This window comes from Cryptomeria japonica, chromosome 3 (assembly GCF_030272615.1).
Source record: "Cryptomeria japonica chromosome 3, Sugi_1.0, whole genome shotgun sequence".
Taxonomy (NCBI): domain Eukaryota; kingdom Viridiplantae; phylum Streptophyta; class Pinopsida; order Cupressales; family Cupressaceae; genus Cryptomeria; species Cryptomeria japonica.
Window position 1 is genome coordinate 895816704 of NC_081407.1, and position 144179 is coordinate 895960882.

Below are 144179 nucleotides of genomic sequence, written 5' to 3' on the forward strand. Positions count from 1 at the left end.
GTGGGGTTATGGGTCCTCTGCCACCACCAGATAGAGAGGACGAGAGGGATGATCCTGGGGTGGGTCCTTCTAGGGATTAGACTCTATCGAGGCCAAGCAGCTCCGAGGGGGGGAGTTCATCATAACCGTAGAGGGCTCCCTATGTATCAGTGTGTTGTACCATTTTGTATTATGATGTAGACACCTTCGGGTGAGTTTGTAGCCATATGATTTTGACATCATTGTATCATGACACTTTATATATATATATGAGATGATTCATCTTTGCGGCAGCTATATGCATGTGTACCTATGTGATGAGATGTTTCATGTTGTATGTTTCTATGTGATGGATTATGATATGGATGCAAATATGTACATAATGAAATGCAATATTTTTGTTCTTTTATGTTTTATATGTTTATGCAAATGCAATTGTGAATGTATGGAATTTTGATGAATATGATAATGCAAATGATTATTTACATGATGAAAATGTAAAATGTGCTAACATGTGCTGTGTGCAGGATGTGATGCAATTGTGACATCTATATGTATGTGTGAAATGCTAATATGTGGTAATGCAGGTGAAAACTATATGAAATACAAATGTTTTTGGTGTGTCATTATACTCAGTCATGTGATAGAAGGCTACACGGACTCAAGAAGGATGATGGAAGTCAATCAAGAAAGGGGGATGAAAGATAGAAGATATGAAAATGAAAAAACTTCTTGTGCATTATCATCATTGAGCTTATTATGGCAAGTAGGTTATGACAATCGAGGCCTATGTTCGACCCAGAAAGTCATTGTACTTGTTTGCATGGAGATAAGACAGTCACAAACAAGGAATGCCCCAGTTCATACTAGACTCACAGTGTCCTCATATCCTTGGACAAGTCATAGCATTACTAAGAGACAATCCGTAGACAGCAAAACAAAAATAGGTGACGATACCCCATCCTTGCCTTTCTAGTCAAAGACATCCTGGAGATAGAATCTCTAGTCAGAGACATCCTGGAAAAGATATAAGACATATCACCAAAAAGATAAAATTAAAAGAAAACCAAGACTCGACACCAACATCCACTGTAGTCCTCAAGTTTAGTGTCTCTTGTCACTTGTATAAGTCTTATTTGATTGTGGTCACAATGTTTACTTTCACAAAAAGGATAGATAGCACTGAACCATAATGTTGTCTGAGTTTGTTGAAAGATTTGATTTTTTGAAGCCCATTGTTGTTGCTATGTCTTAGCTGAAACTGACTGAATCCATGAAATTGATACTTTATTGCGGAGAAGATGGAACTTTGTTGTGGATTTGCGATGCAAATGCTTCTTTATTGCGGATTGTGCGTGGATAGACTGAAGAAAAGTAGAAGAAACTTTACTCCTCGAAACGTGTGATGTTCTTAGTTCCACACCCATCACTAGACATAGGATTAACCTTAGCCAGAGGAGCTGACTTATTATGAATGGAAAGAGGTGAAAAAAGGGGGGTATTATGAATGGCTAACCAATCTTGGGTAGATCAATAACAAGCCATGATGGGAATATGTATGTTTTATTGTGGATGAGTAGGTTGTGAATGTGTGCAAAGTGAAGGGATGAAATGGAATCCTGAAGGAGGGAGGAGCAATGTTTCTACACATGGCGTCGGTGACCCGGTTTTCACCATGGTACTTGCCCAGGGCGCCACCAAAGTGGTTTTCACTGTTGGACGAATTTTTTATTTTTTTTGTGTCACAAGGTGCCTGTTTGCCAGGTTTTCACCAAGTAACGATTTTTTATGTTTTATGATTTTTTTGTATTTTTGAATTAGGATACTCCGAAGAGCTATGTGTAAAACCTGCGAAGGTGCATGTCGTTGATAGGATCCTCTAAATGTTCACCCTCTGTGGTTGAGAGTTGATATGCCCCATATCCATATGCTGCTGTAATGATGTAAGGACCAAGCCCGTTTGGTTCGAACTTGCCCTTCTTCTCTCCGTCTTGCTGATTTTTTGGGTTTTCTCTGAGAACCAAATCACCTACCTCAAATGTGCGAGGCTTGACTTTGTGATTGTAGCTGCAACTCATTCGTTGTTGATAAGCCTTGAGATGATTAAAAGCAGTTTGTCTTCGTTCATCCAATAGTTCAAGTTCTTGTAAGCGAGAGACCCTATAGTCTTCATCACTGATAATGTATTGCAAAGAGACTCATAAAGAGGGTAGCTCGACCTCAATAGGCAAGATAGCTTCAGCGTCGTAGACAAGTGAATAGGGTGTAGCTCCTGTAGGTGTGCGGACACTTATGCGGTAAGCCCAAAGTGCAGGATTAAGTTGGATATGCCAATTACGGCCAGCATCATCGACTGTCTTTTTTAAGATTTTGAAGATTGTTTTATTAGACACCTCAACTTGACCGTTACCTTGGGGTTAATATGGTGTGGAGAAACGATGAGAAATATGGAAGCGATCACAGAGTTCACGAACATCCTGATTTTTGAAGGGACGCTCGTTATTGGTGATAATGGAAACAGGAATACCATATCGACAAATGATATAGTTGAGAATGAATGTAGCAATTTGTTTTCCAGTGACTTGTATGAGAGGCACGACTTCGATCCATTTTGTGAAATACTCTGTGGCAGTGATAATGAATTTATGACCACTGGAGGATGGAGGGTGAATCTTGCCTATGAGATCGAGTCCCCACTGACATAAGGGCCAAGGAGTTGCAATTGGTTGAAGTTCTTGCGTTGGCGCATGAATGAGGTCTCCATGAAGTTGACACTGCTTACATTTCTTGACAAACTGATATGAGTCTTTTTCCATATTGGGCCAGTAATATCCAGTCCTGATGAGTTTCTTGGCTAAGGTAGGACCACTTGAATGTGGACCACATATCCCTTCATGTACTTCACGTAACATAATCTGAGCTTCATCTCTTTCTAAACATCTAAGAAGAGTGCCATCTAGACCTCGACGGTATAGGATATCAGCTAAAATGACATATCGAGAAGATTGGCGAATGAAAGTGCGACATTGGTTATTGGATAGGTCAGGAGGAAGGATATTATCACGAAGGTATGTGAAAATGGAACCATATAACTGGGACTCAGGACCGACAACACATATTATCTCAGTAGGAGTGATTTCATATGAAGGAACCAAAAGGTTATCCACCAAGAACTCATAGCGGGTCTCATTCGGAGGTAGATCGATCAGTGAAGCAATTGTAGCCATGGCATCTGCGGCTTGATTCTGCTCTCTTGGTATCTGCTCAAAGTCTATCTTTGTGAAATGTTGTTTCAAGTCATCCACCATTTTTTTGTAAGGCATTAATTTCTCATCCTTTGTTTGGTAATCATCAGTTGCTTGACGAATTACAAGTTGAGAGTCCCCAAAAACATGAAGTTCCTGGATCTTCCACTGAATTACAATCCATAATCCAGTTGTTAATGCCTCATATTCTGCTACGTTATTAGTGCAGCGAAATGATAATCTATATGATTTTGGTATATAATCCCCTTGAGGAGTTATGAAGAGGATGCCAGCTCCTGCCCCATGTTGTGTGTATGAGCTGTCAAAGTGTAGTTGCCATGGCTTTGCCTGTGACACTGTTAAGATGGCTTCGTCTGGAAATTCTGAAATTAGAGGAACGTCATCTATCATGGGGGCATCTTCTAACTGATCTGCGATAGCTTGTCCTTTTATTGTTTTTCTGTCCACATACTCGATGTCGAATTCACTCAGGATCATTACCCATTTGGCTAGTCGCCCAGTAAGTGTTGCTTTATTCAGAAGGTATTTCAATGGATCGATCCTTGCGACTAACTTAGTTTTATGAGTTAGTATGTAATGTCGTAATTTCTGCGAAGCAAAGACCACAACGAGACATGCACGCTCAATTGGTGTGTAGTTTGGCTCATATCCCACCAATGTACGACTGATATAGTATACTCCCTTTTCTTTGCCCTCAGCGACTTGTTGTGCTAAGAGTGCCCCCAGTGCTGTTGAAGTAACTGATACATATAGTAATAAAGGCTGATTTGGAAGTGGTGGCATCAAAACTGGCGAATTCAGAAGATAATCTTTGAGTGTCTGGAAAGCCTGTTGACAGTTATCATCCCATTTGAATTTGACGTTTTTATGTAGCAAGTGCTGAAAGGGATTACATTTATCTGCAAGTTGTGCTATGAATCTTCGTATGGACTGGAGTCTCCCTTGCAAAGATTGAAGCCGACTGATGTTTCGTGGTGGTTGCATCTCTAGGATGGCCTTGACTTTTGTTGGATTGGCTTCAATTCCTCTTTTTGACACAATGAATCCCAGGAGCTTCCCAGAGGTTACTCCAAAGACATATTTCTTGGGGTTTAATCTTACTTTATATTTTTCCAACCGATCAAAGATGACCAAAAGTATGTCCAAATGTGTATCTCTATCTATTGATTTACCTAAGAGGTCGTCAACATAATCTTCCACAGTTCCGTGCATGAGATCATGAAAGATAGTAGTCATGGCTCTTTGATATGTAGCGCCTACATTTTTTAGCCCAAAGGGCATGACATTCCAACAGAAGGTTCCCCAAGGACAAGTAAATGCCGTTTTGTGCTAATCCTCGGATGCAATTTTTATTTAATTGTAACCAGAGAATCCATCCATCGAAGATAATATCGCATGACCTACTGTGAGATCGACGATCAAGTCAATATTTGGTAATGGAAAATCATCCTTAGGACAAGCTTTGTTGATGTCTCTGAAATCTGTACATATTCTGATGGTACGATCTGGTTTACTAACAGGCACTAAGTTGGAGATCCATTCAAGATAATCAATTGGGCGTATGAATCCGACATCCAATAATTTCTCAAGTTCTGCTTTGACTAGTAATGCCACTTGTGGATGCATCTTTCTTAATTTCTGTTTTACTGGTTTTGCCCCTGATTTAACTGTCAAATGGTGCATTACCAAATTTGGATCCAATCCAAGCATATTAGCGTATGACCATGAAAAGTTGATTTGTCGTTCCATGAAGAAACTTATGAATCTTGACCTTTCTGACTCTGTCAAAGATTGAGCCAGGAATATGTTGTGTGGAACTTCTTCGATGCCAATGTTTGTTTTGATAGTCTCCTCTACCAACATGGATGACTTTTCCTCATATGATGCTGGAAGAATGTCGAGCCTTCCATCTTCGAGTGCCTCAGAGAGGTTTTCGCCCTCAGATACGTCCTTTCTTTTTACTTTTTTGGGGTCAGACAGCGCCACGATGTGGTTTTCGCCATAAGACCCTTGATTTGTTTTTATTTTTACATTTTTGTGACTAGAAGGCCCGACACCCTCACCGAAATATGCCACGCTATTGAGTTCTATAGTGTATCCCGCTTTATGGTCTCCAGGGGCAAGATCATCTCGTATGCCAAGATAGTCAATAAAAGCTTCATCATTTTGGAATGTGTCAAACTGTGCAGGTCCTTCATGGTCCCAGTCAATGAGTTGGTGGTGAACAAGGGGAAGGCCTTTGATGTCCTCAAAGTTAGCGGGGTTAAGAGTGAGGATGCAGTTATATTCAGGTATGTCGAGGTAGTTATCGAGGTCATCGTTGGCACTCTCTTCATTAGTCTCGATCGTGAACGAATCCAGATTATCATCACTAGTAGCGCATTCCAAGATAGGTGTTCTCATTCTATGTGATTTCAACCCAGGACCTAGAAGCGAAGACTGTATGGGTTCCTCTGGGGTTGTTTCTTGACCAACTTTGAATTTCCTATTAAATTCCTCTTCTTTTGTTGGTTCACTTGGTTCTCTGAATGTCTCGGTGAGCTCATAGTCACTAGAGGATTTGTTTGAACCCCATTCCCATTCATTGGAGTCTATGGAATAGCGATTTTCTTGTTGAATTTCGGCAGCTTTGATTTGTAATGCTTCTTCTATCTTTTGAGTGTGGACCTTGGAAGTCATGAAACCAAGTCCCTTCGAGCATTCCTTTTTGAATGTCAATTCAGGTTGTAAAGGTTCAATGATGCCTTCCTTTCTTAACCCAAGAGGGCTTTTGCCATCATACCCAAATTTTTGTAGAATCTTGAACCCTTTACCATACTTCTCACATGGTATACTGATGTGATCTTGTGTATCATTTTCAAGGTCTTTGTAGAGCATTTTGTATAAGTCTTCCTCTTCCAGTTCACCCCATCTTTGAAAGATAGTAGGGTCCCATTTGAGTATAATGATAGATACCTGCTTATTAGGCCGTGGTCTTCCATATTATTTTGGTGAATTCATGACTTGTTGTAAGTACATGGTTTGATTCAAAGTGTATTCACCCATGCCCTTGTCCTGGAATTTGCCCTTAAGTTCACCTTGTTTTGATGTCGACGGTTTTAATGACTCAGGATCAATGTATGCAGAAGAAAGAACAGCTTCGCGATTACTGGGAATGATAGATCTCGGTTTTTGGTCTCAAGTTATTGCAATATATGAATGGATTAGGATCTCCATTAATTGTTATTTCAACTCCATTGTGAGGAAACTCGATGCATTGGTGATATGTAGATGGGACTGCCCTCATTTCATGAATCCAAGGACGTCCTAGCAATATGTTGTATGTGAGATCAAGATCTAGTACTTGACAAACCACATCCTTTGTAACTGGCCCAACTCTGAGAGGTAAGGTGACTGTGCCTTTGGATGAACGCTCTTCGTCATCATATGCTTTGATGGTAATTTTGTTTGTAGAATTCACAGCTTTATCAGAATATCCCAATTGTTTAATAGTGTTGAATGTACAAATGTTCAGACCTGCTCCTCCATCTATCAGGACTCGTTTTATTCTATGTTTGTGTATGAAGGCTTCAATGTGTAATGGTGCATTGTGCGGTTGACTTACGGAGGCGTCATCGGCTTCTGTGAATGTAAGAGATTGTGGAATGGAAAGGTATCCCACCATGGCTTGAAACTGGTCCATGTTCAAATCAGTAGGAACAATAGCGTCTCTCAAGATTTTGTCAAGAATGGCTTTATGTGTGGGGGATATGCGTAAGAGCTCAAGGATGGAGATAAGTGCAGGTGTCTTCCCTAATTGTTCTACAAGGTCGTATTCAGGCTTGGTTGATGAGGAAGCGGTGTTTTTAGCTGGAGCGCCTTGCAAAGTGAATTTGCCTCGACGGGTTGTAACATGACATTCAGAGGTAGGTTCGGAAGAAGATCCAACACCTTTCAGAATGATCTTGGGTCTCTGGGTAGAATTCTTAGGGGTTTTGTCCTTGATGATAATGGTAGAGACATAATTGTCCATCGAGATGTGATTGATAGTTGAAAAATAGTTATAGGATGCTCTTGTATAGTTGGTTTGATCATCTGTGGCTGTAGCTTTTCCATTATCATATTTTGGGAATGGTTCCTTAAACATTTCATGTTCTTGATTGGATGAGTACCCTTCAATCTCAATGTCACCTCTATCAATAAGATCTTGTATGATGTTCTTCAGTCGATGGCAATTTCCTGTTTTATGACCCTTGCTTTTATGGAATTCACAATATTCATCATCATTCCACCAATTTGGTTTGACCTTTGGCTCATATGGCAGAAAATCTAGAATTGTGATTATTTTGTTTGCCACTAGCTTCTTGAAAACTAACTCAAGTGGTTCCCCCAATGGGGTGTACTTCCTTCATGATCTAGAAGTTGTTTGAGTATTCACCTGATTGTTTGTAGAGCTTGATCCTGAAAAAACGATTTTGGGTCGCACTGTATTGGCATCAACAACACCATCATTGACTGTGTTCTTGTTTTTATTCCAAAATCTTGGCTTGTCTTTTCCTTTAAAGTCATCTTTATTTTCCTTGAATATCTTAATGACTCCTTGTTCAATTAGGACCTTTTCTGTCACTAAGCCTTTTTCAATGACATCCTTGAAGGTGGACAAACAAGCTTTCCTTAGATCATAGCCAATGTCTTTGTTAACATTTTGGGTGAACATCTCTACCATTTGTTTTTGTGGAATTTCACAAGAGCATCCGCTGGCTAGATTTCTCCATCTTTGTAAAAATGATGCAAAAGAGTCTCCCTCTTTTTGCTTGGTGTTGCACAAGGTAGTGACTGATATGTCTGTCTCTATGTTGTATGAGAAATGTTGGATAAATGCCTCTGCTAAGTCACCCCATGACTTAATTCCAAGTGGGAGTTGAGAGAACCATTCCATAGCTTGATCACCTAGGCTTTGTGGGAATAATCTCATCAAATATGTCTCTTCTGAAGCTACCTCGATACAAGCTGTGAAAAACTGTCTTATGTGTGCCTTAGGATCCCCTTTTCCTCTATACTTATCAAACTTAGGTGTCACAAAGTGTGTAGGAAAAGGAGGCATTGGAATGCTCTTGTCAAATGGATAAGGACATATGTCTCTCATTGTGTATGTTGGCTTTGGTGTATTTATGTCCTCCATTTTCTTTTGCAAGTCCCTGATTTGTTGCTCCAAATTGTTCTGAGGTGGAGATCGACTTCTTGGACCATACCCCATGCTTGAGGCACCAATTGGAGGAGGAGCATGTTGCATATATGGATGATATTGATCATACACATGTTCATATGGAGGAGGTCTATAGTGATGTTGCGCATATGGACCACTTGGTATAGAGTCATGATGAGGAATGGAATATCCGCTTTGTCCATGTATACCATACTCTACAGGCATGTCATGAGTGTGTTCTAGTGTGTTGCCCCCAAATTTGACGCGGGGTTTCCTTGTGTCCAAATTTTGAGCATGCCTTTGAATATCCAGTTGCTTTGGTGGTTGATCCTTAGCATTGGTATGTGGTTGAGCATATTGTTCTACATAAGACTTCCATAATGGTCTGCGAAGGTGAGTATCATATGCTTGACCATGTGTATGTGGGACCTCTAGTTTTTGAAACAAAGATGATGGTGATTCAGGCACCATATGTGATCCTCTATTGCCTCCACTATTAGGCCTCCTTTGATCCATGGTGGAGTGAGTTTGTTGCAAAGGTCGATGTTCCATTATTTGAGACATGTCAAAATCATGAGGGATCTTGGCTCCACTTTGTGCCATCACTTGTAGGAATTATTGTCTATCTCTCCTCATTATTTCCTCAACCAATCGATTAAAATGAGGATTCATAATGGTGTCTTCCACTTATGCTTATTGTACAGAAAAGTTGTCCATATTGTCATTGTGTGTATCATTGTTGTTTGTAGTGTCCATGTTCTCAACATTTGGAATGTTTCTATAGGCATCCATGTCAGGTAATGTTGTATGATCAGAATTGAAAAAGATATCATTGTCGTACTCATAGGAACTCATGTTTGCGGACTCTTGAGCCTCTTTAGCTTCTCTCCTAGATTTTTGGGAACGGGTTTCAACCATGAACTAGGTATTGACCAAGATGTGTGAGACTAGATGAAAATGGCAAAGAGTATGGAAGACCAAGAGTTGGATGGAATGTAAATGAATATGAGGTTTACTTGCAATGTCCAAAGTGTAAGACCAAGTATGTATGTAGTAGAGTAGGTGTGGCTTCCAAAGAGAGGATAGTTTCTCTTGGTGAGGTAAGTTGACCTTGACTCTAAGTAAGACTAAATGAGACCTAAAGGTGAGAGACTTTGATGAGGGACCACTTAGCAAAGTGTTGATGTATGTAGTATGTTGGCAAAGTATGATGAGGACAAGCAAGTGACCTTTTGACTCAAGTTTAGATAAATGGGAATGTAATGTAAGGCGTAAAGCAATGATGAACTCTGTAAGACCCAAAGAGAGGTTGAATGCTAGATGAAAACCTGAAGAGATAACCTAGGAAGCTCAATAAGTACGAAACTGATTGTGTTTGTTTGCTGGACTGTAAAAGTTTTTTCAATTCTGAACACAGACGTGTCTGTATACTGCACAAACGCGATTTTCTGACATAGACATGGTTCTGTTTAACACAGACGCAAGTCTGAGATTTTGTAAATGCAATGTTGATTCTGAGAACATAGATGCGTTTATGCCCTTCACAAACGCGGTTATACGACACATATGCTATTATGTCAGACACATACGTGCTTCTACAAACTTTGTGCAATTTTTCCTATCTGTGAAGTTTTTGTTGTGACCCAATCTGAAATTTTGACTGTATTTCCGTGACAAGAGGACACAATGTTGATGAAGACTCAATGTTTGCAAGTGTCTAGACAAAAATGACTCAAAGAAAAGTGTGTTGTTTGATGTAAAATTATTTTGCATACACTTGAAGACACAAAAGACACAATGTTTTGTTGTTTGGTCTTGAATGTTTGAATGTTCAAAATAAGACAAGCACAATTCTTATGGCTGGCCAAGACAATAGTTGTTGATCCCACATGGGGTTTTACCCCCAAGGCTACGCTATTCAGAGCGGATACTTAGATGCTTGACCCCACTGGCTCCACCCTTGGCACTCACTTCTCGAGGCAGCCAAGCATCAGTCCCCACAAAAACTCCTTGTGACGAACTTTGTATCTCTACTAAGAACCGTATGTGTGTGGGCCGCTACTAGAGGTCCGACCTCCTGCCCCAACAACTAGAAGGATTTGGGATTCTAAAACAAAAAGGTACTAGTAAGGGCATCCGCTCGTGTGACCATACATGCGACACTTTCAGCTCTGTAAATACATAAGGCTCCCAGCCAGTAGGGGTTATGCCCTACAAATGATCAAATAAATTTGATCAAACGGGTTTATGGGGAGACATAGTGTCGGTATGAACTAATCAACACACGTTATTCATAGTTTTCACCATGAATACAATTATTTATAGTGGTTTGGAAGAAGATGGCTTTTCTTTTGCTACCACTTGGGTCGTTCTCTCCTCACTAGTAGTCCTAATGACCACATGGGGAGATAGGCCCTCTAAAGATTAAACAAAAAGAGCCTATTGCTCAAGACACAAAAGACAATGGTTCAATTTTAGTGCACCAATTGAAGTGTTTGCTAGTCTATGAAAACAAGGCACACAATAAAAATCCAAAAACCCTTGCCAAGGTCCTGCAACAAAGATTTGTTAGTAGTTTGGATTGTTTGAAATAATCACCCCTTCCTGCAAATACACAAGTTAGGTAAATTTTAAACCCAAAAGACTTTGTGAAAATAAGGGCCTTCGACAAAACGATTTTTGCTTTCAAGACAAACAACACCAATTTTGTTAGCTAGATCTGAAAAGGTTAGCTCAAAATAAACCAGATCTGAAACTTAAATGACCAAAAACCGAATCAAAGAAACTAAAAATGCCACAACCGAACACAAACGTGGTTACCCTAGACACAGACACTGTAAGAACACACAAACACACCTAGATCTGACACGAACGCAGACGCGACTTCCTAACGTAGACGCGACTGAAGACCTCACAGACACGCCTAGGGAACACAGATGCGATTCCTGAAATCTGCAAAATAAAATATTGTCATGGGCACAGACGCAGTTCCAGATGTCACAGACGCGACAGAAAATCGAAAACGTGATCCGAAAGTGCACAAACGCGAAAATATCAAAATGTTGTCGGAAATGTCAAATCTGCAACTTCAAAACACAAAATCTGCAACAAAGATGTTAAATGCAAAAGGGACAAGCGTCCCATCGGGCATGCCAAAATGTATATGGTGAAAATGGATAACAACAATGTTGAAAGACTAAATGAATTCAACCACAAAACCCTAGCCTAACAACAACAAAGACCCACCATAACATATGAAGATTACCTAAGACAATGCAAATCAAATGAAATCACAAAGATTATACCATCACATGTCCAATAGGGTTTTGAATCTCCATTCTTCCTATCTCCATTAATCTTGCTTGATATATTTGCTCTCAAATTTTATGTGCACAAGAGCTCGACAAAGAACGGAAATGTGGTTGTAAGTAGGCTTGATTGCATATGCAAGTTCGAAAGCGTAATGTAGTCGAGTAGTCAATTGATCAAGTAGTTAGGGTTGATAATGAAGGAAGCATCTCCTTATATAGAAGAGACTATAAGAAATGGAGGGATAAGATTGAGAGGTGTAAAAGATAAATGGTCAGCTATGATTAGAGGGTAGGTAGAGAAAATAAGAAAATAATGAGAGGGTAGGTAATGTATGAATTAAGAGATGAATAACATGTGTCATAGGTGGAAAAGGCTAATGAATTAATTAAATAAATAAAGATTCATTTAATTAATAGAGGAGGTGGGATCAATTAAATAAATAAGATATTTATTTAATTTAAAAAAAGGATAATTTAAATAAATAAATGTATTTATTTAAATGAGAAAATAAGGCTATAAAAGGATAAATGAATTAATTAAACAAATAAAGATTTATTTAATTAATAGAAGAATTAGGCTAAAATAATTAAATAAATAAAGATATTTATTTAATTAGACTAGACAATTTTAGGTATCTACAGTGGGAAACAATCTCTCACTTCATTTGCAAATTATGTTTGATTTCTACGATTTTATGATGAATACAGTTTTATATTTTATTTGAAACATTTTTTTTTGTTTATTGGGGAGCTTGACACTAGTTGTTACAAATGCCCACAAGGTTTACAATGTGGTAATTTCAAATTGACACACACACACACACACACACACACACACACACACACACACACACACACATGTATATATACATGTACATGTACATGTACATGTATACATATACATATGTCTATGGACACATATGTATATATATAGACACATAAATATATATATACATATTACTCAATTGGCTGATTATAAACCATTGATACATAATAAAAGCAAGTGATACAAAATAAATTATGATATGATTAAAAAACAACTGGTGTTTATACATTTGAACCACAATAATATGTAAAGAATGGTGGAAATAGTATGGATAATATTCAAAGAATGCTAAAAATAGTATAATTTGTATGACTACATGATAAAAAATATCGAAATGGTGATATACATTTAAGGAATGTTGAAAATAGTATAAATTTTATGACTGCATGATTGAAAATAGTGTACCAACCTGAAACCTTTGATGCCATACATATAATTATTTGACAATATACTGAAACCCTATGCATGTGTGTGTGTGTGTGTGTGTGTGTGTGTGTGTGCATGTATACATATACGTATATGTACATATATGTACACACACACACACGTATATATATATATATATATATATATATATATATATATATATATATATATATATATATATATATACACGTGCGTGCGTGTGTGTGTGTGTCACTAAAACATAAAAAAAAATTAAAAATCCAATTGCAAAATGAAATAACACATAATTATAAGTGTCCATGTGCATGGGCTTGCTAGAAATGTTAACATTAAAGTTAGGAGTGTTGGGTGACTTGATATATCAATTCCCCTTTAATTCCCACCCTCGACCATGTACAAGTGTAGGTTGTCGTGCATAAGCATGTGTCATTGAGCCTTAAAAACACGTGTATATGTATACAAATGACATACATCCATTATTTCAAAGTACAATCAAAACCTCAAGGGCATACAGTAATTGATCCCTAAAAACATCTCTTTTCTCCAGTTTTGGGTATCATATATATAGGTGTATACAAGTTAGTGGTGTATACAAATGTATGCAGGAGTATACAGATAAATATTTCATAGTAAAATCAAACCTACGAGGGCATACAAAGATCATTTCAAAGTTAGTTCATAGTAGAATTAAACCCTCGATGTCATAGAACAAATATTTGACATTATCCTCAAACTGAAATCATTGAAAATACAAACATGCAGAAAGAATATAGTGGTGGATGCTACTTGGAAGCATATAGTAAAATCAAACCCACGAGCGCATACAATATTTATTTCACAGAGTTATACATGTGTATACAGAGGTATAAATGTATATACATCTGTATACAGGTGTGTGTTATGAAATCAAAAGAATATGGAAATGAAGAACATGGAAAGCGAACCCAGGAGGGCATACAATAATTTTATCACAATAAAATCAAACCCATGAGAGCATATAGTAATTATTTCACAGTAAAATGGAACCCATGAGGGTATATAGTAATTATTTCACAGTGAAATTGAACCCACAAGGGCATACAATAATTATTTCACAGTAAAATTGAACCCGAGGGCATACACTAATTATTTCACAATAAAATCGAACACACAAAAGCATACAATAATTTTTTCATAGTAAAATCGAACCCATGAGAGCATATAGTAATTATTTCATAGTAAAATCGAACCCATGAGGGCATACACTAATTATTTGACAGTAAAATCAAACGTATGAGGGCATACCGTTATTTTTTTACAGTAAAATCGAACCCATGAGGGCATATACTAATTATTTCACAGTCAAATCAAACCCATGAGGGCATACATTAATTATTCACAGTAAAATCAAACACATGAGGGCATACAATAATATTTTCACAGTAAAATCAAACCCATGAGGGCTTATAGTAATTATTTCACAGTAAAATCGAACCCATGAGGGCATACACTACTTATTTCACAATAAAATTGAACGTACAAGGGCATACAATAATTTTTTCACATTAAAATTGAACCCATGAGGGCATATACTAATTATTTCACAGTAAAATTGAACCCATGAGGGCATACAATATTTTTTTCACAGTAAAATCGAACGCACGAGGACATATAATTATTCTCAAACTGAAATTATTGAACACACAAACATGCAGGATGAATAGAGTGGTAGACGCTACCTAGAACCATGCTTGCAAACGCTACTTGGAGGCTTGTTCGCGGAGGAAGAAGGGCAATTCTAATGTTCATGTTATGATTTTAGGGTTCAATGACTCCTGCTTATGCCTGACAACATACACGTCTACGTGGGCAAGGGTTAGAATTAAATGGGACTTGATATCACCCCACACTCCTAGCTTTAATGTTAACATGTCTAGCGGGCCCATGCACATAGACACTTATAATTAGGCGTTATTTCATTTTGCAATTGGTTTAAATTTTTATGGGGTGTTTAGTGAACCACTATTACGGTCATAAGAGTCATGTTTTGGTCGACACTTTGAAATGACCGTTTTTTAACCCTTTGACATATAATCGAATCCACAGAATGCGTCATCCATGCCCACAAGCCACATCAATAGCTCTAAGCAGGTAAGTGGCTTATGAAGAGAACAAAAAAAAATCGTCGAAATCGGATGAATCGTTTAAGAGCTTAAGATGCGCGAACTTAACTATGTCCACTACTAGCTACTTTCCCCTATGAGTAATCTATTTGTCGAGGAAAAGATAACAAGAATTGTAGATTTCCTAATCAAAATACACGACAAAAGAACTAAGTTGCAGAAGGAGAAAGAGGCCCAACAATTTTTCAATCTGGATTTGTTTTTGACTTCAGAAGGTTTGCTAGCTATATATGAATCCCATAGACTGTTTCGGCCTTGTAGAAGTTATTAAAAAAACATTCATTCATTCCCCTAGATAGCTGAAAGATTAAATAATGATCACGCGAGGAATCCTCAGTGACATCGATCTTGCGGACGAAATTTATTCCCGCTTCAAGTTCAAAATAAATTCAAAATTTTAATTTCACCGTTGCCCGTGTTTGGCATGCTCACATCGATGATTAAACTCTACTCTCCTGGAAAGAATTGAACCCGCGAGTGCAGCTTAGTTTCCGTTGCACATAATAAAAGCAATTAACGTTTAAATTTTAACCGCATAATTTTCACAGATGAAATCGTTTCTGGTTCTGCTCTAATTCGTACGCATACCGCAGTCTGGAGCTCTGAGACAGAGGTCAGATTAATTTGCTCGTATCTTTTCACATTTTATTTAAAAGACTCATTTTAGAGATCGATACTTAAACTTTCTCGTAACTAGGAGAAAAGTGCAAACCCAAGAAGCTATTGATTATGGGTTTTCATTATTTAAATTTTCATTATAAGATGCCGCCCTAAGATGCTTTTGTCAACAAGTATATCTAGAGTTTTGGTTCTGGGATTGTATTCACATCTCTGGAATTGGAGGAACCATCGAAAATGTTCTTCTATGCAGTCAAGCAGTAGAATTATTTCTGAAACCCTTAAAAGTTCGTTTATTAAAAAGTGGAAAAATCTTAATTAATTAAAGTAATCTCTACGGGCTTGTGGTTTATGGTAATGCGTCATTTCTAGTAGCATGATGCTTGGCAATGGGAACGTTTTCAGTAGCGCGATTCAGGTTCATATCCTTCTCTTCCACACTAAGGTAATCGTCAATTCCAGAGGATATATGGCCAGGTTGCCGGGCAACAATCATGAGGTAAATTCAAACTGATCTGTGTTTATAACAAACTAAGAAATAATTGGCACAGAATCTCACCAGATGTTTTTAAACATGAACAACCAAAGAAATTAAAAGCCTCTCAAGGATTTGCAAAAGGATCTACTGAATGAAACTAGCAGCTAGTTATAGATTTCATTATTTCAATGCACAAAAATTACTCAAATACATCCTTTCTGCCAATTGAAGCACTTTGGATGAAGAATATACCGTAAATTTACAAGGATTTTGATTCAAAAGCGTACCAAGGATTTAAAAGGTCTCAACACTATTTTATTGTTTAGAAAATCTTTGCAATGGGGTTTTTGGGGTCTTTTTAGTATTTTAATGCAGCACAGTAAAAAGATTTTGCAAAAAATTTCCCCAAGAACCATTAAATATACATACGAGTTTGGTATGTTGGTACTTGCTTTTGGTAATGTTCTTGCTGGTGGGGCAGTCCTTGTCAGATAAGTCGAAGATTCTTTACTAGGTCTTGGCGCACTACCCTGATTCATAAACATTTATAGGATCATTATGGATATTATGACTCGTTCACTAGAAAACCGTTGATAATTTAATGTTCACCGTTGGATCAATTGTATTGTTGGGCTGGCAGGGTTCAATGTTGACAAAGATTCTTAGTTGTGCTGATGTAGTCATGGTGGCAAGCTTTCTCAAGCACAGCTCTCTGGTATATTTACCGACCAAGAAGTTTCAGATTCAAAAGATTTCTCTTCATGAAATTGTTGATGTTAATTTGGACTCATTGTGAGTTTGTAACTTTGAGTTTCCAATGATGCACGGTGAAATGGCGAGACAGTGAAATGAAATAGGCAGAACCTATTAAAGGGTGAGTGCAAAAAGATTAATATGATGTATATAGATTTGAGACTGAGTGCTCAAAATGGTAAATGTTTTTTGAATGAGTCTTTGTTGATGGGAAATAAGAAATTTAGGTGGAAGCAGTCTCTGAAGTTCTTACCATAACAGCATTACATTTACATGGTAAACTGAAAATGTAATTGAAATTCAATTACACAGGTTTAAAATAGAAAAATACGGGAAACTGAATAATGCCAAGTATTCAGAAAAACATAGAAAAAACTGCAATTATTATCATGCCAAATATAGTGCATAGAAAGCTATGTTCCATGATCATGCATCCCCTGGGAAATTCCAGCAATCCTTGTACTGTCACTGTTTTGGGGATATGGGATGACTAGGACCTGTCCTTGGGGCTGCTCCCTATAAGAAAAACTTGCGGAAATGTTTTCAAAACTTCAAGGAAATAGCAGGGCCATCCCCTCTGCCCCAGCCAAGGAAAAGTCATAAAAATAAAAAAAAGCAACACAAAAATAAGAATGAAAAGGCAGTTTGCTTGAGCATCTGGTTCAAGTTGCTCAGTTTCTGGACATGATTTTTGACATTTATAATCATCATCATAATCTTTCTGCCCTTGACATTGGTAGTTGTGTTCGTAAAACAGCAAATGGAAGGCTTGAGCTTACACCATGTTAAAAAGACAAATTTTGAATTAATTTATTAACTTATGGCAACACGTGGGAAAGGAATTAATTCTGAAAGGGGGTATTAAGTCACAACACCATTTTCTGATCCTCATATGAATAAGATCAACTCCTCCGAAATTGGATGTGTACCAGGCTTTGATTCCAAGCATAAAGATGGTATTGGTTGAGGGCCTGATATTTCATATGGAGTATCTAAAGATTCTAAACCATAGAAGCAAAATTCTGGAAAAAAATCCTGATTATTCGTGATTTCCAAAAAATTAGACATCTCCATGATTTTTTCCCTGATTTATAGTAAAAATCGTTGACTTGAAGTCAATGATTTATAACAATTTAAATCACGGTTAAACTGCAAAAATCTCATTGAAAATCACGATTAAACTGCAAAAATCTCATTGAAAATCACAATTAATCTGGCAAAAAATTGTGTCCGTTTCCCACAACCCACAAAACCTTGAAATGCCCCCCAAAAGTGATAAAAGGTGGTTGTGTGATGCCTTCCAATAGCGAAATTGCAATGTATTTAGTTCGATGTCTTCCAGCAGCAAAATTGTGACGGATTGTAGATACAACAGTAGAAGTTATCGAAGGCCTAGCAAACAAGTATGTTGAAAAAAGATAACTAAGATTTAATTGTCACTCTATACACTGTTTGCAAATGCTATAGTGATGTCAATAAAAGTTTTGTATTGATTTGTTTGACTTCCTAGAGTTGTGCCATTTGATATTTTAAGTCTTTGATTTTTTACAAAGGTCTACTTTATAGTTCAGAGAAACAAAATCAAATTTTATTTATTGCTAGTTTCACATTTGCTAGATTACAACAGAGTTAGAGGTTGACCATACCATTTTCTACCCTCCTAATTAGCATCTACATATCAATTCCAGATTTAAACGTCTATTTAGCTGGCCTTTTCTGTTTACAAGAGCACATAGCTCTATTTTAAAAAATTGAAGATTCCAAGTTTCAAGAAATCATATGTTAAATTTTATTTATTTTTGATCGGTAATTTGGTCTCTTACGCTTTTGACTGGAGCTTTGAACCAGTGGGATCACATTGGGGGATCCCATCCCCGTGGTTACATTACTGAGGCATTAACACCTCCTAGATTTGACTCTTGCGGCTTATCTCTCCACATTGTCGCCCACGAGCAAGAACCCCTTATCACTCCAACAATCGTGGCACCACCTTATCTCTCCATCCGCGAAGCTTGGGCCACCTTATCTCTCTGTAAAGTCTCCTTATCTCTCCAATCGCTGCTCTGCCTGCAACCAAAGTCGAGGCCTTAACACCTCGTACCGACTGCCACCGAGTCTGCAAAGTTATCGGGCATTAACACCCCTTTGACTAGCACCATGGACTGCAGACCGTACACACGTCACATCACCAGCCAGGAACACGTGAACCTGCAGGGACTCAAACCAAGGATCTCCCAAACAACAGGGCTTCGCAACTGCCGTTGTGCTGCGGGGACAGCCTCCAATCATATGTTAAGTTTTTACTCTCACTATATTGGCAGGTTTCAGATTGGAGCTTCACTAGAAATAGATTAACAAGACACATGACACATCATTAGAAATACATAGTAAGAGAGGGTAACAAAAAAATATTTGTTACTCTTTGTAGGGCTTACAAAAATTACTTAACTTTCTTGCTTCAGCCTTCCCTATCTTCTTAGACTCAGTTTCATATTTACTTTTGATCCAAAAGGGAAATGTTTGGATCAATGAGATTAACCACTGCCTTTCTTTCTTAAAGGTAAGCCTTTCCTTTATTTTCCTCTCTTTCTTTATTTAATAATAGCTACTCTTTCAGCAACTTACCTCACAATCACCCTACTAGCAAACTGCCTACAAAATGGTATAATGGAAGCATTTGATGACACTATATGGAACCAAAGTGGATAAGGTAATTTCTGTCAGTAAAAACAATATATAGAGTAAATAATGGTCTTCATTACTACTTTTTAAAGGGAATATATCTTTGCCAGGGTTATTATAATTCTTAATTTTAATTTGAAAACTTGCTTTTTTGCGTGTACATTTTTGCCTTTTTGTGATCATAATTTAACAGCCAAAATCATGTCCATGGGGTTCAAAATGTAGACACAGTTTTAACAGAGAAGTACAATGGTAAAGGGAAAACAGTAACTAAGGATTCAGAATAAATAAATATGAAATCAATCAATGGGGTGAAATAGTTAAATCCTAAATCACAAGAGCAATGTAAAATAGTCTTGTGAGGGAAGGACTCAAGAAAGCATGGAGCTGCAAAGATGAAACCTCCTAAGTAGCATCCTCAGCAAGTAGGTTCTTCAAGTTTTCCAATAACTCATAAAATCTACTCTTTGGGCATTACCGTCCATGTATTTAGTTGAATTGCTGCTGTTATCATTTTTTTAGAAAGAAATGCATTTTATGATACTTCAAAGAATTTTAAATTCACATTAGATTCCAATAAGGCTACACAATCATTTTTCCAATTTCATGTTGCCCCATAATCATTTTAACCTTCTTAGACAAGGAATGAAAAAAGTTTTCTTCATTGATCTATTTAAGATGGCTCCACTATACAAAGAGTCTCCACCCTTGCCTCCATGTTGCTGCATTTTTTTTCTTCCCCTAAAATCAGGCCTAGAAAAACAACTTGCGCAGAAAGAAAAATATGGATTAGTTTAAAACTTGTTTAGGAGATTCTTCCAAGAAGCCAAAATGTTAAGAACTAATTTCCCAACGGTAGTTGGATCACTGTCTGATAAATTTTTAATTTCAGTTACTTTACAGACATAGCTAATAATTGATCTTAGGCTTAGACTACTATTTGGTGCCTGCCCTCTTAAAAAGTTAAGTGAACTTTTGCCTATGTTTGGTCTTTTTGTACATGATAAAGTTCAAAACATGAATGATATGAATATAAACAACAAAAATCTATTTTCTACAATTCGTGGGTTAAAATCTCTATTTTATTTGCTTTCTATATCTCCATGCTATGGAAATGCCCTTAATTTTTTTTAAAAAGTAGGTTTTTGTCTCTTATTCTATGATTTTTTACATTTTTTCCCATCTTTTTTCAAAAAATCTTAAACTTTTGGTTTGCCAATTTTTTGCCCAAACAATTTTTGCTGCTATGAAATTCTAAACCACTAGGCCATGGCGATTTGAAACCATCATAGTTGTTGCCTTAGAGAGGTGAGGATCACATAATAATGGAAGTTCTTTTGATGAGCTTGGATTCATGGATCTTTTTTCTTGCAGCAACCTGTGGGCTGGGAACTTGCATTACTGCAATAGACAACATGGGGCAGATTGGGTCCGCTCTAGGATACTTGCAATCCAATGTGGATATGATGAATATCTTATATTTATATATGAATAGTTGAAATTTCCTTCCCCCTCACAACCGGTTTTAATTGTTGTCGCTTGCTGTCCCTTTAAAAAGACCTTACATCCCAATTATCCTAAAAACATGTCCTACTGTCCCCGGACATCTCCTTCTTGGAAACTTTAACAGAACATAGGTAAAAAATTCTTGGTAGGCATCAAATTTTTAGTCAAGTACAGTGAACCCATTACAAAATAAGTGTTATGATTGCAGAACAAAATTTGATAACATAATTAGCTATAAGGTTCCTGTTGATGTGTTTTTCATGCACATGCAAACACAAAATAAAATACCCAAAAGTATCTTATACTCTCTTGAACAAAGTTACTCAAATGCTAAAGATTCACATAAGGATCACTTGAGACAACTCCAAGGTTCTTGTATGTCGGGTCACGACGTGTGGATTAGCTTGTTGGTTTGATGTGATTATGCTGGAATCACAAAGGGACTTACGTTGAATTGTTGAATGCTTGAATCGCTAGAACTTAGATCCTAACTCTTTGCTTGGAGAATAAAGAAAGAGCAAAAGGCATTGGGTTTAGAGAGTCTATTCTAAACCTAAGAATGCAAGAGAAGGGTGAATGATTCGATGGAATACTACTTGGCGAGGTCTCACCATCAACTTGAACAATTTGACACAAGCTCAGTGCAATATTCTAAGGGATAATTCAAAGATACTCAAATCATTACCATCAAACATTGATCACCATTCAAGTTAATGCATAAACAATGGATGTATGACAATTCGAAGTTAAGCTCATATCATTCCAGTTGACCACACAAGGCACACTTACAATCAGCAAGAGGCTAGTGGTATGAACTAAACGGATTCCACACAAATGCATTCAACAAATTCCTCCATTCAAACTAATCAACATGAAAGCAGATGGTGTTGTTTGTAACTAGGTAAAAATGGGTTCGGATTGCCTTAAGGCAACATCCGAACCCATATAGGACTGGGTCCTATCCTAAAGGGGTAATGTGCCCCCAAGTTGAGCCCAGCCCTATACCTCCACGCCACCCTAAATACTCCATGCCACAATAAATAAATTGGTGCCAAAAGAGGGAGGCCGACTTGGATTTAATAAAGGCTAAGGACTCATATAAATAAAGGTTAATTTGCAAATGCAAATACAATTCAGTTATCCATGAAATCAGCGAATTAGCTCTGCAAACAAGAGGTGCGAAATCACCAAAGAAGGTTGTGCGAATTTGTCCAAGGATTGGGTGAACTTATTCAAGAGGATATAGGGCATTTTGGTGCAGTCTTGAAGCATGCAAAAAGGGCAGATCTGATATCTAAAGATCAGATTCAGAAAAGCAAGCTAAGTATTGTATTTGTGCAATAAGAGTGAATACATAATCTGACCTGTGGGTCTTTAATGCTGGGTTTTTCCTTTTTGGATGTTTTCCCAGGGTATTTGTGTTTGTCTCTTGGTTCCTTGTTTCATTCTTGAATTTACTTGATTATAGTTTACTAAATTACAAATCTGATTAATAAACTAGGGCATGATTAAATGTTACAAATTTGATTACTGATCTAGGGCACAATTTAACATGGTATCAGAGCTAAGGTTTTACTAACCCTCAGATTTCAGTAAGCTTTTACCTTCAGGTTGTTGTTCGTCTTTTATTAAGATAATGACAGGGGTGAAGTTAGAGGGCATCATTGGGTCCTCATCAAGGAGTCATTCTTTAATTCATTAAAGATTGTCGAGATTTGAGTGAAGAATCAAAGAAGGAAGTAACTGATATTTCTCCTTCCAGATTTTCAGATCTCTGGAATGCAAAGTGTATACTGTGGAGTTATTACCTTATTCAGACCTTCAGAGTTGTTGATTTTCAGAATTGGTCTAAACCCTAGATTGGTATATATTTCATGATTCTTAACCCTTGATGTGATCCAATCCAATTTTAACAATGATTGAATCTTTGATGGTATGGTAGATTTATTTTGCTACTAGACATGCAACTACTATTTTGTATTGCTAACAAAATCAGTTGTATTCCCACCAATCTTCAAACCCTAGCTGACTGTGCTAAGGCACATCAAGAGGAGATTGCGAATTATGGCCTTTTGAAGATAGACTACAAAGATAGTTTCTTCTGGGGAAGCTTTCGGTTCCAGTGTCAGTGATATCTAAACATCAACAGGTGTATTTTTCTTAATTCTTTATTAACTTTGTGATGAGAGACTTTATGATAATTGAAGGTTAAGTATTCCTGTTGAATAACTTTGTCAATTTGTTTATATGGGGTTTCTTTGTCAAGTTGTAATAATAAGGGTTTCATTATCAATATTTGCTTGTTATGGGTTTGTGCTCACTTAGTTTTGTAAAAACCCTTGTTGGGTTGTGTGAAAGGAAAATGATATTCTCTTTGAATCAACCCGTGTTGGGCCAATCATGTTTTGAGGTTCCCTGTGTTAGGTGTTTATCCTTGTAGGTCTACAAGCAAGTTTGTGCCTGTGTTATCCCAAGTTACCATCCTTATATCATCCCTGTTGCATTCAAGCTCATGTCATTAAATGTTGTGACAAATGCAGTTTTATTATGTGTCAGTTATCTGTTAAAATAACTGCATGACAGGTTGCTTTCAATTAATTGGTTATGATGATGTTCTTTCCTACATAGTAGAAGTTAGAATGTATTGTTGTAAATAGCATATGTAGGAAGAGTAAAAGACGATCAAGTCAGTGGTCTCCTTCTGTGATTAGCATTGAGATCTCTTCAGGCTGAGGTAAGCATTTTACTCATTAACTTCTTCTACTTCCACCAAAGCTGAATATAATTAGGATCTTGTTCAACAAAGTATGAAGATTCTGTTTTACTTGATATTTATCAATCATATGTATGTAGTCATACTATATCTTGTGATTGGGTTTCTAAGAAATCTCAATTTCAGTTGTTCAGTTTGAAAGATGATTTGGCTTATGTATTTTGCTTGCTTGAATAATATAAGGATCCTTTTAGGCATGGTTATTTAGATGGGAACTAGGTTGTATCTCAGCCTCTCGGGGTTAAAGATGAAGGTTTTCTGAAAATTCACCTTGCAGAAGGTGAAAGTAAGAGAAAAGCAAGTAGCATCTTCAGTGTTATATTATTTCTGGTTCCTTTATTGATTCTTATTTGATTAAGGATTAAGAGGGAGTCCTATCTTCAATAAAGACTTAGTATTTAAAGAATTGACAATCATTTGTTAAGTCTAGGGTTTTGTAAAGTTCTAACTTCCTTTCTTAAAGTATTTTGGTTTTTGATGTGATGATTTAACTCTATTCTCATCATTGGAATATAAGGAATAATTAGTGCAAGGATCTAAATTTATTGTCTTCTAGGATTAGAAATATATCAAGGATCTAACCAAATTATTCCAAGTCAAGTATACTTTTGATATTTAGAATAATGGATTGTAAACCTTTAATGAAAAATAACATAAAGACTGAGGATGTCTGTAGCAAAGTCTGATTTTGCAGATTCATCTGAAGACAAGCAGCTGATTGGTGGATGCCTCAGCTAATTCATGATCAAGGTTGAAGCATGTTGTTGCTGCCCGTTGTGACCTTTTTCACACATCGCCCCATTGCAAATGGGGACCCTCTCTTTTCTTGCTTTCTAGGGTTTTTGTTAGTGTCCTATGACCTTTGGTTGCAGTTTCACCAATCCTTGTCCAGTTCAGAGCATTTCAGCCCTGACGATTGAAAGTTAGTTTTTGCAAGTTATGTGATTTCGAAGTGTGAACAACACCAGAGTGCTTAGAGAGGCCAAAGGACGAAGATCGCAATTGATTTGGACGAATTTGGACAACTTTCTATTTTTAGAAAGTTTGCTTTTTTGCTTTTTTGCTTTTTCCTATTTTTTAGGAATTTTCGTTTGTGGCATTTTCAGCCCGATCCCCGGTATGGCTATTTTTAGAAAGTTTTTCCTATTTTTTAGGGATGTCTGCTTTTTGCTTTTTCGAGATGCAAACCTAGGGTTTACACTTGTACCACTGACCAGCTTTGATCGGAACTCGAAAATTCCAAGTTTTGACCTAAAAAAGCTAAATCCCTAGATTTTAGGCTTTTTGCTTTTTCGGGATGCAAACCTAGGATTTACACTTGTACCATTGACCAGCTTTGATCGGAACTCGAAAATTCCAAGTTTTGACCTAAAAAAGCTAAATCCCTAGATTTTAGGCTTTTTGCTTTTTCAGGATGCAAACCTAGGGACACTTGTACCACTGACTAGCTTCGACCGGAACTCGAAAATTCCAAGTTTTGACCTAAAAAAGCTAAATCCCTAGATTTTAGGCTTTTTACTTTTTCGGGATGCAAACCTAGGGTTTACACTTGTACCACTGACCAACTTCGACCGGAACTCGAAAATTCCAAGTTTTGACCTAAAAAAGCTAAATCCCTAGATTTTAGGTTTTTTGCTTTTTCGGGATGCAAACCTAGGGTTTATGCTTGTACCACTGACCTGCTTCGACCGCGATCCAAATTTTTCAAGTTTTGACCCAAAAAGCTAAGTTCCTATATTTTAAGGGGTCATGGCACCTTCAAAGGATAATCAGCTTGAAAAATCATCCTAATCCTCAAATGTCTTGAAATTTGGCTAAGTCTGGAATGTCATCTTGGTCCTGAAATTTGACTAAGTCTGGAAAATTGGAGAATCTTCCAAAAACTAGATTTTGCATTATTAGTCCTAGAGGCCCGAAACCACTCTCAAACATCCTGACAATATATATGAAATATAACTTAAAGTATAAGAACCACTTATACTTAAATGTTATATTTCATATATAGTTCGCCCTCTTTAGAGCCTCCAACGAAAAATCATCCTGATCCTCAAATGTCCTGAAATTTGGCTAAGTCTGGAATGTCATCCTGGTCCTGAAATTTGACTAAGTCTGGAAAATTGGAGAATCTTCCAAAAACTAGATTTTGCATTATTAGTCCTAGAGGCCCGAAACCACTCTCAAACATCCTGACAATATATATGAAATATAACTTAAAGTATAAGAACCACTTATACTTAAATGTTATATTTCATATATAGCTCGCCCTCTTTAGAGCCTCCAAAAGTCCGCCTTGAAGAGCAAAGGTCTAGAAGTCTGCCCATGTTGGAGATGTCTAAAAGTCCGCCATGTTGGGAGGTAGACCAAAACTCCACCAAGATGGGAGAGATGCTTTAAGTCCGCCCAAGAGGAGGGATGCCTAAAGTCCGCCCTAGGAGGTGTCTCCAAAGTCCGCTCAAGGTGGGAGTGTAGCCTAAAGTCTGCCCAAGCATGCCAAGTGATGAGAAGCCAAGTCTAAAACTCCGCCATAGGTTAGAGAGCCATGAGGAGGTGTCTCGAAAGTCTGCCCAAGGTGGGAGAGATGATAGAAGTCCGCCCAAGTTGGGGACACCACCAAGGTCCGCCCAAGATGAGACACCACCAAAGTCCGCCCAAGGTGGTGTTGATGTGTTTTTTGTACATGACCAAACACAGAATAAAATACCTAAAGGTACCTTATCCTCTCTTGAATAAAGTCTTCGAATGCTGAAGATGTCGCGAAAAGGATCAATCGGGATGACTTCAAGGTTCTTTGTTGTAGGATCTCTACATGTGGATAAGCTCTCTGTGGTATGATGTGATTTTGCTGGAATCACAAGGGGACTTACACTTGTCGACCTAAACGTCTGATTTGCTTTGAATATTGCTGGAACACAAGATTTTACTGGCTTAGATTTAAAAAAAGGAAAAAGGACGAGGGCGAGGAAAGGATCTAATTCTGATACTAAGAATGTAGGAGCAATGAATGATCTTTGATGAAATTCTAACTAAGTCTTGTTTTGACATCCCAGGACCATCTCCACAAGGTTAGTGCGATCTTCGAAGGAAAGCTTTATGATGTTCAGATCATCACTACAGACATAGACACCATCAGGTTGATGCATATCAATGAAGAAGCGACAATTGAAGTTAAGCTTAAGCTGAATGATTCCAGTTGACTACACAAGGCAAGTCTGCAATCAACAAACTGCTAGTAGTATGGATATACGAATTTCACCATCAATCAAACACATTTCTTCCACTCATCTAATAACATGAAATCAAATATGAGAAGTATAGGGACCATGCAAATTGTTGAATCAACCCATAAATTTCACCATTTCTTCAATGAAGTTTTTACAAGTCTTTTACAACAACATCTTGGCAACAATCCTTGCCTTCTCTCTCTACTCTACTCTAATTGCTATACTATTAACTGACTAATTCACTATTCTAACTATTCACTCCCTACTTTCTATTCTCTATTAGCCTTTACAAATGAAGAGTCGGAGCTTATATAGTGCCCTTAATACAATTCAATAGCTAAGATCAATCTGAGATCAATGGCCAAGATTCTACAATGAAAACCCTAATTAGGGTTTGTTACAACAAACTCAATTCTGACCAATGAAATAATTGTATTAATTGGACACATGTCTTCTCTGGAAAATTCGACCAATGGATAGTTGGGGTAGGTACATAGAAGTTTGTGCCACCTCTCATGAGTTAGGTACATTGAATCTGGACATGCTGAGGTGGACCAAACCGACTGAAGAAGTGATGACTGGGATGCCACCTCGTCTGACACTTGGTCGATGCCAATTTGATGTTGCTGAGAAGCTAGCTTTAATTAACTCTTCTGAAACTATCTGCTTCTTCAACGAACCCTTGCTCTGACCTTATTTTGTCTTTGATGTGCAGGATGATGATGTACCTCGCCTTGGAATGCTGGATTGGAGGATAGATGGAGAAGGTCGCCCTTAATGATTGCTTGATCTTCTTGGAGGAGACCGTCCTTGATCTGGCTTGATTTTCTTTGATGAGAGTCTGCCAAGTAATAGATCTTCCGACTCTGGGCCGCCATTTGATGCCTACAAAAAAATTCCAAAATTAGTCTTTAAGCATTATATCTTAAAACGTAGAAATTAAGACTCTCCAAAGGGAAGATTCAAGATATTGATTAGGAAATTTCATGATAAATCTAGAATTCTTCATTTCCTAATTAATTAATCAACAAAATCAAACTCTCAAGTCTTAGACCTTTTCAAAAATTGCTATGAAATTAAAACAAGCCTTGACGAAGAATATCAAAATGATTCCCATACCTTCTCTTGAGTACATAAAAAAACTTGACAATGATGAAAGAAAACTAGACTTTGATGGACAAGGCCTAGGTTATAGTCCTCCCTTGGATGAATTACGCCTCCATTAGTCTTCAAAGGAGCTCCACCCTCCTTAGCCTCCAACACTTACCAAAATTTCGCCTTCAATCCTTTGGATTTCGCTCCTCAAATTGCTCCTCAATTCCGCACTTTAGAAGGGATGAATGAATGATTTGAACTTGAAACAATGCCCCCCTATTATATAGAGCGCTCACCTTCTTTCCTCCAAAGTTGACTTGGCAAAAGGGATAAAAAAAATAAATAAAAACTCTTTAAAAAGGTGGCCGACTTGCCTATAAAGGCAAAATAATGCCCTTGAGCGCTCACTAACAAATTTTAATTCAAAAAATTAATTTTAGATGCCTCCAAGGTAAAATTTTGATTATTTCAAGGCTTAAAATTAATTTATTAAATGCAAAATGCTTTTAAATTAATGCGAATTTTAATTTTCCAAATGTCTCAAATTTAGCAATTTTGGTGATTTAGTGCAAACTGGAAAATATCAATTTTTTGATCAAGGTCTCAATGAAGCTTGTTAGTGATTTCGCCCTGGACCCTCTCCAAGGGTCAGGAGCGATTTTCATAATTTGGCTCAAAATTGACATTTTTCAAAGTTCAAAATCTCTTCAAGGCATCTCAAATAGGTCTTCTCATTGAATTCCAGACTTAGCTCTATCCAACTTAGGAGAAAAAGTGTGATTTTGGTGTTTTTCGCCCTGGACCCTCTCCAAGGGTCAGGAGTGATTTTTGCAAATTAGGCTCAATCCATCATCATTTTTCGTTGAAACTTTTATTCATCACTAGGCAACGTCTCTCCTTATCCACTCCATCCAAATTTGTCTTGTTTCTGCAAGGTAGAATAAGAGGTTTTCAAATTTTCGCCCTGGACCCTTAGTAAGGGTTAGGAGCGATTTTTCTTCTCTTGGCCTAGAATCAACAAGTTTTAAAGCAAACCACTACTCATCATGATCTCAAAGGGCATCTTTACCTTAGTGCATCCTTGCCTTAGCAAAATCTTCAAAGAAATAGGTAGTTTTGTGATTTTCGCCTTGGACCCTCAGCAAGGGTCAGGAGCGACTATTTGGTTTTAGGACAACTCCTTCATTCTTCTAACTTCGAATCACTTTCCAAGGCATTAGAACATCATCTCAAGCTTATTCATAGGCCTAGCTTTGCTCAATTCTGGAGGAAAAAGTCCAATTTTAGGTTTTTCGCCTTGGACCCTCAGCAAGGGTCAGGAGCGATTTTTCCTATCTAGCTTGATTGCTTCTCAGTTGGCCATCCAAATCATCTTCAATGGGTAAAACATACCTTTCCACATCCATTCCAATCATAAAAATCATTTTGTCCCTGCAAGGAAAATGTGTTTTTGAGAATTTCGCTCTGGACCCCCAGAGAGGGTCAGGAGCGAATTTTGTAATATTGACCAAAATGCTTCACTTTTCACCTTAAAACCTCTTTGACATTCCAAAACTAAGCAAAAACATCCCCCATAAAATTTTCGCCTTGGACCCTCAGTAAGGGTCAGGAGCGAATTTTGTGTTTTCAACAAAATCCTTCACTTTTTCAAATTGACACTTTCTTAGGTGGGTAAAGGGAGATGTCCTTGTTTCATCTATGTCCAAAACTTGACTTTTTTCGTTGCAAAATGAGAGAAATTCAAAATTTTGCCCTTGACCCTCAGCAAGGGTCAGGAGCGAATTTGCTTTTATTGCCCAAAATTCATCAATTTGCACGCTTTCAAACCTTCAAATGCATCAAGTGACGTCCAATCTTCCTTCCGGGAGACCCTGCACAAAACAAGTTAGCCAAAATTAGTGCCAAATGAGCTTAAACAGCATTTTCGCCTTGGACCCTCAGCAAGGGTCAGGAGCGAAATTCACAATCTAGGCTAAACTGCTCAATTTCTTAGTTTCAAACCACTTCACAGGGCGAGGTAAGATCATTTTCAAGGCCAAGAACAAGGTTTCAAGCTCAAACAAGGTGGCAAATGAAGTTTATAATGAATTTCGCTCTGGACCCTCAGCAAGGGTCAGGAGCGAAATTCCTAATCTTGGCCAAAATCCATCATTTTTTCAAGGTTTTCAAACATTTCCAACTTTCCCTTCAAAATGCCTTGCAAGTCAAAATTTGGTCAAATAAGGCAAGAAATGAGTCCTAGATTGATTTTCGCCTTGGACCCTCTAGAAGGGTCAGGGGTGAGATTCGCTTTGGACCTCCTGAAAGGGTCAGGAGCGAAATTCGCTTTGGACCCTCTGGAAGGGTTAGGAGCGAAATTTGACTTTTTGAACTCTCCGTCAGGATCATTTTATGGAATATAACATTTAAGTATAAGTGTCTTTTACTTTAAGTTATATTCCATATATACTTTCAGGATGTTTGAGAGTGGTTTCAGACCTCCAGGAGCTATATTGCAAAATCTAGTTTTTGGAGGATTTTTAGTTTTCCAGACTTAGTCAAATTTCAGGATCAAGACATTCCAGACTTAGCCAAATTTCAGGATCAGGACTTTCAAACTTCATCACTTACCAACTTGACCTAACTCAAGCAGAACCTGCTATCCAGGTGATCCCCTTGGCAACACTCGAAAGTGCAAACGCTAACAGACAAAACCCTAAAAGACCTAGAAAACAAACCCTAAAAAAGCAAAAAGCAGGGGTCCCCATTTGCAATGGGGTGATGTGTGAAATGGTCACAACAGGTGGAAAGCGCCTCAAAGTCCGCCCAAGGTGGAGAGCGCCTCAAAGTCCGCCCAAGCATGTGGGAGCACTCTTCAAAGTCCACCCAAGCATGTGGAGAGCGCCTCAAAGTCCGCCCAAGGTGGGAGCACTCTTTAAAGTCCGCCCAAGCATGCCAAGTGATGGAGAAGCCTTTTCCAAAGTCCGCCCAAGAAGAGAGGTCTTGTGGGAGCTAACTTCAAAGTCCGCCATGCCTTAGGAGAGTCATGAGGAGGGACCTTCAAAGTCCGCCCCATGCCTTAGTTAAATTTACACTTTGATGGAGGCCATGAAGGAACACTCACCAAAGTCCGCCCAAGAAGAGAGGTCATGTGGGAGCTAACTTCAAAGTCTGCCCCATGCCTTAGTCAAATCTACACCTTAATGGAGGCCATGAAGGAGCAATGTCTAAAGTCCTCCCCATGCCTTAGCCAAAATTTCGCCTTGATGGAGCCAAGTCTAAAGTCCGCCAAAGGTTAGAGAGCCATGTAGGAGGTGCCACCAAAGTCCGCCATGCCTAAGGGGACTCACCAAAACTCCGCCCATGGTGTTGGTTATCCAAAACTCCGCCCAAGGTGCTGTTGAGTGAATGGCCTTGAAACTCCGCCCTATCCTTCCATGTTGGTGGCCAACCCTTCAAAGTCCGCCATGTTTTGGAAGAGGCCATGATGGCCAACACTCTAAAGTCCGCCATGTGTGTGGAGTGCCCAAGGGGTGAAGTCCAAAGTCCGCCCTATGTTGGAGACCCATCAAAACTCCGCCCTACCCTAGCAAAATGATGCAAAGGTCTAGAAGTCCACCCATGTTGGAGATGTCTTAGAAGTCTGCCTAGGGGGTGTGTTCCAAAGTCCGCCCTATGCCTTAGCTAAAAATTCGCCTTGATTGAGCTTTGCTCAAAGTCCGCCCTCCGTGTTGAAGGGACCCTTCAAAACTCCGCCCAAGGAAGTAGATGCTAAGTACGATAGGGGAAGGCCCTCTAAACTCCGCCATACCTTGGAGAGGTAAGCAAAGTCTGCCAAAACTTGAAGAAGATGAAGATAAACTTCCAAAAAGTCCACCTACACATAAAAGTCAAATAGAATCAACGAAAATACAAAATGATGTCATGAAAATCCTTCAAGATTTCGAACTTAAATCCAAAATAGAAAGTTTTCAAAAGGAGAATATTGGAATATTAATTAATATTTCGAACTTATAGCCAAATTGGAAACTTTTGGAATATATTTTCTTCGAATTTGGAAACATGACAACACTTTCCTAGAGAACGACGTTTAAATTGGAAACATGAGTTGGAAGATTTTAAGGGTTTCTAATTGAGGATTTAACTTTATTTACAAATACTTAGTTGTAAACTTCAATTCTACACCAAGAAGTTCGAGTTACTAACGAGAGCTTAGTAAAGTATTTTTGGTTTGAAGATCATCTGGAGAAAGTTTTGAACAGTGTTGGAGGTTGGATAAACTTTTTTGACAAAAGTTTCATAGATTTTTTTTGAGAAAGACAACTAGCATAAGGAAGAGTTATTGAATCATTCTTGAATTTCCTGAGTGTTCTTGAGAAAATCCAGCCTTACTTCCATCCATTTGAAGGTGAAATGGAATTCATGACGCAGATTTATGATTTTTCTAAGTATTTTTCAGAGTTTAAGAAATGATTTTTAGTCAACTTATTCGAATTTCTAGAGAATGAAAATCATTTTTTTTTTTGGGGCTAAGTATAAGAAATTTTCGGAGTTAGAACACTTGGTGTTGATTCACGATCACAACCACCCTTGAAGACTGAAGGGTTTTGAGGATGAAATTTCAGTTTTTATGGCTAAGTATGAAAATGAAGTGAAATTTTCCAAACACTTAGCCATTCACAGCCTCGATTTTCTTTAATCCAAGATAGATTTCTAACTTATTTTCCTTTGGTTTTACAGGTCGCAAGAGGAAATAGAAGCGGGATCATCATAGAGATCGCAGTTGGAGTTCACAGGCAAGGTTCATCCCGACGTGAAGATAGCCAATATTTGGCTAAGTATGGGAAATGTTGAAGGCATGTCAGGGTATCAAGAAGAAGGACATGATCACAGCAAATGCCTGAACAACTTGATCGCATCATTTCATATTTGCAAGGGGTTACCCAGAGCTTTTTAACCCTCCTCCCACGCAACATAAATTGGCAACTAAAGGCAGGATCATCATAGAAAACACAAATGGAGTTTCGAGCCAATTTCAGAATTGAAAATGGGACCACGAGCAAGGTTCGTCCGAGCATAGAGAGGGACAAAATTTGGCTAAGTATGAGAAATACTTCGCGAAGAGATTTCTTCTCCAAATTCGAGGCACTTGAAAGAATCTCAAGGCATCAAGAAAGAAAATTTCTCACACTTGGTGAAAATATGGAAAAGTTAGATAAACTTCCAACTTCTTGAAGAATTTCATCTCCTGAAGGATTTAAAAAAGACAAGCTCCCAAGCAGAATCAAATGGCGACAAGAAGGAATCAAATTTCCATACTTAGACGATTTCTTGACACAAATTGGAGAATTCAAGAAAGACATCCAACACGTTGAGGTGGCGCCTCGTCATTTTCCAACCAATCAGATCGCTCCAAGTCAGCATGTCTAGGTTCGATGAACCTGACTTAGCTAGAAGCTTCTAGAAGGGCACACTTCACAATGCAACAACCTTCTATTCTCATTGATGGTTCATATTTAGCAAGAAGGACAAGTGTCCCAAATGTAATTGGTCAAGGGTAGTTAGTTTTGGGAAACCCTAATTAGGGTTTATAGCCTTCAATCTGGGCCCTTGATCACTGTTTGATCTCGACCATTTATTTATTTTTGAGAAACTATATAAGGTTGCCTCCTCTCATTTGAAAAGGGTGAGGTTTTTGATGTATTATTGCCTAAGGTCATTTCCAGATAATATATTGCATGTGCGCTACTTTGTAATCTCTATTATTTGAATGATATGCATGGTTTCAATTGCCTCAACACTTAGTTAGAAATAATTTAGATTTGCTTTCATTGTTGTTAATTTGAATGAAGGATTTGATAAGTATCAATTGATGGTGTATTTCCGCTCATACTTTTGGTAAATGGATGATTTCCATTCTACCGTGCAAAGTTAGTCTGAGCCCATCCCTTGTGCATCCCAACATCTCGATCATAAGCACAACCCATTGAAGATTGCACCGGCCTTGTGTAGTTGTCCCTAGTGTGGCGAAGCAAGGTTTGGTTTCTCGAAAGCACCCAGTTGATACCGTCTCTAGAATTCGTAGGATTAGATTAGCCTTCCTGAACCCTATCTCTTTTTCCCTTTCTTTTGAAAGTTTAAATCCTAGAAAATCCCCCCCCAAAAAAAAGAAGAAGAGCCTAAAAATTGCTAAATCCGTCTAAGTCCAGCAGTTCAAGAATACTTGTCAAACGTAAGTCCCCCTTGAAAATTTCAACATACACTACCCAAGAAGCTATTCCACTAAAGTCGCTTGTTCGCACATATAGACCTTGGAATCAGTAGTGATTTTTCAGGAGAGGATAGAATACCTTCGGGTATCCTATCCTAATGTTTGGTAGATGATAAAACAGACACCAACACTGCCAAGCATATCTTGTTGCATTTTGAAAATCTCAAATGATTGTGAGCAGAAGATTGTAATCACCTCAAAAGGCTAACTCAGATTTTGAAGTGTCTCAGATAAGGGAAGTCACTTCAATCTCTTGTTGTAACTTGGATACCCTATGATCTCTTAGGACTACAGCAAAACAGTCCTTAGTCACACTGAGTATTGCTGAAGCTGAATTCATTGGAGCATGAATTGTATCAAGGAAATTGTGTGGTTTTTCAAATTCTTGTTGAATGCTTTCTTATAATTATTTATTATCAGAGTCGTATAGAGATACCTGAAAATTCAGTGTCTTATGGCAGGATAATCTTGTGTTGCAAATGTTCTCACCAAGTCTTTTGAAGCTTGAGTACTTCAGAAGATAGACTTGGAGTTGTGAAGAACATCGCCTTGATTGAGAAGGAGTCTCAACCTCAGTGATGCATTGTGTTTCATCAACTACCCTCTGCGGCTAATGTAAGGTGGTAGTGTAATCATCTCAGGGAGAAGAGTCATTGTTACCATCCTTTGCGGGCAATGTAAGATGGTAGAAAAGATGGATTTTCATCCTATGCTTGTGTGCTGGATGGAAAGTGTACTAGATAGAAGATTATGTTTATTCATTCTTTGCTTGTGTGCAAAATGGAGGACTATGGCTTATGTAACTTCATTCTATGCTTGTGAGCAAGATGAAAGATTATGATTTTCTGATGTTACATTCTTCTTTGGGAGAAGATTGAGGTAAAGGTAATGCATTCTTCTCTAGGAGAAGATTAAGGAGAATACTCGTGTGCAAATAAAGTTGGTGCTGCAACAGAGAAGATTGAAATGGAAGCTCTTCATCATTCTTAGCAGGCAATGAATGGTGTATATGCGTGATAGATATCATGAAAAGAGTCCATGATGAGCATATATATACTTGTGTTTGTATTCATGTCTTGCAGGTGTACATGATAAAGTTCAGGATTCATCCTCTACAGGCAAGGCAAGATGAATATTATAAAAGGATCCATGCTGAGTTACCATTATGTGATTTGGTTACTTATTACTTATGGTTACTGGCTACTTGTTGTGATCCTTTCTAAGGAGTGCTGGCTGAGTTCAGATTACAGATTGCACAATGAATGTATCAGGAAAAGTACTTCAGGTATCTGCTTCAACTTGGGCTCTGCAGTGATCTCTTGGGCATGTAGAAAGCAATCTTTCGTAGCATTGAACACTGCAGAAGCTGAGTACATTGCAACATTTGTTGCATCCAGAGAAGCAGTGTGGCTTCGCAAACTCCTCATTGGATTATTTGGTCAAGCTAGTGGTCCTACCACCATTCATTGTGATAATCAAAGATGTATAAAGATGTCAGTAAATCTTGTGTTCCATGACCGGTCCAAACATGTGGAAACACACTATCACTTCATTCGGGATATGGTGCAAAGAGGCGCCATTCAACTAAAGTACATTAGCACGGATGAATAGGTTGCGGACATCCTTACCAAACCCTTATCCAGAGTGAAGTTTGAATACTTCAGAGACAGACTTGGTATTGTGGAAAACGGAACTCTGATTGAGAGGGACTTCCAATCTCATTGACTCTATCTGCAACACTTTGATCATTCTTTACTTGTGTGCAAGAATGAATTGTGTCCAATCTTTGCTTGTGTGCTAGATGGAAAATTGTAATTATGTAAAGATCCACTTGTGTATTACACTTTCTATGCTTGTGTGCTAGAACCATCCTATGCTTGTGTGCTAGGTGGAAGATGTAATTCTATGCTTGTGTGCTAGATCCATTCTATGCTTGTGTGCTAGATGGAACTCTAAAGGTTCAGATTATGTATTCTCTTCTTCTCTAGTTAAGAGGGAGTGTTGTTTGTAACTAGGTAAAAATGGGTTCGGATTGCCTTAAGGCAACATCCGAACCCATATAGGATTGGGTCCTATCCTAAAGGGGTAACGTGCCCCCAAGTTGAGCCCAACCCTATACCTCCACGCCACAATAAATAAATTGGCGCCAAAAGAGGGAGGCCGACTTGGATTTAATAAAGGCTAAGGACTCATATAAATAAAGGTTAATTTGCAAATGCAAATACAATTCAGTTATCCATGAAATCAGCGAATTAGCTCTGCAAACAAGAGGTGCGAAATAACCAAAGAAGGTTGTGCGAATTTGTCCAAGGATTGGGCGAACTTATTCAAGAGGATATAGGGCATTTTGGTGCAGTCTTGAAGCATGCAAAAAGGGCAGATCTGATATATAAAGATTAGATTCATAAAAGCAAGCTAAGTATTGTATTTGTGCAATAAGAGTGAATACACAATCTGACCTGTGGGTCTTTAATGCTGGGTTTTTCCTCCTTGGAGGTTTTCCCAGGGTATTTGTGTTTGTCTCTTGGTTCCTTGTTTCATTCTTGAATTTACTTGATTATAGTTTACTAAATTACAAATCTGATTAATAAACTAGGCATGATTAAATGTTACAAATCTGATTACTGATCTAGGGCACAAATTTAACAGATGGGAAGTAGAAACCATGAGACTTGTTGAAATAATACATTTCACCATAACTTCAATAAAAAGAGTATCTCATTTACAAGTCTTTAACAACAATTTCTTTTTCTTCTCATCTATTCTAACTTCTAACTTCTACTAAACTATTCTTGAGCTACTAACTCTTCTATTCTATTCACTATTCTATTGCTATTCTCTTCTATTACTATTAACCTTTACAAATGAAGAGCTTGAGTTTTATATACAGAGCTCATTACAATGAATGGCCTGGATTGATTTGAGATCAATGGCCGAGTTTTTGCAATGAAACCCTAATTAAGGTTTGTTACAACAAACTCTAATTTGGCCAATGAAATAATTACAACATTTGGACACATGTCCTCTTTAGAATATTCGACAAATAAATAGTAGGGGTAGGTACATCAGAGTTTGTGCCATCATGGACGAGTCAAGTCCATTGAATCAAGACATGTTGAGGTGGAACTCCTTGATTTGGTGAGTGGTGATTGGGTTGCCACCTCTCTTGTAGACTTGATTCATCATCATGAAGGGATGTTGAGAAATATCTCTTAATACTCAACATTTCAAGTTCGCTCAAAGTAGTGGTGATGAGAAGCATTGATGTAGCTTAGTAATTCCTCCATCCTCGTTTGCTTGCCTTGGGGTGATTGTATGACTTCTCTTTGGAACTCCTTTGATCTCTTCATGTCTCCATGGTGCAGTGAGAGTTGAGATTCCTCTTGGGCATTCTCGTGCTTGTAAATGAAGTTTTCCCCTTTGCATGGTGGTGTAGATCTTACAATCTTCCTCCTTTTGCTTTGCAATGTTGGACACAATGGATCACAGAGAGGGGAGTGAATCAGTGATTTACATTCTTTTTCTTTAACAAAGAGATACCGGTAAAGTAGAGGACAAGCTGAATGCTAACCGGTAACATAAACAATGTAAGTAGAGTTTGTGAAAGTACTAGCTAAAACCTTAACATCACACATGAACAAGAATACATTACACAACATCAGATATATACGAGGAAAATCCAATGTGGGAAAAACCTCGGTGAGAATAGCTGTTGGAGATCTTCTGCTTCAATCCAGCCTCACAATGAAACTCTGATTACAATATTTAGGCCACCAACCCAAGGAGCACCAACCCCTGATTTATGAGCACCAACTCAAAGGAGCACCAACCCCTGCACAATTTATAGGCTACAACCTAAAGGAGCTACGACCCCTGCACTAAGCTACAACTTAGTGATAACAATATAAATCTCAGATATAGAAATGAAATCACTGTTGCAAATGAAGTTTTGCAACCTTACAATATTCTCTTTTGCCAATTTCTCCCTTACCGGTTTGTATTCTCTCCACCCACTCTGCAACTTGACTTTACTGATAACTTTTCTAAGTCCCCTCTCACAATGTCCCTTTTTTCTTCAACTCACACTTGATCACTCTTAGTCAGGCACAGCCTCTGCCGGTTTGTCACCTCTGTGATCAATGCACACTCTACTGGTTGTTCCCTACATCGGTTTTTACTGCTTCTCCTTATCAGTCAGATCTTAACTCATAAACACTTGAAGTGTTTATCTCTTCGGTTTTCAAACAACAAATTTACACTTGTCTTCACTATACAGCAGCAACAACAATAGTCTCAAGTCATCATATTTAAACTTGAGCTTTCCCGCCAAAAAACAATTCAAACTCGGAGTGGTTAGGGTTTCCTTTACCCGACACAATCTGCATGAGATCCGATCTAGTCTGTCTTGGATCGATCACTTGTTCTCCAGGAATGCATTTGTACACGTTTTCCATTATCCAATGCATACTTGCTAAAGATAGCAGTCTCGTACATGATTTTCTACCTTAAAATCTGTCGACTCATAAAACGCTTAGCTGTGTCCTTTTCGAGGTCTTCTTGCAATCTGATTTTCTTTGCTTTGATCCAAGCGCCAACTACTCCCTGATCTTCCTCTGTTATTCTTTCTTCCTCGAGCCGCATCAGTCAATTACAATCCCGTAATTTTTGGTTGTTTCATTAATGTCAACTAGCTACTTCAACAACCATGTCGATGGAGGCTTCACCGACCTCTGCATGTTTTCCACCTCAGCTTCACATGGCATCACAACGGTCAATCACTTAGCTCACCGACACACAGTCGGTTCATACTTGAACATTCAACAAACTCATATTGGTACATGCCTTTACCGGTAAGACTTTCTCCTCCTGCTAACCGGTAGTTCACACTACACCGGTAGCACATCTTCAACTCCGGTGATTTGTGATTACTTTAACATTCTGCCTCTTCATCATAAACAGGCAGCCAAACTCCAGACCGGTTTAAACTCTACCGGTTATCACTCAACATGCCAACACACACATGCATTTCACCTCATACCGGTGATGTCACTGATAGTCTCAATAACTACTTGTCTTCCACCATACCGGTTTGACAAGTCTTCATGTTAATCTTCTCAATACCTTTCTCAATACCTTAATTGTCTTTCACCATACTGGTACACTCTCTTTCATACCAGATGACATACCTCTACCGGTAGCCTGCCTGCAATACCGATTGACATCAATGACAACTCAATGCCAACATGCAATCACCATCCTCTCCCATCTGCAAATCAAAGCAAACATGATATCAAACACACATAATATATAACCTTGATAATTCTTCTAACTTGATATATTCTTTGATTTTTATGTGTTTTGTAGGCATGATGAGTGCATTGGGAGGGAATTTTGCTCCTACCAAGGAGCAATGGAAGTATTTGGGTATCTAGCCAAATTTTCATTCACTTGCTTCTTCATTCATCAATTCATCTCTTGAGTTTAAGTGCTCACATGCAAAGGCTGTCAAATTCTCCTTACCAAATGCTTTAGGATGATTTCGCTCCAAGATAGAGGCAATTAAAGAGGATTTTGCTCCCATTGAGGAGCACTTGAAGTGTTTTTCGCTCCAATTAGGGAACACTTGAAGTTCTCTCAAATCTCGCTCTTCATCAACTTAAATTCGAAAATTCTCCCCTCTAAGCACATGAAGACATCAAATCAGCTCAAGGCAATGTTCTATAAGCAATTTTGCTCCTTACCCTGGGCAAATGAAGCAAATTTCGCTCCAATTGAGGAGCACTTGAAGTTGAAATTGCTCCAAAGAAGGGGCAATTGAAATGATTCCTCAAATCAAAGTCTTGCTCACTAACTTTCATTCATGACAACTCAAACGCACTAAATCATACTCAATCAAGGCTTCAAAGGCAAATTCGCTCCAAATGTGCCAACTCAAGTACAAGGCTAAGGTAGTGTAGTGGAAATGTTGAAAAGTGAAGGACATTCTAAGACATGTTTTGATGGAGCAAATGCTTTTAAGGGTAAAACCAAGCAAGGAAAAGGTACTCATATCATCCAAAGGGTGCCTACGGAAGAGAAAGACATATTGGAGGGTCAAAATCTCTAAAAAATTCTTCCAAGAAGCTTGGGTGTGCTCCTAGCGGGGTCCAATGTCATTTTGCAAGCCAAAATTTACTAAACTCATAAAGTGCATGTACTTCTCTGTGTCAACCATGAAATATAACATCCAAGTGACCCCAAAACACATTTTCACTTAAGTGGTATAACTCACATTAGATCAACATCAAAAGGCATATATAGAAGCAAACATTAATTGTATAGTAAACAAATTAATTGGACAATAAACATACTCATGGCCTAATGGAGGACTAAATCAGATCAACTTCTTCAATGTGAAATCTTTAGATGGAAGAGACCAAAATAAGAATGGAAGGAGAGGATTTGTGCCTTTTGCACATCTAGCGTAGTAGAGACAGAGAAGCGCTTTATTTTGGAGTGCAAAGCTTATGGTGACATTTGATCTAGATATGTGGATACTTTAGTAGGGAATTTATTGTATGATTTGTTTAAAGAGTAGAAGGTTGAGAAAATAGGAGAATTCATCATCAATATAAATAGTTAAAGATCAACATTGCAAAAAGAAAAATGATTGGGTCAATTAGTTTTTAGGTTGGAAACCTTGGTTCTTGTTAAAGTCCTTTTCCCATAGGCTGCCTTAGGCCTCATAGATGTTAAAAACCTTCTAGTTTGTTCTATTCAAATTAGAACATATTTTTTTTTTTCAATTACGAGGCAAATACACTTTTTGACAATTAAGTGGCTAGGCACGTGCTAGATGACTCCATCATTACTCTGTCAAGTTCAATACATAAGATAACTGCAAGAAAGTGTCCAATGGCACCCCTAGAGGTGTGATTACCACTTCGTCAAGTTCAACGCATAACAAAAGTGCAAATGAATATCTAATGACACCCCTAGAGGTGTGATTGCCACTTTACTAAGCTCAAAACATAACAAAAGTGCAAATGAGTTTCCAAGGGCACCCATGGAGAGGTAATTGTCAAGTCGTCAAACTTAATAGTATATCAAAAATTGCAAGTGTTTGTGGGCCCCTATGAGACCCCCATTATTAGATTGTCAATTGAAAATTAGAAAAAGGCTGCTCCATGCTTGGGATTGGCCAAGTAAAAATCATAAGGAAAGTGCAACAAGTCATCCTAGCATCCCTACACCTCTCACTATCGATTTGCCAACTGAAAAATAGAAGATAATGTGCCTTCAAGTGCCCTAGGCATGCCCAAGAAGGGTTGGATGTCAAAAAGTAGGATGGAAACACATGTGAAGATTAGAATGCAGACCATTATAGCAAGTTTCCTCAACATCTTGTTAGCTGTTGACAGTAGATTCCTCAAGCTTTATCATAGTTATGTAAGGATCAATACTTGTCTTCATCATTAATAGGATCCAAGTAGAAAACATTACTTTGCACAAGTTTCCAAAGAAATAAAAATCAAGTCACCAAGATCGGCCATTCGGGTTTTCCTAGGCTTCTTCAAAGGGGATCCATCATATTTAGAACAAAGAACTTCTCTAGAGTCGTTGCCAACACCCAAGCTTTAGATTGCCTATTATTAGCTATGACTAATGTTTAGGAGACAATCATATTTTAAGAATCCTTCTTTTAGAACAAAAGTTTATAGATTGACTATTTTTAGATTACTTTCTAAAAGGTCTATTTTTTGTTGATAGCCATCCTTATCATAAATATAGCAGAAGATTTCTTGTTTTAGGATACAAAATTGCATAATACCTTACTTTTGTGCAAACAAAGTATTCATATCGTAGAAGCGAGTTAACTTTTTAAAATTATTTCATGTGCAAAAATTTTGTAAACCTTATAATTGCCATTAACACAAATTTTTGTGAATGGAATTTGGTATGCCTTTTTTGTTGCTGAAATTAATGTTCAAGCTTTTTATGATTTTGTGTATTTTAGGTAAATCAGATTGCTTTCCTTGAAAATTGTAAGCTCTATATTGTTAAGTTTTGTGAAGTGTGGTTGTTACAGATTTGTATGCATTTTTCTTTATAATATTTGCTTAAACTTGTGTGTTGTTTGTTTAAATCAATTCAATCCTCATGTTGCACATACTCTTCTTTAGTCTTTGCTTTTAGTTGGAAAGAGTGAGTTTTTTTAAGGTATTTAGGTCGTTTGCTTTTAGTGAAAAGAGATAAAAATATCTCATCTTGGGTAGAAGTGTTGATAAGACTTGTGCCCTTGCTCGAGAACTAAAAGATAGGCAATTACTTAGTTACTTTTTTGCTATGTATCTTTGAAATCTCAAGAGTTAAATTGTACATTTTAAGTTTTTTATAGAAGTAGTGTTTGTAAGTTCTAGGGGTTTTTGTTTTATTTTTTTGTTATAGGGAGATTCCTCTTCCAATTTGAAGATAGGTTTATCCTCACATGCTGTTCCATTGTGTTGCACAAAAAATGCAAATCGAAATACTAACAATCGTCAACACTATTTGAGATCATCAATGGATAAATTCTTGATCTACTAATGTATGCTAGAAAATTATAACTTTATTGAAAACCATAAATTAGAAGGCTTTATTATTGATTATCATTAGACTTCATAAAAGTTTAGTCGTATTTTAAAGTTTCTAACCTCAAATTTTCTTTACACAAGAAGATTGTGGTGAATGAAGACCAAATTATTTATTTGCTATTAGCTCATGCAGTGGCATTTATTGTTGAGACATGGACTAGCTAGGACTCGTACCTAGGACCTTCCATACGTTGCTGGAGTGCTCTACCACTGAGCTACTGGCCCCTCTTGGACCAGTCCATCGTCGGTTCGGGTGTGGCTTATTTCCAACACCAACAAAGTTGAGTTAGATTAGGACTGTAGTTGGAATAAGTCGTGGTGGTTGAGAGAATTTCTCAAGCTAGTTGGGATCCTCCCACCTTTTTCTCAAGGCTCCTCCCCTATATATACTTGAGGGGGTCTATTGTAATCTATATCTTTTGGCAATGCAACAAAATTATGTTAGTTTGTATGTGCACTCTAAGACTTTGAGCTTAGATGTAAATCAAATTGCTTTCAATAAAAGAGGCAAGTTGTGTTGAGACTTTGTGCCAATTCAAGTTGTTATGTGACGACATTTTCTGGAGTTGATTGTGATTTTTGTTCTATTGTTCAAGAGGAATTTAAATTCAATCTTGCATATTTTGAGCTGCTAATTGTATTTAGAGTTATAGGTTTGGTTTTCAGACTCGGTCTTGTAGACTTTGAGCCGCTTATCATGTTTGAAGCTAGTGTATAAAGCTCAAGTAAGGAGATAAGTTGTAGACTTTGTGCTGCTTTTATTTTTAAGACTTGTGCATCATATAGACAGACTTTGAGTTGTGTGTTGTACACTGTTATCATTTTGAGAAGGTTGATAGGACAGTAGGAGTGTTGAAGACTTAGTGCTTTCATTTCTATTTTCCCCTCTTGGGGAAGTGACGAAAGTCTTTGTGCTTTCGTGGAAACTTTGCTTCCCTTTATGTTCTAAAAATCCTACAAAAAGTTTCATTTTTGTATTTATTGTTGTTGCTGTAACTTCTTTTTTGAAATAAGAGAAAGAAAATTGTCTGTTCTGTAGAAAGAGAATAAGATGTCATCCCACCCAAATTAGATTAGTGTTAGTAGTAGTAGAGGGGGAGCCTTCCCTAAATTAGGAGAGTTTTATACTCTCACACTATGGCTGAAACCACAATTTTGCACATCTTCCTAGGTGTACAAAATTTTCAACCAACAGTAACAACCCCTTCTAATTCTGCCCTTAATTTTCAGTTAGGTAGGTTTGACATTTTGACAAACACTTGACTTGCAAACTCGCTGATGACTGATTTCAGAGTTTTGACTTGTCTCTGCTGCTAGATTTTCAATGTTAATACATATAGGAATGCATAGAAAAACAAATAATATTTGCAGAAACTAATACATAGATCACACAACCAACTTGTACTTTATTTTCATTAAACCAAGTCTGAATACACTCGTTATTGGGTCTGATTCAGATCATATCAGACTGATAATACATACAGAATTTGTCTATAATAAGCACATCAACTTCAGATTTGGATACTTTACATCCCCGATTGCTTTGCTTCTTGTGTAAGCTCAATATGATGTCATATACTACATGAATCACTCATGAAAATGTCTGTAGACCCCACTGTACAGGTCTGAGGTAATTATGATTACAATCTGAAGAAAATGACAGCTAGTAACAAACCCTAGTCTCCTCTAATGAAAACGGCTATATATAGAAATTGGGCAATGAAACCCTAGATGGCTAATTTGTCAATATAAAGCCAATAATAACCTCCAAACCCTATGAACAGCAGACTGATATAGATTTGCAGAGGTCTGATACAAAAATCTGCCTATAAATGAATGATGCCAATCACAAAAGTCTTCCCAAATCAGGCCTGTTTCTCCACCAAACCCTATCCATATGTTTGATGATGAAAATATGTCCAGTAAACCTTCAAAGCTGAATCCATTTGCCCTCAACCTGCAAATAAACTTCCATTTCCAGCTTCTTCTCAATGCCAAATACCTGCAATAAGCTCAATGTGAATCCTAGAATGAATCCACCAATAGGCTGGATTGGTTTTCATCCACACAACCGAGAAACTCCAAGGGTTTCTGTCCTCAAATTTCCTCTAACTGAAGCTAGAGCTCCCAACTTCTCAAAGAGAAAATAAATTAACTAAGTATATGAAATGACTTCCTCAAATCTCCTTTTATAATCCGATCATGAAGTTTATGAAAACCCTATTTAAATTTCCCACTTTTAATATTTTAATATTAACTTGCACATGGGAAATAATAATGAAGTGACCCCTCATATAATTTCTTCATTAATATAAAGTCACTTTAATATCTTTATACCTCCATTTGTTAGCACCCACTTTTGGCTTTAATAAATGATTTTTATATCAAATGAATATATGCATTTAATGCCCTTATAACACCATTAATTATAGTCGCTTTTAATGTTTAATATTATTAAAGTCATTACTTTAATAATAATAAATAAATCACAAACTCCTATTAAAGGCAATATAAAAACAATTAATTAATTCTAACAACACCCCAAGGGTAACCGCAATGCTTATTGACTATCCAGATGATTTACTATAAATAGTAAGGTCCAACCCAATGTTCATGTGACTTACTAAATATAGTAAGTGAGTGTAATAAGTGTTTGAATGACCCCTAGAAGGTAAATTTCAAATATCTCAATGCACTAGGAAGGAGAACACAAGAAAATGACACCCAAAGTGTCAGTTGAAGAAACTTGAATGGCATCCAAATCAACTCATTAGCCTACAGAGACCAATTAGATAGGTCAATCCTTGAAAAATATTGATGCTAATGAAGGTGCAAAAATGGGGACATTATAGTTATTTTGCCTTGAATAATGTGTTATTAGCTTACATTTAAACATTTCCTCTTTGTTTGGGTGGAGATTCTCAACCAATTCAAGGACATTTGCAGGGTTTTGATTGGGCTTTGCCTCCTATAAAATTGCTACTTGATTGATTTGTTTGTATTCTACTTTCAGTGTGGTTTGTGAGTGTCTTTGCCACCTTTTGGCATGGTTTTAGATAGCTTTGCCACCGAGTTTGTGGTTCAACTTGGTTGAATTTGAACACCTTAAAATGATGTGTTTCCTCCATCATTTTCCATTTTTGGTTTTTCCATCATACCAGGCAGAACATTGAGTGGCTTTACCAACTTTATCTTCAATTTCATTGTAGGCTGGGCATGGATTTGTCTTGGTTAGCCACCTCAATGTTGTCTTAATTTTTGAACTTTTAAAAAATTGACAACACCTACAAATTTTTACTCAAAATTCATAGTTCTCTTCTCTAAGGCACATTTTACGAGACAAAAAACTCAATTTTGTTTGCGTCTAGTCATGTGTGAGTGTTTTTGTCATCTTTGCCCAAGTTTTGGTTGGTTTTTGTTTTCATTTTCCTAGCTTTTTGTGCAATTTCGGGTTTCAAGTTAGTCATCGCAAGTAGGAACTTTTTGATGTCACTACAAGTAGGAACAAAATCCCCATTGCAAGTTTCTTGCAACTTGCAATGGGGGTTCTGTTGTGACCTATTTCACACATCGTCCCATTGCAAATGGGGACCCCCTGTTATTTGCTTTTTTAGGGTTTTGTCCTAGCTCTACAATTTTGTAAATCCATCTTCTTTGAGAGTTTTTGAGTCAGAGTTTTTGAGAAGTCATCCCGAGCCAAGTATAGAATTCTTGGTCAGAACAATGCTTGAACATTGTCAAAGTTCTTAGAAGGTCTGAAGGACGAAGATCGCAATTGTTCTGGGTCATTTCTGACAACTTTCTATTTTTAGGATTTTTTTTTTCTCTAAATTTAGAAAGTTTTGTTTTTGGCATTTGGGGCCCAATCCAGGAAGCAACTTTTTTGGCTTGCTTTTTGTTTTTTTGCTTTTTTGTTTTTTTTGCTTTTTTGCTTTTTTCTGCTTTTTTTAAAGTAGGATTAGGGTTTTGTTCCTCAAGTCATATGATTAGTACGCATGTTGTCAAAATAAAAAATTATGTCTCCAAATATAAAAAGCAGGGTAAAAACCCTAATCTAGGGTTTTGTTCCAGAAAGTCCATCATTAACATGGTAGGTCCAATTTAAAGATGATTTTGGAAGTAGATCAAAAAGATGGCACATGGCTGTCCAGATAATAAAAACTCACTCAAGGCATGAAGCAATACATGGCTAATGGCAGGACATCCTCCAAGTCCGCCCAAGCCAAGCATGGAAGCATGAACATGGTGGTGGTTAAGCAAAGTCCGCCCATGTCCAAAAAGCCATCAAGTCCGACCAGCCAAGCACATGGAAGAATGATAGATAGAGGGTGAAGTCCGCCCTATCTAGAAGTTTGGGACATGGCCAAACATTTGCCAAATCCGCCCTTGGCTGATGGTCTTCAAAGTCCGCCATGTGCTATGAAAGATTGAAACCCACCCACGGTATAAGAGGTAAATGGCAAAGGTAACTCAAAGTCCGCCCTAATGGATATGTCCAATGGACTATGAACTCCGCCCAACCAAAAGGAAAGATGGCCAACCAATAGTAAAGTCCGCCCAACCTTGGAAGATGGAGATGTCAAGGAGAAGTTGAAGCCCGCCCTAGTAAGGAAGGTCTAACAAGCATAAAAGTCCGCTAGGCACATGAAAAGGATGGCCAAACCGTAGGTAAAATCCGCCATGCCTAGAGAGACACCAAGTCCGCCTTGGCCTAAGCATAGATAAAGTCCGCTCAAGAGGATCCAACATGATGCAAACTCCGAGATAAAGGATGAAAGCAAGACAAAGTATAAAGCATGAAGGCTTATGTTTGACCACAAGCAAGGGATAAAAGCAAAGCATTGTCCAAACACCTTGGAAGTCTGCTCAACACTAGCAAACATGGCCAAAGACACCTCATAGTCCACCAAAAAACAAGATAAAACAATGTCCAAACATAACCAAAGTCCACCTTGGCCAAGAGAAAGAATGGCATGACATCTTCAAAGTCCGCCAAGGCACTTAGAAGGATGTCTAAGACCAAGCAAAGTCCGCCCTCAAGGAGATAAAGATTAAAGCAAGACAAAATTGAAAAAAAGAAAAGCAAGGAAAAGCAAAGGGTTTAGACGGCTGGCCAAGCCTAAGGTCTGCCAAGAAAGAAGTCAATTTGAGAATGGCACAAACAAAGCCAAATCTGCCTTGGCCTATGAAGTTCCAAGTCCGCCTAAAGGAAAAACAAGAGATTTTTGGACAAGGTTGAAAGAGAAAAGCAAGAGATTTTTTGGACAAGGTTAGAAGAAAATAAAGTTTGCCAAGTAGTCTTGGACTCCAAGCAAGACATGGCAAACAAACATTCAAGTCCGCCCAAGGAGATGGCACAAGCATTCATGAAGTCCGACTTGCTTGAGCCAAAGATGTCCAACGCACTTCAAAGTCCGTTCAAGAAGAAATTAAAAAGATAAATTGCACATGGTTTGGAAGTTGGCAAGACATTCCTAGAGTTCGCCTAGGCATAAGGGTCAATCAAACGAACAGGTTGGAAAAATTAAACTTGACACAAAATATTTTTAAATATTTTCCAACACTTGGAAGTATTTTCGAAGGGAAAATATTTTCAACACAGAATTATTTTTGAAAATTCAAGAAAATGCAATTTGAGAGAAAGATCTAGAAGAATCTTTGCTTTTTTTAAAGCTAAGGATGGATTCTTGAGAGAAAAATAAAACTTTCCATTTTGGAAAGATTTAAAACATTAAAACACAAAAAATAATTTAAAAAAAACAAAAAAACAAAAAAACAAAAAAACATGGAGCTCCTAAAATTAAAATTCTTAACTCTGTATATTTTCAACTAGTCACTTTCAAAATCATTATCAGGGTTGAAGATTGGAGTTCGATTTTGAAGAAGAATTGATTTTGAGGAGGAATTTTTGAAGAGCTAAAATTTTTGTAAGCGTTGGAAGTAAAAAACAAAGTGCTTTTTTTTGAGTTTAAGACAAAACTTTCAAAATTGAAGGTAGATTTCAGTCACGAGCAATTTCAAAGACCCAAAATCTGAATTTGACTGAATTCTTTCACCTATCTGCCTTATTTCTCACAAATTTATCGATTTCTTGGCCAAATTCTTCCTCTTTAAGTCTAATTTTTCACAGAATTTAGCTTTTTAACAAGCTGAAAGTGAAATTTCTAAGTTAAAAGGGTCTAAAATTAGAATTAAAATCTTCAAGTTTTCTTGAAAATAAAATAAAATTTTCATGTGTTTTGCAGGTTAAAGACCACCAAAGGAGTTTCTTCCAGGAAAGCTCAAGATGAAGTTCGCCAGCAAAGGATTGCAACTGGAATCAAAGATCAAATCCAAGTGGAAGAATGTCACAGATACTCACCTTGGGCATGTGGATTTCGAAGACTTCAAAAAGAGAATGTATGGCCATGATGGATACTTGCCAACAGCCATTGCTCGCTGGATGATGAGGAATGACATCATCCAAGCAGCTGGATTTCCACTAGCTAAAGAATGTGCTGAGCTGATGGTTGAATGTGCTATGCACTATGATGCACAAGAAAGAGCGATCATTGCACTTGATGGAAGAGTATTAGCTAATCTTTCAAAGTTAGCCATTCAGGAAGTGTTTGGAATACCAAACTATAGTAAAACCTCATATAAAACTAAGATACCCAAAAGATCTATGATGACCAGTCTGAACTTTATGTGGCAAATATCAACAAGTCATGGTTGGAAAATGTTGGGAAAATGGTGTTGTACACCTTGCTTGTGTGAGGTGGACATGGAATTATATTGTAATATCATATTGTATTGTTGCACCTAGATGGACGTGCAACATGTAGAGATTCCCTTGGAATATTCTTGTAACCACTTGATGAGTTGTATTGAACATTGGTATTATTATATTGTATTTATTTAATAGTGGAGAATGTAATTGTGATGAAGTACCCAATATTAGGTTCAAGGGTAGGTAAGAAAAATATTATATTTTATTGTCACATGGTTTTGGGCACATGGTTTTGATGTAATACCACTTGGTGGTTTTGTGGTTGCTTGTCTCTATAAAAGCACCACAAGGGTAGTTATTTGGGTTAGCAAAGTTAGCATTTGTGAAGGAGGAAGCATGACATGGGACGTGTGGATTCATGCTTGGTAACATGGAGTGCTTGGTTATGGCTGGGTTTTCGAAGGCTTTCCATAGTTGTATTGTAATGGACGCATTGCTGATAATACATGGTGGATGATGCTTTTGGAGGCTGGGTTTTCCCCTCATGAGGGTTTTCCTAGGATATATCGTGTCACATTTTCATGGGTTTGTTGTCTATTCTTTGTATATGGCTTCTATGTGTTGATTTGATTGAAATCTTAAATGGGTTATGTGGAAATTGTCATAAAGATGGTTGCAAGTTTCCTTATAGAAAAGACAAGACCTTCCCAAAAGAAGATGTCAAAGAAGTTGCTATGCCCATACTTCAAAGAGGAATATGGTGACATTATCCTATTGCTGAATAGAGTAATTGACACCCCTCAGGGTGCGGCATTTGAAACATGGATGCACTACTTCATTGATGAAATCACCTCGGGAGTTAAGATGTTCAAGTGGTCCCGTATAATCAGTAACAATCTTCATGAACAATTGACAAATTTAGAAAGGACTAAGTCATTTTACATGAGCTCTTACATTGTCTGCCTGTTGGTCAGAAATTATAGATATTCTGGATTGATTTGCAGAGGCATAGTTGGCAATGGTGAAAATGAATTCAGGTCTTATGACTGTTACCCGCAGTTGCAGCTTAGTGATAAGAGCCATTTCAAGCGAGTAAATGATGCATTCCTGATGTATATCACAAGGACACTACAAGGGGGAACTCATCAAAGGCTATCTCCTGAGGCCAAGAGTTTAATCAACAAGTATGGATCCCAGTTTATCCAGTTTCCGTAATTCACATACATAAGAGTTCAAGGTTTTGCCGGTCGTCCTTATCGACTTTCGATCTATCCCACCAATAGAATGGTCCTACCAGAAGTTCTTAGACAGGTGGAGACATATTAGGGCTTCAAAAGAATAAGGCAGAAGGCAGCTATTTCCTTCCCATTCTCTATTGGAAATATGTTGGAGTCTTGTCCAACGACACATGTAGTTGAAAGTGCCAGGCTAGAGATGCAATGGTATCCCTTCACATTCTATTGGTCCAGAGTTAACTATGATCCTCACAATATTGGGATAGTAAATGGAGAAATATACAGCCATAGAGTGGAGTTAGAAGATTTTTGGGCAGATGGTGCAAATGAATTTGACATCAGGAAGAGACTATGGTCCAGACTACCAGTAAGATTGATTAGAATAACTGAACTTTTTCGTGTGCCTGATTAGTTGGAAGATAATGCAAAATACACTCAGCCACGCTTTGACGAGAATACACCTCTTCCTCTTGTCAGATGGTCAAAACCTGAGCATGCCGACTTGGCTACTTTGATGCAACCAATTGTGAAGTATTCTCATTGGTGGGTCAATCAGCAAATTCATGGACTAAGACAGAGAAATTTGATTGACTTATGACCTGATGGGTGAAGCAAAAGAGTGTTCTTCAAATGTAGAAGCATCTCAAAGTGCCATACCGATTGAAAGTGCTAAAAAGAAAGGAGAAGTAGGAATCTCTTCAAGAAGAAAAGGGAAGACAGTTGTAAATGAAGAACCTGCTCAGAAGAAACAAAGGATAGAACCATCTCGTTCTGCCGCATCAGGGAACATAATTGATACATTGACTATTGATGAGTCATTGGCAGATATGGAGATTCCTTCCCCAGTTCATGAAGGAAATGTAGAGTCAGTCCATTGAGAAGATGAAGAGCCCCCATCTCCTATAGGCACATAAATATTGGAGTCAGATAATGAAATGAATGTTTTGGACGGTGAACTTCAAGAGGGAATGATTTCTGCTCTTTGAGGAGGTCAGAATATACCATGTAAGGAAGGCAATCAGGAAGAGGAAGGCATTGAACAACCCACTATTTTTGATTGGCTAAAAGAAAGATTGAAAGTAAAGACACAAGTAATAGAAGATCAAGAAGAAGATGATATGGCCGACTTCTTGGTCAGATTAGAATAGGTTGCTGTAAAGAAGCCTGCTAGGAAATTTTCCACAATCCATAGAGATGTAGGCAACCGTATAGTCCATATTGTTGTACCAAAGGTAAATAAGTCAAAAGAGGATATTACTCCTCCAGAATATGAGATCACCAATTTTGACTTGGGACCAAGTACAAAGGTTCAAGAAGTGGAAGATTTAGATAATTTAGTTGCTTCCATGAAGGCCAGATTAGACAAAGACGTAGAAAAGAAGAGGGAATACGAAAAGGAAGTGGAACGCCTAAGGGAATATATCCAGCACCTGACTAAACCACTCAATCAGCGCGATGTAGCAACTCCTCTACTTTTGAACTCCTCGCAAGAAGCAACTGAAAATCTTGAAGAAGAAAAGACAACAGCAAGAGAAACTAAAGAATGGATGGAGAGCATAAGTAAAGAGGCAACAACATTTGTGGACAAATTGAGACTGACATATGGGCAGATTTCCTTCCCGCTCTCCAGAATTGTAAGCATGGCGGAAGCGTGGACTGACCTCCAGGACATTCAAGACAGGATTATCCCGTGCCTTAGAGTATTTAAGGGCATGCATAAACAAGAATTGATTAACAAAGAGATAATTGCAGCAAGGGCTGAATGCATGGCATTGGACATTAGTTGCACGGATTGAAGTTCTGGAGAAGGTAAAGGCAAATAGTGCTAAGGCCGAGGAGCAGATAAAAGAGATTCAGGATAAGATCTTCCTTATAGCTGCAGATGTGCTCGAGAAAGAAACAATGAGAGCAAGTGATATGCAGTTGGAAAGCCTAAAGCTTAGAATTCAGGAGATTTTCTTCCGCATCACAGGACCAGTCTTGAAACAGAATTTGGCTAAGGCATTAGAATTCTTGTCTATCCAAGATTCCTTCCAGAAATAGGAGCTGGAGTGGGAGATTGCTTTTGCCGCTTGCACAGATGATTTGGACGGATGGGAATACAAGATCAACATGTTACCAAATGTCACCATGGAAGAGGTCGACTCAATTGTGTCCGGATTCATTGAATACACTACTGCCCATGAAGATAACCTTCTTAGGAGATGGCTAATTATGCCACTTGTCTCGCTTGCACTTGTCTTTGGTTTTATTTTGGGAAATTCTATCTAGGGTTGTGTTGTCTTAATCTTGACCATTGATCTTAGATTGACCTCGGCTATTCATTCATTTTTCAGAACTCTATATAAACTCTCATTCTCTCATTTTTCAGTGTTGTGGGGAGATTTATGAAATTGTTGCTTAGAGCTACTTGAATAATAAAAGTTCATTTGCAAGTGTTTGCCTTGAAATCTTGTTGTTATTAAGTGGTTGCATGGTTGCATACTTTCTTCAACAGTAGAATAGAATAGAATAGATTTGCTTGAAGTAGATTTGCTTTTAGAATTGTTAGATGAATGAGAGATTTGATAGTTTAGATTAGTGAAACTTTTGCTCATACTTTCTCTGGATGGATGATTTTTCGTTCAATGTGTAAAGTTAGCCTTAGCTTTTGATGTGGATGCTTGATTTCTGCTTTGGATAATATTGTTCAATTGTTGGTATTATTCACAGTATAAAAATCTTAAGCACAACCTTAGAAGATTGCACCCGCTTTGTGTAGTTGTCCTAGTGTGGCGAAACAAAGTGTCGTTATTAGTTTCACCTAGTCTTTACCATCTCTTGAGTTCGTAGGAATAGCTTAGAAGTAGCTTATATCTTCTGAACCCTTATCCTTTTTATCCTTTTTTTTTTTGAAGTCCAAAAATCTGAAAATCCAAAAAAAAAAGAGAGAGCATTCATTGCCACATTAGTCTAAGTCCTAGCTTGTGAATAATATTAGTCAAGCGTAAGTTCCCCTTGTATTTCAACATACATAACCAAGGAAGCTATCCAACATAAAGTCGCCCGCTCGCACATATAGACCTTGGAGTCGCCTTGTGTTCTTTCTTGCAATCTTGGCACAAGTAGTGATTTTGTTCAGGAGAGGATAGAGTATCCATGGATATTTTATTCTAATGTTTGGTATATGATAAAACGTACACCAACAGGTTCCAAGACCCAATTGCAACTAAGTCTCTTGCAACTTGCAATCGGGAATCCAAGACTCGATTGCAAGTATGAAGGTGCTTATCTTTCTATTCCAAGTTGTGATTACTTGCAATCAGGTTTCTAGGACCCGATTGCAAGTCTTTCTATTGTCTTTGCATTATAACTTGCAATCGAGTTTTAGAAACTTGATTGCAAGCTTGTAACCCTTTGTCTTCAAATTGCAAGTTTCCTTTACTTGCAATCGGGTCTCTAGACCCGATTGCAAGAGGTCTTAATACATGTAAAGATAGTAAGCAAAAGCTAGTGCTGTCATATGTTGATGACATTAAATGAAAAAAGTTTGCTGTCATATGCACAGAGAGGGTCAAAATGGCATGAACCATGAAGCAGAAAACAATGGCTAAGTCAAGTCCAATCTAAAATCGGGGATGACGGTTCTAGTCTCACCATTGGGAATATTTTCTTTCCTTTACCAAATGTGGAGGTCAATGCCATGATAAGAGAACTTGACAAATGAAGAAGTAATGCAACAGAGGAATGGATTGTTTCAATGCATTGTACTAGTGCTATATGGTAAAAAGCAGTGATTTTCACTATCACAGTGGCCAACAAGGAGTGTTAAATATCTTCAAGTTCAGTGGTTGATCTTCATGAGGTCACTGTCATTACCATTCATGGTCAAATGGTGCAAGTTGCTGCTTCTGAATAAATACCTTCACCGATTTCAAATACTTCAAATTCCAGCATCCTGTAGCAACACGAAGACCTCTTAGACAGAGGATGATGTAAATAGAATTGTATCTCGGACACTTAGATTAGGTTCAATTATAGATTTGTAATTTCCCTTTGACAAATTACATGTAATGTCAAAAATTGTAATTGCAAGTAGTCACATTACTTGCGTTCTTGTAACTTGTAATTGCATGCAAACAAATTACAAGTTGGTTAGCAATAGGACTGTAATTTGAATAAGTCACAATTAGTTATAGTTGGTTGTGGAAAAAGTCTCAGTTAGTTAGACTTCTCCCTTTTTTTGCTCTCAGCCCCTGACCTATATATACAGGAGGGTGCTCTTTGTAACTTTTATCTTTTTAGCAAGCAAGAAAACTCTGCAGAAATTTACAATCATATAGACTTTGTGCTTCATACTTGTAAATTGTTTTCTCAAGTAATATTGTAATGTCTCCACTTCCGGAGTGATCTATCAGGATGGGGAATTCACCTGATACGCATCTCAACAGGTGAATTCTAGTGTTTGGGGATGATTTACTTGCCAAAGGGAATCATAAACTTAGTCATTTTTATGACTTTTGTAAGTTAATAAAGTAACTTTATAATTTAAAGTTATAAAAGTATTTTTAGAAAAAGTTAAGTTATAAGTTGTTTATTTTAAATAACTTTATATTACTCCCTTGGCACACTTTCCTAAGTGAATTACATTTTAAAAAGTGGCCCCATTCAATGATAAGCTGACCCCTCAAGTTGAACGAACCATTATGAAGCCCAAAGATTCCATTTGGAATCTTCTAAGATGCCATGTAGGGTTTGATCTAGGGTTTGGAGTCTTATAAGGCTTGTACGTGCCAATTGGGGAGGTATGCTTTTGGAAAATTATTGAATCTTTTACCTTGCAGCAGTCTGCCATTGCAGGAACAGCTTGAGGAAACCTGATTGGAGACGAAAACCTTTGATTTGGGCCTGGTTGGACGATACCCCAACCATTCACACTACATCAGCACTAAGAATTCACCTCATATTTGGCCATTTGGGGTCACAAATCAGAGGTTATTGATTGTAACAGGAATTATAGGGTGTGAACTACAAATCATAGCAGATTGGAGGGTCTCTACACAAAAATAAGTGCATTTATGACAACCGTACTACTCCAGGTAGCTGGCCGTACCATTTTGGGCAGCCTGGGGTTCCAAATAAAATAATTGGAGGGTTTGGAGAATTAGAATTGCTTGTGATTTCATTGTGGGGTCTAAATAAGAGATCACAGTAGGTTTGGAGGGAAGAAAATATCAGATCTGAGCAGCAATAGCAAATCATTGGGGAAAAAGGTCACAATTTGGCCTGGCAACATTTTGGAATTTTTAGCTGACTTGCTATTTCTTCTCATATTTTGTTTTGGTAATTCATTATTAGTCAAATTAAGCTCATTGGAGCTGTTGTAGTGCTTTGAAAGCTTTTGTTTCAGTAGTTAAAGCATTTTGGGTCAATAAACGGAGCTCATCCAGGCAGGCATTGGACTCTTGGTAAGACAATTGGGCTTAATATCTCTAATTTGGTAAATTATTCTGATTTCTTTAAAAGCTGCAATAAAAATCAGAATCTTGAATTTAGTTTAGTTGATATTCTTTATGTTTGGCATCTATTTTCCTATACGCATTGTCTATCATTCTCGCATAAAACATCAAAACATCAAAATTTCAAAACCTCATCAAATTCTAAAGTAAACAATTCGTTGGTCAAAGAATTTGAATTTGTAAACAAACAACAGATTGGATCAGATTTGTAGTCAGGGATCTTTCAAATATCAAGAAGGCTTTGAGTTTCAAACTTTTTGTTGAAGTCTTACCCTTATATCCATTGTTTTCTTGTGTCATAGTGGCATATTTTTCTGCATTTGCTTGAGGTTCTAATGGAGTTGTTGAAAGGAACTTTGATCTGATTTCTTGTAGACTTTGTGCTACAAGTATTAAGGTCAAATTATTGTAGTAAGTGTTCAAAACTGAGAAGAGTTGCAAGACTTTGTGTTTGTGGTTGTTCACATTTGAAGTAGTTCAAAAGTGCACCATATCAGCAGACTTTGTGCTGTTATATGTTGCACGTTGTTCTTGTTTAAATCATTTTGGAAACTTAGATAGGATAGAGGAAAGCAAAGACTTTGAACTTTGTTTCTATTTTCTCGTCCTGGGGAAGTGACAAAAGACTTTGAGCTTTCACAAAAACTTCACTTCCTTTTTGTATAAGCATTCTTGTTATTGTTAAAGTTCCTTAAATTGCTGTGTTTGTTTTCTTAATTGCTGTTTCTTTTCTAGGAAGAGAAAAGAATATCATCTTTTCTGAAAAAAGAGAAAAGGATGTTGTCCCACCCAAGTTAGATTAGTGTTTAGTTAGTAATAGTAGAAAGGGGGGAGCCTTCCCTTAAATTAGGAGAGTTTTAAACTCACACATTGTGGTTGAAACCACAATTTGGCACATCTTCCTAGGTGTACAAAATTTTAAACCAACACTCAAATGTACCGCAAAGGTGTTTACTTAGCCATTTGCCAATGTTCACGATTTCAGACACCATTCTTTGCTATTGCCGGAGGCACATCAATCAGGAACCTTTCTATCATTCACTTGGAATAGTTCAACCTCGGGCACTCCGCAAAAATGGCTAGTTCAAAAACTAGACCATGACTAGACAACTTTGCAACTTTATAGAGGAGAAATTGCTTGTCATCAATTGAAACAAGAAGGAAGATCTGATTAACAAATACAAACTGTCCAAAAGCAATATGAAAGCCGGGTTTCATATAGGTACTAACAGGTAAGACATCACAAGCCAATTGTTACATAAGCAATGTTGGCAATGGCAACGAAGAGAATAATGAAACAGTCCAGCAAGGAATAGTAGCGCTGGTGGTTAAGATCTTATTCCATCAGTTCAGTGACAGATGGTAGTAGATTGAAAGCTAATAGTTCTGTAAGGGATGGCATGAAGTGCTTATCCAAGAGCACTGTGATGATTGTTTGCAATTTGTAAGGGGTAGCAACATTGACATCAATATTGAATCTACTGAGAATGCTCGAGAATAGATTTATTGTGCAGGTGCTGAAGCTACTGGCCTTGTATTTTACCTTTGGATTCAGGTATTCAGTAAAACAATCAATAATCTATGCCTTAAATTGAATCTGCTTGTAATAATTGAAAGTTTTCTGACGCAAGAGAAGTCTAAACAAATTTTCTGTTCTCCAAGCATAAATCTTTTATTCATGTCAAAAGAGAACTATCTTAGACTCTTATCAGCAGATTTTTGAATGTATGCAATTCAAGGTCTTTATTCATAACATCCTAAAGGTCCTTGTTAGAAATGAATCGGGGCAGTTCCCAGCATCTGAATGCTATGTAGACATTTCTCTTTATTTGTCTGCTGCCGGCCCTTACCTTTATATGATATATCCATTCAATGAGATTATTTGTTGGCTGTGTTGGATATGTACATTTCTTGCGTAGAGGGGTTCTCATTTTTGTCGTCTTCAACAAATCAGAAGTCAATCAAGTGTCCATTTGCAAGGCAAAAACATTGGTGAGTGGTTAAAATTGTTTTTCAGAACTCTTGTTCCGTTGTTTCCTTTTTATCAGAAGAAATAATTGCATTGTACAAATATGCATAATTCTACTGGATTGTGATTTTCTGTTTAGGATCGCATCTCTACTCTTATCTCTAGTTGTCTCAAGTGGTCTTCTGGCCATCTGGTTGGTTGTCAAATTTGTGATAATGTTTGTTTAGTTTTTTCATTCTAATGATATATAACATTTTTCTTTCTAGCGCCATAGAATGGAACATGTATGCTCTTTAATGTTATTCTTGATTTACGTTCTCATTGTTTTAATTCTATTTTTTCTCAATTTCAGTATGTTTCTCTGTGATTGAATGATTTTGTGCTACTTATGAGTCATTTCATGATTCATCATTTGCAGCTTTGGATCTATATTAGCCATTTCAGCACATATATTGCGAAAAAGCTGTAGGAATTTGAAAACTAATGGTTCTAATTCTTTTTGTGTGCAGGTTATTTCTTGATGCAGTGGTAATCATCTTCATGTAGAAATGGCATATGATGACAATAGAGGAGATTTAATTTTTTTATCACTTTTATTATTTTAGCATATTGAGGTAAGAATATAAGTAAACTTCAGATTGTGTTGAAGTGTTCATGTTACTGTAGATAGTAAATCATTTCAGGTATGATTTCATTTTGTAACTTAAACTGATGCCCTTTTGCTCCTATACCTTATTTTCTTGACAGAGCTTATAAATTGATGGATGCTCAAGTCAGCCAGATGGAAAATGTTGTAAATAATACAGGGCTAAATGGGAGTAAGAATATTAAAAATAATGACACCGAGTTAGAAGATAGATCATGGTACATTTTGACAATGCTTATCAGAATAGGCTGCCCAAGCTTGCCTGAAGAGATTTCGGAAAGGTGTACACTGTTCAGTATAAGTCCAGTGGAAGTGGAGGCCCTATGCTGTATTCCTCAATCACCAATATGTATGACTGAAGCTCATATGGTGTCCTTTTCTGAATTTTCAATCCTTCTTTTCTATAATGCATCTCATAGGTTTGCCGATCCCTTAGACCTTGTTGTACCGGATACTCCTGTTTCTAGTTCTTCACCTTCAAGAACATGCAGTAAGGGTGCTCGGCTATATTCTACTTTGCAGACACACACTTCAAAGGGAAACTCTCATGCAATCCAAGAAAACAATCCCACGAGTCCCTGCTCTTTTGGTATAGATTTGAACATAGATTCAACATCTGTTGCCAATAGAAACTCTGCATGCCATGCCACTACAACATGCATGTCAAAGTTGGATAGCAATGTAATTGGTGTTGCAGGTACTGGTACAGCTAATAACATACTACAAACATTTTCTTCTCCTAGTAAAGATCAGTCAGTTACAGGGTTTGTTTCTGCCAAACTAGTTGACCTGCCATTTAAATATTCAAGAAAGAGGTTCAGAAAAGACCTTGTTTTGACAGATGCTGGCTCTAGAAGCCCTCGTAAACCACTCAAAGTGGCAAGATCTATATTTCCTATAAGCATAAAAAATGTTGAACCTTTGCTTCCAACTGAACAACAAAGCTCAAAGCCTCCTGTAAAGCCAGGTATATCATAAGCATACCATTTTATTTCATTTTGGGATATATTATGTAAATTTGAATTCTAGGAATAACATTATGTAGCTTACTCTTTTTTGTAAATAAGTGAATTCAGAGGTCACCAATGATGCGAATCAACATAAAAAGGAGTTGGATAATGGTGAGATTTCTCATTATCAGTTGGCCTTGGATGATATAAGTGCATGCCAATCTGCCAGACAGCATGCCATGGTATTGTTCCTTTTTTGCCTGAGCATTATACCTTATATATCTCTTTTATTGTACAAAATGTCCCTTCTGTTTTAAAGTATTTTAGGTTTACTGTAGTTCTCAGATATTTGGAAGGGTTTTTATATAATCTTATTCTTAATCATATTTAGCAATCACATCATAATGTGCAAACATGACATCAGCTTCAGAAGATATGTTTCTTTATCCTGTAGCACCAATGGACTTAGATTTGCAGCTTCTAATAGGAAAGAGGATCTAGTTTTGAATCAAGCATCATGGTACTGTTTACAGGTCTCTATGTGGATCCAAAGTTTGAAATAGTTGTAAACCCAAGTCTCTCTTATCATATTGAAAAATCTTGAAGCTAAATCTAATCAGAATACTGCTCTCAGGCTTTAAACCTTAGTCCAGTACCCTCCAAAATTTGCACTTCCTCTGTCTCTATCCCAGCATATCCAAGTCACATTCAGCCTCTGATGGGAGCAAAGGAGGCTCTGACTTCTGTTGACGTGGCTAAAATCACGGAACTACGACTCTCTCCAATCAACGCAGAATAGAATGATCTCGCCGAGTATCCTATCCTCTCTTCAGATAAGGAAATCCCTAATGCTGGTTTAGTTGATCAATAGGGACGACCTCAAGGTTTCGATTGTCAGGTCTTGACTACGGGATAACTCAGTGATCGATGTGTTTTGCTGGGAGCACAAGGGGACTTATGTTTTGCAACAAGCTGGTTTGCTGTGATTTTCAGACTGGGAAACAAAATCAAAAGGGAAGGGTTCAGGAAGCCTAAGGACAAGGATGATAACAGTTGATGCAGCGGGTAGACAGATTTCGATAAACCAGTTCTTGTTCTGCCAGAGACACCCTCACAACTAGACAAGAACGGTGCAAGCTCCAAGGGATGAAGGATTTTCACACCGGAGACACTCGTTTTAGGCACCCAATTCTGGTGCAGCCTAAGACGAACACCTGCAGTTGAACTAAGCATAGTTTGGATTCAGACTAACCATGCACGGTGACCTACAATCAACAGACCCCCAATGGTATGAACCAGAAATGTATCAAATACCCCTCTACACTTCACCATTAAAATCCCTGCACTCTAAAATTAACCAGCTGAAAGAAAACATGCAAACAGACTAAAACAAAGACAACAAACACCATATTTCAATGTTCATATATTTGCTTCAGCTGCCATTACAACAATTTTTGTAGCATCTCTATGCTATGCCTAAAATCTAACCTATTCTAACTCTAAAATCTAACTACAAAATTCTGTAACCTTTACAATGAGAGGCATCCTGTATTTTATAGATTCTACAATTTTGAACGGGTGGCCAGGATTGACTGTATCCAAGGGCTAGAATTTGCCTTCCAGAAGCTGGCAGCTTTAACCCATGCCCACTCAATTCTTAGTTATCTACCTGTTGTGCGTTGCACATGCTCCCTGTCGCCGACAGGGTCCCCCTTCCTGTTTTGAGCTTTTCGTCGTTGTCCTGCTAGGTTCCGAGCAGAGTTTCTCGCGTCTCTTCGGGCAAGTCCGTGACTGATCCGTAGAGTGATTGGTGTTAGAGTAATGAGCTGATGAATCCTCCTGGCTAGTCTAGCTCTCGGGCGTGAACGCCAAGAGTTTTGTTCGAAGTTTTGAGAATCGCCTTAGGTAGGCGTAAGGTAGCAGGAATTGACGGAGCCCGCCAAGCAAGAACAGCGCGCCTAAAGGTCGCACGAAGATCGAAGTCGACATTTTTCGCACAACAGCTGTGAAGCAAACTGCATAAGGATTGTCGCCGCGATGTTTATGAGATTTAAACGAGAGATGTTTTTCGCCTGTCGATGAACAAACGAATTGCCTAGCCCAAAATGCCTTAGAATTTTGAAGCCTCCTAAATCCAAATTTGTGGAACTTGGCAAAAGGCTAGTAGGAGGTTCGACGTTTCGTGCAAGTTTTCAAAATTGCCTAAGGGGCAAATTTCGGACCCAGAGGCCAAAAGGGTTAAAATTTCACTAAGTTAAAGTTGCCAAAATCACCCAGGGGGGCTAATTTCGGACCCTGGGGCGAGAATTTCAAAATTTGATGCTTTCCATTTGGTCCGAAAATAATGCGAAAGCCTTTAAGCATTGCAAAGATGGTTCCAGGTCCGATAATCGTGAAAAATGTCCAAGTTCGGACCCTGGGACGAAAGATGAAGGGTGTAAAATGCAAAACCTCGAAAATGCCTTAGAGCGCCCCTATTTTCGGACCCCAGCTCCGAAATTTAAGAAATGGCTAACGTAAAGAGCACACGCATACGGGCGTTCAGGTCCGAAGTTCGCTAGATGTGTTTCCAACTCCAGAAGCACTTGGGCGTTACATTTTCGGACCCCAGGGCGAATGTGTAGGTGCGAAATGTCGCAAGGGATCATCTTCTAAGTCCGAAACCTTTAAACTTGTTACTTTTTCGGACCTTGGAGCGAATTTTGAGAAGGAGATAAAGCGTGAAGTAGTCCGAAATCACTTAAGTTTCTTTTTCGGACCCTGGAGGGCAAATGAAGAATGTGCGAAATATTCAAAAGGGACGCACTTGGTCCGAAATTCACCAAAGCGCCCTCCCAGCTCTGAAAATCTCTAAACACTCAAATTCGGACCCTTGGGATTAAAAGATTAAAACGCGAAATGTTCCAAAAGTGCCTCGAGGTCCGAAATTACTTAAAGTCCTCAAATTCGGACCTTAGAGCGAATTTTTTTTTAAATAGAGAAAAGGTGCGAAATGTTTCCAAAGACGCGAAGTAGTCCGAAATCACTTAAGTTTCTTTTTCGGACCCTGGAGGGCAAATGAAGAATGTGCGAAATATTCAAAAGGGATGCACTTGGTCCGAAATTCACCAAAGCGCCCTCCCAGCTCTGAAAAACTCTAAACACTCAAATTCGGACCCTAGAAAGCACATGATAAAAACGCGAAATATTTGAAAGGGGCGCGTTTGGTCCGAAAAATCGCGAGAACGCCTCCAGCTCCGAAGTTTTATTTACGAATAGAGGCGTCGTGACTCTTAAGTTGCGAAAATCGCGAAGGATGATATAGTATAAAAGGGTTCGCGCAGCTTGCGAACTCATTCGAATCCTCCGAAGTTCTATTGGCAAACTCTCCAGGTCCTCCGAAGTTTTTTTTCATAATCACCAAAACCTCTTCCTTTGGATATCGACAAACATCTAACAATAAGGTGCGGGTATAGCGTTCGAATCCGAAGTTTTGGCGAAACCATTTGAAGTTCGAAAATATCTCCAAGGTAGCAAGAGCCTCCCAACTCCGAAATTTGTAGGATCGTCTTCTAAGTCCGAAAGTTTTGCTCGCAAACGGTGTCGGTGCTCCGAAGACCACCAAACGCCCAAAGCCCCAGCAAGTGAAGATCGCAAACTTTCCAAGTTTGCAAAAGAGGAAGTGTGAGGATCGAAATTCACCAAAAGTGGGTCAGACCTCCGAAATTCGCTAGAGGTGTGTGAATCGCGAAGTAGAAACACGAAATTTGCAAAACTTGCAAGGAGGAAAACGCAGTTCAGAATTTGAAAACCATCCGAGGTTTGAAAATAAGAAGGATCGTCTGTTCATTTCACGCGACGAGGTTGGGTAATCTCTTGCCATCCGCTCCCATCAGGTAAGTACGCTTTGTTGCATATGACCATTTGAAAAATGCTTAAATCGAATGGGCGAATGTGTAAAATTTGATCGCACTGCTTGAATTCTTGAAATTTGCATCTCTTTTGCTTATAAACATTGTTCAAAGCGCTCGAAATTTAGAAATCCACTCTTAAGGCTTCACCAGAAATTGCATCTCTTTTCAAACTTAGGAAAATTTTCATGCTGTCTCTGTTGAGAGTTAATCCAAAATCCAGAAGTGATAAGTATAAATGCGTAGTCAGGAATCTTCGTGAATATGCTGTGGTTAAAATTGATCAAGCTGTTAGCTGGAAATATTGCTCCATGTCCAAACTAAATTTTAAAATTAATCCCGCCATGCTAGGCATTTTCTTATCTAACCTGCATTACCTTTCTTGTATCACCTCGTAATCCGCGTCCGGCTGTGCAGGATAAATGCCTAAATTGGTGGTGGAATCATCAAAAACTCCTGCAGCAGCCGAAACCTCACGAGCATCCAAATCAGATATCCCGCGTAAGGTTGAAAAGATGAAGTATCAGTATCAGAGGGGAGGATTGCGGGAGTCGAAAGTTCAGAGCGTCTGGGACAACATTGGTGATACTGACCTTGGCCATATCGATATTCAGGACTTCAGGAATTGGGTCTTCTCACCCAACGCATATGGCAGGCCTAGGCAGATGGTGGAAAGTGGCATCGCCCAAGCGGCAGGTTTTCCTCTAGCAATACAGAACTATGAATTAGTAGTGGAGGCTGCTCGACATTATGAACCAAAGTCCAGACTAGTGCTTTTGGAGAATATGACTATCGCCGATTTCTCCCCTGAGGCTATTGGTGATGCATTTGACATCCCCTTTCCAAATAATCCCACAGCTACAACCATAGACGAAGCACAAGGGGCATATGATATGAATCCGGCCCGATGCAAAGCACCGATCAACGAAGAATGGTTCAAGGAAAAAAGGCCTTTGAGCACCAGGATTGTGAAAAAGACCCCCAGGAGTGATTTTCATAATGAACATGGGGATATGGTCACCTTACTCAGTCGAGTCATGGGACTTCCTAATTCCAGCTACTTTGAAGAATGGATGTTCTATTTATAGAGCAGGTCTTCGCCGGAAAGTCTAAGTTTGATTGGGCCCAAATCATAAGCGATAACATCCACACTCAGCTGATTGAGCTCGAAACGAAGAAATACTTCACCATGACCTCTTATTTGGTCTATATGTTCGCCAAGAACCAACCATTGCCAGGATTGATAATGAAAGGTGAAATCGGGAATGGGCCTGGTCAGGTGAAAGTCTATGATTGTTACCCATAGCTGCACTACCAGGATATAGCTGAGAGGGAAAAGAACAGCCCGGCTTACGCGGTTGGTCAGTATGAACGCGTCAATGACGCCTTCACAATGCGCCTGGTTAGGCTAATGCAAGGAGGGTTACACATAAGGCTCTCGGAGCAAGCTACTACTTTAGTGCAGAGGTATGGAGCCTGGTTCATTCAGTTGCCCAGGTTTTCCTACATCCGAATAGCTGGTTTCGATGGTGCCCCCCTCTGACTTCCACGGTATCCAACCGACAAAGTAATTCTTATGGAGGTTGCAAGGCAGTCACGCCCGGTCAACATCTTACTCCGAGAGAGCAAGCAGGCTGGATTCACATTTCCTATGATCATAGGCAGCCATGATGTCCACTTAAAGACCCCTACCCTAGCAGTGGAGTCCCTTGCGGAGTTGGCCTCTTATGGCCTACAGGACCATTTCCCAAGAAAATATTTTGATCACGATAATCTGGCTAAAAGAGCCTATGGTCGAAGGTACAGAGCAAAGGAGTTAGTTGAAGACTATTGGAAGAATTGCTCCGATGACTACGAGGTCAGGCGACGGGAATATTCTAGGTTGAGTGTGCAGCAGATGCGACTCTTTGAATACCGTCGGGTCCTAGACCAGCTCACAGACTCAGGAAATTGCCTCCAGGCCCGAGAATTTGATGCAGTAAGGCATCTCCTGCCAAGCGTTGATTGGTCCCAGGACCCAATCACAGATTTCGAGGCAGTTATGGCAGCCCCAACAAGGTACACAGATCAGTGGTTACATTAGTAGATCGAGAGGCTAGTCCATGAGGGAGTCCAGTTCACTTACCATTTGATGGGCAGTCTCGATTCTCAGTCTTCAGAAGACGAAGGAACATCTAGTGCACCCCGGGAAAGAACAGACAAACCAGAGAAAAGAAAGAAGGCTAAGGCTTGCAGAGGAACTCGGACATCCAAAAGAACAAGAAGGGAGAAGATTCCTATAAAGAAGCCGGAGGTCACTTCATCTTCAAAAGATCCCAGTTCGTCCGACGATGCCATAGAATTGGATTGCGTACCTGCTCCGCCTTCCCAGAGCGACATCGATGCATTTGAGGCCAATGATCCTCCTGCGCTTGATGTACTGGACACTGAGCTAAGAGCCCTCGAGTTGACTGAATTGGGTAACCAAATAGAAGAAGGAGAAATCCCATCCACCCAGGGGGTCAAAGTGCATGAACCTACCCAACAAAGCCATCACGAGTTGCTGCTCCTCAATGCAGCCAAAGATGACTCCACCGTCGAGGGAGAACAAAGGATAGACGAAACTCATGAGCTCGAGAGAACTGAAGAGCAACCTTCACATGAAGATGTCGGGCAATTGTTCAGCGAAATAGGGGAGAATTCAGCTGCAAGCAAAGAGCTTCACACCTCTTTCACTCCTCCGGTGGCAGGGCAGCTACGAATTTGTGGTCAATCGGTTGGGAGCGTAGGAGAACAGAATGCTAACTTGACCCTATCATCAACCCAGACAGTGCCTCAAGAGTGGCTGATTGCCAGAGCTCAGCGCAGGGCCGCCACCAAAGCACCCATCGATCTAGAGGATATCTTCTCGCGTATGGATCAAGCAAAAGCCAAAAGGAAGAAGAAACCAAGGGCATATTCTAGAGTGACCAAGGACGAGCAAAGGAACCGCACTCTTCATATTGCCACCCTGCCCGTAGACAAGCCAATAGATCAGATAACACTGGCAGATTATAGCATCACAACTGTCCCCATCGGATGAGCTACCAAAGAGCAAGAAAAAGAAGAATTTAAGGATTCAGTGCAGAACATACTCAGACAGCTCAAAGAGATCACAGCGGAAAACGATATGTATCGGGCTCGTGTTGAGCAAGCTGAGGAATACATCGATCGGCTCCTAAGGCCATTACACAACCCCTCTGAATCCCATATTCCCCCGACAGCGTTGGCGCAAAGGACCACAACTGAATTTGAAGGAATTCGGGATACCGCAAAGGTTGTCAAGGAGTGGATGCAAGACGTCAAGAAAAGGGGAGAACAGATCCTTAAGGAGGTGAAAGAAATGGCCCTTCATCGAGAGCTCACTCTAGTCAAGTTGTTAGAGGTAAAGAAGGAATCCCTTCACATGCACGAAGTGGCAGCCTCTACCCTTCCCCTCATGAGAGCTCTTTTCTGGACACATGCCCAAATTCCCACATTGTCTACCACCCTAGATCCTCATAGCATCAGTGTTCTCAAAGAGTGGTATTGGACCATCACCATGAAGAACAACACCAAAGAAATTATTGACAAAGAAAGTGATGCATGTGAAGTAATTCTGGGGAACATGCAAGAACTAGGTAAGACCATCCTCCGATCAATGGTTTCAAGATGGATAAATGACCTGTCCGACAGTGCAATCCAGCCGGACTGGGAAGAAAGGTTGGGGACGGATAAGATTTCCTATTCCACTAAGGACTTGAGTTTTGCTGGTCAGTTCCATTCAGATATATTATCCTTTGAGCGTAATCGCTCCAGCTGGAAGGACGGTTTAAAGCATGTGGACCAGTATCTTGAGGGCATGCAGTACAAAATTCGCCACCCTCCCATGCCTCCATTCAGTCTACTCTTCCAGTTGTGTATCAAATTCCAGGAATACGTTCGCGAGGAACGAGCAGCAGGTCATGATTTATGGCGGGAATACCTGCATGGCGAGGATCAGTTTCTAGAGAAAGAGTGGGACCGAAATAGAGAAAGTAGTCTCTCAAAAGTGCTTTTTTCCCTCCAAATCTTAAAAATACACTTTTGCCCAAAAAGGTGACAGTTGACTTTTGGTCAACAAATGTAAAACTTTTTTATACACCTTTTTGGATTGTTCCAAATTGTTGTAATTATCCCTTTTTGAGGAGTAATTGCCCATTTTGGGGTAGTTGTTGATATTTGCCTCCCATTTATGGGTATGGGCAGCCATGATTTATGGATGAATCTGGGCCACTTGTTTAGATTAAATCTAGGCCATTCATCCTTTTTGAGGCTTATTTAAGGGACTGGTTTTCCCTCTTTTTTGTAAGAAGTTCTTGGATTGTTGCGAAAGCTCTGGAGAAATTTATAGGAATTAATGCAATGAATTAAGACTGTTTTCAAGTTTCCCTGTGAGTGTGTAATGTCCCCTTATCAGACCTGATCTTTGACTTGGTCATTATTGGCTTCAGGGCATGATTGAAGAGTTAAGTTGATATATTTAATTAAAAGGTCACGTTTTAATATTATATTCGAACGTTGACCCCTTGGCCTAGTCTATTGACTTTATGTTGTTTTGAAAAGTGGGCTTTTTGAGGGTGGCTCCTTCATTAAAGATTATTTTATTAATTTCCAAAGTCAAAGCAAGCTTAATGTGGGCGCATTTATCAAGGTATTGAATTTAATTAAAATATCAATATTAAGCTTGAAAGGAAAAGGACGCCATCTTGGAGAAAGGATTAGGGTTTGGATATTGAAGTGGATTTTAGGGTTTCGTGAAGTCAACAGGAAGTTATAAAAGGAAGACTTTGAGCATCATTTCACATTTTTGGTCTACAGTACTGTTATGTTGCCGGTTTGGCTCTGGGTTTGCTTCGAGGAATGAAGGCCTCCTAGCTTGGGCATCGCTTCTTGTTTGTAAGACAACAACTAGTGGTGATTTTAGTTTAGTTTGTGAGTTCCTTGAAATTTGTGCATTGTAATCAGCATTGTAGTTCTTAGTTTCTGATTTTTGCATATTAGAAGTTCCTGGTTTTTGCATGTTAGCTTCAGCAGATTGGATGTTTAATTCATAAATAAAAAAAGACAAAGAAATTCGTTGTGGGTATTGCATATTCCCTTCCATATAGGGAAGGCGCCCATGTGTGCCAATTTGTAGATTTATTTGTGAAGCATCAGATTTTTAAAAGAGAAATCGCCCTTTCCAGCTGGGTCGTACCTTTGCTGTCTTGGGAATTGTGCATTGAGTGTTAGATGCTTTTAAAGTCTGTTTTCTGTTCTTAGTCTGAGTGCCTCCTTTCTATTAAAGTTTTGCAATTGATATCAAGCATTTTGAATGAGTAAAGAGTGAGTTCCGAGCATTTCAAAGGAATCCTATGTTGCTGGTTATTTGTTGAAAGGTGCAGGTCTGTTAAATCAGTTTGGAGAAATCTGCAATATCTTTATTCGATGGTGGTGAGAGTTCTTTGAAAGCGATGGAAATTCTTCATTGAAGATTTATTCAAGTCTGGAGAAAAGGTTGGATCTGTTTATTGCCATTTCCGTTAATCTTACTTCTCAGCAAAGGAACTCATTAATATTGTACCTCTCTATTTATATGCTGATACGTATTGTTTGCAAGATTTCATCTTTCATAGTGTAAGCTGGCAGTAGTACTGACAGCAGAGTATAATCTTGCTTTATCAAATTGTAATGCTCTTCTTACTTTCAGCATTTGATATTGTATTTAATTGACCTCCGCCCTATGGTAGCTACTTTCCCATTCTGGGTTAGCAAGCACATTCTGGGTGTTGAGTATTTCCAGCTTCCGCATTTCTTTTCAAGCATTGTTTTGTAATCACTCCGCCATATGGTCGCCCCTCACTCCATTCTGGATTGGGTAGCACATACTTGGTGTAGAGTTCCCTTTCAGCATTTAGGGTAGAAGATCCTCTGACCATATGCTCGCCATCATCGGCGCCATTCTTGGTTAGAGTTACTGCATAAGCAATTTGTTTTAGATCCTCTGACCAATGCTCACACCTTGCCCACAATGGGATCCTGGTGTACATTTTGGTTAGAGTTGCTTCAGCACGTTTTGGTTTATCTTCTAACCTTAATGGGTGCATTGAAAAAATTTGGGTCGGAATATTTCAGTGGTATCAGAGCCAAGATCTTGCCATCCTGTGAACAATCTGTCTATGAGTGACAGAGAAAAGAGGTACATTGCAAGGGAAGACAAGAAGGTTGGAAAATAGTTCCAGCCTTATCAGGCTCCAGAAGGTCAGACAACTTCAAAGATCTTGAGGGCTCATTGGGAGTCTTCTCAGGAATCAGATACGGCAGAGGGTGAGAGATCAGTTGGGGGTAACGAGAGAGTTACCAACAACAGAAATGACAGTGGGAAAGGAAGAGAAAGATCTATGAGTCCCGGAAAGAGATTTGAAAGAAAGATGGATGCCTTGATGGACATGGTATCTCTCATGATGGGGAAAGTGGGTCAGAATACCACTCCACAGAACAACTCAGGGCATAGAGGAGAGCATAGTGCCTCCAACCAGCATGATGGACATGCAGCCCGGACTGTGTCAAACAACACTTGTATTTCTTCCAGGCCATTCAAACCCACCTTTTTGGCACCTGAAAACACTCAGCCAGAGCCTGAAGAGATTGCTTCATTCGTGGAGCAGTTGAGACTTGGTCGTGCAGAGTATGATTCTCTACCTGATGACATCAAGATGGATATGTCCTATAACGATTTCATGGATCATAAAAGGAAAAACAAAGGACAAGGGAGACACTATGATCAAAGAAGACCATCAAATCAAGGAGACTTGTACCAAGCTGTCAACAAGGTGACACTTCCACACTTTGACGGGAGTGATACCAGTTCAGCTCGAGCTTGGATTCAGAAGCTGGATAACTATCTAGCTCTCAGACCTCTGGCAGAAGAGGAAGCGATCAAGTTCGCTACGCTACACCTTGATGGGGTGGCGCATGAATGGTGGTACCATGGCCTAGTTACTTTGGGTCATCGGTCTATCACAACTTATGATGAGTTCACTACTAGGCTCATCGAGAGGTTTGAAAAGAAGGATCCTGAAATTCATTTCAGAGAACTAGCACAATTGAAACAGTATGGCACTGTTGATGCCTACATTGCGGAGTTTCAGAGACTCTCAGTCATGGTGACTGGAATCACGGAGAGGAGATTGGTGATCCTTTTCAGTGAAGGGTTGACAGAACCACTCAAAGGTTGGATTAAAGCCTTTGATCCACCAACCCTGCAGGAGGCCATGAAGAAGGCAAGAAACATGGAGTGGGCTGCTCCTAAGGCAAAATTTCAGTCAAATTCCCCCTTCCAGAAAAGGGATAAAGGGAAAAGACCTCAGCATAGACCTCCTTTGAGACCTCAGCACAAGGAGTTCAAACATCACAATCCCCATGTCACTAGGTTGGATCCTGAAAACCTGAATGAACTCAGAAGAAAAGGGTTGTGTTTCCGGTGTAGGGAAAAATGGTCTCAAGATCATGTTTGCCCTAAGGGAGTTAAATTCAATCAGATTGAGTACTATTCTGCTGGTGAAAGTAGTTCTGATTTTTCCGACCAGCAATCTGATTTTGAAGAAAGTGAGGTAGAAAGAGCTCCAGAAGAGTCCAGAGATGAGAAGGAAAGTGGTGGAGTTTTGGCTCAGCTTTCGAGCTTCCAAAGAAATGAATCATTCAAGGTTCGAGGGATGATCAAAGGGCAGCGAATCGTTGCCTTGATCGACACTGGAGCAACACATAACTTCATTGATGAAGTTGTGGTAGCAAAGAAGGGGCTGCAAACAGAGGAGTTTGAGGGCTTCAAGGTCATGGTTGCCGATGGATTCCATATTTCATGTACTAAGAAAATCTCGAACCTGACCATGCAATTGGGGAATTACGAAGTCAAGGATGACTTCTATGTAGTCCACATTGGAGATACTGATGCTGTCCTAGGCATTCAATGGCTGTGTTCTCTTGGGGAGATCTCCTTGAATTTGCAGACTATGGAGCTGAAGTTTCAATCTGATGGGAAGAAGATAGTTCTAAGAGGAATGTCCAATGGGGGCCCTCGGGTTGTGTCATTCAAAAGAATGGCAAGGGTGATCCGTCATGATCAAGCCGAGTGGGTTGCAGAGTGCATGATCCTTCCTGCTAGTCCGGTTGAGACTAAACGAGACCATCCTCCTGATGTTCAGTCTCTACTCACAAAGAAGAGCAAGGTCTTTGCAGACTTGCCTCCTGGACCACCACCTGAACGGGGTTCAGAACATATCACTGAGAGATCCCGCAGTCAAGACCTGACAAAAGAAACCTTGAGGTCATCCCCTTTGATCAAACCAAAAACAGCATTAGGGACTTCCTTATCTCAAGAGAGGATAGGATAATCAGTCGGCTATTCTATTCTGCGTTGGCCGTATGGAGTTTGCAGCAATGCGATTCCAGACACGTCAACACTACCCAACCACCTTCTCAACTACCTATCACTGTTTGGCTTTAATTTAGGTCTATCTGGTAGTTGAACATAACTAACCTATGTCCTCTTTGTTTTAAAATATCTTGAGTGGGGCCCGCAGGCAGTTTTACAATAAAATAGTTTCAGTTTTCAGAAACTGAACTTCCAGAATATCTTTCAGCTGTGTATCCTTTTGAGTTTGCACACTTTGGTAGCATTTTGGATGTTCTTTGGTCTCGGTGGTGAACTTTAACTTGTTGTCGGGGTGACACACTTCCCAATGCTTCATCGCTTTGATCCTGCGTTGCATCTTCGATTTGTGTTTCGGGCTTTCTCTCGGTTCTTCCCGATGATGCCTTCGACCGACGAACAATCAATTTTAACCCGCATTAATCATTTGAAAAATTAATTAATTTGACAAATATTAAATTTAACTTTAAACGATGTCGGGCTCCTTCATTTTGGTGAAGTTCGGGGTTGAGAAGCTTCGTGAGATTTATCTTTTAAATGCCTCTCGAACGCTTCACCTAAAATGTGAGATTTTGACTCTCCATTTTAACGACATCCGTGTGAAATTTCGTGTGATTTCACCTTTTAATCACCTAAGTCTTGGAATTTCGGGAATATTGGAGGTTTTGAAAGATTTACCTTTTAAGTTTTAACCTCCCTTTTGGCAATTTCGGGTTCAACAGGTGAAATTCAAGGTTTATTTAAAATCAAAATGTTTGCCTACTCAATTTTCGGGCCGTAGAGGCCTTTTGCAAGATTTCGAATTCCAGTTAAAACGTCCTTCATGAATTTCGGGCCCTTTGGTCGAAATGTGAGATCTGCCCTGAGAATTTGATTTTCGGCTTAGATGAAGATTTTGAGAGTTTAAGTCATTTCGAAATGTCTCCCTTTGTTATTTTTTGCATATTAGCCGATTTTCTCTTCATTCTACTTTCGGGTCAAATGGCCTTTGTGTTTCTCGGCCCTAGAGGTTGTTTTGCAAGCTTTAATGAATTTCGGCCCTAAACCTTGAAATGATCGATTTTCACTTAATGGCTTGGTTTTCGGCCGAAAGGCTTCTTTTGCGAGATTAGGTTGTTTGAATGATTTTCGGCTCAAAGCATACATGTGAGCTTTCCTTTGCCTTCTAATTTTTCGGCTTAAAGGCCGAATTTGTGAATTTCGGCCTTTGGAGCCATTTTGCGAGATTGGACTTTTATCATTTTCGGCACATTGACCCGAAATGTGCGACTTAGTTTTGGTGTTCGACCTCGTGGATGAAGTTTGGGATTTTTAATTAAATCGCGCGATTTCAACATTTGAACTCATTTTGTGAGCTTCTTTACTTCGCATTTTTATGTCTTTTTGTGAGATCTTCACAGTTTCAGCTTCAAAGGTCATTTTGTGCGAATCTAGTGTTTTTCGGCTCCTTGACTCATTTCGTGAGCTTTTGAATGAATTGCTTGTTTGGCATTCTAAAGGCTTTGTTGACAGCTTTAAGTGATTTGCAGTTGATGAAGACTTTGTGCGATTTGATGAGTTTCGGTGTATAAGGTTATTTTGAAAGGTTTTAAGTCTTTTCGGCTTTGTGAAGCTTCGCGAGATTGGCCATTTTCGGCCAAAAGACCTCTACTACGTGATTTTCATTTTGCATTAAAACGCCTTTGTTTTGGATTTTGGGGTAACTGAAGGTTTTGCAAGATTCTGTCCTTCTCCTTACATTTCGGCCCTCTTTACCAATTTGTGAACTTTCTGAGCTTTCATTTTGGCCTTCTAGATTATATTAACTTCATTTAAATTCCCCCTCAATTAGTGGACTTTGGGCTTTGGGAGGCATTTGCAGAGGTCAGGTTTGAGAGTTATAATCTTGCAATTCGAGCAATTAGGCCGATTTTGAAGTTTTACGACCAAACTTGGGATTCGAACTGAGGATATGTGAGTTTCTTTCTTCCATCGGGGTAGACAGACACATAACATGAGGGTCCCCTGCGAAGCAAAGGGGCGAGGTGTGCATAATGCACAACAACTTCCTCAAAACTGCAATTCAAGAAAATGCAATCCAGTGACCAAAGAAAAATCTCTAATATTATAGAAGCTGTTGGATTCAGCTCAAATCTCAGGAGCAAGAAAGATTTGCAAGGATATCAGATACCTTGCTCAAAGAATCATCTCCAAAATGATCTTTCCCTAAAAGAAAGAGAATGTTTGGAATCTGAAAATTACAGAAAAAGAAAAAATTCAAATTTTCTATAGAGGAAACAGAGGACAGGATCTAGCTTCTCATAGAAAGGGCAACGATCTATAGTTTAATGGGGCTTTCACCAGACTGAAATCCCTAAGGGCTTAGGTCTGGGACAGTTGAAAACCTTTGGCTTTAGTAGACCATGGACTAATGGCAAAAGGATATTTCATGGTTGCTTTCATCATAAATGAGGAAGAAGACTAGATCTTCCAAGATGGCTTCTGGTTCACGCACAATTATTCATGAAGCATTTGTCTGCAACATTCAATCCCATAGATGATCTTCCTAGTATAATGCATATGTGAGTAAGACTCCATCTGCTATCAGGTGAATATTGGTGGGAAAATGCTCTAAGGAGAATATATCACTGAATTGGAAATTACCATTCTAGAATATATGTCAACATGGATCTAGGAAAACCATTTCCAGATTGCATTATCCTTGATGCAGAGTGAATTAAATAATATATGCCAACATGGATCTAGAAAACCCATTTCTAGATTGCATCATCCTTGGGGCAGAGTGAATTAAAAATTTGAATGTGAACCAGTAGACTATGAAAGTATGGATGTGAAACATGCCACAAGCAACAGGTAGGGTTTTCACTAAGTCAAATCCAACCAAGGGAAGCTTCACAAATTAAGGCAGAAGAAGTGCAGATAACAAAAATCCAGATAACATATGTTTAGAAAGAAAAAAGCACTCACACAAGTTCCACAATATCCATAGCACTAGCACATGGAAAAATAGAGAAAGAAACACAACACAGGTTGTAGGAGGCATACACAAGAAAGAGCAACGACGTGGATGGTTGACCAACACAGGCACAATCTCCAATCCCTTTGAAATTGTCAAGACTCAGAGGAAATGGAGTCACTGGATAGAAGTTGATAGAACAATAGAAAAGTTTTAACCAACAGTTTTCAAAGCAACAACTTTATTCACAATACAAGCTTTTATTCCTATCAATTTCAAAAATTCAAGGAATCATAGTGTTGGGACTTGGACTGGGCAAAAATTTTGTATAAGTTTTGTTACTTGGACTTTGGTGGAAAAACTTTGCCAAAACCTGCCAATAAAAAAATTATTATATTGAAGGATGGGACAGTGCGGATGTGTATTGATTACAGGGCATTGAACAAGAAGACAATCAAGAACATATATCCTATTCCCTGCATTGATGAGTTGTTGGATGAGCTTCATGGAGCCATCTACTTCTCCAAGATTGATCTGCGTTCAGGCTACCATTAGATTTGTGTACGAGCCGAGGACGTACACAAGACTGCCTTACGTTGTCATTATGGGCATTATGAGTTCTTGGTGATGCCTTTTTGCCTTACCAATGCACCGGCTACTTTTCAGTCATGCATGAACCATATCTTCAACAAGCAGTTGAGGAAATCGGTTCTGGTATTCTTTGATGATATACCGATTTACAACCATACATGGGAGGATCATATCAGGCACCTTGAGGAAGTACTTAGCATTTTGGAGAGTCAGTCTCTATTTGCTAAATTGTCCAAATGTGAATTTGGACTTACAGAGATCTTATATTTGGGGCATGTGATCAGTGCTGACGGAGTGAAGGTGGATGAGGAGAAGATTCAGGCAATCCGAGATTGGCCCTCTCCCAGGAATATCACCGAGTTACGGGGATTCCTTGGCTTATGTGCTTATTACAGGAGGTTCGTGAGAGGTTTTTCATAGTTAGTAGCACCTTTGACCGATCTCACGAAGAAGGGGGCTTTCGGATGGACAGAACAGGCACAAGGTGTCTTTGACAGACTCAAGGGGGTTATGAGCACTTGTCCGGTATTGGCACTCCCTGACTTCTCACAGCTATTTGTACTTGAGTGTGATGCTTCAGGAGTGGGCATAGGGGCGGTTTTGATGCAAAACAGACATCCCATTGTTTACGAGAGTAGGAAGCTGTGAGATAATGAGAGATTGTATTCTACATATGATAAGGAAATGTTGGCTATTATGCATGCATTGGCCAAGTTCAGACAGTATCTTGTTGGCAGCAAATTCGTGGTAAGAACTGACCACAACAGTCTGAAATATCTCCTTGATCAAACAAAGCTCAATGATCGTCAGCAAAAATGGGTAAGCAAGATTCAGGTGTATGATTTTGACATTGAATTCATTAAAGGGAAGAATAATATTGTTGCTGATGCACTTTCTCGAAGACCCTCACTTGCTGCCCTATGCTCATTAAGTGAGATTTCAGCATATTGGAAGTCTCAACTTTTAGTTGAGTACTCCAAAGATCAGCATGCATGTGAGGTCATGGATGACAAGTACAGTGTGGTTGATGATGTCATTTACTACAAAAACAGGGTATATCTTGTTCTTGGTTCTCAGTTGAAGGAACAGATTTTGCGTGCTTGCCATGATACTGCTACAACAGGACACCCAGGGTATGGTAAGACTTACAGGGCAGTTCAGGAGAGATTCTCCTGGAAGGGCCTCAAAGATGATGTCCTACGTCATGTTCGAGAATGTATGACTTGTCAGCAAAATAAGTCGGAGCATACTTTCCCTGCTGGTTTGTTGCAGCCCTTACCTATACCAGAACAGAAGTGGATAGGAATCTCTATGGATTTCATTACAGGTCTTCCTCGGGTTCAGGGGAAGGATTGCATCTATGTCGTCGTGGACAGACTAACTAAGTATGCCCACTTCTTTCTGATTGCAGTTGGCTTCACAGCATCTCAGGTAGCCGAGCTATTCTTCAGAGAGGTGTTTAGGCTCCATGGTCTCCCCAAAACCATAGTGAGTGATAGAGACAACAGATTCATGAGTTCTTTTTGGCAAGAACTTTTCAGGCTTGCAGGCACGGAGTTGACACCTAGCACTAGTTACCACCCCCAGACAGATGGGCAGACCGAGATAGTTAATAAGTGGGTGGAGGGGTATTTGCGCAACTATGTGTCAGGACAACAGAAGGCATGGGTGCGTTGGTTATACTTGGGCGAGTATTGTTATAATATTACTCACCACATGTCTATTGGTATGACTCCTTTCAGAGCCCTCTATGGTTACGACGCACTATCTTTTGTGGATATGACTGTAGGAGACAACAGGGCTCCTTTGGCACAAGATTGGGTACAGGAGAACTAGGATATCATGAGATCTCTCAAAGAGAATTTGCAGCATTCACAGAATCAGCAGAAAATCTACGGTGATCGACATAGGATTGAGAGGACATTTGAGGTGGATGACATGGTTTCCCTACGTTTGCAGCCTTACCGGCAAAGCACCCTTAAAAGGGGTGGGGCTGAGAAGCTCAAGCCTCGGTTTTACGGACCATACAGGGTACTTAGGCGTGTTTGGGAAGTTGCCTATGAGATCGAGTTACCACCTGACAGTCAGATTCATAATGTGTTCCACGTGTCCTGCTTGAAAAAGGCACTGGGACAACATATTGTAGCATCCCCTTATCTACCTCCCTTGGATGAGGAAGTTAAGTTGACTTTGGTCCGAGGAGATCATGGAGGTGAGGGAACGTTGGCTGAGGAACCGGGTGATCCGGGAGTATTTGGTCCGCTGGCAGGGTCTTCCTATTGAGGACGCCACATGGGAGGGAGAGGCCATTTTGCAGCACCCAGCATTACAGTTGCTTGCGGACAAGCATCTCCGAGAAGGGAGGACTGTCATGTCCCCTCTTTAGTTTGTCTAGTAGAGACATGCGAGTTAGTCTATTATGGGGTCTTGTAGGCTATCAGTGGTGGATAGAGACTCATCTAGGGTATTCAGTATCCGGAGTTGGCATTTCAGACAGTTTGAGGGTCATTGGGAGTAGTTCCTTGATTTTATGGAGATTCCCTATTTTTTAGGATGTTGTGGCAGTTCCCATATTGGAGGTTCCACGGGACCATGTCATGGTTTTAGTTTCAGGGAGTTTGGGTGTGTTTCCTAGTTTCTAGGAGCATCCCTAGATTATAGGGATGGGACTGCCAGATAGCTCAGCTTTTCTGGCATCGGTCACAGATAGGTGACAAAGTTATATTCATGATTGTTTGGTCAGTTTGGGCTATTTTTGGATATCTGGTGATATTTTAATATATTTAAATATTTCCTAAGTTAGCGTTAAATAAATTAAAATAAGGCTATGTATTTAGTCATTTCAGAGTAATAAGGGGTTTCTGGCTTCGTCTGGGTTGATATGCCTACGTGTTATAGCTCGTTGGAAAGGTCTTGAACTTTGCTACATGATTCTCACCTTCCGGAGTCTTTTTGGATCCCTGAAGCTATTTATTTGCAATTTAGTGTTATTTTCCTATAGTTGATGCCATAATTAGAAAATAACACTCTTTTCATAATGCGCCAACTTTACTCCCTTTTAGGGTTTGGCTTGGAAAGGAAAGGAGATATAAGGAGATGAAGACCAAATTGTTCTTTATCTTTTTACACAATCAAACTTATTTTTGTGAATTAGCTTTGAGTGGGCAATTCTTCATCTGGGATGCAAATCCCAAGATCTGGATTGGCTGGGACGTAGCCCTCAGCAGTTATTGGCATTGGATTATTCAGGCAGAGTGCATTGTTGACAGAGATTGAGTATGCCATTCTTCATTGTGGATTCAGGTTGCAAAGTAAGGGTTTCAGCATGGCAGATTGATTCTTCAGCTTGGGCGTGATCCTTGCAGCCTTAGGGCCGCCATTTGCAGCAGGTACATTCCACGTGGAATGTAAGGAATGCATGTATTCAGCCTTAGAGGTATTCTTGATTCATGATCACTATTCACCTTTTAGTTTGGCATCATTGTTGGATGTAAGTTCCTTGGATCTGCATTGGAATTATTATTTGGTTTTACAAATCAGAAATCTGTCTGGTACAACTTGTAGCAATTCTGAATTTGGCTGTATGTTCTTATTTATTTTCAGTCTCCTTTCATGTTTACTGTTCATTATTCATTACTTGTTTGAAAACTATCAAAATACACAAAGAAACAAACCTTCTGCAACTTCTGCCTATTCTCTAAAGCAAATCAAAGGCATCACAAGAAGATATAGTTGATTAATTTAAAAACTACAGCAGATCAGCAAGGGGATCCATCAGGGATCTTTCAGAGTCACTAAATATTCGCTTCAAAGGTGTAGTTGTACTCTAAATGCTTTGCAAGGTGAGAAAGACAATTGCAATTGTGTGGCATCATCTTGCACAAGTTATTTCCCTTTGGTGTGATCTCTCATAAAGATAAGTACCCATTGCAGATGTATTTGGTGATGTTGGTATTTTCCACCATAGATTTCCTCCAATTATGTTTGTATGTCTCCCAGTAGAGGATCAAGGCGATGGGCAGCGCAAGGTATTCAAAAAGTATTGGGTGCCTTTCTTCAAGTAGTCTCCTTACCGCAGCATATAATACTATGTTATATGTCAAACTTGATCACTTTTTCTATATTGACCTCTAATACGATGTCCTCCAGCATTGTACTTAAATTCTCTACTTTTTTACTTTGTTTGAGGCATTGATGGACCTCAAGAACATCATCTCACCATTTGAAGCCATTAGAAAGTTGATGAGTGTGTGATTCCTTTTGTTTGTCTACCTATATGATAATATGGGGTATTCATACTCGTGCTAATGCTTCCTTTGCAATTCCACAAATGTCTCTACATTTACCAATACTTTTTAGAGCAACAATTGACTTATGTCATGTGGATTAGGTGCCTTATACTCTTTTCCTAAAATTGCCAAGGGTGATTTATTCTCCCAATGTGGGCTTCTCGCCATGTTGGAAGAAAGGTTCATGTAGCATAAAAAATCTGTACATGCCTTGTCTACCTCATGCTTGTCCTTGTTCTAATCTGTACCATCAATTTAAGGTCGTGATCATAGAGTGTTTTGTGAAACAAAAAACATCGTATCTTGAAACAGAAAACATTGTAACTGGACTTTGCAAGTGTGGAGTTATCGACCATGACTTGAGCCCATAATGGCTCTCATATCTGCTTTTGATTCCTACACCATTTCGGGATTTGTGACTAGTGCAATGGCTGTGGAGGTCCTCATCCTTTGCATATTTTTTGGTTTCTCTTTTACATCCTCTAAGTTAGCATTTAAACCCATTTTGACATTGCAAGCAACAATTTGTGCAAGGTGGAATTTAAAATAGATGCCTTCACTCATCTTCAACCCATGATAGCTCCAAATGATTGATCTCATGGCCATTGCTCATTTGCCTTGCTTCTAAGTTGCATCCTTTTTACCCATACTTAGGTTTTCACTCCTTGATGCCATTGGATACAAAGTGGAAACCTAGCATTGAATTTGTTTGCTTGATTTTCTAAATGCATAAAACCTATATTAATTCACATGCATTTGAAATAGAAATAAACTTGCAAGGGAAGAATTCAGAAATGTGAATGAAATTTGGGAAGGCTTGGGAAAATTGTATTGTCCCTTTCTTCGACCTACGCGTTCGAGGAAGTTTCATTAGTCTATTTTATTCTCACAGGCTAATTTGGAGAATTGAAAAGGGAACCATTTAATTAATTAAATTAAGTTGCCTTAAATTAATGTTTGTGGGCTACTTGTATTTAATTAATGTTTATAAAGTAACTTAAGTCGGGTTCAAAAACCAAAAATAATATAAAGTCACTTTATGTGGGCCCAAAGGATTATCATTTCAATAAAAGATGAATTTAAAATATAATTTCTGGAAATTTCCATTAGGGGTTATAAAAGGAGGATGAATGAGCTCATTTGGACATCTTTGGTCAATTTCATATTTTCTCATTGTGAAGTTTGGATTGCATTTTCAACTCAAAACCCTAGGACGAAAACCCTATGGGTAATTTGTCTTTGGAGATGAAGATTTCTTTCAAGTCAGATTGGAGATGGACTCAGACATGATTCACAGTTCCATTAAAATGGAGAAACAAAAATATTGTTGCTGGTTCTATGAATTTCAGGTACAAATCTATTGGGATTTGTCGTAGTGAGGAAAAGTGAATAAAATATCCTATTTTATTTATGCTGAGCTATACCCAACCATACAATGTTATCCATCTAAGTGGGTCGTACACCTACGAAATGCAGCAAGTGGTCAATTTATATATTGAAGGCTTTAAAACCTTTGCACATGCTATGTGCGGATTTCCTAAGACAACTGTAGCATCAATGTAATGTTTCCCAGAAATCATATTGATAATATATATATATTTTTTTTCCCTATCGTTTTCACTCTACATACATGCTCTCAAATATTTTCAATCCCTTTTCAAACGATGAATTTTGATGAACCTTAAACATGGTAACTATAAATTTTTAATGTTGTTTCAAACAAGAATTTAAACTAGCGCTTGCTGTAGATGATTTTCTTGTGAAATAAGTCAGTACAATAGCAGAGAACTAAATAGGATAACATTTATATTTTTTCAATGGCTATTAGAGAAAACAATTGTTTTTTCTTTGCTTATTGGAGTTGGATCGTATGTGCAGATAGAGATTGGTTTTGATGTCTTTGATGACTCTAAACCCAACTGCCTTCTTGACAATTCAAATGCCAAGGTTATCACAGACAATGTTATTAATTTACAAAGAATGGGTGGTGCAATTCTGGAGGATGTACTTGACAAGGAAAATAGTATTGATGAACCTCTGAAAGCACTCTTGAAATGTAAATCACCAAATAGAGATGACTGCATAGTCCATAATGGAAGTGAGCAGCATGGTCTAGAAATTCATCCTCTGTATAGTTATGATCTGGTAGCTTCTGATTGTCAAAATAAATTCAACTTAGAAAATATTACTTATCATAAAAGTGACACATGCAACCTCAAGAAAATAAATAGTGCAGTTGATGGAAATCAGTCTAATGGGATCAAACTAGATTTGATTTTGAATTCTATATCTGAGGGCTCAGGACAAAAGAATTCTCTTCTACTAATGGAAGATGGGAAAACCCCTGAAATTTGTGAGGTGAAAGAAGATGATTTGGCAGGATATGACAGAAAGAAGGTTGTGGAGCCAAACCACCATGTTTCAGACTTTTCTATTCAACCATTACAAGTTCCAGATCTTATTCGTATTGAGATCAGCAAGCCTGATGTCAGAAATCACAATTTCACGGGCAATGGAAATGATCTTATTTGTTTACAGCAATGTTCAACTTTAGGAGATGTCAATCTAGTCAATGAAAAAACATTCCAGAAAGAGTCTCAGTTGGACCAAGAAAGTGCAGAAGAGAAGAATATTCCTAGATGCAATTATGGTATCATTGCCAACTACACTGATAAGAATATCATCATGGATAACGAAGCCTTAAATTTTACAAAGAATTCCCCATCAAAAATGCTAGATACTAGTTATGTTAAGAGCATTGGAACAACGAAAGCTATTCTTAGCCAAGAGTACAAAAATAGTTCTTGTAAACAGAAGACAAAAGGATGTGGAAAGGGCTCAGCATTTGATAAGGGAGTAACTGCTGGAGATACAATGTCCTCTCAGGTATTTGCCATTTTGTGAAATTATATACCCAGGTTTCAAACTAAACACCTTATGTATAGTTGTATTATTTTAACAAAATGAAGTGCATGGGTTATGTTTTTGTCAGGTTTTGTATATATACCTTAGTGTGAGATGGAAACTTGTCACTTCTATTTGCTCATAGTTTTTGCATATGCCTAACATATAATTGATGTTAGTTTCTAATATATTTTCAGGACATGTCAAATTCAAGTAATGATGTGTTAGGCAAGGATCCAATATTTAAATTAGATGGTCAAGAAGGTCAAAACTTTGTGTATCTTGCATTATTTAACATAGGAAAAATTCGTCAAAGCATATTCCGAGTCCTTGTTGGATGTTTGTTTTAATTAGAAACTTCATTTGTAATTGCAAACATATTTCATATATATTTTTTGTATTTTTTAATGTGGAAACAGATAGAGTCAAGACACCTTCCTATTTTCACGCTTTTCACAGTAGAGGAAGAGGAAGGTTCAGGCAAGTAAATGTTTTTTCTTTAAATATCTATTTTCGAAACATTATTATTCTTTCAACATTTTAACATATTATTTTTTAAGAGCTAATCATCATGATTGTGTAAATTGTAATATAGGTGGTTATGGCACAGTGTACAAGGCTCGAAGGAAGCAAGATTCAAAAATTTTTGCAATAAAATGTAGGTGGAATTTTTCTTTTATTGTGTTGTTGGCACATCTTGTGGGAATATGCATGCTATATTTTAACAGTTCAGATGACTGAGAATATATGGAAATTTTAGGATTTATAACTGCATGTGAAAATTTTCTATTGATTATAGTCAAGTTTGTTTCATACTTCCATTAATAAGTGACAGCCTTCTGTATTTTACATCAATATTTTTCTTCTGCAGGTCCTCTTGAGAAAACTCCCAAAACAAGCGTGAAAAATGAAATTCTAATGCTCCAGAGATTTGGGTACATCTAAGTTTATTGTATCTTCATGATCTTGACATACTTGCTTTGCCGTTATCTTTAAGATATGGATTTGGCCTTTACTTCTGTAATACAATGGTAATAAAATTCAAGTTTTGCAATGAACTTTTAATTACAGTGGAAGCGATTTTATTATAAAGCTTGAAGATGTAGTAGAAAATAATGGACAGGACTGCCTCATTCTTGAATATGTGGTTCATGATAAGCCAGAGGTGATATTTTATTTCTACTCTTGCTTATAGTTTATTTGAGTGCATTCAAACTTAATAATTTTATTGCCTATAATTGAATAAAACACTTGGTTGGATTTTATCAACAGGTTCTTAGAAGAGAAATAATTATCTCGGAGCTTCAATGGTATGGATTTTGTATGTTCAAAGCACTTGCTACTTTGCATAAGCAGGTATGGCCGTTATTGTATTTCAAAATGATAGAAAATTTCCCTAAATTATTAACTTTCACAATATTTACTAACTTATACACATTTTCAAAATATGTCAGGGAGTTATCCATAGGGATGTTAAACCAGGAAACTTTCTCTTTTCTAGAAATATGAATAGGGGTTATCTCATCGATTTCAACTTAGCTCGAGTAAGTAGAACTCTTCCTCTTCTTTATTCAAGTTTTGGTAAATTTGTGATTCTCCATTATAGGAAAGATACATGTTAATGGGCTTCAATTGATGATGAATTTGCTGGATCACATGGAAAAAATTGAGTTCAGTTGTTTTTTTCATTGTTTTGACTCTTCTAAACTTTCTACATAATTAATGTACTAAGAAAGACACATTTGAAAAAAAGCAAACATTTTATTAGAAATTTGAAGATATTCCCAAAAAATAGTTTTATAATATCATAATATTAGAAATTGATTTTTATTTTTGCATGTTTGTGAAAACCTCTACCCACGAGTACTATAAATGGCAAGAGTCGTTGAATTCTGTAGATCAGCTAAGAAAGAAAGAGAGAAAATTATATGTGTTCCCAGATGACCAAAGTAGGTCAATAAGACTCCCAGGCACATCAAGCTTTAATAACAAGTGGCAGTGTAAAAGAATTCCAAGAGTTGAAAAAGGTATGGACAGTAGAACAAGTCAAAGAAAGTCTAATGATTGTAAAGTCATATGCATAAACGCTAAACGAGTTGAAAAATATATAATTATACGAATAAAGTACAAATGACCATGTAAAACGAAGATCTTTTATCAAACAACATTGTTCGACATAGCTTTCCATGAAGTTGGACAATCAGTCTAGCAGTACCTCTCTTCAAGAGTGGGTATGTAAAGAATTCTTCTAACTAATTGGAAAAACATGAGCAGTTATGGCTGATTCCATCTTAACATTTCCTTTCAGGTCTGATATTGAACTAGCTAGAGAATGGTTAATATACTGCTTTGTTTTCATAAAAAATGTGGCTTTACACATTGCCTTGCAGCACTCATTTTTTAACCTTTTGTGCTTTCTCAATATTTTGTGTATTTTGTTAACTCCTTTGCTGGTACTGCAAGAAGGTTTTACTTCACCCTGGAATAGTGACCATAAAATATCTGGGCACAAAATTGGCATACAATATTTGGGCATGTTAATTTTGTGTTAGGTCATAAAATCTAAAAGTTATCAGCTCAAAATTATATTAGTTGCATGACTGCTTGTTCATGTAGCGCCTTGGGGGTTTAATACCCCAAAAAGGAGGATAAGAAAGTTCAAGTGAAGTAGCAACTGAAAATATCTGTCTATCTATTGCTTGCAATTATTCTTAACTGCTATTGCAAGTCTTTCACTTTCTATGAACTTTTTTCGTATCGTTATCTTCTTTTTGTCACAATTTCTCTCCAAAAAATGTATCATAATTTTTTTTTTTTTTGAAGTTATGGAGGATTCATGTGATCTAACTTTGGGTTATTTAGAGTAGATTAATTGAAAAATATTTAGAAAATCTGTTTTATTTTCTTTCTTACAAATTTGAAAGCTTACAAAAGACACATTGAAGTCACCTGAGAATCAAGGGATGCCCATGTGTCCCTAGCAGGTCAGGAAGTGAGTTTCAATACAGCTAGGCTGGACACTGTTTCTGCTGTTCCCTCCAAAAGGAGATTACAACCATAGTTCAACCTTGTTATTCCTATCCTCGTTTTCCAGAAAACAAGTGGACAGAATTTGTACACATCTTGGTTTATATGTGAAATCATTGCTGGACCACTTTGGTGATAGATCTGGTTGACATAAGTTGCGCTATAGTTTGTACCCATTTTCATCTAGTTTAAGTAGTTGAACGTGTAATGGGCTGAGAAACTCTTACCTCATATCTAGCCTACATGCATTCCCTTTCTGAAGGAATCAATGTGATAATCTCAGTTGTCATTCTTGTCTTTTGAGACAATCTATGGATCTGCCTTCTTTCTCTTGACAATTGTGATGATTTCCTGGACTAAAAAACTGCCATTCTTAGTTTTGAAACCAAAGTTTTGAGGCATTGGAAATTATTTTTGATGTTTTTGGATTGATACCGTGTCACAATATTGAGTTAACTGTGATACTGTTGCATGATATTAAAAGAGACTGTTTTCCTCATAATTATTGAGAGAACTGTGACAATGTGATACTTTGCTCAAACATGCTTTTCTTTTTTCTTGCAGGATCAATATGACTCTTTTTCAAGTAAGATACAGTTTTTCTCCTAGTTATAATAACAATTAAAAATACTGAAATATCAAACTTCCTTTGAGAATCACTGAATTTAAAAAATATTTCTCAGCATGTAGTGTTATGAAAGTTCTTTCAGATATACTTCTCTCTATTTTACAAAGATGTTTTTTTGATTAACCTGTTTTCTGTATGCAGATAAGTCCACTATATCTATCTCTGCTAGGAGAAGCCTTAGGTCCCACATGGTTGAAAATGGGACCTCATATCAGAGAAATGTCAATGATGGCAGATCGTTGAATTTAAGGAAGCCAAATATAATTGGGTCACAAACTGAAGTTGTTTTTGCCTCTCGCTCAAAGATGTCAGCCTATTCTACAAAGGAGAAAGTAAAAATATCTAGCAAACCATTAGCCACTTGGTGTGAGAACAAAGAAAACCATGATGTACCCTTGAAACATCCAATGCAAGCAGCATCTTTGGGGCCAAGTGATATAAGATTCCATAGGAAATTTGGTGATGAAAATGTAAATACTAGGGATAGAGCTAAATTGGGTGGCTTATTGTATCCAAACAATCTTGCAAGTGGATGGACACAACCAGGAGCAGAAGCTGCAAGAGAACCATTACCCAAACAGGGAAGGAAGGAACTATTAAACTTGGTGCAAGAAGCACGACAGAATTCTCAGCAACATGCATCATCACTTTCTATCTGTTCACGGAAACGAGTTGCTGCACCTCAAGGGAGATTGGAAACAGATGCTGCGAATAAATTGCATGTTTCACTGATTCCATTAAATTCAAATAATCAAACATTCCCTAAGGGTTTGAGTACTCTTCCAAATAACACAGGTGTAGCAGTCAGATTGGATTATGTGGTTATCTTTTTAGCACTGACATGTTTTCTTTTGGGCAATCTTAAACATTTTGCTTTATAAAGATGGATTAAAATGATCTGCAGGGTGTCTGCTAACATTTTTTTAAGCACTATGCAATAAATTTTGTGTGAAAAAACAAAGAGATTTCATATTTTTTCTTTTTTTCAGTATTTCCTGTCTATCTCCCATTCTGGAAAAAATAAAGAGTAAAAATCTCTTCTTAGCTGGACCAAACTTTATAATCAGTCTCGAAGGTCTTTTTCTTAGTGGAAGATAACTCAATCTGTCTGGGAAGCTTTGAACCCTTTTAATTATTACGTAGTTGAAGTTCATTAGTTTCCTAGGAGACTCTTCATGGATTATGTGAATTCTTACATAGGCCAAAAACTGATGTCAAACACAGGCCAAGTAGCACCTGTCCAAAATATGAGATCCCATACCAAATAGTTTATCAATCTGGAAATAGCACGCAAAGGACAGTTATCTCTCCTGCACATACACACTCTCCATAGTTGAACTCAGGAAAATCTTAGCATGATAACTGTGCTCAAGTTTCTTCCCAAAAGCAGTTTGAGTTCCATTTTGTAAATATGTTTTTGAATGAGCTATTCTATACAACTAATTTAAGTATTGGAAGGAGATATTTTATTAATTCACAAAGAGATTTAAATCTCTGCTATTGGCAACCAGGTATCCAAAAATGTAAAAGAGATGGTCCATGTGTGGGAACAAAAGGCTATCGAGCTCCAGAGGTAGTTGTCACATTGTTTTCTTTCTGGAAAGCTCTATTATTTTTCTTACCTGATGTGATCATAGTATTTGGAATCGTATTCTTGTTTCTCACCTGCATCTTTGCTACTCTACATACAGGTATTACTGAGATCATTACATCAGGGTCCTAAACTTGATATCTGGTCAGCTGGAGTTACGTTGCTGAATTTTGTTGTTGGAAAATCACCATTTCCTGCTAGTAGTACTGACCAGTATGTAGTCGGATCATTTTCCTCTTGCAGCTATCTTATATATTGAATTTGCCGAATCTCAGTACTGAAAAGAGCATCCATTCTATAGGCTGATCTTGGTCCAAGATATGTTTGATTGATGAAAAATGAAGTATCTTTATTGAAACTATTTAAATCGAGTATAGTCATAGGACCAACAGTATTCCTAGTATCATTCCTAGACTAATGGTGTAGGAAATAGCATGCAAAAAGTGGCCAGTTGCCGGAATTGGTATTGTAGTATAAAGATTGCAATTGGTTTTTAAGATTTTCTTAGCTAAATAACAATTTGAAGCCATCGAAATGCAGAGCTATAAAAGACATTGCCAACATGCGGGGTGTTGAAGATATTTGGGAGCTTGCCAAGCTTCATGATCGGCGGCAATCTTTGCCACAGGTGCTTATCATTTTTCTAAAAAGTATCAATAGATTTTTTTTTTCACTTTGCATAAGCTGCTCTTGATAGATGTGGAGGGATCTTGTCTATCAGTAGTTGCAGACGCCTTTATATGCTGCTCCAAATTCTTGTCATAATACTAAGAAAAAGAAAAGCTTATGAAACCAGACTTACATGGTAATTTTGTATTAATTCTCGGCAGCAGCGCTAGTGTAGAAAGTGCTGTGTCTATTAAGCCAGAGGCAAGGCCAAATGGTACAAACTATGAAATGACATCTTTGAAGTGGCTGGCTAATGCAGGACCTACATTCAGTTCAATTTGAACATATGACAATAAAAGAATGGTGTAAGAAGAATATCAAGAGACCAGAGTTTTTTGAATTCATTCCTGTGTCACTGTTTGATCTTATTGAGAAATGCCTGTGTGTGAGTCCTCAACAAAGGATAGATGCAGATGAAGCTCTCAAGCACGATTTTTTTGCTCCATGTTGTGAAGAATATGAGAAGCAGAGAGCATCGAAGGATTCAAGTATGCTTTGAAGCTTATGTGAAGCAGCGTTTACATCGCTGGAACCCGATATCATCTGTATCATTCAATTGTCCTATGAATTTGGGTTGTTAAGATTGCCATTCGAGGTGGAATATTCAGACTTGTGATTGACTGTTTGAGGCTCATCTTCAAAGCCTTGTTATTTTCCCTCAAAATTTCTTTGAAGCATATAGGCTTATTCTTTTAGCCTTAAGGAGAACAATGTTGCTTTTAAACAATAGTCCAAGTGACATCTCGCAAGGCTATGATCATGTACCATATTGTACCATAGGTAATTAGATTGAAATTTTAGCTAGGTCTTCTAACTTGGATATATATGAAAAACAATCTCTATATACTTCATCAGGAATGATCTTAATTGCCAATGATCTGAATGGCAATCTAACTGCTTGTACACTTTTCTTTCCCAATGACTCCCTTCTAGAATCAGATTTGTAGTCACAGTTGTGCAAATGCAATTTTTGTGGTTTGTCAAAGGGTGTGAATATTTGTAATTTTGTTGGATTGCTCTCTTCTCTTGTTTGGAGAATTCAATTTTACCAAGGATCTGGGTTGCGACAATTTAAAATGTTACTAAATTTATTTGTCTATGAAACAAAAGGCGACAGTTTTATTTTTCAATGTACTTTTTTTTTGTTGTGTATGTCAATGCCCTTGGATAAACTCAAAACAAGAGGCATATTTCTTTGTGAATCTTTTAATTAAAAAAATATATTAATTTGTATTGGTGAATCTTTGTTTTTTTGTACAAAATATAATATTAATTATATTGGCTTTTTTTTTTACATTACTAAAATTTTGGAGAATCTTGGCAAATAATAAGAAAATGTATTAATTACCATGGTGAATCTTTCTATTTAAAAAAACAAATAAACTTGTTTTAATGGATTTATGAGGTAGACTATAATATTTAGTGGCTATAATCGATTTAAAATATAATCTAATGACCTTGGTTGTGTTTTATCGAAGTAAAAATTTATTTCAGTCCATTGATCTCCATTATGATCAACAATTCAAAAGCAATTTGGGCTCTAGGAGCATTGCAAATTGTAGGTGTATTTTTCAAAATAAAATACAATAAGATCCTTTAGATTATATTTTAATTCACTCGTGAGAATTAAAGATTGGTGATATGACCTTACAAGTAAATAAGAATTATGATATATTATTGGCAATTTAATTTAGGTTTCTACAATAACATGAAAATCAAGTGGACACAATCATTAGATTTTGAAGGCCTTCCTTTTCGCTATGGGAAATGCTTCTCCACAGGACATTTGGCTTCAGATTGTTCTATTTCATGACATAAGGGTGTTGCTACTTGGTAGAAGGATGCTACTATTGATCATTTGACTATCTATGCTTCTGATGAGGATTCGGTTGGCTCAGATGAGGAGCCCTGGGATGCTGTGACTCTTATTGTTGACATTGTTGACAATGCCATTGTTGTTGCTCCTGCTTGTGAGGCTTCACAACCTTGTTCTTCTCTTATTGCTTTTGCTTTTGTTGTTGTTCCCCTACAGTAGTATGTGCAACCTTCTGTGGCTCTTCTGTAGCTTGTCGTTTCACAGCAACCTGCATAGGCTTTACAACTACAATTTGTTGCTACTACTGATCACAACCTTGCGGACTCTCTTCCGAATGATCTACATCTTGATGGTCCTAGTGATTGTATTACCTCGACGCTGGTTCGTCGCATGCGTAAGGGGAAGTTCTCTCCCCGTGCTCAAACCCCTCCCAGTCAAGGCTTGGGTGTTTCTATCCCTCCTTGATTTGGGCTTTTATTTATGGTCTCGCAGGCTTCTTTGTTTGCTTGATGTTTGTTCCTTTGGTTTTCTCACTTCCCGCAGGCTGTTGTATTGAGGGTCAACACCCTTGTTTTGTTGCTTTAATTATAAAAAACATATGAAAATTAAGTGAATCAAATCTAATAATGTATCAAATATTGTGGTGAACTTTTTAGTTAAAAGGTCTAATATAATAAATGCTTTGGCAATTTAAATAAGACAAATATGATTTTATAAAAAAATGTCAATACATGTCAACATAATGTTGGCATTTCAATAGAAAGAAAGATTGTTGATATTCATTAAGGATATTGAGAAGGTTGTTGAAGATTATTTGATATAACTGAAAAAGGATGATAAATATCTTTATAACATTATTTTGTCATTGATGTCAAGAAATTGATTTTCTGATTCAGTATGATATTGCCATATCTTGAGAAGATTGATTTGAAGAGAATTAAGATGTCGGTAAAAGACACAGAAAGAATGTGATGAATAAGGGGAGAAATAAGTTATTCAATGGGCAACTATTACCGAGTTAGACAATGTCGAAATCATGATGTTTAGATTGTTTTGATATCCTACATATGTTGTTGATTGTAAGGTTAATACTATACTATGTCATCGAGCAAAGAACCTAGTCGGTAAACCCTAAGGTTATCGATATCGGTTAATGAAGGCAGAATGTCTACCGAGTAAAGTTTAGTATTTACCGAGTTGCAACCGAGTTATGACAGATCGCATTGGATGGATAAAAACATTATTTAATGAAGAACAATGATTAGTTGGAGATGTATAAATGATTGGTATGTCGTGCATGAAGTTTGTTAAGGATCTATGGCAAAGGAAAATCGGCAGGAAGATCTACAACGCAGATTGAACTGCAATAACCTTGTGCAAGTTCCAAGAAAGGAATGCAAGTCCCTAGGCAAGGTAAAACGTTTTTAGATCGAAAGGATACATTAAACCTAGTCAAGTTTGAAGATCTGACGGCTAAGATTGATCATGGGAAATGTGATCAAGGAGATTAAGCGGTTAGCAATTGTTTATAAATAAGAAATTGTTGATAAACAATGGATGCGGGCAAGTGTAAGCACATGGATGCTACATAGTGATTACCAAGCACAGAAGCTTGAAGACCTGTTTGAATAACAGAGTAGAGAGCCCAACAGAGGGACAAGATAAGTCCTATGACTATATTGTTTCGAACAAATAAGAATCTGCTTTAGCATTTTAGATGTGAAGTTGCAGATATATTTTTATTACTGTTATTTTGTAAGTGACAGAAAATCTCTTAACCGAGTGGACTTAACAGTCTTATTTGTAAATCCTCTAGCAAGGTGACATTCTAGTTGAGTGCTTGAAATCCTTTGACAAGGTCACTTCTAACAAAGTGAAGATCCTAACAGATCTGAGGGAAATCCCTTAACCGGGTCACATCTAGCAATGTGTTTGTAATCTTTAACAGGATTTGCTTTTAACCGAGCATACTCTAGAAGAGTATATTTCTTAGTGGGTCTGAAATCCCACAGTGGTTTTTCCCTATTAGGTTTTCCATGTTAAATCTGGTGTTATATGTGTTATGATGATCATGTGTTTATGAGTTTGCATGTTTAGCAGTGTTTGGTTATATTGTTGAAGTATAAGTTACTGAGGTTGAATCTGTTGATTTTATGGAAGATTAAGTTTGTATGATTCACCCCCCCTTCTCATCTTGTTAGCTATTGGCATCTTTACTTTACATTTAGTATCAGAACTTACAATTGGTATTAGAGCTTTGGACTCCGAAGGAAAAGTTTAAAGGTACTTGAGGCAAAGATCAGAAGATGTATAAAAGGGATGCACCGAAGCTGAACAAGTCAAGTTTCTCCACATGGAAGAAAAGGATGAAGCTGCATTTATCAGGAATTGGAGAATATGCAACATATTATCTGGAGAATGATTACATTGCACCGAGCACCAACCCAATGACCTTGGAAGAGATAAAGGCAAAGCAAGAACATATTCAAGCTATGATTAAAATAACATCAGCATTGACCGACTCAGAGTTTAATGATCTAGAAGGCTGTAATGATGCAAAAGCAATGTGGACTAAGCTCATATTTGTGTATGGCGGTGATGAACATGTTCAAAGAGAAAAAGTAGATAGTCTAAGAGGACAACTTGAATCCATGAGAACGAATGAAGGTGATAACATAACCCAATACAATACAAGGCTAAAGGAGATTGTCAATCAAATTAAAGGAGCAGGAGGGATTATTGAAGAAAAGGATGTAACAAGTAAGTTGTTGAGAACCTTTCTACCTGCTTATGCTATTCGAGTCTCTGCAATCAATGAATTGAGGTCTGTACCTAACATGCCAGTTTCTTTGGATGCTACTATTGGTAAGCTACATGCATTTGAGTTAAGTAATTTTGATAACACTGGGTCTTCGGTAAATAAAGTAGAATCTGCATTTAGTTCTTTTCATATTGGCGAATCTGATAAATACAATGATAGAATGAGTAAGTACTTTGAAGGGAGTCACAGTGGAGCAAGTGAAAGATTTCGTAAGAACATGGAAGAAGTACACAAACTGTATGAGGAAATCAAGAAGCAAGAAGAGTTTGAAGCATTATTAACCAAAAGGTTACCGAGAGGAAAAGGTAAGTATAGAGGGAAGCTACCTTTAAAATGTTTCAATTGTGATAAAATAGGACATATGGCTTCTAACTGTCCTGACAAGGAATCTAGTGAAAAGAGAGAATATCGAGATAACAGGCAAAAAGACAACCAATACAGAGGACACTGAGACTTCAGAAGGAGAGATAGAAAGACATGTCTAGTAGCTGATGAGGAATCCAACGATGACAAATCTGATGAAACTGATACAGAGGAAGTTGTTTATGTGGCTATTAAAGATGGATCTGATGAAGAAAGGTATGAAAAAAAAGCCCTAATATCTCATATAAATAATAATGATTCTTGGATCATAGACAGTGGATGCTCACATCATATGACAGGTGATAAACACAAGTTTGTTAAATTAGAAGACTATGATGGAGGCTATGTAAGATTTGGTAATGATGCACCATGTCCGGTGAAAGGTAAAGGATCTATAACACTTCTTGACAATGCTAAATGTGATGATGTATACTGGGTTGAAGGTTTGAAATACAATTTGTTGAGTGTAGCACAACTAAACAATACAAGATACCGAATAGAATTTCAGAAAGGAATTGTCAAAGTTCATGACAAGCATGGAAAGTTAGCTGCTACCAGGACACAAACAAAAGGTAATACATTTCATCTTGACTCAACTCGGAACAAGTGTTTTTATGCAAAGATAGATGATACCTAGTTATGGCATCAAAGGTTTTGTCATGTAAATTTTGATAATCTGATCAGAAGCACCGAGTAAGAGGTCTACCGAGTCTGGAAAAACCTGAGAATGTTATGTGTCGAGGATGCCAGATGGGTAAGATGACAAGATCAAGCTTTACAAGTAAGTCCTACACTTCTAAAGGAATTTTAGATCTAGTACACACTGATCTTTGTGGTCCTATGAAAGTTCAAAGTTATTATGGTGATAAATATTTCATATTATTTGTGGATGATTACTCAAGGATGATGTCAGTTATGTTTTTAAAAGAAAAATTAGAAGCTTTTCAAATGTTTAAATGGTACAAGGCAAGAGTTGAAAATGAAACAGGAAGACAATTGAAATGTCTTAGATCTGATAGAGGAGGAGAGTTCACTTATGATGAATTTAACTTATTCTGCAATGATCATGGTATAAAAAGGCAAGTATCTGCACCGAGAACACCTCAGCAAAATGGGATAGATGAGAGAAGAAACGGATTAATTGTAGATTGTGCCAGAACCCTAATGATAGAAAAAAGGGTACCTCAAACATTTTGGAGAGAAGCAATCAACATTGCAGTTTACACCCTAAACCGAGTTCAACTGAAGAAAGGAACTATGATGACACCATATGAGATCTAGTATGACAAAAAAACCTAGTGTAAGTTATTTTAAAATCTTTGGAAGTAGATGCTATGTTCACAAAGATGACATAAATAAAAAGTTTGATCAGAAAAGTGAAGAAGGAACATTTCTTGGTTATTCTTCTAGAAGTAAAGCATTTAAATGTCTGATCAAATCATCTAACAAAATAGTAGAAAGTGCAAATGTGAAAATTGATGAATTCGCAGAAAGAAATTATGAAGGAAATTCCAAAGAACCAGAAAATTATGAAGAATTTGTTTATGTTCAACCGAGAAGTCCTACCGAGAAAGCTGCTGAAGAAAATGAAGATAATGTCCAGTTACCGAGTGATGAAGAAGATCATGCAGAGCCTACCGAGCCTATATTAGCCAAATATGTCACAAGACATCATGCATCAAGTCAAATTATAGGAGATAAGGATGATCCAGTGATGACAAGGAACAAACTGAGACAGAACACATGTCTGATATCTGAATTTGAACCGAGAATAGTAAAAGAGGCATTTAACAGTGAAGATTGGGTAAATGCTATGACATAAGAGATTGATCAAATCAAGAAGAATGACACATGGACACTGATCCCAAGACCGACGGACAAAAATGTAATCGGTACAAAGTGGATTTTCAGAAACAAGCTAGATGAAAAAGGTGAGGTCATTCGAAACAAAGCAAGACTAGTTTGCAAAGGTTATGCTCAAGAAGAAGGAATAGATTATGGTGAGACTTTTGCACCTGTGGCTAGACTTGAGGGAGTAAGAACATTGTTGGCATATGTTGCTTTCAAAAATTTCAAGGTATATCAAATGGATGTTAAATCTGCATTTTTGAATGGTATACTAGAAGAAGAAGTTTATATAGAACAACCTGAAGGATTTGTTGAAGACAAGAGTAAAGATCAGGTATGCAAATTAAACAAAGATTTATATGGTCTGAAACAAGCACCTAGAGCATGGTATGAGAGACTGCACTCTTTCTTAATAAAGATTGGTTTTATAAGGACAAGTGAAAACAACAATACGTACATGAAGAATGACGAGGACAATGGAATACTAATCTCAACCATATTTGTTGATGATATTATATTTTGTGGAAATGACTCTCTATGCAAAAACTTTGGAAATGAAATGTGCAAAGAATTTGAGATGTCACTAATCGGTGAGATAAAGTATTTTATAGGTTTACAGATACTGCAAATGAAAGATGAGATTTTCATTACTCAATCCAAGTACATAAATGAAATTTTGAAGAAATTTGGAATGGAGGATTCTAAACCAGTAAGTACTCCTATGACTACTAACTGTAAACTATCAAAGAATGATGAATCTGCATCTGTTGATGAGACACTTTACCGATCTATGATTGGAAAGTTGCAATATGTTGTGCATAGTAGACCAGATATAGCACATGCAGTAGTTATTGTTGCAAGATTTTTTGCAGATCCCAAGGAAACCCATATGACAACAATCAAGAGAATTTTTAGATACCTGAGAGGCACTGAAGATTATGGCTTTGTATATGAAAAGAGGAATGATTTTGATTTAAAAGTTTATACTGATGCTGATTGGGCAAGCGACATAGATGACAGGAAAAACACAAGTGGTGGAGCTTTCTTTTTAGGAGAAAGACTAGTGAGTTGGCTTAGCAAGAAACAAGGATGCATTTCATAGTCAACAACTGAAGCTGAATATGTTGCTGCAGCATTGAATTGTACCAATATAGCATGGATCAAACAACTGGTGGAAGGTATAAATGAGAAAGTTACCGAGCTAGTAACTATATTCTGTGATAATACTAGTGCCATTAACATTTCAAAGAATTCAGTAATGCACTCTAAGACAAAACATATATCTATAAAGTATCATTATCTCATAGAAGAAGTTCAAGAGAAGAAAGTTGTGCTGGAATATATCAGTTCAAAGGAGCAATTAGCAAAAATCTTTACAAAGCCATTGCTAAGGGACACTTTTGAGTATCTCAGAAGCAAGTTAGGGGTCCTACCCCTATCTTCTACTCACTAACAGAGTTCGGTGAAAGCATCAATTTGATGAATCTACAAAATATTTTGTGTGGATTGATGCTGATTTACGCACTTTAGAAGGTTTTCTAAAGTTGTGCAGGAAATAGTGAATAGAGATAAGTTGCTCTGACCGAGACTGAGATGATACATAGCAAGGCAAATCACTTCACAGGGGAAGAAATCGTGATTTAGTTCTTTTACTTTTTGGCATTGTTGTCAAAGGGGGAGAAGATTAAATGGTTGACTGAATGGTAAAATCCTAAATGATGAAAATAACAAAAGACTAATGACAGGGGGAGAAGATTATTGCAAAAATGGAGAAGACTAAATGCAAGAAAACAACTAAGAAGCCTAATGAAAAAGGGAGAAGACTTCATAAGATTTTAATAGCTCAAGGATAACAGGAGAAGTCTTAGAGCAATCTGAATCCGAATCAATTTGAATATCTTGTTGGTATTACCATTTAATTGTTGGTTTTGCCATCAATGCCAAAGGGGGAGATTGTTGGTATTTCAGTAGAAAGAAAGATTGTTGATATTCATTAAGGATATTGAGAAGGTTGTTGAAGATTATTTGATATAATTGAAAAAGGATGATAACTATCTTTATAACATTATTTTGTCATTGATGTCAAGAAATTGATTTTCTGATTCAGTATGATGTTGCCATATCTTGAGACGATTGATTTGAAGAGAATTAAGATGTTGGTAAAGACACAGAAAGAATGTGATGAATAAGGGGAGAAATAAGTTATTCAATGGGTGTGAGATTCTTCGAGAAGCGAGAACTGAGCCAAGATCTGATGTCGGTCATAGATCACATGCAACTCCTCACGCAACAGATGATCAAAAATCAAAATAGCTGAATGAAGATAATTTTGATATGAGAGAGAAATAGAGACAAAGAAGAGAATTTGGAGAAGACTCTCACCGAGCTATCACTTCACCTGCTTGACTAGTGAAGGTGAGAGTATAGTGCTTATTATATAGAAAAATATAAGCATATACATCCAAGGGGTGCATTAACTCCTATTCCCCATAAAATGTGGGAGGTTTTACCTTCTTGCTAAATGCCAAAACATGAGGCATAACCTCCTTACATGAAGACAAAAAAAGGAGTTGAGAAAGTTGGCACATAAGGCCAAAAGAGGGTGTGAAACCCAACTACCCCATAACCCACTTAGGAAATGACAAAATAGTGGTTATGAGAGGTGGCACAACAAGCCAAAAGAGGGTGTGAAACCCAACTACCCCATAACCCACTTAGGAAATGACAAAATAGTGGTTATGAGAGGTGGCACAACAAGCCAAAAGAGGGTGTGTAACTCAACGACCCATGTGAGGTGGAGAGTTACACATGTAGCTGAAGTATTTCGCCACGTGTCCTCATATAAACCACTCCTATTAACCTAAGCAAGCTTAAATAATATATGTGTAGGAAAAAATAAATATCCCCTAACATAAGGAAAATAAAAAACCTACACTAACAATGGGCAACTATTACCGAGTTAGACAATGATGAGATCATGATGTTTAGATTGTTTTGATATCCTACATATGTTGTTGATTGTAAGGTTAATACTATACTATGTCACCAAGCAAAGAACCTAGTCGGTAAACCCTAAGGAACCTAGTCGGTAAACCCTAAGGTTATCGATATTGGTTAATGAAGGCGGAATGTCTACCGAGTAAAGTTTAGTATTTACTGAGTTGCAACCGAGTTATGACAGGTCGCATTGGATGGATAAAAGCATTATTTAATGAAGGACAATGATTAGCTAGAGATGTATAAATGATTGGTATGTCGTGCATGAAGTTTGTTAAGGATCTATGGCAAAGGAAAATCGGCAGGAAGATCTACAACGCAGATTGAACCACAATAACCTTGTGCAAGTTCCAAGAAAGGAATGCAAGTCCCTAGGCAAGGTAAAAAATTTTCAGATCGAAAAGATACATTGAACCTAGTCAAGTTTGAAGATCTGATGGCTAAGATTGATCGTGGGAAATGTGATCAAGGAGATTAAGCGATTAGCAATTGTTTATAAATAAGAAATTGTTGATAAACAATGGATGCGAGCAAGTGTAAGCACAGGGATGCTACATAGTGATTACCGAGCACATAAGCTTGAAGACCTGTTTGAATAACAGAGTAGAGAGCCCAGTAGAGGGACAAGATAAGTCCTATGACTAGATGTTTTGAGCAAATAAGAATCTGCTTTAGCATTTTAGATGTGAAGTTGTAGATACATTTTTATTACTGTTATTTTGTAAGTGATAGGAAATCTCTTAACCGAGTGGACTTAACAGTCTTATTTGTAAATCCTCTAGCAAGGTGACATTCTAGTTGAGTGTTTGAAATCCTTTGACAAGGTCACTTCTAACAAAGTGAAGATCCTAACAGATCTGAGCGAAATCCCTTAACCGGGTCACATCTAGCAATGTGTTTGTAATCTTTACCAGGATTTGCTTTTAACCGAGCATACTCTAGAAGAGTATATTTCTTAGTGGGTCCGAAATCCCATAGTGGTTTTTGCCTATTAGGGTTTCCACGTTAAATTTGGTGTTATATGTGTTATGATGATTACGTGTTTATGAGTTTGCATGTTTAGCAGTTTTTGGTTATATTGCTGAAGTATAAGTTACCGAGGTTGAATCTATTGATTTTATGGAAGATTAAGTTTGTATGATTCACCCCCCCCATCTCATCTTGTTAGCTATTGGCATCTGTACTTTACATTTAGTATCAAAACTTACACATACAACATAGAATATTAGCCAAATTTGATTTATGAAATTTCACTATCTGTTTAGTTGATGTTTTTGGATGTTATTATAGTTATTATGTTTCATTTGAAACCCTTAGCCTCATGGTTTGAATCACAATCTCCTAGGTAAAATTTGTCTCTACTAGTTTGTCCACCCAAACATTATCTAGATGCTATTAGCACAAGCTTTGTCAACATTTTTCTACTACTTTGTATATAATTATTATGTCATATTATCTAATAATTACATCTCATTTTAGAACACTAAATTCTATTAACTTTCAAGCAGCTTATGCCATGAGTATGCATTAGTAGTTTAATTTGAATTTTTCAATGCCACTTAGAACATACTATATGTGTGGTAAAATTGATTTTTGAATTACAAGGGGAAGCTCATATGCCATGGCTGCGTACAATGTCTATTGTCATGTTTGACAATATTGGTTATCTGACAATGTGTTAATTATTTGTGTTAAGAAGTTTGTCACTCTCGAATAGTTATAAGCGTGTGTTGGTTGACAATTGTGTTCCTCTTGACAATCGTTGGGATCTTTAAACATATTATATATCGTCACGAAATGTAGTATGAAGTAGTGAGATCAACTCTAATCCTTTGCCAACCATCTCTAATCTTCTTCTCTGTAATAATTTCATATGCGAATAAAGATATACTTTTACTCTTCTATTTGGTATGCATTATCATCTTTATTATTACTTCCTGTATTTAATTTGTCAAATATAGCAATAAACAATGCCACTCAAAACATAATAGATGTGGAGTCATTATTTTATAAATCAGAAGAGGATCTTCCCCATAAACAAAAAACTAACCCAAAAACCCTAATTTAAATAACATGTATTTATTATTTACAATTTGTATTGGTGTCTTTTTTCAATATGATTTATAAATAACAAATAAAATTACAGGTGTATTTTTGGATTCAGTTAAGGCAAAAGATTAGTGAATCACATACAAAATACTACACCCATATCATTGAGACCTGCAATACAAATTTTGTAGTTAAAAGAAAAATGCAATTCAATTCACTTCATAGACATACATCAGATGTTATGAGTAACATAATCATTGTATTCAATCTTGAAACCACCCTTTCATTGACATTTAAGTGATATTTGACTCATGATATCATAGTAACATTATACATAACAATTTTCTTAAAAATAAACAAGATAGGCATTATTAAATTCTATTGAATAGTATTTAAATGTAAACCAAGAATACTAAACCCTAAACTAGGTGTCAAAACAACTATTCTTTTTTTACAATTCTTTGCATGAGATAATAATTAAAAGCTAATTGGTACTTCTACCATAACAATAGATTGTTTGCTTGCAATGCGAGGTTTTTGGTAGAGGTTACTACAAGCGAACAATCAATCTTTTACAAGATGACAAGCTATTAGCTGAAAGTTTGATACAATGTGAAAACTGAAGAAATGACAAGATTTTAGTTGAATAAATGATCCATGTAGATTTCAACTTATGGTGCAAATCTCTTAGCGGAGGCTTACCATTTTGCATTTGTTGTTGCAATCTTATTTTCTTTGCACTGATGATGCTGATGCTAGATCTGCTCAGAGCTCCCTATATGACTCTTGCCATTCGTCTTTCGTAGTTGTTGTTCACCTTTTGTGTCAGTAAAGACATTTTACTAAACATTTGTTTTTGATTAAGGAAAAACAAGTTTTTAAGGGACCAGAAACCCTTTACAAGATAGGTTTTAGAAGGACCTCCAACCCGAACCGAAAGATAAACTTGAAAGACCACTCAAAGAAACAGAACACAAAAGAGATTTGGCACAGCCAAACAAAAGAAGGGGAACATCAAACCCCTACCAAAAACCACCAGGCTGCAACAAACCAGCAGCCCTAACCCAACCAGGAAGGATCAAGAATTTGACCTACCCTTGTGGGATCGAAGGGTCATATCAAAAGAGGACTGGGACAATTTAGATTTTTTACTTTTAATAGTAATCCATCCCTCCTCAACCCTAGCAGCAGCCTTTTGCCAAGAGGATGGGTCCATAATAGAGGACCTCCCATCATCAGGAGGAACAGAGCTAACATCTAGAGAGGTAGGGACAATAGAAGATCCAACAACAATCTGAGATGCAGGAGGGTCATCCATCGAAGAGGAAGATCCAACATTTTTCAAACGATCACTCGGGATACCACCGCAGGCATCCACACATTCCTGAGGCAAGGCAACACAAGAAACCGAGGTAGCAACCAGAGGCGTACCCTCAGCCTGAGGAACCTGTGCCACCACCTGGGAGAAGCTTTTTTTTTAACAAAATAGTGTTCAGAGGATGCACCCTTCCACCAAGAAACAGATCTTTTTTTCTTTTTATCTGTTTCACACCCTGCAACAACATGTCCAGTCTGGAAGCACTTTCGACATCTAAAGGGGATACCTTCACGAGTGGTTGAACCCAAGATCCCAAGGAAGATTCAATCTCTAACTCAGTTGGAAGCCCTTTAGAGACATCAATGTTAACCAAAATACGAGCATAAGTAGAATGATAAATTTGGTAAGATTCCTTATCAATCATTAGGAATTTGCCTAAAGCCTCCCCCACTTCCTCTAGCAGAGAGTCCGTCCATAGATGAAGGGGAAGGTTAGGGAGCCTAACCCAAATAGGAATCTCATTAAATGAATCAGTAGACGGGTTAAAGCCTAAGAACCAGGGTTTAACCATCAAAACATATTTGTCCTCCCAGCTGAAAGGATTAATCCCTAATATTTTCAATTTGTCCTCTGCTGATTCAAATTTAGCAATGAAAAAACCCTTGGTTGAAGGAAAAATGTTAATTGAACCTTTTATGATCAGTTCCCATCTTTGGGAAATCCAGGTGTGCAACTGAGGAAGGCTTGGCCAAAAACCCCTAAACCTGCAAATCAGATCATGAGCTTCAAACATAGAGGAAGTGTGGATGATCTCCATATCAGTATCAACAGACACCTTGAAAACCAAAGGTTTGCACACAGAAATAGCCATAGGCCCCAAGCCACGGACACCTCGATCAACAACAGAGGGCGCTGGATGCACCGTATCACCATCCTTCGAGGAAACCCCTGTAGAGCCCCCATTCACAACACCAGGCAAAGTCTCACCAGCCACACCAAGGGGAACAAGGGGTTGGACAACATCACCAGCCGACCTTAGGGTAGATGGCTTCGCAGCAGCAGACGTCCTTAGGGCAGCGACGACGGCAGCGGTAGACGCAGACGGCCTTAGGGCGGCAGACGACATCGCGGCAGATTGTTATCTAAATGTATGTTACTGATGACTTTTCACTAGAAATATTTCATGAGATGACCTTGCATCCAAATGTATGCTACTGTTGACCTTGTATCTATTGCTACTGATGACTTTATTAAACATTTGTTGGACACCACTTTAAGTTGGAAATTTTGTTAGTATAATATGCTTAGTAGTTTTAGTTCACATAATGTTCATTAATAATCAACAACATAAAGGATGACATGAAGTAGACAAGTAATAACAAATTCTTCTTTCTTGTGGTTAATAAAAGTTGTTGCGAAAAGTTTCCAAAAGCAATCCTAAGAAGCACTAGTGACTTCATTCATGATAGACTACATTTGTGTGGACATGGACTAAGAAGAACACATTCACACAACCTTTGGGAGTGCCTTGTTAGTAGCTATGGAATGATCAATATCAATGTTGAATAAAAGATCAACACACGCTGGTGCTGGAATGAAATCAGATAGATTTAAATGTTTCTTTGATTTAGTATTTTATTTCAGGATGAAAATCGGATAGATTTAAATGTTTCTTTGGTTGGACCCACGCTAGTGGAGGTCACAAGGGGACTTCCTCGCTATTTATTCAATTTTGTTCAATTATGAAGACATAATAGAAGTCCAAGAGTCACAACTTGAAATTCCAACTTAAGATGTTACTTTCGTGATTCAAACATGGATCTCTATCTTGAGAACCTTATGGCCTTTCCATTTAAGGACAAATCCATCGACTCATCTTAATATATATTGATATTCATTACATCATCATTTTTATTTTTAATGCATCAACATATGCTGAATGTGAGTCCATGTATGGAAGCATTTTACTGTTTATCATTTGAGCATTTATTTCCTTATTTAAATGTGCATAAACTTGAATAAATACAATATTGGTCACAATTATTTTAATGTACTTTTGGTCAATCACTTAGAGAAAATTGTTGTAAAGTGGTTCATTTAGCTATAGTTTTAAAAGACATTTTAAATTAGGCATACAATCTATGTTTTCTTGTGGTATATGTTTCAATATGTCACTTTAATATTAGTTGTTTCATGTCATTGTAACTTAATTGAGATAGATAACCATTGGGTCATCCAATGAGGTAGTTTATTGTTTCTTTAAGTAGAGCTAATTCTAGGGCTGCAAGGATTAAAGCCCATATATTGATTGGTAAAGTTATTTAAGTTTGTCTATTCAAGTATCAATTGATTTTCTTTTGAAAGTTATTTTCACAAGCATCATATTAGTGGTTTGTTTGATTTTAAGTAATTTTAAAGTAAAATCTTGTCTCAACACAACACTTGACTCATATAATTTCACTCACAAGGTTAGTGAAATTTACTAAATAGAAAAATTATAGATCCCATCCTCTTTTACTTACCTACACCAATGATTTACTACGTCTTACCTTATCAGTTTGCAACATCACTAATAATCCAATTATTGTTTGAGGAGAGGATCCTTGCTTAAGGAGGCATAGGCCTTCCCACAAAGCTCTTTGTCACAAAAATCAAGTTCAGATCTATAGTGTTGCTACATACTAGATGAATGATGGTAGAGGTTGTGGAGATTGAATTTAAATACATCAAGATTCCTCAAAAAATTGATTTTGTCCATACACTATAATGATTCTAGTCTATGAGGTCACATTTTAAAGAAAAATGTAGCCTCATGGACATAATGTTCTATTTAACAAGGCTTTAAGGATTTTCAATAAAATACCTCAAAGAAATGGATTATGGAATCAATAATCATAGGATATGCACAAAATGGGTTTGTCAAAATGGCTTTGAAAGCTTCCAAGCAAATGCAATTCACAAATGTAAAGACAATCTCCACTTTTTTTGCTAGCATTGTTCTAGTGTGCGACAAAATTGGAGCTTTGGAATATGGCATGGCCTTCCATTAGAACATATAATCAAAAGTAAATTTTTGTCACAAATTATGGTTGCAAGTTCTTTGGTGGACATTTATGCAAAATATAAAGGCATACACAAGGCATACAAGGTATTTTACAAAATGCATAAAAAAAGGAATGTAATAATGTTGTAAAACTATTCTCTGTAGTTGCAGTTGAATACACCAATAAAAAAACTCAAAGTGTAATCGAAGCTAAATTTTTGTCACATATTGTGATTACAAGTGCCTTTGTAGACTTATATGCAAAATATAACACCATATAAAATGGAGGAAAATGTTTAGCAAAATGCCTCAAAATAGTGTGATTCATGGACACCAGTGATTAAAACACATGCATGAAATGGTCTATGCAAAGTGTAATATCATACAAAGTGCATCTAAATTGTTTTACAAAATGATTGAGATAAATGCATTATCATTGAATGCAATAATTGTTGAACAAGCATATCAAGTTAATTGAGAAAATCTTGGAAGATGTAAGCTACCCACTTGAATCGAGCAATGTAGTCTCCTAGAAAAAAAAATGAACACTTTGGAGAAAATGCATTTTATAAATGTAATTTCCATATTTGCAACTTATGTGTATAATTTTATAGTTCGTAAATACTATTTTGTATATATATTGCACTCATTGTAGTTCGTGGAATTACATTTATTTGAGGCATTTTACTAAAGAATTCATGTGTGTTGTATATACTTCAAACTTTTGTAAACATGTCCAATAAGGTATTTGTAACTACTAGGACTTAGTGCATGACATATGAGTAAATAAATAATGAATTGACATATTAGTAATATATCAGTGCTCCATTCCTACCACTTGGTTCCCAATCTCGATGTCTCAATATGACCGTTGGATGTCAGCCTAATTTGTGGAATACCTTGAGAACCCTATACAAGAGAATCATTTCAATTCATTTTCACATCCATCCATCAATCCATACTCACTATAATCCATCCACATCATCCATCAAGCATCAAGATGACATGTCATCCTACCATATCCTTCAAAGTGTTCTTTAGATCTATGTATTATGCAACAAGAACTTACAACAAATTTTATGCAAGTATATTTTCATGATTGATTCCTTTATGTGTTGTCATGTTATTGTATCAACACTCATGATCACATTCAAAGAGCATTGCATCATCAACAATCATGAAATTCAACAAGCTTGAAGTATAATATTCAACATTTTCCCGTCAATTTCAATTCAATCATAGGGTTAATTGCAAGCCTAGGGTTTGACCTACACAAACTCCTATCAACAAGACCATTTCCCTCCTTGGTGTATGCAGGTGACAGGATCCAGAGACAACGAATACAAATTTTGGAAGAGTAGATTGAGACACACATAACCATCTTTTGAGGAGGCGAACATGTGATGACAAGGTCGCCCCAAGTGACATTGTTCGACACTTTTTTGATGAAAGTTTAAGGAAACACTTAGAACTATATTGTGATTCTGAAAATATATTTGTTGTCCACATCAACACTTGGACAAGGCTGCCCCAAGTGACAATATTTGACATTTCTAAGTCTAGATTTCAAGCACAAGTTCTCTACTTCCCATTTCCATATCTATATGTTGATGTACATCATGTTTGCAAATTTGATATGAAACTGTTTGTGCATGTTGATTACTATCAATTCCACATTATTAGCCCTAAATCTTCCATTTTCATAGTTCATTTTCAACTCAAACAAAGAAAGAAAATAATTCAATCAATATCCAACCCTAGAGACAACCTAATGCATCATGGTAGGCAAAGTTGCGATGGATGCTAATGGAGTTCCCGCCCATGCATGTTTGAAATCTCTGATCATTGCCATGTCCTTTGAGCAAGGTGGCTCGCTCCCCCTCCCGTGGGTGTCGTTGTGGGGGTTTCTTCTGCTGCTGCAATTAACGGTTTGGGTGTCTCTGTGGGTACCCTACCTATAGATATTGGTGCTCTTGCTCAGTCTGGTGCTCTTGCCTCTATTGTTGCCGACGGCGACCTTGTTGTGGGAGCTAAGGTCCCACCCAAACATTCTTCTTTTGCTGGTAAATGCAACGTTGCTCATGTGGCTAGATCTGTTGCTCTTCCCCCCAAGGGACTTGTCCTTTTCCCTATGCCAAGTCCTCCCATATGGTGGTTTGTGGATAGGATGTTGTGGATAATATTGATTTCTACCAATGTTGTGCATTGGTGTGCAGATTTGTTGGGTTTTGGCCTTCGTTCCCGGACCTCCATTGCTGGGTGAGTGATTCTTGGAAGCCTTTGGTTGTCCATAGTACCAAGCTTTTCCCTTGCATTAAAGGATTTTTTGTTGCTTATTTCACTTTTTCTTTTGATCATGACTTGGTTTTGGGTAAGTTGTGGGCTTGGGGTGATCACTCTCTCTCTTTGTTAAGCCCTGGACAACTTCTTTTAACCTCCCACTCAAACCACTTAATGTGCATCCAATTTGGGTTCACCTCCATAATCTCCCCCTTCATTTGCGGGAGCTTTCTTGCTATGAGGCCATTTGTAACTCTATTGGTCATTTCTTAAATGTCGATGATGCCATGTCTTCCATGGGTCACTCTACCTTTGCCTATGTCTTAATTGATATCAACATTTTTGTGCCTCTCCCCGAGGATGTGGTTCTTATTGTTGGGGATAGGTCTTGGACTCAATCATTGGAATATGAGGGCCTCCCCTTTTGCTGTTGGAAATGCTTCTCAACGAGTCATCTAGCTTGGTATTGTGCATTGCAACGTCTCTAAGGTGTTGCAACTTGGTGGAAGGATGCTACTTCAGATCACTTGACTGTCAATGCTTTTGACTCAAATTTTGTTGGCTCTTCTCAGAAGGATGATGTCCCCTCCTAGGATGAAGTTGTGCCTCTCATTGGCGTCAATCATCTTCCTGCCAATGTTGTGGCCCCTTCTATCCCCGAGGATCCCTCTCCTGTTGCTCCTACCACTTCTGCTCTGCAACTCATTTTTGCCCCTGCCGAATCTGCTCCTAATGCTATTTTGCTACAACACCCTGATGTTGTTCTGCAACAACAATCTATTGGTGTTGCTGATGGATTCCATGTGGGGTCCTCCTCACTTGATCCATCTTTTGATGGTCCTAATGACAGTAGTGCCTGGACTGTGGTTTGTTACAGGTGGAAGAGGAAGTCTTCCCCCTCCCCCAAACTCCTTGTCAAAGCTTGGGTATTTCTCTCCTTTGATTTTGGCTTGAGTTGTTGTCAGTTTGACAGGTTTTCTCTTGGCTTGTCCAACTTTGTTTTGTTCAGGGCCTCTCACCGCTGTTTTGTTTTCTTTTTTGCCGCCTAAGGGTTGTTTTATTAAGGGCCAACACTCTTGTCTTTCTGCTTTTCTAATAAAAAACATCTAACCCTTTATATAAAATTGAGGTTGAATCTATTGTGCTCATCCCTCTTTAATGCAATTCCAATTGGAAGTGGGTTAATTCCTTTTTAATATATCTAAACTAGTGAACACCCATATTTACAACTATTACACATACAAATTTAAATGAAGAGTACTACTTGATTGAATTTTAGAACCAATGCTTGGCAAAAATTTAGACGACCTTGTATTAATATATTTGACAATAAAGTTGAGCATACAAGCTACTTTAAAACTAGTAAATAATTGAGAAAAATTAAAATGAATTAAATGCCAAAAACAAAGTAGATAAGAGAACACATTAAAAAAATGGCACTCAGATCATGTGTTTTGCCGATTTGGCTACATCCATAGGGAAGACATGCATAATATTTTTATTGTTGAATGACAACAAATATAGGTTCTTCATTAGGTAAATTACAATTAACAACATAATTGAAGAAACATGGAATATGAAGGGGCAAAGTTCCTTTGACTTCACATACCTAACAATCTCCCACTTGAAGTCCAAACCATGTTGTAACTCAAAGATGATACCCACCTTTCTAGATTTATTGTCACAATTTCACCAAATGAATAGAAGTTCTGAAAAACTCCAACTTCTCTTTGGGAACAACCTCAGTAAATGCATAAAAAGATTGAGGTTAGTGTGAATATTTTCCTAATTCAACTTGCCTTTTTCAAGAAGACTTCAAATAAAGTGATACCTCAACTCCATGTGCTTTGTTCGATTTTGAAACGATACATTTTTGGCTAAATGTATAATGCTATTGTCATCACTTTACAAATTGAATTCATTTTTTTTTTTCCAAGCTCAACTAACAAAAGTTGCAATTACAACAACTCCTTAGCTCCTCTAATGAGAGCAATGTATTTCACTTTGGTGGTGGAAAGAGCTACCACTATTTGCTTTTAGCAGCCCAACTGATTGCTGCCCCTTCAAAAGTGAATACATATCTAGTGGTTGATCGTCGTTTGTCCATGTCACTAGTCATATCAAAGTCAAGAAAGGCTCGAATCTATGCATCTTTTCCTCCAAATCTTAAAATATGATTGGAAGTGCCCTTCAAATATCTCAAAATCGATTTGTAGCTTGCCAATTATTTTTAGCCAGATTGCTCAATGTACTTGCTGACTACTTCCATTTCATGAGAAATGTTAGGTCTCGTGCGAACCATTGGATACAAGAGACTCCCAGCAATAAAGGAATAAGGCAATTGTTCTATAAGCTATTTTTCGTCTTATTTCTGAGGACACATCTTGTTTGAAAGTTTGAAGTGATCGGCAAGAGGTGTGTTGATGGGCTTAGCATTCTTCATGCCAAATATGTCCAAGAAATATTCAATATATTTTCCTTGTGACAATTTCAACTCTCTTTTATACCTATCCACAATGATAGCCATTTCAAGATTTTCCTTGACAGCCCCAATAACCTTCATAAAAAATTTCTCACTACCATGCTAGTTCAAGTGACTAGCATATCATCAACATACAACAATAACACACACAAAAAAAAGCCATTTTCTAAAACTTTTTAATAGACATAAGAACCATATTCACATCTATGCAAACTGTGATTCAATTTGCAAACTAATCCTCATTACCTCTTTTTTGAAGCCTTCCGATTGCTGCATATATAACTCGTCATCCAAATCACTGTGGAGAAATATTGTATTAACATCAAGCTGCTCCAATTCAAGGTCATACACAATAGCTAATCCCAACACTACCCGAATGGAAGTCATTTTCACTTCTAGTGAAATTTGTTTAGAAAAATCCTCACCGTTCTGTTGATCATAACCTTTCACCACCAATTTGGTCATGTACCTCTTCTTCCTACCATCTTCTTCCTTCAACCTATCTATCCGTCTACTTTTTAAAACTTTTTGGTGAGGTGGAAGAAGGACCAAATCCCATACGTGGTTTCCCATAAAGGAACCCATTTCATGTTTGATAGCATCAATATAGTCTTTGCAATATTTGTCATTACAATCTTCTTTAAAATTAGTGGGCTCAATTTGGTTGAAAATTAACATTTCCCTACTCAGATGAATGAGTGGTATGATCCTGTTGGTGGATGTCTTGAAGATTTGGTGGCACCTTTTGTGAGGGTTGCAATTATACTGTGGACCGCTCATCGAATAGTCACGACAGAGTTGAAGGTTGCATGGGATTGAAACAAGAATTTCTCATAGTACGTTATGGTTCTGAAGACACTTGTGATAAACATTGAAGATTCTCCAGTGTCTATTTCTCTTGTGGCTGCAAGTGTGTATGATGACGTGGTTTAAATGCAACTGCTCCATTTGTGATATGATCTAATGGAACATATTCTTTTGCAAGCTTCCCTTGTTCCAAAAAAAACCTGGCATCACTTTTAAAAATAAAATAAAATTACATCTATATTGGGAGTGACCTATTTCATACAAGGATCTCATTGTTGTTAACCGTATTTCCCATCATCTTTTTGACTTTGTGTCCAACTTCATTCTTTTCTCTTATGGAATGTGAATGAACGCTTCACACCAAACACCTGCAAGTGATTGTAAGAAATTTTCTTTCCTTGCCATTTTTCTTTTGAAATTTCAAACTCCAACCAAGAAGATGTAATCTGATTGATTAAATATACTGTTGCATTGACAAACTCGATCCAAAATTATTTTTCTAAACTGACATCTGACATTTGTGAGCATGCTCCATGCTCTCTCCAAAATAGTCATATTCATCGTTTTAGCTGCACCATTTTTTTGAGGTGTAAAAGGAACACTTTTAATTTTTTTAATGTCATTTTCTACACAAAAATGATCAAACTCTACGAAACAAAATTCACTTCCATTAGCTATTTTTAAGAATTCGATTTTATTATCGATCTGATTTTTTACAAGTGCTTTAAAGTTTCTAAATATATTAAACACTTCAACTCTTTTTGTGCAATCATCTAGAAAAGTAACAAATAAATTATACCCACCAATTGATATAATCTCCATGTGTTGAAAGATATACTAGTTCCAATGGTCTTGTCTTCTTGTCATGTCCCTTGGTAGAGATGTTGATCCTCCTTTGTTTTTCATAGATACAATGCTCACACAACTGTAAATCAACTGATTTTAAAGTTGGAAGTTGATCCCTTCTGTTCAAAATATCAAGGCCCTTTTAGTTCAGGTGACCGAGTCTCTTGTGCCAAAGTTCAATGCCATTGTCTGCAACTGCAATTGCAGCTCCCACTTCAACATGACTTTCTAGCACATACAAAATGCCTCATTTGCAGCCCCTTGTAATTACCAAGGCTCATTTCATCACCTTCCACTTGCTTGACTCAAAAGTGATACTACAACCTTGAACATCTAGTTGTCTCGTAGAAATCAAGGTATTTTTGAGTTGAGGATCATGTTTAACATCTTGTAACAACTAACTATTTCCATTTTTTAATCTCAATAAACATCACCTTTGCCAACAATGTCACAAGGTTCATCATCACCAAGATAAACCATACCAAAGTTACCCTTTTGATAGTTTTTAAAAAACTCTCAGCATGATGTGCCATAGAAAGAAGCTCTAGAATCACACCCACACACCTAGTGTAGCTTCTCCTATGGACAAAACAAGAGAACCTACATCCTCTTCGTATGTAGCATTCACTTCATTTTCCTTTGACGAATTTTCAACTTTCTTGTCCAATTTCTCTCACTCCTCATTGGACATTACAATTGGCTTTTTTTCTTTTTCTTCCAATATTATTGCAAGCTATTTTTTAACCAACATTGCTTTTATTACAACCTTCCACATTTAAAAGTTTTGTCATGAGAATTTTTCAATTCTCCATTTATTAGCTTCTTTCATCCTCCCTCAATTTCTCCACAACTTCTCCTTGACTCTAATACCAATTGTTAAATAATTGAAAATAAATTAAAATAAATTAAATGCCACAAAGAAAGTAGATAAAACAGAGCACACAAATGATACACAAGTTTTGTGGTTCACCAATTTGGCTACATCCATAGGAAAGCTGGAGACAATATTTTTATTGTTGAACAACAACAAATACAAGTTCATCATCTAGCATATTAGATTAGCAATTCTCAATAAATAGCAATTATGTTATCTTGCAATTCACTTCTATATATTATGTTGTCTTGCAATTCACTTCAATATATAGATTAACAATATTTGAAAATTCTAGAAATAATGTAGTTAAGTGTAAAGTAATCTCCATAGCCTTTGGTAGCTATGAACATCCATTAGAGCATAATAATAAGTGGATTCAAGTCACATATTATGATTTCAAGTACCATGCTAGAAATTTATGCAAAATGTAAAAGCATACACAAGGCGTGGAAACAATTTTATAAAATGTCTGAAAAAAGGGATGCCAAATTTTTTTCAAGCTATTCTTTGCAACAATAATTGCACACAACCATAGGAAAGCTTGGAGCAAAAAAACGATAATTTTCTCACATATTGTTACTGCAAGTTACATTCTAGGCATTTATGCAAAATGTAAAATCATTTATGATAGAGGTGGGCTATTGTTAAAAATGCCTCAAAAAAAGTGGCCAATGGATTTCAATGTTTGTAGCTTACATGCATAAGATGCTCTTTGCAATTTTATTGAAAGATATGCCCTCTTATGGAATATAATGATTTTTGAACATGCACAAAATAAATTTATTGAGAAAAACTTAGAAAATTTCAAGCTACTTATTGTTGATAGTGGTGTTAGCACAACCAATGTCAAGTAGAACAATAGACACTCTACTTCTTTTGAAAACATGAGAGATCCTTGTAGAGTCATCTCTATGGTTCCTTTTTAGCCAATTCTTGACCATGTTGGAAAAGCTAAATGGTCTTAGATGATTTATTTCACAAGGGGTCTTTGTTGGTACAATTAAATCTATAGAAGCATTTATAGTCATAAGCTTTAGATATGATAAACAAAGGTTAGATTTGTGAAGCTCAGATTAGAAACTACCTATTTAATCTACTCTATGCTAACCTAACCTATTCTAAATCTACACTAAGGCTACCAAGCTGCAAAAAATATCAAAACATGGTTAGGGTTTAGAGAGAATGAACTAATAATGAAATGAACAATAAATAAATAGACAATTATAAGCTCAACTTCTTAGCTTTGAAATATTTGATCAAATTAAAAGTAACCAATAATAGAATGATTAGTATTAGACAACCATCCACAACATGAGTGCAAGGATCTAAGGAAAATCTTAATGTAAAGATATTTCAAACTAGATGTGATCAAACTACCTTATTCAATATGAAGATTCAACACATAACTTTATTACAAGCATAGTAAGATAAATCTCACCAAATTATTCACTCTTAGAAAAATAAATCAAAACAAACCACTACCAAGGTTGAAAACATTTAAACATAGAAGTCGTGACTTTTTATTACTTGAACAAATTTGCAAATTACAATTTCTAGTAGGACTTCCATTTTAAAAATTCAATAGTTCACTGGTATTTAAATGTCAACAACCCTTTACAATATCCACAAGATGGCTATACATATTTAGTCTTGGACACCAAAAATTTGAAATATATAATAGGTCAGCTTGAATCCTATGTTGGCACCGAGGCCTAAAATTGAAAATGTACAAGTTACAATTTATTTGATCTACTCTTTGGGCCCTATATATTTGATCTACAAGTTATTAGACATTTCAATAGAAAAATAAATTAATAAATGAAAGCACATTATTAGGTATCTATAACTTCTGCACCCTATCTGAATGTTCAGGTGTGGGTTAGGGCTTGAAGAAAACATTATGCTTGACTAGGAAAATTTTTCAAGAAGGAAGGAATAACCACATTTGGGTTGTTGATGCTTGTCTCTTTGTGGTACTTGACCTTCATTTTTTGAGAAAACACTAACTACTTGATCTTGCTTGTTAATTCTCTAAATTTGGTCATCCTCTAGCCTAAAAAGAAGCCTTCTTACTCAACACATCATCAATTACCTACTTCTATCAACTGTTGATGGAGCGAATCTATGAATTATTTGATGATTTGTGTTGCTAGGAGAACCCGGGATGAGTTATCCTACAAGATGTGAGGGATAACCTGAACAAATTTTTCAATTTTAGCCATGGAAGTATCTACTATGGTCTTTCTAGCATTGAATTCAACAATTCATCTCTTGTGTAAATTTAAATTGAGCTTATTGTCAAGGCTCCTAATTCCACTTGAGATTTGATGTTGGGCTAATAGCTTTCACAACTCAAGGATAGTTGTACTTGAAATGGTTTGGCACTATATGTGCACTATGTGAGACTCTAAGCTTTTCTATCAGTTGTGTATAGGACATAAACTAAAAGAAATAAATTAAACTGAAAGCATAAATGTGTTGAAAAGTAAATCTAAGTGTACAATAGTTGTTGTAAAAAACTACATAATAACACAACAATTTATTGTGGGTTCCACTACTTTAACTATCAAACATGCAAAATAAATTAAGTAGCCCTTGCTTGGATAATTTACACTCTTGGCTAAGTTCTTAGACTCATACACAAGTAACTTTCTCCATTGATAAAACATAATTTGTTGCTTCGATTGAAATTAATGTTGCTACATCATGATCATACAACTTTTTAACAATCTACTATCTATCTAAAAATCTTTGTCTGATTACAAATTCAAATATATAAGCTAATTGACCCTCTAAAAAACATCTAATATGTGTCCCATCACCCCTTTAAAGAAGGAAGATGAATATTCTTATAAGTGACAGCAAAACAATTACTAGTAAGTAGAGTCCTATACAACTTGTCTTTTAACTGATTGGAAAAAGAGTTTGTTTGAACTCTTTTATGATAAATCTAATTTGCTAGAGATTTTTGGGTGTACATAAATAGGTTTTAATTCATATACAACTTCCTTCCAAGTTAAAACTAAACTAAAATAAATGAAAGGGGTTTGGTTGAGTCTGATGCGTTTCCTGTTGCCACTTTTGTATTGGTCAACTTCTAGTGAATGGTGCTCCTTTATTATTGCAATTTTCTTTAAACGGTTATGGGTTTATGTCCATACTCTTTATCTTTCCAAATCATTTTGAAAATATATATTCAATTAATAAATGGGGTAGATAAGGCCTGTCATGTTGGAATCAATGAACACTGAGGGGGGGGGGGTGAATCAGTGTTCTGCAAATTTCAAACTTGTTATTCTGATTCTTTAACCACCAGATGCATAATAAGGAAAGTAAAGTGCAACAACACAAAATAAATAACCATGCAATCATAACACCAATATTTTTACATGGAAATCTAAAAGGGAAAAACCACAGTGGGATTTGAACCCACAATCTTATTCCACTATGGCCAGTAGAAAAACAATATTACAAAGGGGAATGCACTTGCATTCAGGCACACTACATAGAGCTCACTGCTCAATTACAAAAATAGGGCTACAACCTCGAATGAAGGCTCATTGCCTTACATATGATTACAAAAGGATTAAACTGAGTGATGAATTGGAAAATAGCATCTAACTATGCCACAAATCAGTTTCGATTAGGCTCAAGGTGATTCGTTACGATTGATGTAATGATGTACTCTGTTATGCTCTGCAACTGCTCACCGGATCATCAAAAATCGGGATGCACACGTGAAACTGTGCTCAATTGCTCCTAAAACCATTACATACAACATTACCATACACAAAGATACTAACCAAGTCGATATTATATATCCACACCAAAAAAAATGCTCTTCCACAAGTCAGCTTCACCAAATATAAAAAATGAAACGTGTAGCTGCAAGTCAGCTTAGATCCTTTATCGAATCATATTTCCAAAATACACGATCACACGCTTCTTATAGGTCTCATCAACCATCTCGAACACATCACCAATCACCAGAATCAACTCTAAGAATCCGATCACACACTATACTACCAAACATGAAGAATACTCTATTTTGTTGCTCTATCGGATACCAGATCTTCAATCAAGCATAGGAATCAACACCGAAGGGTGGATTATTGTGATAATCTACTTCATATACTCAACCAACTAATCACTGATCATCAAAACCAAAACCTGCTTCACCAAAATGAGAATGATCACAAAACTGTATACTGAACTGCACCAACAGTCTTAATCCCGAAATACTTTATCCAAGACATCCAGTTAGCCAAAACTCCATACCGAATCAGATCGGTAGGCTGAGTTGCCATCAATGACAACTCCTAAGAATATATAAGCATTAGGAAACACCGATCTTCACCGAAGCATCACTGGAACATCAAATGCCAACATGTCAATGGTCCTATTTGGGTTAATCCGAAGGACGATACAACAAAGGTGGTGAAGTGAACTAAACTGAGGAAAGGTTGGTATAAATTAAACTTTGACGGGGCCTCAAAAGACAACCTAGGTCCGTCAGGGGCTATATTTGTGGTGAGAGATTGGGAGGGAAATATTGTAGCCTTTGGTGCCTTGAAGCTTGCAGAGGAAATAAACATGGAAGTTGAGTCCTAGGCGACTGTTGAAGCTTTGAAAATGGGGAAAAAATTGGGCCTTTCAAAAAGTTATCTAGAGGGAGATTCATTGATTTTTATAAATACATTAAATAAAGGTGGTATAAATGCATAGAAGTTGAACAAATTCATATCCATTGCCAATAAAATTTTAGAAACCTTTCAAGATTTTGAAATTGGGCATGTGAGGAGACAAAGTGTATGGTGGAAGATCTTTGTAATATGGACCTCGATGTGTGAGATGAGGTGGTACAATCCCATTTCAGAAAGATTTTAATGGAAATAGGTGGTAATGAATTGATGTGATAGGGGTCGAGTAGGTAATAAAACCTATGGATGGTGCTTTTGAACCCACATTTGAGGATGGGTGGTGATTCAAAATTAGTGAGAAAATAATGAAGAACCTCTTAAAATTCAATGATGACATCTTCATACAGATTATGGAAGTGCTTCTTGGTGAGTATTTCATGGAGACAAAGCACAAATATCAGACAACTGTTGATGTCGTCTCAATGGTGGCAGCACGAGGTTTAGAGGTTGGGAAGAAGGAAGATGTAGAATGGGTTTTGAAGGGGTGTGTGGCAGAAGATTGGTTGTATGAACTTCAATCTATGTTGGAGAGGGCTATTGCGAGGGTGGGTTTCATGCTGACGGGGGAAAATAAAACCTCAGATGATAATCCCCAACAATTGGTTCCTTTTATTAAATAAAGAAAAGGGATAAACAAAGATGAGCATCAACAAAACGCTCTCATTGGCTGGGATTCATTGATGCATTTCTTGCATGCGAAGGAGAAAGAGCGAGCAAGAGGCAAGAGAAATCTTGGGATGGAGGAGGAGCCTGGTGTGAGATTTGAATTGAAAGACTACTAGGTCAATGGACCCTCGAAAGCAGAGAGAAAAAATTGATACAGACAATGGCTATGTTTTTTCTTCACTGTTTTTATTTATGTATGGACTATATTCTTTAAACTATTATAGTGTATGTATGGATGATTATGGAGGATCTTTGGTTGATGAGGGTAGGGTTTGAATAGAGGCTATGGTAGTGTGTGTTTTTTTTGTCTCTGTAATTAGTTTACATGTCTCTATAGAAATGGGTGTATATGGCTGAAATCGGTTGAAGGGGGTAGGGTTTGGGTAATGTTTTACCCGATTTTGGACCTCTTTTTTGATATTTCTTGATACAGTTCTATGGAGGGTGGATGTATGATTTTTTACTTTGTAATATTCTTTGAATATTAATAAAAATATACTATTACCGACCAAAAAAATGGGTTAGATATGCACGTTTTATTGAAACTGGGTATTGACTTTTTCAGCACTTCCAATCAATAACTACATGGTGACAACTGTCATCCTATTTCTTCATTCTATTTCTTCTTCTTTCTAACAGCATGAACGACTCAAATCTCTCACAAACAACATTTTAATCCTTCCAAAATCTTTTACATTTAATTATCACCATTCATATAAATAATATACCATTATTTAGTCATCAACTAACTAAACATACACATGTTTATTAATCGTCATTTATCATAATCAATGCTTCATGGAATTTAGATAAAGTATACAAATGTATTGGAATAACATTATAAACATGGATTAAAGTGACATAGATAATGGAATAAATAGGACATATATAGGGTCTTCATTCCCCCCAACTAAAATCTTGCTTGTCCTCAGGTAGGAGATGGATATAATAGTTATACATGAAGGCTACCAACATGAAATCTTGTTAATTTGTATTTTCCCTTCCATCAAGATACAACCATTGTTTTGTCCATCTTCTCTTGACATTTTCTCTTTTAATCCATTCTTTTGTGACTGTTCTATTCTTTGCCTTTTCTTTTTGTTTGCACTTATTGCCTGATTCTTTTACTTGTTGTCCACTAAGGCACTCAAACTGTATGTCATCTCATAGGTCTATGATGCATGCATTCAAGCCCTTGATACACTTTCCTTTAGTTGTCACTCAATCCATTATCATTTGACTCTTTGTCTATGGTGACCATTGTAATACCCTAAAAATGGTCATCCAAAACCATGGGCCCCTAATCTCGACTAATGTGCTTAAATTCACTAAAATTCATCAAGGTCCTGAATCAAATAATCAATTTAAATCAATCATAAGAGCCTGATTAATTAATTCCTAAGGTATACCGAGCAAAAAAATATTAATTCCTAAGGTATAAAAATGTAACATGGCAGTTACATTTAATTAATTGATCAAATTCAAAATAGAAAATATTTTTAAAATCAAATATCTCATTTATTTAATTAAATATCTTTTGCATATTTAATAAATAAATAAAAATTGCCATAAATCTTCAAAAAAAGGAAACAAATCAAGAAAGAGGAATTAATTTGAAAAATAAACTGGAAATTATGAGCACAAAAATTCAAAAAAGGAAACAAATTGACTGAACTCAAGAAAAATGGAAAGAATCTAAGTTGCTAATTTTAACTCAATCTTATCTCTCCAAAATGGAATTAAATTGTCCAATCAATTCATTTCACCTGGATTGTGCTTCCTTCGAATCGATCTCGACCGTTCATTAAAGATCAATCCTGACCTTTGGTCTCTCTCTTGATGTTCCTATAAATTCAGGCTCTCATTCTTCAATCAACATCCAAGAATTTTACATCACTATTATGCTAATATTGTGTTGCAGTTTATCGAGAAAATTTTGAAGAAGCTTTGCATATTTATTCATCAATCAACTTAGTTTTCATTTAATCTTAGAATCATTTAGACTTCTAGTTCATTAGCTTAGATTCATTTCTCTTATCTAGATTCAATTTATTGCATATAATCTAGCTTAGCTTCATTTAGATCTTTGATCATTTAGCTTGATAATCTCATTTCGCTTAATCAATTAATCTTGCATTCGCCTAGTTGCATGCATTTAAAAATCCTCCGTTTGAATGTAGTCTAGTCACTGGATAGCTTAGCAATCTGAGAGCAATCCACACTCGCACTTTCTAGGAGGCAATAAGCTGACTTGCAATGCATTTCATTTTATTGTTTTTGATTAGCTAACCCATGCAAATAATGGTTTATTGAAGTGTTTGTGCCCTTGCAGGTTCCCCAAATTTCACACACATTTCTAGCGCCCAAAAATGTGCACCATCTTCATGTTATTCATGATTTTTCTCTATAAAACATACTAGTTTAGCATCTAAAGTTTTGCAAAATATCTCTATATCATCCCAAAATTGGTCTTTTTTAATATCTTCTTTACTTTTCTGCATCAAAGGATTGATTTTCACTTTATGGTAGCTCTCTTGAGGATTCATAAGAACATCAGGGTTATCTTCTTGAAGCAGGATTTCTGATTTGACATCAATAATTGAACGAAACTCTTCTATGATGCTTGCAAAAATATCTTCATCAATATCCATCTTATTCTCTTCAAGCATGTCACTTCTGCTATTATGCTCCATGGATCCAAAATCATTTTTTTTGTTGCCGCTTGTGGTACTTTTGCAAAATAAAATAAAATCTGAAGTGCTTTGAATGAAAACTATGATTCTAGAAAAACAAGAAAGAGCATCTAAGAAACTTAAAGATTCTAATAGCTTGATACCATCCCTGAAAATGTTGCCAAAAATGTCAAGACTCCTAATTCCAATTGAGATTTGGTGCTAGGCTAATATCTTTTACAACTCAGGGATAGTTATCCAATCTAAGCAACCCTTCATGGAATAGAAGCTACATTTACTTGTCAACCCAAGGATGTGTACTTGAAATGGGTCGATAATGTATGTCCACTATGGGGGACTCTAATATTTTGTATCAATTATGTATAGTAAATAAACTCAAATAAATAAATAAAATTAAAAGCAAAAATGTGTTGAAAAGAATCTTAGTGTACAATAGTTGTTGCAAAAAACTGTGTAATAACACAACAGTTTGTTGTGGATTTTTCTACTATAACAATCAAATGTGAAAAATACTTGTTGATTTCTAAAATTACTTATAGAAAATATAGTCTTATGGGAAACTTAGTGTTGGAACCTGTGCGTTTTCATTGAGTAACCTCAAAGGTTTTTAAGAAGTCGACTTTTCATTCATTAAAAGGAAAAGGGAAAGAAGGCGAATAAAGTAAATCTAATCTAAGACGATACACCTAACTGATATTTCTGTCGAACAATTAGCATAGAGAACTTCACATACATTCAATTTTGAGTCCCATTCAACAATCTACATGCCTCAAAAACCTTTCTCAAGATGCATTTAAAAATTCTTAAAACAGGAAGCAAAGCACACACAAAACATCTACCAGAATAAAAGAGTGTGTAACATGATTCAACTGGAAGAGCTTAAGTATACATTACTAGAGTTGAGATTGAATTTTGTGAGATTTTGCCAAGATCAAGGGCACAATGAAAAGTATTAAAATAGAGACAAAAGAATGACAAGAACAAACTGTATTCTCATCAATATGAAAATGATCAACTAGATTCACCAATACAATGAATATAGGCCTTCTTATATAGGCAAGGCCATACGGATGTATGAGCACACAATCATGACATGTGGCTCAATGAGAAACAAGGGTAGGTAAGAAATACTAGGGGTAGGTAGGAGAAATAATATAATATTCCACAAGAGGTGGATGACCCACCGAATGTGGAGTGTAACAACAAAACAAGACCACAAAAGGTGGAATTTCTCCTACAAACTCTATCCCTATGTGCACACTTCCCTAAGTGTCTCAAATCCAAACTACGAAGAAATGCATTATCCTAAGTTAACTTAAGTAAAGTGTAATAATATCCATAATGAATATTTATTTACACCAACACCCCCCCTTCAGTGCAACTTAGGGGAATGAAGACTCAAGTCAATAATGCAAGATGGGTCCCGGCTACTAGGCCATGATAGGTACCCATGTACAATATGAAAATGCAAGAAAACCCATGCAATGCAATCTCTCACAAACGGAGAAAAGGAGAAAAACCAGTGGAAAAAAACTCCCCCCCAAAAGAGAGATGAAAGTACAAAAGACTCTCAAAGAAGAAGGACAAAACCTCAAAGAAGAAAAAGTCCCCCCATAAGAGAGGAAGGAGAAGTCAGCTGACCCCCCCTAATGACACATCCCGCACCCCCAAGAGAGCTCGCAACTACTGGAACTTACTCTCGGTGAAAGGTTTGGTGAATATGTCAGCAACCTGCTCTGTTGTAGGACAATACTGCAAATCAATGACTTGCTCCTGAATCAACTCTTGGATATAGTGCATATGGATCTCGATGTGTTTGGTCCACTGATGCTGGACTGGGTTCTTCTAGATAGCAATAGCACTCTAATTGTTGCAATGTAGAACTTTCGGTCGTGGAGTGGTAAACCCAAACTCTGTGAGAATCTGCTAAAGCCAAATGGTCTTAGTCATTGCTTTAACAACGCCTTGATACTCAGCCTCAGTCGAAGAGAGAGCAATAGCATGTTGCTTCTTGCTCTACCAACAAATGAGGCCTGAACCAAGGCAAAAACTATAACCGGAAGTAGATTTACGATCATCAAGATCGCCAGCCCAATCAGAGTCTGTGTAACCAACCAAGCGAAGTCATGTGCTTGCTGCATAGTGAATCCCATAGTGATGTGTACCCTGGATGTAATGAAGGATGCGTTTGGTGGCTTTCCAATGAAGCTCATGTGGTTCCCGCATGAAACGGGAAACCATGCCAACTGCAAATGAAATATCAGGGCGTGTATGGGTCAAGTAGATGCGACTACCTACAAGCTGACGATACAAAGTGGCATCAACTGGTGGAGAAGAACACTGAGCCTCAAGCTTGACTCCTGAAAGAAAGGGAGTCAGTGCAGGCTTACAATCAGCCATATGAAAGCGTGCAAGTAGATCAAGAGCATACTTGGGCTGTGATAGTGTAATCTCGAAAGGTGACTATGAAATCTCTATCCCAAGAAAGTAGTGCAAAAGACCCAAGTTAGTCATAGCAAATCTGTCATGCAAAGCAGATTTGACCCTGTTAATGATGGATGTGGTACTCCTTGTAATTATCAAGTCATCAACATAAAGCACAAGTATCAAGTGAGAGTCATCCTGTCGCAAAATGTAGACATTCGGATCAGAATGACACCTGGTGAACCCTGCTGAGAGAATAAAGGAATCCATCTTGGCAAACCAAGCCCTGGGGGCCTGCTTAAGGCCATAGAGAGATTTCCTTAGTCTGCAAACCAAGGAAGTATCCTGGATGAAACCCTGTGGCTGCTCCATATAAATCTCCTCATCAAGATCACTATGAAGAAAAGCACTCTTCACATCCATTTGATGTACAACCCAACCATGAGCTGCAGCAATAGCAAGTGTCAAGCGAATGAAGTTCATCTTGGCTATGGGTGCAAAGGTCTCAGTATAGTCAACACCTGCAACCTGAGAGAAACCTTTCGCAACAAGCCGAGCCTTATACTTATCCACACTTCCATCCACTGCAAACTTGGTCCGATAGATCCACTTACATCGAACCATCTTTCTCCCCTTAGGGAGATGGACTAAGTCCCATGTGTTGTTCCTCATCAAGGAACTATACTCTTCCTCCATAGCTTGGTCCCACTCAGGAACCCCTGATGCTTCCCGAAATGTCTGTGGATCAGAAGCAGTAGCAATGAATGCATGTGGAAGATCCTGATGTTGTGATCAAGTTCTCCGTGTATTTGAAGGATCCCCAACAAGAGAACCTATGGACTTAAGTGTCTGTCGAGCCCAACGAGGTCTAGGTGGAGGTGGAGAATGAGGCTCCTCAACTGCAAGTGGACCCTGCGGAGGTGTAACCCTGCGAGTCAGAGTTGAAGGAGTCTCATCATCTGAATCACTAACATCACTATCCACAATGGAGGAAGGTGGAGGAGGTAGAGAGGCTAAGCTAGGAGAGCTTTCCTCAAAGTGAACACTCCTCTCAATGAACACCTCATGTGTCTCAGGATCCATCAATCTATATGCCTTAACACCCTCAGGATATCCAACAAATATGCAAGGCCGACTCTGAGGTTCCAATGCCTTGCACTTCTATGGAGGTATGCGAGCCCATGCTGGACACCCAAAGACTCTGAAATGTCTCACAATTGGTTTCCTACCAACCCAAGCTTCAAAAGGAGTAATACCTTGCAAAGCTTTGTGAGGAAACCGATTCTAGATGTGTGTGGCACAACTGATAGCCTCGACCCAAAAAGCGAGATCAAGAGAATGTGCATGAATCATATAGCTAGCCATTTCTTTGAGAGTTTTATTCTTGCGTTCTGCAACTCCATTCTGCTGTGGAGTGTAAGTGACAGAATGTTGTAGATCAATCCCCTCAAATGTACAAAAATCCTCAAGTCTTTTGCTCACGTATTCCCTTCCATTATCTATGCGAAGAATCTTCACCACTTTTCCAGATTTCTTCTCCACACGAGTCTTGAAGTCCTGAAATCTGTCAAATACTTCACTCTTATGAATGAGAAATTAGACCCAAGTGAAACGGGAGTAGTCATCAATGAAGGTGAGGACATAGCGGGCCTTGTTAAATGAAGGTGTTGGAAATGGACCTGCTACATCACTGTGAACAAGTTGAAGAACTTCCAAAGCTCTCCAAGCTTTCCCTTTATCAAACTTCTCCTCGAGATGCTTGCCCATGGAACAACCTGAACATACACCCTCTAAAAAACTGATGCGAGGTAGACCTGTGACCATGTCTTTAGTGCTGAGCTGCTGAAGATAGCGGTAGTTGAGGTGACCAAACCGCTCATGCCATAGCTTACTTTCAGAATTTGAATGAGTAAGCAAGGCCCTAGAAGGTGAGCTTGGCCAAAAGTGGGAGAATGAATAAAGTCTTGAGTTGTCATTGACTTGTCCCATTGCTACCAAGGCATCATCATCAAGTTCCTTGACCACAACTGAATCTAGTGTAAACTCAACCTTTTTCCCATTCCCATAGTGAGTGATTTGGTAGATAGAGAGAAGGTTGGTAGACAAGTTAGGAACATAGAGAACATTCTCAAAAGTTCCATCATCCATGTCAACCAAACCTTTCCCTTCAACCTCTACTTGTGTATCATCACCTATGTAAATGTGAGGTACCTTAGATGGCTCCAATGAAGAAAACTGCTCCTTTGTAGAACCCATGTGATATGAGGCACCTGAGTCAAGTATCCACTGTTGTGAAGAACCTGTAGTAGCCACAAATGCTTGCCCTTTTCTCTTAGACTGTGAGGAAGAGGAAGGAGTTGAATCCTTCTTTGTGTAGGCGGATGGCAAGTTGATGTTGTTTTTCTTGAGAAGATTTGTCAACTCATCAACTTTCTTGGTGTAGCATCGATGCTCATCATGACCATACTTCTTGCAATATGCACAAGTTGGTTTATCCTTCTTAGGTGGTGTCCCCTTCTTGGAAGAGGATGAAAAATTGCCTTGAGATGGAGAGGATGATTGTCCTTTTTCCTGCTGTGGTTGTGACTTAGATTGCTTCTTCTTCTTGTTGGAATCTTTGCCTTGACTTCCATGATTCCCTTGATTAGCCACCAAAGCCTTGGACTTTGAAGACTTGAGAAGCCCCATGTTCAACAACTTAGATTGTTTCAATATCAACATTTCTGTGAAAACATCAAATGAAGACATAACATAGGAACTCCCCACTGTCAAACGATGAGTTTGGAAGCTAGACACAAATGCTGCATATTCTAGTGCAAGCTTGTCCAACAAGTTGAATATCAATTGAGCATCCTTTTTGTCAATTCCACAATCCTTAAGCTTTGCTCTTAGCTCATTTGCTTTGGTGACATAATCTTGGATTGTATCAAAACTCTTGGGATCCAAGTTGGTGAGCTCATTGTCAATCTTATAACCTCTGATTTCATCAACTTGACCATACAATTTCTGAAACATATCCCAAGCATCTTTGATTGTAGTACACTTTTCAATATGAAAGATGAGGTCATCTGATACATACTTGTGCAAAGTTCCAAGAGCCATGCAGTTCTTAGTGAGCCATTCTAACAGAGCATTAGGATCAGCCTTAGGATCAGGCGGTGTTGCTATTGTTCCATCTATGTAATGCGTGAGACCTTTTTCCATTAATTTGCTCCATACTTTAATTTTCCATGATGCATAATTATGTGGAGTTAAAGGTAGAAATTTATGAGGACTCATTGCAACAAAAATGAAAGAGCATAAGGAAAGAGAGGCACAATCACACAAGACACCCCCCCAAATTCACTCAATCAAAGAACAACCCCCCCCCCCAAAAAAAAAGTGATGATTTGGCACTTTATACTTAGTGCATGTACAATGGGCCACTTGCAAAAAATGGCAAAGTGGACTTCTGATTTTAATTTTACAACTGCCTCAATAAGGCCAAAAGAGACTCAAACTAATAATGCAAGAGATCTAAACTAAGATCCAAGCAATTTACAAGTACCAAATAGGCCAAATAAGACCAATATCTGAAAGTACAATTTCTACTTAAAATATCTAAAATCTGATCATATATTATGAAAGTAGATGAAAAAACATGCACTTTAAAAAAAAACGGCACCTGAAAAGGAGGTCGTATGAGCTCAAACGAGGCCTTTGAAGTTGCAGAATTGAGGATTGGACAAGTACAGCTGAGAGAATTGGAAAATTCCAAAAAACATGTGCAGCAAAACCAGAAAATAACCACACTACTGCGAAGAGCACGAAAAATTAGCCCAAATAAAAAAAAATTGCTCAACGGAGAGGGGTCTAAAAATTTCCAAAGAAAATGTTGACTAGGCATTGACTGGGCGCTACTGGGTGCTGCTGACTGGGCGTTGACTGTGTGTTACTGACTGGGCAGAAGGTACGGATCCCAAAAATAATTTTCAATTTTTTTTTTTTAATTTTGCAAAAAAAAATTTCAAACTGGAAAATAATTTTCAGAAAAAAAATAATTTTTTTTTTTTTTTTGGAAAAAAATCCGAGAATTCCGTTTTATGGAAACTGCCTCTCGGACGCAATGGTGAGGTCGAAAATGCTCCAAGATGCCTCCAAAAAGTGCAGTTCCTTGGATCTGAAAATAGAAGCCTTCCACGATGTCTCCAAAAACCAATCAATGAAGCCCCAATGGCTCTGATACCATGTGAGATTTTGCCAAGATCAAGGGCACAATGAAAAGTATTAAAATAGAGACAAAAGAATGACAAGAACAAACTGTATTCTCATCAATATGAAAATGATCAACTGGATTCACCAATACAATGAATATAGGCCTTCTTATATAGGCAAGGCCATATGGATGTATGAGCACACAATCATGACATGTGGCTCAATGAGAAACAAGGGTAGGTAAGAAATACTAGGGGTAGGTAGGAGAAATAATATAATATTCCACAAGAGGTGGATGACCCACCGAATGTGGAGTGTAACAACAAAACAAGACCACAAAAGGTGAAATTTCTCCTACAAGCTCTATCCCTATGTGCACACTTCCCTAAGTGTCTCAAATCCAAACTGCGAAGAAATGCATTATCCTAAGTTAACTTAAGTAAAGTGTAATAATATCCACAATGAATATTTATTTACACCAACAAATTTGAAATTGCATAGAAAACTATTAATTCATACTGGACAAAATAATCCAAAAGGCCCGAGGCACAATTTGATTGTTCTAATTCAGAAAAAACAATAACAGTTTTGAGGCTAAAATTATGTCTAGAATCCTTCTTAGTATTCTTTGAATCAAAAGTTCTGAAGCCCTTTCTTATACAAACATTTTTCATTAAATAGAAGAAAGCCTAACTGCCCACTACTTGCAAAGCAAGAAAACATCATGATAATACACCAACTGGCACCAATTCATCATTCTGTGTAAGCGTCAAAAACTGTGAAAGTGATGAGTGCTTTTGGCCTATAGCACATATAAGCTTTCTTGTCTAGAATTCATATAAAAAAGGCATCTTAACCAGTCCCTTGCAAAAAAATTCTAATCATATCTGCAACAGAGCCTCAAAATTGGTTCGTGACATTTGGAACAACGCCCAAAATTGGTTCGTAGTATTTGGAATGAGTGCCCCAAAATTGGTTCACGACACATGGAACTTTTGGTGGCTGCTTAGGATTGACACGCGACAACAAGACGAGAAATCTCACCTCGTGGCTAAACTGCAACCTCAAAACATCCCGCAATGCGGCCATGCATCCCAAAATATTTGTCTGGCTAAACTGTGGGCAAGACCTTACGAGAAAGAAAAGACAATGCCATGTGGCACTTGGGTGGGGATCTGCAACAAGGAGGAAAGAAAGCCATCAAAAAGACATGCCTCTCCAACACATGGCAGGTGTGCACAAACTGTAGCCCAATGCATCTCCGATCAAAAAGGAAAATCACACTTAGACAAAAATGAAAGGGAAAACTTTGCAAGGCAGTGTGGATTATAGATCATAACTTTTGGTGACTTCTGGGGTAATCCTTCCCACAGGATGTCGATACCCAGAAATTTCTAGTTTTGCAAATCAGGCTTATGCATCTGCTTCGAAAAGTTGATCGAGGGTTTGTTGTAATGGAAGCCAATCATCTTCTGAAGGTAGAACCTGAGATTTAAGAATTTGATAATTCTGATCCAACTCGATGATTTCCTTGAAAGACAAATCACTTATCTCATTGCGAGTTGACTCAAAGAGAGTGTGGAACCTTGCAGGGGATGGATCAATGCCTTAATTTTGCCTGCATCAGGTGGGTTGCTCAAAATCTGAAGATATGACTGATCCTGATGTCATTGCTCTATTAGGTTCATAAATTGCTCGACTTTTATGACTGAATCATCAGGAAGAAACGGTGAAGGTAAGCCAAGGCTTATAAAACTTTCAAAAAGTTCCTTTATATGTGTGACTGAGGAATTTAATGTTATCAGATTAGTCATGGCCTGCACTGCTGCTTTATTGCAAGTCGAGAACTCATTTTCTTTCCTAGCCATTTCTCTATGATGTCCAATTCCTGAAGTAGCTAATTCCTAATCAGAAGCAATATATAACCAATTCACTAGCTTATGAGAATCAGGAACTTTAGGTGCGATGCATTGCATGACCTGGTCAATAGTGTTACTTGCTTCAGTGCATAGGGACTGGACGTTCGCCAGAAACTTAAGGGCCAATTGCAAAAGGGGAGAAAATTGCTTCACTTTCCCTCAACAAGAGATGTGGAGCTCCCGTATTATAGAGGTAGCATCTGTAGGAGGGAGCGTAAATGATTTCGATAGGAGATTGATATTTGCTTCTTTCAACTCTATCTTCTCCTACAACTCTTTCATTTTGTGAGCTGCATTAGACACTTGATTTTGTAACACTATGATTCTAGTGCCTTTATCCTACACTTCTTCCTCTAACTGACTGTTATTGGCGTGTTCACTTTCCAGAGCTAGCCTTGCATCTTGAAGCTCTTTATCAAATTGGACTTTCTTGTCTTGTAATTCCTGCAGTGCCTTTTCCTTTACCTTTTTCTCCTCTGTAAGGAGAATCTATGCATTATTCAGCTCCTGATGATATTGGTCCGTCTCTTTAATGGCGATCTGTAGCTGAGCTTGGATTTGGGTTACATCCAGGAAACTTGCCTGAATCTATAGAAATTATTGTTCCTTACCATGGAACTCTTTGGTGAACTTATTTTTTACAGCCTGCTCTACCTGCAATTGGGTCACCATATTGTTGAATGCTCTTTGGAGCCTTTCTTTCTCCACTTTCTCTTGCTACACAATAGACTGGAGTTGAACAATTTCTGCCTCTTTGGCCCTTTCTTCTTTTTGCAAACGCTCGACTATGGGTTTAACCGCATTTAATTCAATGGTGACATTATCTAAGCGTCGAGTACGCTTCAAGTAATTAGATGACACCACTCTCTGAGTTTCCTCCATGAGTTCCACTTTATCTTGTGGTCGTGTCTATTTTAAATTGATACCAACGACATGCACTATATAATCTTCTGACTGCATCTGTCCTATCGGTTTGATGAGATTAGACATCATAAACGCAAACAATAGATTCTCTGGATCCTCATTGTAGAGTGTCTGTATGCTAGGCTCAATAGGCTTCAAAAATCTTTTGCCTTTCTTTTCTATGTCCTTTGAGCTCGAGCGATCTTAGCGGAACTTGGATGCTGCATAAAGTCAGATGAAGAAGGGATTGCTTTCCCCGCGAAGGGAGCCCCAAGTGGGAGAGAAAATATAATGGGGACTAGAAGGGCTCGTGACTGAGTCTGCATGGGCAGGGTGAGAGTAGTAGGAGAGAATGGATGGATTCCCTGCAGAGCGCCAATAGAAGGATAGAAAAGAAGGTCAACACTTGATGATATTGGAGGCATTGAGCTTGCAAAATGTAAAGCTCACACTACTGAAGGTGCGACTGTTGACTAAATTGGGATCATTGTAGAGAGGAAAAAACTCACTTTTGTGTTGAATGATGCAACACTATGCGGGGATGAGACAACAAGGCTAGCGGATACAAAAGCTAATTGGGATTGCATAATGACTGCAGGGGCGCTAGTTACAACAACAAGAGCATGCGAGGACAAAACTGTCGATGACACTAGAGATTAAGAAGAGAGAAGAGGCAGAGAAAAGTGTACCTGAGCCAAAGAGGTTGTTGATGTGGTTGAAACTTGAGTGGAAATAGGTACTTGTGTTTGAGTGGCTCCCAAAATATTTGTTGTGTTCAGTCTCTACCTTTGGGGAACCATGTCAGCAATCAGAGAATTATGAGACTTGAACATTTTGTTGGGCCGCTTCCTCAACACTTGTGAGCGGGTCCTTCTTACAAGCCTCTTTATAGCCTCATATGCAGTCACAGGTCCATAGACCTGTGAAGATCATTTTAATTCAACCTGCTTTGCTTTTCCCTTTTGCAACCCTGCTTCTTGTAACATAACTGGATCTGTTGGGTTAATGTCACCTAGTGGAGGACTGTAGTCAACCTCTATACTATCATCACCTTTATACTTTTGCCATTCTTCCTCAAAAGTTTTGATCTTTTGACTTGACATTGCCCATTCTTGATTGGAGTTGTTGAACTTCCTACCTATGCGTCCAAAAGGCTATTCTCTTTTCTTCTGGCCAACCATCTTCATCCATTCTCCTTTGCAGAATGACATGAAACTTTTTTTCAAGGTCTTCTTTCCCTATTGGTATATATAATTTTAACTACGACGATCACTCCTCTATGGGGATGAGAGCTAGGTTCACAAATAGCTTAGGATCTTCTCGTGGCACATGCACTATGGGTTCTTTACTATTCAAAAGACAACCATCTAGATCAAAACTCTATTTATCATCAATAACTACAAACCCTAGCTGAACTAGCTTTGAGGAAAGCACACCCTCAACTTGAAGCCTCCTCTCAAGAACAATCGACCCTAAAATCTTATGAACTTGAGTTATGGTAGTTTCATGTCTTCTTATACCTATGTTGAGCTCAACTATAACCATCTGCCTAAAAATTTCCAAAGCCAGTGTACATCTAGTGGCACAAGTTGGGATGTGGAAAAGTTCTTCTGTAAAACTATGGACTCTGACAAAAGAGAAATCCTAACCCAAGAACTAGTCACAACGGGGTTGGAATGATGTCCTCCAGCTAATTTGTTCTTTGGAAAAGAAGATAACAGAGCCTAGGTCTTGCTTACACAAATCTTGCAAGGCGAAAGTTAAGAAGGAATCAAAGAACGCATATGGATCATGCATAGCAGACAAAATATGGGTCCATATGGTGACAAGTTTTTTCTTCTTTTGATCACTAAAAATTGACAAATCCATATACTGGCTAAAAAACTCTATATTTTGATGTAGAACATATGGACCAGAAATGAGGTGTACTTGAACCTATATTGCTTAGAGTAATTCGCCAACTACTCTATAATCTCTTGGAGAAGGATATCCACAAAGTCATACCAGAAAGGCTCCTGTTGTTTCCGAAATTTAAATAGAAAACCAATTTGAAAAGGATAGATACTGAAATCATCATCAAAACCAAAAATATATGCCAACATTGAGGAGGCGTCTTGCAGGTCCTTTTTCTTTAAATCATTGTATGATAAGGGAAACTTTAGAAGGTCAGTGATAGCTCGGTCTCTATCCATTGCGTTATTACAAAAACTTACAACATCTCTCCTTCTTCGCCAATATCCATCTCATGTTTCTCTGTAGAAAATCTCTATGTTCTCATTGAGCAAGGGAATGCACAACATATCTCTGATAGCATCCATTCTTATCACCACTCTCAGTGAGTTTACCTGAATGATCACTAGGTCCAAATTGAAACTCGCAACACATGCTTCAACGAATTAAGGGCAATGAGGGACCATGGGTACCATGTATTGTGGGAGGCCAGAGTTCCAAAGTTTGATTGCTGACGACCTTGGCTCATTCTTCTTCTTATGGACCAACATCCTCTGACAAACACCTTCTCGGAGATTCTTTAGATGCTCACACAGATCTGGGTCATAAACCTCTTCATACCTATCTATAACTACATAGGGCTTTTTGGTCATGCCTTTCGCCTTTGGCTTTGTTTTCACATGAATAGGTTTTGGGGGCATGACATAAGAGGCATAAGATATGTCTTCGAACAGGTCCATAAAGGAATTAGTTGTGGAAGAGCCTACAATATCACCTAAAATTCTTTCCTTTGAAGCCATCCTTTTGTGCTCTATTTCAAACCTCTTTACTTCTACACAAAAAATTACTTGCAAGATACAACACTTTGCATGAGCACCTTTCAAATCTGTTAATCTTCTTCAATATGCTACAACCCTTGATTGTCACACTAAATGGTGTGTTAATTATACATTTTTCCCGATGCATGCACCACCTAAGGTATTCATGCGAAATTAATTTGAATGATGCTTGTGCAGCTCTACCACCTCGACAGGATGAAAAGCCACTACACTTTTGTCGTCGCCATCTAAAAGATCCAGACACTTTCCTTGAGAAAAGCACATTCCCTTTATTACTGCATATTTAAAACAACTTGCCGAACTTATATGAGAAAGGAGATACTCAAGATACACTTCTTTGGTTTGAGGGAGACGCCAAACTCTAAGCATTTTTGAAAAAAAGGCTCCAAATGATCAAAATGGTCTTCCTTATTTTTTGAAAACACGGATAAATCATCTAAGTAGATAAGGATCGTTTTATTTATGAGTTCCTTAAAATCAATATCCATTTCTCTTTGGAATGTGGCTCCAACATTAGAAAGGCCAAAAGGCATTTTAGCATATGTGAACATTCCCCACTTCATGGTGAACATCATTTTATGTTGATCTTCTTACTTAAACAGGACTTGATTGTATTTGAAAAAAACCATTGAGAAAGGAAAACATCTCGGAACCGGCTACTGTCTGTAAAATATTCTCCATGGACAGAAGGGGATAATTATCCTTTAAGGACGCTCTGTTTAAATCCCAAAAATTCACACAAAGGCGGATATCCCCATTCTTTTTGCGAACTGGTACCAGGTTAGAAGCCCATGTGTTGTGCTTGATCGGATAAATAATTCAAGAATCTATTAATTTACAGAGTTCCTGAGACATCGGGGACTCAATTTTAGGGTTAACCAGTTGCTGCTTCTATTTAACTGGCTTTTCTCCTTCAGTGATCTCGATAGTGCACTGGATTATGGTGGGATTGTAGCCCTCAAGATTGTCATATGACCATGCAATTACTCCCTTGTATTTATCACAAAAATGGATTAATCTATCTTTGTCCTGCTAAGGAACATTCTTACCAACTTTAAGCTTTTTCTCATCTCCAACTTGGAGATCACTGTAGTCTCCTTTATCAACGATGAACTTCCTTTTGTCATTTCTTGCATCATTGCAATCAAATAGGTTTTCCAGTGTAATTAGGCCCTTTGGAAGCTTGTTTGATTTCAATTGAATAACTTGATCACCATATGCTTCCGCAACTTTAGGTTGTAACTGTTCAACAAACTCACATGACTGTTGTGTGAACAATTCTATATGTTCATCATTTTCAAATAATTTCCAATATTGATTATTGTCTGGTATGGTTGGCCTGACAATTACTCTAACCGAGTGTTTATTTTCTAACAAATTTGAAATATTGATTATTCTCATTCTCTTACGGGGAATCATCTGAATATTGAATGCCTTAAAGATTTCAATCAAGTCCCAGACTCTATGATAGTATGAGCACATACGGACATACTTTGCAACATATATTCTCCAAACTTGTTGGACTACTAATTCAGGATTTCCCAAAACTCTCAATTATTTAACACCTAAGCATTCTACAAGACAAACTGTGGATCAATCCCTCAGATTTTGCTTCATTATTTAAGCAGGAAAAATGGAAATGGAAGGACCTGAGGGTCTGTGCTTCGGATGGAGATGTTAGACAAATGCCTGCTCCAGACCGTGTTTTATATCTTTCTCCATCGAAATGCAAAGTCCAGAGCTCCAAGATTTAGTCCTCTACTTCTTTTTCTCTGTCTTGCAGGTCGTTTGACACTTTGGGAATTATGTGATCCTCATCAAAGATCATGTAAGTTCTGAGTCATGTGGCATGGTAGTTTTCATAGGGATATGCATCTATGAATTCATTAAGGAAAACATCTTGGTTTGGGGTCCGACCACCGGTTACTTCCTCATCTTCAAGCAATTCAACACACTTCATCTGATTTTTGTAAATGGAAGTATGAGTTGCTTCAAAGTTAATCATGACCTCATCAACTACATGCTCTGAATGTAAGGGTTCATATAGGATTTTTAATTTAGCTCCATGCTCGGTTCTAAGGATAAGGTGAGACCATTCCAGAGAGAGGTATCCTCCTATCTTACTAGTAAAATCTCTACACAAACAAAGGCCGAAGACGGGGGGAATATCAATAATTACTACTTCTTAAGGGACTGTGATGCTCGAACAAGCAAATAATGTAAGCGGAAGAATCTTAATCAAACCTATAGCCTGGAATTTGTTTCCATTAAGTTGCATGACTCCTTTGTTTAGGGGCTCATATTCTAGATTTAAGATTTATGTTATTTGCTTAGGCATTACTATGGTACTAGCTCTAGAGTCTATCATATAATTATAGGGCAATTTATCCCCTACAATGAGAGTCATAAAGAAAGGAGTGGGTTTCGGTTTATCTACCTTGCCCTTAATAGAAACTTCTCCCTCATTAGTTACTGCAGATGATTGCGACTGGTCCCCAGACTATAGCTCTTTGCCTTTTGTGCTTGATGAATTTGTTATAGATCTGGTCATAGGCTTCTCTACTTCTCCAAGCACTTCTCGTAAATGATTCTTCTACTCCGAAAGAGTGAGAATGTCCCATAAGGACACATTGGCAAGAGCCTTCTTTAATTATTCCACCACATCAAGTACCATAGGAATATGAGTTTTTGACTCGAGCTTGTAGGGCGTGAATTCTTTCTGTTTTGAAAAGTGAAAGTTACGATGGGCTGCTTCTGGGGCTTATTAAGAGTTATTCTCAGCTATTGTAGCATAGGTTCTCTCATGAATCGAGATTTTGAGTGGAGGTTATAGTCAAATTGTACCTGGGGCATCTTTGAAGATGATGCAGAAGCATCATTTGTAAGCATCGCTTCTTCACCCTCCACTCATGAGAAAAGGGCGTGATCTGGGGTGATTTCTGCTTCTTGTTCTAAGGACATACTCTGCATTCAATCTGTAAGCATAGCATTTTCCATACTTGGGAAAGTGTATATCCCAACATCGGGATTCATTCCTTGGTTTCTTTTCTTTGCCAATTTTTGCTGCAAATTTCCTCATGGACAATTTTGTGGCATATGAGCTTTGTTGTAGGGGAAATGCCAAGAGTTGGTATCATTTGCCAAGTTATTCTAATCCGCCACTAGCTCCCTGTTTTGATTAGGCACTATCACTTGTAAAGGGATTGGCACATGTACAATTTGATTGTTAGGTTGTGTTTGAGCTGCTTTTGCGCCTCCTTGAAATTGGTTTTGTTGATATGGAAATATTCCATCTTGATAGCCCTAGAAAGGGGGCCTAACAAGTGTTGCTTGTTGCCTTTTAAGGTTAATTATTTCATTTGAAAAATGTCCTTAACAAGTTCTTCATTTCACTTACTTCAGCAGGTAGGGAAGTAGAGGCAAGGGCACTAGTTTGTTGGGCATTTGAGTGGATATACATGGATTGTGGCGCAAACGTACCTGAGAGTGTCTGTTCAGGTGCTTGGCTTGACAATACAAGAAAGACTAACATAGGGGGTATCAAAGGGAGCTTTTCTACATCAATAAGGTTGTTTTCTGCTTGGACTACACACTAATAGGCATTAGGAAGAGTATTCCCACCTAGGGATTGAGTCATAAGGGATGTGTCTAAGTTGAAAGCTTTAAGGTAGAAAATAAAAGCCATGTCTACAGGAGGATGAGCTATTATGGGTATTGTATACCAACTCCTTTGGAATATAGTATTAATATTAGTTACCGCTTCTTGAGGAGCTCATTTAATAGTTATTAATTGCTCCAACAAAGAAGATTTGTCTCCCTTTTCGATGAAGCATGCAAAAAATTGATCTCCCAACTGGTCCCAATCAACTATTGAGTTTGGTGTGAGAGATCTATACCAATCTTGTCTTTTCCCTTAAAAGAGGTTGCAAGCAACCTCAACGCCACATTTTGTTCTGTGACATTGTGTATAGTACACACGTTAGCTACATCTTGCAAATTCTCTTCGGGAATTTTAGAATCATCTCCGGTAAATTTTGGTAAAACTTTGAGAGTTGAGGCTAGAATGGAATCCCAGTAGTTTGGAGGAACAAGTGGAATAAGGGGACTTTGAATGTTCCATGTAATAAAATTTCTAGGAGCAAGGACTGCCATTTGCACAAGGATTTGAACTGGGATTCACGCACCTCCTCTTGAGCTTCTAGTTTGGACAGTTACCAAAGGTGGAACCAACAGGTGTTGATTCTGAGTATTTTAGGATCTGGTGACAGGTCTATGGCTCATACACCCACTTTATCTAAGAGAATTTTTCTCCCATCGGGTACCAGAAAAGGAACTATTGATTTCTAAAATTACTTCTAAAAAATACAATCTTATGGGAAACTCGGTGTTGGGAAATTGCGTGTTTTCAATGAGTAATCTCCGAGTTTTTAAGAAGCGAGCTCTTCATTCATTAAAAGTAAAAGGGAAAGAATGAGCATAAAGTAAATATAATCTAAGTTGATACACCTAACTGAACAAAATAATCCAAAAGGCTTGAGGCACAATTTGATTGTTCTAATTCAGAAAAAAACAATAACAGTTTTGAGGCTAAAACTTTGTCTAGAATCCTTCTTAGTATTCCTTGATTCAAAAGTTCTAAAGCCCTTGCTTATACAAATATTTTTTATTAAATAGAGGAAATCCTAACTTCCCACTAATTGGAAAGCAAGAAAACATCATGATAATACACCAACTGGCACCAAGTCATCATTCTATGTAAGTGTCAAAAATTATGAAAGTGATGACTGCTTTTGGCCTGCAACATAGAGAAGCTTTCTTGTCTATTAATTGGATAAAAAAGGAATCTTGACCACTCCCTCGCAACAAACTCCTGATCATATTTGGAACAGTGCCCCAAAATTTGTTCGTAGCATGTGGAATAGCACCCCAAAATTAGTTCACGACATTTGGAACAATGCCCCAAAATTGGTTCGCGACATCTCACTACATTGCTTGCATCTCACAAGAAGCGCCCCACTTTCTATTAGTCGAACACATGGAACTTCTGGCGGTTGCTCAGGAGTGACACGCGACAGTAGGATGGGGAATATTTCCTTTTAGCTAAACTGCAACCTCAAAACATCCCACGAGGTTGCCACGCGTCCCAAAATATTTATGTCGCTAAACAATGGGCAAGATCTCATGAGAAAGAAAAGACAATGCCATGTGGTGCTTGGGTGAGGCTCCGTGGCAATGAGAAAATAAAGCCATAAAAAAGACACACCATTCCTACGTGTGGCAGGCACGCATGAACTACAACCAAATGCATCTTTGATCAAAAAGGAAAACCGCACTTAGACAAAAATGAAAGGGAAAACTTTGCAAGGCAGTGTGGATTGTAATTCACAATACCTTAAGTGGCCCTTTCTTGAGTAAACACAATATGTTGCTTCCATTAAAATTATTGCTACTACATCACAACGATATAACTTTCTAACAATCTACTATCTATCTAATAATATTTGCTTGATTAAAAATTCAAATTTATAAGCTAATTCAAACATTTGATATATATCTTATCATCACTTTAAACAAGGAAGATGATTATTCTTCTAAGTGACAACAAAACAATGACTAGGAAGTAGCGTCCTATTCCAACTTGTTTTCTAACTGATTGGAAAAAGAGTTTGTTTGAACTCTTTTATGACAAATATGATTTGTTGCATATTTGTTGGTGTACATAAATAGATTGCAATTCGTATACAACTTCCTTCCAAGTTGAAACCCAAATTATAATAAATGAAAGAAGTTTGCCTAAGTTTATTGTCTTTCATGTCGTCACTTTTGTCTTAGTCAACTTTTGGTAAAAAGTTATATTTTAATATTTTGAATATCTTCAAATAGTTTAAAGGATTTGTGTGACTTATTTTTAACTTTACAAATCATTTTGAAAATCTCAATTTCAATAAGAAATGAGGGAGATATGCCCATTTTACTAAAACTGGGTTTTGACTTTTTTTGCACTTTTGAAGTCAATGGCTACACTATGACAACTATCAACCTGTTTCTTTTTCTTTCCAGATACATGAATGACCCAAATATCTCACAAATAACATATTAATACTTCCAAAATACTTTACTTTTAAATAATCATTATTCATATAATAATGTGCCATTAATTAGTCATTAACTGACTAAACATACAAATGCTTATTAATTATCATTTATCATAATCAATGCCTCATGGAAATAAGATAAAGTATAGAAATATATTGGAATGACATTATAAACATGGATTAAATTGACATGGATAATGGAATAAATAAGACAATTTATAGTCTCATTACTTAGTATATTTCAACCACTCTATCAATAAATCATGTTCATTTTTATAAAAAAATCATGACATAATTTTCTCAAAGGAATTGCCTTCACTCATTGTAAAATTGGGAGGTATTCATTCCAAACCTGTGGTTCCTCATCAATAGGACTTTCAATTTCTACTGGTGCACTTGCCTTATCACCTATGTTGTGATAGACTCTCAATGATACTATGGTTATCCTACTACCTGGGCCTTTCAATGCATCACATAATGCAGTGGTAGTATGAATTAATCCCTATAGGTTTAGATGTTGAGTATCCTTATTTAGGGTTGCTAGTATAGATGGAGCAGGGTCAATAGAATCAATTGGATCCACTAGATGACTTATGTAGGAGGCAAGCTCCCTAACTTGAGCCTTGAATTCTTCCTTGGAAATTTCATCTTTCCTCATTTACTCCAATATGGTGGGAAAAACTACTTACACATATTATTTTCCTTCCTCTCTTGTCTTGTGTCCCAAGTTGATTTATTGTACCAAATAGTCTCTAGTTGTCATTTAGGATTTGACTTTATATAGCACTAGAGTTTCTATTTTCCAACTTTTGCACCATGAGAATCAAATGTAATGGTCTAGAGTGTCCTTATGTTCTTCATTGCAAGTTGGGACTTTAACATCTCCACTATAGTTGAGAAATCATCCTCATCTTGTGTATAGGTCCTTTTTCTTTTCTCAACCACATGGGTTAGCCACACTATGAATCCTAGTGATTCTTCTTGTGGAGAGAGAGGAAGAGAAGGAAACAAAACAAAAGTCCTTGCAGTATGGTATGACATCTTTCATTCTTCTCAGTATGTTGTGAATCTACACCTTAGGCTAGGCATTAACAAAAATTAATATTTCTCTTAGAGGCAAGGCAACCTTCAACTGTTAGATCCTCCTTTAACTACTCACCGCCACCTTCAAGTTGACTTTATCATTCTATGTATTGAGAATTTGATTTCACCTCTCTTTGTAGGGAGATGTTGGAATTGGAATTGGAGATGGCGATTGGTGGAGGAATGGTTTGAGAGGGTTGAGGAGGAAGTGTTGTCTAAGAGGGTAGTGAAGATGGATGTGTTGTTGTGAGAGGAGATGCAGGAGGGCACGAGGGAATGTTTACCATAAAGGTAGGTGAAGGGATACCTAAGTAGTACTAAGGGGTTGAGATGCCACTTTCCTCCTAATTAGAAGCATCTTTTACTCTTCACTCTCATTAGAGTTAATTTCAAAAGTATTTTATTTTCTTTCCTCTTATCAATAACTTTGGTTTTTCTTGTCTTTGTAGGCTCAATCTCCTCTGTTGTAACTCTTGTTGTGCTTGGACTATAGGATTCAACTACCTCTATTTTAATTTGAATTTTGATGAAGAATTATGGGTTTAGAATGGTATAGGATTTTTGTATCCATTCTAATTATCTATTCACCACCACCCTAGCCTTGGCCTCCATTGAACAATCTTCTACTACAAACCGATTAAAATCACCAATAGGATCATCAAGTACATTATTTTATTATAGGAATGGTGCAAGACCTTTCCATCTTCCTTCAAGTTAGTTGGTGAGCTAATAACATTGCACGGTACAAACATATTTAGACTTAACATTTTGTAATCCCTCATTATTAATTCATGTTCATCCTAGTGATCTTCCAATGTATGATCATGTTTGTAATAAGCCTATATTTGTATGATCATGTGATTTTTGGAATTTATTTTTCTCAAAAACTCTAATCTTTTGATCATATATCTTTGATGATAGAAGCTTTTAGTTCTGGTAATGGTTCAATTGTCTAAATCCTTCTTGTGGATGGATATTTTTCTAAAGCATAGACAAGCCTAGGAATACTTATCTTTTCTCCATTTAAAGTGAACATTATACTCTTCTTAGTATAGCCATATGGTATATATCTGTCAATGAATTTTCCACCTAGAAGTACATCTTTAGGCATTTGCTTCATGGCAAAGAAATCGCATTTAAACTTCTTCCCTTCGAATTCTAGATACTACCCGTTGGTGACTATATTTATCACAACTGAATTTATTTCCTTGTACATCACAAGAAATATAGGAAGTCTTCTAAGTTAGTTGTTCCCAATTGTTGAGAACTTGTTCTTTGTACAAAGATAAAGAAGCTCCAGTATCAATTCGACCATCGTACTGTTTGCCATTTATTATTACACTTATGTTGGTGAGGATTCATAGGGTATAATAACGCATAGATATATAGAATAAAATACTACTATATTTTATTAGTTATTTTATCTTATGTAAAAATATAAAAGTAAAAAGTCAATGTTTTTTATTAGGATAAAACAGGTTTTTGTTTAGGTAAAAAGTCAATGTTAGGTTCCTAGTTGTTAGGAGGTTAGCATAAGTTAGTATATTGTTATCTTATTTGTTAACTGGTTTTGTTTTGTTATTCACATGATCTTTGAAAGATATTCCAAATCATCCAAACATGGCATATTATATTCCTATATAATTGTATTTTCTCCTCACGTAGGAGATATTCGAGAATGCAAGTTTTACAATCATTTTATTGCAAAGATTATTTTCTTTTGTGTTTTTAGAAATAAAAGAATTTTGTTTGCAAATTTAATCTCTGACTACTGGTTAGCTTGCCTCTTCCCATATTAGTTGGTATCAAATCCTTCTATAGTCCATGGGTTTGGATTGTTCATTCAAATTTATTTATAAAAAAAAAATCAGTCTTGAATCTCTCAACAATAGCATGTGATTTTTGAATATTTTGCACCCATTTAAGGAGAGTTAATCATCCAGAAGCAACTAGAGGTGTTTGCTTGAAAAAGTAAGCATTTTTCTTTTGAATTTTTTGTGCTTTTGCTTTGAAAACCTATGATGTTCTTTCATTAATATATTTCTACATAAGAATTATTTTGTTAAATGGTTTGTGGATTTAGAAGCAACTTTGTGAGAACTTTCTGGAACATTTTACGGTTCTGAATTTCATTATATTTTGAGAAAGTTATGGCAATTTTAAAACTACTATTGTAGCTACTAATTTCTAATGCCCATGCGGTTTTGTAGGTGGTTTTGAGTGCAAAAAGTGGTATTGAGTGTAAACAAGTGGTTTTTTTCTTATTTTCATGGTTTTTCTTTTAAAAGCAAAGAATCCATATTCTTTATAAAAGGTTACTATAATACTCCTGAATCTTGAAAAAAAAGGGTCCAAAGTTTACTTGGGAGAGTGTTAATTCCATATGTTATGATTTAATGGGTCTTTTCCTCTAAAAATTTATCACATTGTGTCTAGTGGCATTCGAAACCTCCTTTAAAATTGGTTTCATTCCAACACTCATAGATCTCCCAATTTAATTATATTTCTCCAAGTTTGGTAGTGTTGGTCCATAGTGTTTGTTTATTTTTATTGTTGGGAGGTGTAAAGAACTTCATTGGCTTTAATCCACAATAATATTGTTGGACTTTGTTGTTGCTTGGATATGTTGTTGTCATTGATGTCAACATATTCCTGCTCTGGTGATTGCAGATTGGTTCATTGTGATCTTGGTTTTGTGTATGGAGTATTTATAGTATCACTATATTCTTTTGTATTGGTTTTGGTGATCCGGGAAGCTTAATTGATCATATCAGATGATATGGTGTTGCAGTTTGTTTTTATGATCAGTGCTTTGCAGAGTTAAGTATTTCCTCCGGTATATTCCGGTGTGATAAAATCTTGAGCTGAGATTTTGGGATATTGTTTGGGATGGTCTTGTGTATCTTCATTTCAGATGGTTCATAATTTGGTGCTCTGCAAGTTATCTTTCTTTGTGACAGTTGTTGTTTTTTGAGTGTTCTTGAGGTTCAGATGTTGATCGATGAATATTTGTTAAGTGGTGTTGGTGAGGTTGTTGCTGACAATTCTAATGTGCTTGCTAGTGTTTCCTAATTGTGTCCTATTTGTTTTGATGATCCACATTGATCATTGTGCAAGTTGTTGGTGATTTTTCTGAACCGGTGATGTTCTTCGTGTTATGCGGTTTTCCTGGAGGTGTAGCGTGTTGTGGTTGATCTTGGCATGATTTTCGGTGGTAATGAGCATTTGGATATTTGGTTTAGGTCCATGATATGTAATTTATATGATTATATTATTTTGGTGGTCGATCTTTGTATCATGTGATGTAATTTTGTAATTATGAGTTGAGGGTTTAGTTGACCTTGTTGTCAAGGTTGATAAATTGTATAAATAGGTGATATAGTCATGTAAATTAGGTATCAAGGTTGTGTTTGCATTATCAGAGAGTGGTGTATGTGCGAACAAGTTATTCATCCTTCAACATTGTGATTGAGAAGAGATTGGTGTTACAGAGTGACAATTGTGCTTAATTTGAACTTTGATCAGGCATTTGGAGATGATATTCTTTCAGTTCATTCCTTCCGGATTGCAATCTGAATCTTGTTGTAAGTTAGTGAGACTTCCCTGAGGGTTGTAGCCTTCCGGGTGATTATCTTTTGAGTAATGAGCTCTAGGTAGTGTACCTGAATGCATGTGCATTCCCCATTGTAATATTTTCACATACTACTGCAGAGTATCATCTTATTATGGGTAGGTTACCACCTTGGTTTTTCCCTTAATTGGGTTTTCCACGTCAAAATCTTGGTGTTGTGTGTCGTGTTATCAATTTTCTTATCTTTTTTGTTGTTGCAGTTTATCAGATCTATATTTGTGGTTAAGTTTGTAGATCCGGTGAAAAATGATTCACCCCCCCCCCCCAATTTTCCTTCATTATTGTTTCCAACAAATATGGCCATCAATTTAACCGAGCGAGTTGTTGAACTTGCCGATGTGATAAACGCATTGACTAACAAAATCAATGATATCGTAATTCAATAGCTTCCTGGTATTGAAAGCCACCGAACTCC

General features: G+C 37.5%; 1 protein-coding gene across 8 annotated transcripts; it reads left to right on the forward strand.

Annotated features, from left to right (window-relative positions):
* The first annotated feature begins 15322 nt into the window (after positions 1-15322).
* Positions 15323-90061, forward strand: LOC131059716 (uncharacterized). 8 transcript variants are annotated; one of them, XM_057992736.2, is made up of 18 exons: positions 15438-15747; positions 59043-59147; positions 59281-59876; positions 60021-60146; positions 60247-60371; positions 82183-83190; positions 83628-83688; positions 83804-83866; positions 84080-84143; positions 84280-84373; positions 84481-84564; positions 84663-84752; positions 86800-86821; positions 87005-87658; positions 88375-88436; positions 88555-88667; positions 88995-89082; positions 89383-90061. In XM_057992736.2, exons 3-18 carry the CDS (start codon positions 59294-59296, stop codon positions 89620-89622), a joined length of 3477 nt encoding a protein of 1158 aa, XP_057848719.2. In that variant the 5' UTR covers positions 15438-15747; positions 59043-59147; positions 59281-59293; the 3' UTR covers positions 89623-90061. The 8 variants fall into 8 exon arrangements, with proteins under 8 accessions (XP_057848717.2, XP_057848720.2, XP_057848719.2 ...); XM_057992733.2 differs by adding an exon at positions 58484-58556 and having other exon boundaries at positions 15439-15747; positions 59281-60146; XM_057992734.2 differs by lacking the exon at positions 15438-15747 and adding an exon at positions 15323-15349 and having other exon boundaries at positions 59281-60146.
* Positions 90062-144179: the final 54118 nt, after the last annotated feature.

Bases quoted from the DNA above. Each gene is read 5' to 3' on its own strand.
- LOC131059716 (XM_057992734.2), top strand. From the start codon at position 59,294: ATGGATGCTCAAGTCAGCCAGATGGAAAATGTTGTAAATAATACAGGG. The intron at 84,374-84,480 runs GTGATATTTTAT...TTTTATCAACAG, and splicing joins TGGTTCATGATAAGCCAGAG to GTTCTTAGAAGAGAAATAAT. The intron at 89,083-89,382 runs GTGCTTATCATT...TGGCTAATGCAG, and splicing joins GGCGGCAATCTTTGCCACAG to GACCTACATTCAGTTCAATT.